At 38.6% G+C, this 110,305-nt stretch overlaps 3 long non-coding RNA genes across 3 annotated transcripts; 2 read left to right on the plus strand and 1 right to left on the minus strand.

The window, feature by feature from the left end:
- Window positions 1-3,474: 3,474 nt before the first annotated feature.
- On the plus strand, window positions 3,475-80,301 carry LOC139998816 (uncharacterized). Its single transcript, XR_011803790.1, has 4 exons — window positions 3,475-3,576; window positions 9,716-9,814; window positions 33,380-33,486; window positions 80,044-80,301. It is a non-coding gene; the product is annotated as an uncharacterized lncRNA (long non-coding RNA).
- On the minus strand, window positions 58,410-98,596 carry LOC119718637 (uncharacterized). Its single transcript, XR_005269772.2, has 4 exons — window positions 98,166-98,596; window positions 76,058-76,140; window positions 67,832-69,475; window positions 58,410-58,548 (listed from the first exon to the last, which is right to left on the minus strand). It is a non-coding gene; the product is annotated as an uncharacterized lncRNA (long non-coding RNA).
- On the plus strand, window positions 80,356-83,736 carry LOC139998815 (uncharacterized). The gene is made up of 2 exons (XR_011803789.1): window positions 80,356-80,914; window positions 81,571-83,736. It is a non-coding gene; the product is annotated as an uncharacterized lncRNA (long non-coding RNA).
- Window positions 98,597-110,305: the final 11,709 nt, after the last annotated feature.

A 110,305-nucleotide genomic window follows, 5' to 3' on the forward strand; every position in this document is an offset into this window, starting at 1 on the left:
ACACTCAATCAGTGTTTTGATTTCAAATATCAACTGCATTTTCTTGTCCAAAACACACTAACTTTCATCTAGAAGAAAAAAAATTACCTGCATACTTGTAACCTGTCTATAAATAACGTCCATATCTTTTGGACAAGACTTTTCCCTCTGGTCTGTGGGATGTTTTTGCTTGGAAGAACAGGCAATAGAAATTCTTAATGTCCCTTTCTTTCTCCTAAGCAGGTAGCAGTCTCAATCTTGTTCTCTAAAACATTGATAAAAGCCTCCTGCCTTACAGACTGCAGTAGGTCTGAAGTGCTCACTCTCCTAGAATGTTAGTGGACATCTGTAATTTAATTCACAAGAGGTTACACTGTTCTTTCCTACTGATTGGTGGCAATGATTTAAACATGTTCTTCTGACTGTCTGGCATAGATCTTGTTGGGTTTTGGCTCTGTTCGCCATTCTTACTACCCATGTTCTATTAATTTGAAAGATTTGAGAATAAGAAAACTTCAAAAGATATATTAGCTTCTCAGTGCCATTTGGGTATCAAATTAAAAGACTTGAACTTTACTTTCTCTGTGCAACACTTTTCTACATTATAGGAAATAATAGCTTTTTCTTATCCTATCAGATACTGCAGAGATTCTGTTGTGAAGCTTGAAGATTGTGTAGCAGTGAGGGCTAGCTATAAATTTCAAATGAAGAAATAATGGGAACCGAGTATGATTACCTTTAATCTTCTCTTGGTTTCATTTCTCAACCTTAGCAATTGTTAACACTAGACAGAGTAATTTCAAAATTCTGCATGTTATTAAAGACCACAAATTAGTCATGTTACGAAGTAAGAATTATTTAATGCATATTGAATCAAGTGCTAGGAATATCAGAACTGTATTTCAGTAAACAAATTGAATCTGTTTAACAACTCTGTTCAAACTTTCTATTAAAAATTAATAGAAGAGAAAAAAATCCACTGCTTAAACTATCGGTATGTAGTTTCAGCATTTAGATAGCTACTTAATATAAACAACACCAATCCCATATAATAGCCATATGAAGGATGGATAGGCTAAAGAAAGGATGTTTTATTTGCTCTAATTTATGATAGTGAAAAGTGCCTCTACCTTTTAAGAAATTCAGATTGGGGTTAATATTACTTACAGTGCCTTATTAAGAAGCTTAATGGCAATTCAAAGTGAGAAGCTATTCAGACTCAATGGTAGTTAAGTACTTTCTTCTAGGTCAGACTTTTAATTGGCTCTATGGTAGAAAAAATAATAATGTAGGGGTATAAAAGTAAAGAGAAAATTTCAGTGCATTGATAGAGTGACCAGACAGAGCAATATCTTAAATTTGAAAAGAAAAAAAAAATATGGTTTGCACTGGAGGTTCTAAGAGATGGTGAAGAGTCTGTAGGGAAACAAGTGTCTCAATTATATACAAGCCATCTAAATAAAGGGAATGCTCAAAGTTAGTATGCAACAAGAGCTATTTGTTCTTGATGATCTTCTGGAATTTCAGACATGCAATTACTGCACCATTTAAAGCATAGGAGGCTTATTCAAAGTATGCATTTAGTTTGTCTCCCTTAAAAATTGTTAATGTGTACAGTGCTAAGCCTTTCCTCTGTGAGATCCTGCCACACATCGAAGTTGCTGAACATGGCTGCCTGGAGCCACAAAGCAGGCAACAGCCTTTAGCAACAGATTGCTGGAGGTGCAGCAAGGGACCACACTACAGCCACCTGCTTTGGTTATGCCATTTAACTGCTGCTACAGCACAACGAAAGCTCAGGCTGGGTGAGTGGTGAGAGCTAATTCCGGGAAAGGCAGAAGGGTTGGCATCTCACAGTGTCACAGAATCATCTACGTTGGAAGAGACCTCCAAGATCACCAAGTCCAACCTCTGACCTAACACTAACCAGTCCTCCACTAAACCATATCCCTAAGCTCTACATCTAAACATCTTTTAAAGACCTCCAGGGATGGTGACCCCACCACTTCCCTGGGCAGCCTGTTCCAATACCTAACAACCCTTTCAGTAAAGAAGTTCTTCCTAATATCATACCTAACCCCCAAGGGTGCAACTTTAGCCCATTCCCCCTCGTCCTGTCACCAGGCACATGGGAGAATAGACCAACCCCCACCTCGCTACAGCCTCCTTTAATGAACCTATAGAGAGCAATAAGGTCACCCCTGAGCCTTCTTTTCTCCAGGCTGAACAAACCCAGCTCCTTCAGCCGCTCCTCGTAGGACTTGTTCTCCAGACCCCTCACCACCTCCTCCTTGCAGCTGCAGCAGTCACCATCTCCCCTGCAGAACAGTAAGTCTTATACCCCACAGCTTTGTTTCCCACTGTATTTCTATACCAGTGTCCTGGTTTCAGTTAGAATTAATTTTCTTCCTAGTAGCTGGTGGAATGCTGTGTTTTGGCTTAGGATGAGAAGAGTGCTGATAACACCCCGATGTTTTAATTGTTGCAGAGCAGTGCTTATACCAAGCCAAGGACATCTCAGCCTTTTGCTCTGTCCTGCCAACGGGCAGGCTGGGGGTGCAGTAAGAGCTGGGGGGACAGACCCAGGACAGGTGACCCAAACTAGCCAAAGGGGTATTCCATACCATCTGACGTCATGCTAAACAATATATAGGGGTGGCTAGCCGGGGGGAGGGGGCCGGACTGCTCGGGGTTAGGCTGGGCATCGGTCAGCGAGTGGTGAGCAAATGCATTGTGCATCACTTGTTTGTACATATTATTATTACTTTCCTATTATCACCATTGTATTATTATTATTATTGTTGTTATTATTATTTTTGTTATTATTATTTTCCTGTCTTATTAAACTGTCTTTATCTCAACTCACGGGCTTCACTTTCCATTTCTCTCCCCCGTCCCAGAGAGGGAGGGGGGAGGGTGAGCGAACGGCTGCGTGGTGTTTAGCTGCCGGCCGGGTTAAACCACGACAACCAGCTCCACCGTTTCCCTGTACCTCCTCACTGCATGTATCTCCTGCTTCCCTTACACTCATTTCCATGCTTATTGGCCCCCCACTAAAATCAGTCATCTCAGGTGAACAGCAAAAAAATAAAATAAAAAAATAAAATAAAATAAAATAAATTAAAAAAGGCAAACACTTCTCTGTGTGGCTGACAAATTAGATCAGTGAAGATTCCAAAAAAAACAACAGAGCCAATGCAAGGGAGACACTGCTGTGAGCAGGAATATGTGAAGGCAGAGTCAGAGAAAGGGAAAAGAAACAGGTCTATACCTTTTAGGTACAGCAAGTTATTATTCTTCCTCAGCTGTGCTATGGAACTGTACCCCAGGCCACTATGAAAAGTCAAAATTGTCCTTTCCTCATCTATTGTAATGGGTTAACTGAAACCAGGACAATAACCATTAGCATCAGCAGTTCACAAACACAGAAAGAAAGCAAATTAGTTAGGATATTAATATTTTTTTTCCATAGTTCCTCTTCTTTTTCTAATTTCAGAATTGAGAGAAATGTTTTCATACATCCTAACTGGATTCAGAACAGTAGCTGAAAGGAGAGGAGTTTCCTCCTGAGAGAGATCTTCTTACTGTGCATTCCAGGTGCCTGTTCATTTCTCTTTTGATCATGTGAATGTTTTACTTCAACTTTCATAAAAAAAACATTTGCCTTAGATAATATAAAGAAGCCTTCGAGTATTATGAAAACACATTCCAGCACTACAGAGCGCTGTGAATGGTCACATTTACAAGGTCAAGCATTCTTGCCAAAAGACCAAAGAGAGATATATTATTTAAACAGAGAAACAAAGGGTGAAAGGGCTCAGCCCGTTGAAAAAGCTATTGTCTCTCTTTCAAGGGACTGTGGAGTTTAGTTTATGAAACAGAAATCAGATCAAACTGAGATTGAGCCAAATGGCTTTGCCACCTGACAAGGTTAGGCGATCTGTCTGACCTTGTTAGGAACCCAGAGTGAGTGGTAAATAATGCCCACTTGCCACTTGCTCCTAAACAGGTTTTTAAACAATAGTGAAAACCTAACATGTCAATTATGAGGCTTACACTGCTAGAACTAATGGGAGGATAATATTACTGACCTGCTATGTTTATTCTGTCATTATGCCATGAACTGCACGGCAGAGGGCCCTGTAGTACAACTGCAGGTAAAGAATATTATTTTATAAAGCTCCGTTCATTTTATGATGCTAGCTGAGATAGTTGTTTTAAGCAATTAGAGGCTTGCTTGTAACTGTCCATATGCATTTTTTTCTATCACGTCTGAAACACCAACCATTAGAAAAATGATGAGCAAATGCAGTTTTCTTATATCAGAATTCATTACTCAGTTGGACAAATAACATCTTCTAGCTGAGGTAATTCAAGCTAGGTGCGGCTTCTCGATAATTCATGTAATATTTTATACCCATGCAGCATATTTAGTGTGTTACAAAATGAGAATAGTGATATTAGAATAGTTCAGTTTGAAGTGACCTACAAAGATTATTGGGTTCAACTGCCTCATCATTTGAGGACTAACCAAAAGTTAAAGTGTGTTATATTGTAATATTGAATATAAAGAGATTTTTGTATGGAAAGGTTCAGAATTAATTAAAGATAAAGTGAATCATTAATCTTTGGGTAGAGGGAAAACAGAAAGAAGTTTTTAATTGTGTTAATAAACAGGTAAGATATAAATTACATAAAATTTTAGTAAAATTTCTTATTTTGTTGTATTACAATTAATGGTCCTGATCAATATTGAGGTCCCACTTTAGATGGCAGTCAGCATGTTGAATTTACAGCCTAATTAAACAATGTAGAAGAAGAGGAGAAATAGGCAAGCAAATACGTTCTGCAAGATCGCATAGTATTTCAGTAAAAAGTGGTGAGAAACTTGATCCTGTTTCTAAATGCAAAGATGCAGGCAAAAGCCTGGCTTGCCTCCTTGGAGCTAAGGTGGATGGAGTTCTAAAAATATGTAGTATTGTTATTGGGAATTGTGAGATTATGGTTATTTACTAGCTTTGAATTGGAAGTAGCTTCTTGTATGCTGTTCTCTTCACTACTGGATAACGGACCATTTGTTCAGAGCTTTTAGAATGCTGGTTGCTGAAGAAAAGTCTCCAAGTAATGAACTGAGGAATTTTGACTGATAAGGATGGAAGAACACTGAAAGGTTGGGACAGAGTTCACTTAATGGATGGAAGACTTTTCATTGACTCTAATAAACAGTAGATCAGGTCTGTGAGGCATCAAAATTTGTCCCTTCGGTAGAGTGGATGCATATCTAAATTAATGTGCATCTGTATTCCAATATACTTTACATTATGCAAATATGAATAGCACGATGTTTAAATTGGCAGATGGAAATAAATAGATTCTAGGCTATTATTTTTTAAACCTTTGCTCACAACACTGCAGCTTAGCTGCTTTTAGACAGAACTACAGCTGCAGATAGGCCAGAAGAATTCAGCAATCAGTCAACATAAAAACAGTGATTTCCAAAACATTGCTGTAGATGCCCATTTTACTAATTTTCTTCCCTTATATCCTGTTAGAAAGAGCAGCAGTAGCCTCAAATTAGATTCTGCTTCCCATCTCCAGAGAAAGTGGGACTGGTAAAAACATTATGGCCATTCCTTCCTGTTTTTGAAAAGATAAAATTATTATTGATTTGTGGAGAACTAATTCACAGAAACATCCTTTTGCTTGCCTAGAGCCCTTGCTATTCCCTTTCTTTCCAAGGTTCGATACTGGGTATGGGAAGCTGGTAGGTTGAGTCATCCACCTCATACTGGCATAGGAACACATTGGGCAGTATTCCTCTGTGCTTTATCAATATGTCAACTCTTCTAAAATTCAGTCCTTGCTGTTTAAGCTTACTACCTTTATTATCAATTCCTAAATGTGATTTTTTAGATGTGGACACTCTTCATATGTCATCAGTATTAGCTCAAAGTTCATCACAGCCAAAAGAATGTTTTTCATTCTACTAAATGGACCTTGGATTAGTCTCCTCAAAAACTGATACTCCCAGATAATTTCATATAGATAGAAAATGTTGCTGACATCAGTGTTATCTCTGTTATTTCTGAAAGCGTTCCTGAAAGTGATTTTCCACTAAGAAATGCTTTGAAGATGCTACACTACTGGTATCACCTGAAGTTTGTAGTCACTCTGGAAAAGATACCTAGTTTTTTAATGCAGAAATAGCTTTTTAAAAATGTCAGTAATTGCCAAAGACATGGATAACATCTGAGATATCACTGTCATCAGTTATTCTGAGCAAGAGTTATTTAGTTCATAGCATACTGAGAACAAGCTACCAGCTCAGGAAAGAACAATGTTAAAGATCTCCTTTCCCTTCTGATCACCTATACTACAGTTGTCTACAGATGGTGAACACTGGTAAATTGTGTGCAGAGTGCAATAACTTTAGTTTAGCCTCTTCTGGAAGGTAGTATGTGAACAAGAAATGAAACAGTTAATAATTGTGCACTGAATTGAAAACAAAAAAAAAATCTTACCCATCAGGGAAGAGCCTCACGATCCTTTATATTTCAAAGACACAATGATAAATCTCACTTGTTAAGGATTACATGTAAGTAATGGAAACCAGGGACAGTAGGTCAGGGAATTAACAATAAATAAATAAATAAAAATAAATTACAGTTTTACAAGTCATTAAACAAAATTCTAGTTATGTTTTATGTACTCTTGAATAAAGAGCTCATTGTTATTCCTTAAAGTGCCATCACTAACTGATAAACCATGTTAGAAGAGCATAGATTTATTATTGTTCCCATACAACTAAAAGGTTAATACCCTTCTGACTGCAAAAGAATATACTTTCAGCTAATGGGAGCATTTAACATTTAACAGAGCTGTGACAAAATGTCCTTGATATTTATTAATAGACCAGTGCCATTTTCTAGGGCCAACTCCTAAAATCTTCAGAAACTGAATTGGGATTTAAAGCTTTATTTAAAGTTTATCTTGAATATTCTACTTGTAAATGTTATTACATTAAAAGATCAAAGAGAAAGTATGAGCTCACATTGTTTCAAAATATCTTATAATAGAATTATAAACAACAGGTCAAGTTGAAAAACTCAGTCTGTTCCAACCTTTTTTTTTTTTGCTACTTTTCAAACATTTTATACTAAGATATGGTATGTGAGATGTGGTAATGATGCAACTATACTGTTACTCTTTAGCGAATCACTGAGTGTCTGCTTTTTTAATTTACTGTGATTCAATGACATTCTAATAATAATAAAAAAAAAAAGCTGGTTTCAAAAATTTCACCTGTTTCTCCATTACTCTCAGTTAAATCCAACCTTTTCATTGTGTACTACTGATACAGTTATAATACTGTGATCATAGTGAATGGACTATTGGAATTGAGCTTTATCATTAGTGAGATATAAAAATTCCTGCGTTAGCAGTAAAGAGTACATGAAAACATTAATGACTTAACTCCTTTATATGAATCTACTGGGTGACAACTCTGAGATACCAGATTTTTTCAAGACTCTCTGCTTTTCTTAATTTCATAGCAGTAAGTGTACCTCATGTGGTACTGAAATCCTCAGCCTAAAATTATTCATCCTTAGATATGAATTCAGTTATTAGAAGTGATTGGTATCACCTCTGTTTTACTGTTTTGGCCAGTCAGCATTGTCCACTGGTACATAGCAGCCTGTGAGTTACATCAAGTCATCTCTCAAAAATTCTCTTTTTTCCTCATTTCAAATAGTTGATGAGCTTCCTACAGAGGTGATGGATATAAGTATAAAATGAGTTCATGTGCAGAACACAGGAAATACAATTCTAAAGTGAAATGCTTCAACATCAACAATTCCCAAATCAATATTTATTCTCTTTATTTCTTTCTTACAGAAATTAGTTTAGGTATAGCAAGTATTTTCAGTTAGTAGGCCATGCATTGATGGACTGCAGTAAATGTCAAAGAGGAGAGATTTTCTTCCTAAAGGAAAAAAATGAGAAGAAATATGAACATTCTTTCTGTAGAAGAAAGAAAGGGAAGAAGTTTTGTCTACAAGGAATCTTACTGTCCTTCAAGTTAAAAGAAAGCAAAAGTACATTACTTGAGCCCTTTCTAAGGCAGCGTTCTTTAGAGACTTAGAAGATGAAAGCAGGATCTCTTTGAACATGAAAACTTTCAAGTTAAACATGATTGCTTGGTATTTAGTAAAAGAATTAAATGAGCTCTCACTATTATGTTCCTCATACCTTTTCATTTGTAGCACTGGCAATATTCCCAAATATAGCCAGAAAAAGTACTACGTGTGTTCAAAGAAACTGCTTTCTGCTTTGTACATTTGTATCTAAATTAAATTGCCTGATCCATTAACATATTGGGAAGAAAGAAAGAAAGAAAGAAAGAAAGAAAGAAAGAAAGAAAGAAAGAAAGAAAGAAAGAAAGAAAGAAAGAAAGAAAGAAAGAAAGAAAGAAAGAAAGAAAGAAAGAAAGAAAGAAAGAAAGAAAGAAAGAAAGAAAGAAAAGAAGGAAGGAAGGAAGGAAGGAAGGAAGGAAGGAAGGAAGGAAGGAAGGAAGGAAGGAAGGAAGGAAGGAAGGAAGGAAGGAAGGAAGGAAGGAAGGAAAGAGAAAAAGAAAGAAAGAAAGAAAGAAAGAAAGAAAGAAAGAAAGAAAGAAAGAAAGAAAGAAAGAAAGAAAGAAAGAAAGAAAGAAAGAAAGAAAGAAAGAAAGAAAGAAAGAAAGAAAGAAAGAAAGAAAGAAAGAAAGAAAGAAAGAAAGAAAGAAAGAAAGAAAGAAAGAAAGAAAGAAAGAAAGAAAGAAAGAAAACATAATTTTAAGTAAATTGCAAATATTACTTCAACAGGCACAGGATTAAATAAGTGTGTTCTATACAATTGATATGGTTTTCTGTTGAAAATCCTGGTGATTTCCCTTAGTAGCAACCACAACTTTTTCTGAAGCTATATCTATAGAAAGGCCATTCTGTTTAAACTATTCCCTGTGGACCATCCATACTCTCTCTTCTTCACCTAGCCCCAGCAAGTGTCTTGAATCTTGAACTCAACCACTGTAGAAGTTTCAGACAGTTATTGCATAACTAATGTGCTTAATCCATAGAGGGAAGAAAAACTGTCAAAACTAAGATAGTATGATAAACTAAAACCATCACTTGGGACAGAGTGAAAAGTAAATTAGTGAATTCAGAAAGCCATTTTGTTCATGACTAGCCACCATGACAATGACAATAATCTGCCATTTACTCAGCCCTCTGTCCAAGCCTGGTATATATGGAAGGACACATCCATCAAAAAATGAGCATGTTTAATTAATTCATGCTGTGTTTTGCTCCTTACTCAATGTAATATTTTAATATTGTGTTGCAACATAGTCAAATCCACCCATATAATAATTAGTGAATAATTTTTTTTTCCACAGTGGCATCCATGAAAAGTCAATGGGCCTCAATGTACAATAAAACCAGAGACATAAAAGGGTGTACAAAATTCCCAGAAAGGGGACTGATACTGAATATGTTGATGTTATTGGCAAAACTACCTTGATTTAAAGTAAAATAATATTTTATTCTAATGGAGAAAACCTATAAGCCTATTCCTAGCATCAATGCACATGACCCCAAACATAATACAAAGATTACTGAAATTTGCTTTTTTATTTTCTAGATGGGAAATATGTTTCACAAGTAGTGAAATAATTCCACCTCTGTTTATTTTTCTGCAGGAATGAAACCATGGATGTATAGAGCTACAAGTATAAGGCAGCAAAAAATGCTTTCATTAGGCGACATGAGAAGACTCGATCTGTCTAGTGTTGACACAGGTAGACGTTCCATTATATTATGTATACCTTTTAGCTGCTGTAACAGCAGTTTATCAGCTTTATCACAAGTGATAGCTAATCAGTGTTTTCACTCCTATGCTAATCACCGGAATGAGACATAGGAAAAGTGAGAATCAGGAGTGCACAAAGGGTCCTCGGCCGACCTTTTGACTGAATTTTTACTGTTGAGCTTACAAATCCTCTCTAAATTTAGACAATTTTATGAAATGATATTAAGGTAGAATTTTTAGAAGTAAATTGATGGCTCCTTTGAAGCTGATACCTCCTGCAAAAACATAACATAGGAAACTTTAAGAAATGCTAACTGTAAGAATAGTTTAGAACTCATTTTGATACTGTTCAGATATTTCAAAATAATTGGACTTAGTGCAAATGATTCTGAAATTATTGACTAATATTGACATCCTGCATAGCCTTTGCAACAGTAATTCTGTAGGTATTTTACATACAGCTCAATATATAATTCAGTGGAAAATATCTACCTATACAAGTTTAAATCCAATTTTTTTTTTCTCTATTTTTTCTTTGACAGTGTGTCTTTTTATAATCATTCTCTTGGTTACAAATCATTTGTCTGTTATAAGTACAAATATTTGCAAAGAGTCATTCATTGTCCTACAGGTGAAATTCACTTGAGGCATGGGTAAAAGTACAAAAGGGTTAAATCTCCCCTGTGCTTAGAGCAACGTTGTCACTCAAACAATATATGAAAAAGTTGTTCATGCAGTCTGAATGTTGCTGGGAACTTTGTTGACTTTCTGTTAGTCTGATCTTCTGAAATAGCTTCTATACAATTGTTCTCCAGAGAACCTGGGGAAGGAAAGAACTCAATCCAGATAGAATCCCTTAGTTCTTGTTAAGTCCATGATTTTTTCTCACTGTCCATTGTTCCATGTTCAAAAAAACCCAAAGAGTGTTAACAATGTACTGGATTAAACTTCAGAGCAAATGTCTGCTACAGTATGTCTCAGTGGTTCAGAGTCACTTTTATTGACCTCTCACCAATTGTTTCTTTTCTTTCTTCACCTTTAAGTGAATTAATATTCATTCTAACAGAAAAGCTGATAAGTGATATTAAAAGTGAATACAGGAACATTCTATAACTGCCACAATAATTGCTGTAACTATGGCTCTGATGGAAATCATTGAAACTAATTTCTCTGGTGACTTAGCATGTAAATAGAGATTGGATGTTCAGAGGTAACATATATATATATTGGCTATTCCATCTGCACGTGCCTAAACTGTTTACAGACAAAGCAAAGTATCATTCTGAGAGTTGAAATGTCTTGTCCAAGACCAGAAGTGTCCAGAAGAATATTGTCAGTGCCAATTTAACTCACCTACCTATCTTATTGAACTTTAACTTTCTTAGCACAAAAAACAGTGAATATCTTTTCAGTTTCTTCTATGAGCTTTCCACATGTTACTCTTTTGTGAAAGATTTGTTGATGAAGCTCTGTAACCAATATTGACTTGTCACAGTTTGCAGCCTAGCATGTAAACTACGTCGCAGGTTTTCAAAATAAGGCTTCTCACAAGACATTTTTCATTTATATTCTGCTACAAAGAACACCTAATTATAAAACTTTTTTAAAGTACCCTATCTCAAACTTCATTATATATGGAACACTGCCTACCTACAACTTTAGCATTTTTTTAAAGCGAATAACCTATTCTTTTGAAATATTTACAAACCACTTATCTCATATTTAATTTTAATTAGACTGAATCTGTGAAAATAACTCATGTTTCTTGTAATTAAATTATGTAGAACAACAACAGTGACAAAATGTCAGATCTTGTATAAGTATGGTAATGTCTTCACAGTTAAAGATAACATTGCAAATTGCTGTAGTTGCTTACAGATTTAGGATGTTTTCAGAATAGCTTAACTTTGTCTGAAATTTTCTTCCATAGGCTTGCTGGGATTTTTGTGGTTGTTTTTAAGTGAAGTGGAGAGAAGACAGGTGATGTTCAGATCTTTCGAAGTACTCACATTACTCTTGTTCCTTCTGAGTCACATAGATATTCCCTGTGGCTGTTCTGCTTAGTTTTTCTGTATAGGATTGTTACCTGACAAAGAACTGCATGCAATCTTCACACCTGAATCCAAAAAAAAAAAGGAGCAGTTTAATTCCTGGTCGTGATTCACCAGAAATGTTGAGAATGGTGGAAATTTATTAATTGATGAAGTACAGATGATGGTGGCTTTATGAAAATCTTACATTGTTATAAGAGGGACCACAGAATTGAGACATATATGTGTGTATGCAGAAAAAGTACAAAAGGGTCTTGCTCTCCTTTTCTAGCACACATGCATGCATCTGATTTCAGGCCTGGTCAGACCTAGTAGCAGTTATTAAACACTTCCCATTTACCTATCTGATTTTATCATTTTGGAAGGATGATAAAACAGGTGTTGGTTAAAAGAAAATACGTTTTTCTCATCAGGAGTACTTTTGTGTGCTAAACAGTTCCATCTCTGTTACAAATGTTTCCCTATTCAATTCAGTATTGCTTCCTCCCTGCATGGAGAGAGTTAAATCAAAGCAGACTGTAAAGGGGTTGTTAAAGGACCAAACAGGAAATGTAAAACAATGACACAGGTAAGAATGACTTCAGATAAATGTCTTCAAAGTAGTTAAGATAATAATGGCTGGGTCATCACTTGGAGAAAATCTAATGAGCTGGCTCCATCCAGGCCGAATAGGTACTCTTCCCAAGGCTAAGTGGAGGATCAAAGAAGCGTGAAACCTCAAAGAACTAGAAAAGAGTGTGAGCTTTGGGTGAGCCAAGAGAGGTTTCCCAGAATGTGTCAATTACAGAGCTGACAGGCAGGGAAGACTCACAGAAAGAATGTGCTGCAAGCAACGGAAGCTGTTCCTCCTGAGAGAAAAACTAATCTGGATTTATATTAATTATAGACTGCAGAAGTTTATCCAGGGAACATGCTTATAATGAAAAATTATTATTATTATTATTTTTTTTTAATTGTTTAACACCTGGGCCTTCAAACTTTGTTTCTTTGAATTAGTGAACAAATAATATTTTTTCTTGTAAATAAGTGTTGTTTGGGTCTTTCTAATTAGCCACTGTACCAGTCACCAGAAGCAAAGCTCCTTCAGTAACTAAACCCCAGTTGAACATATTGAAGTAATCCTAATGGATATTCAGGAACTGTTATAAGTAAGCACTGACACCAGTGTAAGGACATACCCTTGACAAGGGAAAACATTCAATAACAATGATGCTTTCTAACAGTAATGGACTAATGTGCTAAATGTGCTATAAATTTCTAAGCAGGTCTCCTATGAATGACAAACAGCTCTACAGCAAGGGCTGGTGATAGCCCAATACTGATGTATGTGTATGTATTGTTAGGAACACTCAATTTGTTCAAGACATTTAACATTTTTCATGGGGATTTTATTTTATATTCATTACATTGAATGTGAGATTCAATTATTTTGACCACATTATTTTAAAGTACCTAAGACACAGGTGAAGATAAAAGATTTTTGTGAGCTTCACCCTAAGCATAAGCTGATGGCCACTGAAAGATGTGAATATAGCAAGGATACTGGTGTTCAGTGGACCATTTCAGCAAAGCATAGTTAACTTAATTTCACAAACACCTTCAACTAGAAAGAGAAAAATGGTGTAATTTCAAGATAAATAAATTTATTTGGACAATTGTTTTTTGTTTCTTTGTTTTACATGAAGAAGAACTGGGGCACTTTGAAGATCTTTTTGTGATAAATATCCTTCACATTTTTCTACAATCATACTTTACAGGGGATCAACAAAGTTATTTCCAGTTCAGCACCAAAAGTGTATTCTAAAATAGGATCTTATGGTGCTGAAGTGAAATAGTGCCATGATAATGACAGATTAAATAGCAGCTGTTCTCATGTTTACTTTTTGAGAATCCAGTACAGTCCATTGATACAAACTAGCACTTGGACAGAGACTTGCCAACATGATGTGATTCAAGTAAAAAAAATGACCCTTGAGGGACATCAAACTAGAGAAGTAGTTTTTAGACCTGTATACTATTGCCTGTATACTTTTAGATTTGCTCATAAGTAACCTATTTAGAGAATCCCCAGTATGACTATTGTGATTATATAGCCAATCTGGGTTCAGATAAAACAAACATCAGTGATTTTGTTACTACTGCATGATTTTTTAAGTTGTAGTCAAACCTACTGAATTCTGCCATGATAGAAGCACCTCTTTTCCTGGATGCAAGACTTTCCTGCCATAGAACAGTCTCTCTCACTGGAAGTTTTTCATGCATCTCTGACTAAAAGAGTCTTTTTTCTAAGTGGATTCTTCTCTCTCGTGGAATTTTTTATCATTGTTATTGTAAGCTTCCATAGAGATAACATTTTTAATTGCCTATTCTATTTTAGCTCCATAGCCTGTTCCTCAATTCTATCACAAAATAATCTGCAATCACCAGGGTATAAGAATCTGATTAGAAAACTTGGTGCACTGTCTTTTTAGAAAGTATCTTTGTGTTTTTCATAGCAGAGGAAAATGAGCTATCTAGTGAAGTTATAATACACACAACTAATTCAAAATTTCAATGACTACTCACTTATTCAAATGCTTATCCCTAGAGAGAGGAATTGAACAAACTACCTACAATAGGTAGTCTTATGATAATGTCCTCACATTTCTGCAAGGCCTTTCTTGCCAAGACATTTTAGAAGTGGATGCAACCCAAGGGTTATAGAAATAAAAATTATAACCCTGATTTCAGTGGGACTAGCAACACCAAAGGGCAGGGAGAAACAATGTTTTTTTTTTTTTTTTTTTTTTTTTTTTTTTCTGAAACAGCACTGTGAGTTAGACAGAGAAGGCAAAGAAATTGGATGAAGCAGTAAGGTTTCCACATCTTCCTTAACAAAATGTTATGTGTATATATATATATATATAAGTATATATATATATATTTTATTTTTTCTGTAAATGATAAGGGTTTTGTTCCACGCCTCATCCAGGAGACTTCATATTGCTGCACAGTACCCATAATGACTTGCAGACCTTGCAAGGACGGTACATGTCTGCCTCCCTATTGTTCTTGGCAATGGTCTCATGAGGATGTGCTTGCAGGGAAACCATGAAATTCAGGAGGAAGGCAACAAAGACTTGTGTGGTAGACTTCAAGAGACTGTGTGAGGAAGACATGTCTCACTGTCTCATTTGGGAAGGAAGGTTCTGATGTTTCTAGGGTGTGTAGGTGACTCTGGTGTTCACGTGTATTTTGTATTTTACAAGGAAATGAGGAATGTTCAGAAAATCCAGACCATCTAACTGATGGAGAAATAAGGTATGGCTCTATCACTGGTTGCTGCAAGGTAATTCCCCAGTACACTCTTAGCCTAATATAATATAGCAGATCTACTGAGATGTGCGACAGGGTGATGGTGAGAATGCAGTACAACTGGGACAAAACTGTGTATAAAAACCTCTCATCCTCAATGTTTAAATGTGTCAGGTGACAAACAAGTTAGATCAAAATATATATTCTGCAGAGAAGTATCATTTCCCTATCACTCACTTCTCCTAGGAGAAGCAGTTACAGACTTTATAGTCTTACCTTCTTGTTTGTTAGAACAATATTTTAAATGTTTCTCTTTGAATCCCACCTTTCCTTCCACAGTTCCACTTGTTTCTTCCCATATTCCCTGGCAGTGATAATATTGAAGAGAGAAGCCTGAAGACTATCAAACAGGACTTTAGGGGACTGGGACAGTTACTGAATAGAGTGGGAGTATGGGTGGTGTTTTCATCCATCCCTATGTTGGCAGGGAGGGGTACAGAGAGGACACAGAAAGCCCACCTGAAAAACACATGGCTCAGAGGCTGGTGCCAACACAGAAATTTTGTTTTTTTTTGAACCATGGGGTGCTTTACTTGACACCCGGCCTGATGGCTGCAGACGGGTTCTACCTATCTCTAAGGGGAAAATGGATCCTAGCCCAGGAGCTGGCAGAGCTCATTGAGAGGGCTTTAAACTAGGTAAGAAGGGGGACAGGGCTGAAATAAGGCTTGTTGGAGGTATGCCAGGGGGAACAATGGCAAGGCTGGGAGAGAAGGCAATGGCCCAACTGAGGTGCATCTAAACTAATGCACGCAGCATGGGTAACAAACAGGAGGAGCTGGAAGCCATCGCGCGGCAGGCAGGCTACGACATGGTTGCCATCACGGAAATGTGGTGGGACCACTGTCATGACTGGAGTTCTGCAATGTCTAGCTATATGCTCTTCAGAAGGGACGGGCAGCACGGAAGGGGTGGTGGTGTGGCTCTCTATATCAGGGAGAGTTTTAATGTTGCAGAACTTGAGGCTGGGAATCATAAGGTTGAGTCCCTATGGGTTAGGATCAGCGGGAAGGCCAACAAGGCAAGCATCCTGGTGAGGGTCTGTTATAGACCACTGAACCAGGATGAGGAGTTCTACAGGCAGATGGCAGAAGTTGCAAAATTGTCAGTGCTTGTTCTTTGTGGGGGACTTCAACTTCCCAGATATATCCTGGAAGCACAACACAGCCCAGAGAAAGCAGTCTAGGAGGTTTCTGGAGAGCGTAGAAGGTAGCTACCTGACACAGCTGGTTAGTGAGCCTACCGGGGAGGTGCCCCGCTAGACGTGTTCACAGAGTACTGGTGGGAGATGTGGTGGTCGGGAGCTGTCTTGGGCAGAGTGACCACAAAATTGTGGAATTTTCCATTCTTGGCGAGGTCAGGAAGGGGATCAGTAAAACTGCAGTCTTGGTCTTCCGTAGGGCTGACTTTGAGCTGTTCGGGACACTGGTTGGCAGAATCCCTTGGGAGGCGGTTCTGAAGGGCAGAGGAGTCCAGGAAGGCTGGGCACTCTTCAAGAAAGAAATCTTAATGGCTCAGAAGCGGTCTGTCCCCACGTGCCCAAAGACGAGCTGGCATGGAAGAAGATTGGCCTGGCTGAACAGAGAACTGTGGCTTGATCTTAGGAGAAAACAGAGGGTTTATAATCTTTGGAAAAGAGGGCGGGCCACTCAGGAGGACTATAAGGATGTTGCAAGGCTATGGAGGGACAAAATCAGAAAGGCTGAAGCTCACCTGGAGGTCAAACTGGCTACTGCCACTAACGGTAACAAAAAAAATGTTTTTATGAATAAGTCAACACAAGAAGGAGGACTAAGGAGAATCTCCATCATTTACTGGATGCGGGGGGAAACTTAGTTACAAGAGATGAGGAAAAGGCAGAGGTGTTTAATGCCTTCTTTGCCTCAGTCTTTATTGGCAAGAACAGATGTTCTCTGGATACCCAGCACCCTGAGCTGGTGGAAGGGGATGGGGAGCAGAATGTGGCCCTCATAATCCACCAGGAAATGGTTGGTGACCTGCTACAGCACTTGAATGTACGCAAATCCATAGGGACAGATGGGATCCACCCAAAGGTACTGAGAGAACGGCAGAGGAGCTGGCCAAGCTGCTTTCCATCATTTATCGGCAGTCCTGGCTATCAGGGATGGTCCCAGTTGACTGGCAGTTAGCAAACGTGACGCCTATCTACAAGAAGGGCCAGAGGTTAAACCCAGGGAACTATAGGCCTGTTAGTTTGACCTTAGTGCCAGGGAAGCTCATGGAGCAGATTGCCTTGAGTGTAGTCACGTGTCACTTACAGGGCAACCAGGTGATCAGGCCCAGTCAGCATGGGTTTATGAAAGGCAGGTCCTGCTTGACGAACCTGATCTCCTTCTATGACAAAGTGACGTACTTGGTGGATGAGGGAAAGGCTGTGGATGTGGTGTACCTTGACTTCAGCAAGGCTTTTGACACCGTCTCCCACAGCATTCTCCTCAAGAAACTGGCTGCTCTTGGCTTGGACAGGTGTACGCATTGTTGGGTTAAAAACAGGCTGGATAGCCAAGCCCAAAGAGTTGTGGTGAATGGAGTCAAATCCTGTTGGAGGCTAGTCACTAGTGGCGTTCCCCAGGGCTCGATACTGGGGCCAGTCCTCTTTAACATCTTTATCGATGATCTGGATGAGGGCATTGAGTGCACCCTCAGTAAGTTTGCAGATGACATCAAGCTAGGTGCGTGTGTCGATCTACTTGAGGGTAGGAAGGCTATGCAGGAGGATCTGGAAAGGCTGCACCGATGGGCTGAGGCCAGCTGTATGGAGTTCAACAAGGCCAAGTGCCGGGTCCTGCACCTGGGGCGCAACAACCCCAAGCAGAGCTACAGGTTGGGAGCTGAGTGGTTGGAAAGCTGCCTGGCAGGTAAGGACCTGGGAATATTGCTTGACAGTTGGCTGAATATGAGCCAGCAGTGTGCTCAGGTGGCCAAGAAGGCCAACAGCATCCTGGCCTGTATAAGAAGCAGTGTGGCCAGCAGGGCTAGGGAAGTGATTGTCCCCCTGTACTCGGCTCTGGTGAGGCCGCACCTCGAGTACTGTGTTCAGTTTTGGGCCTCTCACTACAAGAAGGACATGGAGGTGCTTGAGAGAGTCTAGAGAAGGGCAACAAAGCTGATGAGGGGTCTGGAGAACAAGTCCTACGAGGAGCGGCTGAAGGAGCTGGGATTGTTCAGCCTGGAGAAAAGAAGGCTCAGGGGTGACCTTATCGCTCTCTACAGGTACATTAAAGGAGGCTGTAGCGAGGTGGGGGTTGGTCTGTTCTCCCATGTGCCTGGTGACAGGACGAGAGGGAATGGGCTAAGGTTGCACCCTTGGGGGTTAGGTTTGATAGTAGGAAGAACTTCTTTACCGAAAGGGTTGTTAGGCATTGGAATGGGCTGCCCAGGCAAGTGGTGGGGTCACCATCCCTGGAGGTCTTTAAAAGATGTTTAGCTTAGTGATATGGTTTAGTGGAGGACTGGTTAGTGTTAGGTCAGAGGTTGGACTTGGTGATCTTGGAGGTCTCTTCCAACATAGATGATTCTGTGATTCTGTGATCATTGCCTTAGATTGTGAACTCCTATGCCAATCTCTGAGATAAGATGAAATAAAAGGCTTATAATTCTATACATTAATCACATCTTATAATGTCTTAGGAAGATTTAATTGTAGTAGAATTACCACTGACTTAGTTTAAAAAAAAAATGAAAAGAAAAGAAAAAAAATGGAAAAAAAACACTACCAACAGCAAACAACAACAACAACAACAACAAACAATCTATTGCAATATTGTACTTCCTAAAAAGTATTAAAAAGCTGGCCACTGCACGGTTTTAACTGCTGGCACAATAGACTTCGTCACTACATGTATAAGCTTTTCACTGAGTGAGTCATTGACTGAATAATAACTTGTTTAATAATCTTTTGTCAACTGTAATATCTCATCTAGATGGTTATCATAATAAAGACAGCAATTGTTTTTTCAAAGTAGCCATTAGAGAATTCTGTAACTAACTGCTACCATTCTAATTAGAGCATTCAATATTAATTTCAGGAATAGCATTCCCTAAGAGTTCAGTCACAGGGGACACTCACTTAGAAAGAAGTAAAGTTGTTTGTATTTATAAAGGCTGGTCCTCATTACATGGGATACTACACACACTTAATAAAGCAGAGTGCTATAGCAAATAGAGACAAATAAAGTACTGAACTCACTTTTCATTGGTCTGCCTGGGAACTGAAGAATGATTTCCTTTGCCTTGTCTAATATCCAGTTTAAAATCTGTTGCATTTCAGATGTGCATCCTTTGAGGAAAATAATTCTTTATATTCTGAGAGTGCTATGACTGCAGGTATACCTCTGGGAAAAATCCAGGCATGAGAGCAGGTGACAGGCAACTTTTCCAGATGTACTTGGCATAGGCAGATCAAAACCTGCTTAACATATGAAGACTGATTTGCACAGGCAGTTTCCCGATTTTGCTCATACAGCCCAAGTTCCAGTGCAGGCAAAAAGATTTAATCTGCCTCCTTTTAAAGACAAAGGAAACTCTAAATTCATTCTATATGGACAACTGTGAGATCACAGGGAAAGAAACAAATGGCATCACTCATTCATTGTGAAGGGTTAGGACAGAATAGCTGAAATAACAGGATATGACTGTTGCATATTGTGGTAATTTCTGTATGTTAACTTCTGTAATCTGCTACATATACCATAATAATAAAATCACAGAGAGACACCAGATGGTGCTATTGTAAATGGTCTTGCTACTTTTGATGACCTGCTGATATGGCTGTTTGCTTTTGGAGACATGCTTATGGTCAGCTGTGATGCATTCATTTTTGGAAGCTGAATATATACACAGGAAGTTCCGCACTAACATGTGAAAGAACTTCTTTACGGTGAGGGTGACAGAGCATTGGAACAGGCTGCCTAGGGAGGTTGTGGAGTCTCCTTCTCTGGAGATATTCAAGGCCTGTCTGGACGCCTACCTGGGCAGCCTGCTCTGAGGAACATGCTTTGGCAGGGGGGTTGGACCCGATGATCTTTCGAGGTTCCTTCCAACCCCTACAGTTCTGTGATTCTGTGATTCTGTGAATATATGCTCAACAAAAGTCTGCTTTGTGCTAATCAGCAATGGAAGTGTTCTTAAGTGGAGAAATGGCCTATGAGTCCAAATGAAATTCCTGACTTCCAATGAATTTAAAGGAAGCTGAGATCCATGTTTGTATCTGAAGCTTACTGAAAGATACCTTTCTGCTCAGTCAGAAATATACCACCTGGTACAGTAAGATTCAGGAATGTATAGCATGTCCAGAAACAGAAGTGAGTTCTAAAGATGGCAAAACTGGTTGCTATCTAGCAGCTAAACAAGCAGTCTGAATGCTTTCAGTGTATAAGGACTGAGAAGAAATTGTAAAAGCCATAATTTTAAAGCAAACATGCAAAGCTGTTGAGCAAGTTGTGACTACACTTAAGATCCAGTCTGCTTCTGTTACACTGCAAATCACTGGAATGCAGTAAATACTATCCACTGAGAAATAAATGACTTTATTTCAGCAAGTGTACAGAGTAAATACATAGTGATCCTTTTTGGAGCACTGGCAAATTGTGCTTTCTCATACATGAAGTTGTTCATATTACCACTCATGGTATACCATATTTAAAACTGCCTTATTATTTTTGATAGCTTTAAATTTTCTTTTGAAAAGCAGAAGACGTGCACGAGTACTACATTACCTTCTCTTCATGTGCCGTGTGAATATGCTGTCAGGTCCCATTGGCTGAGTATGAATCCCTCTCTTTATGTGTGAAATTTAACATTTCAATCAGAGGGTCTTATTTTGTTGTCAAATTCCTGTCTAAGGTTCTCACAGTATTTTCTGCTTATGACATGGTGTTTATTCTTCCAGTTTTCAGTGGATCCACTGAAACCATTTAAGATTTCTTGCTTATCCTCCCATACCCCAGCAACCAACTGCAATTCTAGTACATTCAGGGAGATAATTTATCAGTCGAAGGGGACACTGATAAAAGTACCACAGTGTACCTCACTAAGAACTATTATCTTCTAATAGGGGAGCCATTCCAGCTTTTATTTAATCTTCTTCCTTTTCTAGCAATGGAAATATGCTCTCTCTCTGTGATTTTTTAAATCACAAAATGAGCAACAGGTCAAAAAAAAAAAACAAACTAAAATTTCAGAAATACTGAAAAACAACACAATCATAGTGTTATGTAACTTTGTTCCACTGTCTGATTTTACAGGATTGCAGAAAGTAGGAAATATAGTTGAAGATGATTCATCACATATCTGAAACAGATGTTCCTCAATTTGAAATATATCATCTCAGCCAGGCAAATAGAACTATGGTAGATGTCAGATGCAGTTACATTTGCCTGACAGATATGCCACACTTTGGAATAACATTACGGCTAATGAAAGCCTACTGTTGATGTGTAGTTCTTTGTTTTGTTGATGTCGAGCAGTCTGGTCTGCTCGGTGCATCCATTAGCAATAAAGCTTTGTGTGTGTGTGGTATTGCTAAATTGAATTATAATGCAAAACACAGACTGTATCCTCACTTCATTTTTCAAGCATTGCCTGTGCAGTCTCAAAATCAACAGTTAATAAGGAAAGTTACTCTTCTCTGTAGAGCCAAACCACCTGATTTATTTCCCTTTACGAGAGCAACTTCCTGTGATTGACCTTTGAACACAGTTGAAGTTACATCCCCACACAACAGCACAGTCTTTGTGTGTGGCTACACTGCTGTCTGAAGGCTGGTGCCAATACTAATTGCTCTAAGACCGGCAGCCGCTATTATCTCTCGGAGCTGTAAAGATTTCTTGCTTAGGTTATGGAATGATAAAATGCCAATCTCTTTGTGCTCCTTTACAAAATGCTAGTGTACTTTTGCATATTTCCTCTGTGGGATTTGATTTCTACTGTATAATAAAAAGACTTTATCATTAAGTTAAAGTACCTGTCATTAAGTTAAAGTACCTATTTCCATAACAAGTAGTGGAGTAGATGTAAAAGACCAGATGCTGGACAGCTAAGTCCAGTAAGATTCACCCAGACATGTATTCAAAATAGGACAGTCTAAACACAAAAATAAAGATTTATAATGGAAAAGGCTTAATAGAGGTTTTATGAGGATAAAAGACAGGGAGAGCACAGGAGATACTCTACATACCATCAAAGGAGTTAATATTTTTCCAGCCTTGCCTGATCAGCATAGTTTGATAAACACCTTTTTTCCTGTGGGCTGGAAATTCTCAGGCTGACTTGCATGAAGGCACTGTAAGTAAACGTAGTTCTCATCATTGACCACGAGGTACAGATTAAAATTATAGCTCAGAGTCATTGCACAGTAAGTTCTGTAGTAGTGTACAAAGCTAAGGTTAGAGAAATGGAAAAAAAAAAAGGGGGGGGGGAGGGAGGAGCTTTTAAAATGATTATTTACCTTGCAAGCACTACTAAAGAGTTAGTGTTTGTTGTTGATTTTGTTTGTTTGCTTGCTTTTGTAGTGGTTCTCTACAGGAATACTTGCAAGTCTTTCTGGGAGATGGTTTTAAAGAATTTCTATTAATTGCAGCAGGAGGTAAAAGGATAGGAATGTGATTAAAACTAAAAAGAAGCATTCTATTCCAGTTTGCAGAATTTATGTAGTTAAACTTTAAATGCTGAACATTGTCATATCAGTCACTCACCATTGAAGAAAAATCATATTCATACTGGCTAACAAAATTGACTTTTACTGTGGATGAGTAGATATAAAGAATATAAAGGTGACTGACAGCCAGAGAAAATTATGAGGACACGTACATTGTCAAACGGCTTTCTTTAGCAACAGATAACTGTACTGAGAGTAGCCTGAAGGCATGGGTTGGCTTGTTTTGATTTGGCATAGCAATTTGCTATCTATTTTACATAGGGCTCTAATCACTTGTAACTGCAAATAGACTGATTTGCTAAACATACTGATGGCAGCAGCCAAAGTGAATGTTGAGGGACTGTCAGTTTCAAAGTCAGCTTCTGGAAGTAAGGAAGTTGCCACTTCTAAGTGCATAAGTTGCACCTTCTCTCCCGTGTGCGCACATACATGTGCCTTCCAGCTAGCATAATGAATGAATTAAAGAAGAACAGAGAAACTTGAATAGCATTGTATTCCTCATGGGAGGACCTGCATGTTCAACTCTTCATAATGTCTGAAATGAAAATGACTCGATGTTCCTGCAAACTTTAAAGTCTCATGAAACACTATAAATGGGGTTAAAATGAGTCTGAGAAGAAAAAAAATAAAAAAAAAAAAATTTTTTTTGTTTTTCTAACCATAGAGGAACTTCAGGACATTGAGGAATAAAATTTGAAAATAGCTGTTTGACAGTTTAACATAAAAAATTACAGTGATGAAAGCACAATATGGGGATAATTATCTGTTCAAATAAATCTGCTTGATGCTAATGAGCATTTGAACAATACATTAAGCAGCCATTTTTATTTTTATTTTTATTTTTATTTTTATTTTTATTTTTATTTATTTTTATTTTTATTTTTATTTTTATTTTTATTTTTATTTTTATTTTTATTTTTATTTTTATTTTTATTTTTATTTTTATTTTTATTTTATTTATTTATTTATTTTTTTATGTGCAATTTTCTTTGGTAAGCAGAAATGACACATCCAAAATTTCCATTATTTCCTCTCTATATCATCCCATCTTCTACAGAGATCCTTTTTCCAAGAAGGTGGAAAAATCATCTCCAGCATAGAGGACAGAGCTTATTGCTACATAACAACTTGACACAGGACAGATGCTGAAGCTAAAACTCAGTTCAGAAAAGATCCAGTGATTCACACTAGTGTTGCAGTTTGCAGATGTGGTAGTGGAAGAGAGACTGCAGAGCTCTTCTGTGGAGGTTTTATCTTCTTGATTGAATCACAGAATTTCTAGGTTGGAAGAGACCTCAAGATCATCAAGTCCAACCTCTGACCTAACACTAACAGTCCCCACTAAACCATATCCCTAAGCTCTACATCTAAACGTCTTTTGAAGACTTCCAGGGATGGTGACTCCACCACTTCCCTGGGCAGCCTGTTCCAGTATCTAACAACCCTTTCAGTAAAGAAGTTCTTCCTAAGATCCAACCTAAAACTCCCCTGGCGCAACTTTAGCCCATTCCCCTTCGTCCTGTCACCAGGCACGTGGGAGAATAGACCAACCCCCACCTCACTACAGCCTCCTTTAAGGTATCTGTAGAGAGCGATAAGGTCACCCCTGAGCCTCCTTTTCTCCAGGCTGAACAAATCCAGCTCCTTCAGCCGCTCCTCGTAGGACTTGTTCTCCAGGCCCCTCACCAGCTTCGTCGCCCTTCTCTGGACCCGCTCAAGCACCTCGATGTCCTTCTTGTAGCGAGGGGCCCAAAACTGAACACAGTACTCGAGGTGCGGCCTCACCAGAGCCGAGTACAGGGGAAGAAGCAGTCCTGTATGACCGTGTAGTAATTTAACTAACTAGCAGGAATCACACAATCGATAGATATCTGCCTTTTCCTTCATCCAGTCCTGCTCCTCTCTATTTTTTACTGGGTTGCCCTCTTACATGTGGTCAGTGAATCCTTTCTCAGAAAACGTCCACAACCAGAGAAGTAAAAGCTGGATTTGTACTCAACTACAGAAGTATTTACCAGTACAACCACTGGCTGTCACACTACTGCCACAAAACATGATGGTGAGAGATGAGAAAATGATTTTTCATAGAAAGTATATTTTTCATAGAAGTGTATTAGTATCTGTTTTTAAAATACAGCAACTAACAATACCCAGAATTTGTGGGATGTCATCAGACTTAACTGGTGTTCAGCTACATATTGTAAATATTAAGTTGTTTCATTCAGTCTGGCCACCTGAGAAATTACATAATCTAAAGGGTTAATATTAAACAGCTATTTCAAAAGGTTTTTGAAACGCTCAGTTTCATAAATTATGATATTAGCCTTTGCTTGCTCTACAGATACCTTAAAGGAGGCTGTAGCGAGGTGGGGGTTGGTCTGTTCTCCCACGTGCCTGGTGACAGGACGAGGGGGAATGGGCTAAAGTTGCGCCAGGGGAGTTTTAGGTTGGATCTTAGGAAGAACTTCTTTACTGAAAGGGTTGTTAGATACTGGAACAGGCTGCCCAGGGAAGTGGTGGAGTCACCATCCCTGGAAGTCTTCAAAAGACGTTTAGATGTAGAGCTTAGGGATATGGTTTAGTGGGGACTGTTAGCGTTAGGTCAGAGGTTGGACTCGATGATCTTGAGGTCTCTTCCAACCTAGAAATTCTGTGATTCTGTGATTCTGTGATCTGTCCAGGTTGCATTCTGCATGGATTATAATTCTGCCATACACCTGGCTCCCAGTACTGCTCATCAGCTAGGAACTGCACTGCACAAATGTCATTCTGCAGCTTCTGGGCCAGAGCTGACACTCCTATCTGCACCTCTTGAGCATCAAAGGGATGATTTTCTACCATAGTCTCATCTGAATTCACTTAGAAGATGTCACTTACTATTCATGGAAGTACTTAATTGTGTAGGCCCCCAAAAGAGTGCTTTTTAAAAAGGCTCCATGCTCTAAATACATGAATGCTAAAATGTGTATCCAAAATGCATTTATACTGGCAGTAGTCCAAATATTCATTCAAATAAAACATCACTGTTTATTTACTACAGGCAAATAAGCAGAAGTGGACAGAATATATTTCTGGAAATATTTTTTTGACTTAAGTAAATTGTGTTTATCAATGACTAAAATTACCCCACAACTTGAAAAACACATCAGAAAATTAATTAACATTTAGAATGATACATGGAGGCAATCTCCTCAAAGAAATTCTTGATCATGTTAGGGCATCTTAGAACAAAAAAATAAGAAGGAAACGTGTGAAGGATGATGAAATACTGGGGAACAGTGTATGTTCAACATAAAGTATTCAACATATTGCTCAAGACCAGTAGGACTGGTAGAAGACGGTCCCTCAAATATTTTAATATGCCTAGATATGTATTAAGACTGGGATTTTTTTTAAAGAAAAGCCTCTTTTCCCAAGAAGAATATGTATGTTAGTGATTCAAGTAAGTAAGAAGCATATATGAACTGAAGAAGTAAGAAGCATATACAATCATAAGTATGCCTTCTAATGACTTCAATCAATCCTCGTAGTTGCCCATCAGAGAGGCAATATGATATATTCTGAATATTCTACTGATGGAAAGACTATGGAACAAATAAATGAAATGAGCTACATTTCATATATTATGCAAGAAAGTCCCTCTCATCAAAGAACTTCTTCCATAGTTTGCTCTACAGTGTCTTCTACTCCAGTAAATAGTCAAAATGAAATACTTATGTGACTCAAAGATTTTATTTTTTTTTTAAATCCATGCATGATGAAGAATTAAAAATAAGCAGACAATAAAAAATAAGGGAAAATCCAACTTAATCTAACCTCTTCACCTTTCAGATATCATCAAAAACATTAGTTTCTAGTTGATTAGGTCAGATTTCCTCTGCTAATGCTGGGCAGCGATCAGGGGTTCCAAAATCAGACATCTTCAAGAAATATGGTTTCACTTAGAACTGTACAAACTTCTTTTTACCCATTCCAACCACAAATTGAAAATCTTTAATAATGTCTTGAGCTATCCACTCACAGATTTGGACACTACAGATCATTAGTCATTCAGTAAATCTTGGTCTTTGTGAAGGTTGCCTGAATGTTTGGTTCACTTGCAGGAAGTCACAATTGCATTAGGCATGGACCAAATTCTGCCATAGGATGCCCTGACCTCAAAAGAAAGTTGCAGCAGTGGGGAAAGTGACCACTTGTGAACCCAAAGCCAGCTTTAGCTTTCTGGGCTGATATACAATTTTTTTTTTCCTTTCATCTACAGAAGATGAACAACCTTATTTTTGTAATGAAAAATAAAAAAATAATAGTCCATGATGAATTTTCATTGACCTCCATTCTATCTACTGGTGGAACTCCCCTGATGTCAGGGGAGCCATTATTTTAATTACTCTACCTATTGATTAGAATCAATTTAGAGCATTATTTGGAACAAGAAATAAGCAGAACAAACTTATGGTAAGATGCTACCATTCCTACTTGCCAGCTGTGTCACCAGACAATAGCATAACTGCATGTGGGAATCAACCTCTTAAAGGAATTTATAACCCTTCTGCTCTTGAAAGGAACACAAAAGCCTTGGCATGATTTTGTCACTTGCATATAAAAATAGAGACTGAGTGAACAGCCTGCTCCACATCCAATAACCACTTTCCATTTTGATGCTTCAATACCTTTCCAATAACACCATCCCCATTACAACTCTTAATTCATTAAAATCCATGCCTCATTACTTTGTTCTCCAACATGTCAGTAGCTATTTTTATGATTCTTAACTTCCTATCATCTCTTACAGTCCTAAAAGATTAAATATGAGATGCTCATGGTTTTTACTTTCCTTTCCACATCTAGTGCTCATGGAAATGTTATTAATTGTACTCATGCTGGACTGATGTTTTTGTAATTGATTTTTCCATTCTTTTGAAACCACATATAGTGAATTAAATCATTTTCTGGAAGTTCTCATCATCAAAAGTCTCAGGTGACCAGAAAGAAGGAGCGTTGACTAATTAATAGTCTACCACCTCCTAATTCAATACTAAGTACTGCAGATTATTTATACCCAGAGCAACATTTAACGTTAGAAACAAGCTGGGGAAGAAGCACATTTATTACCACATCACTGTGACTTACATATGAAAAGGGCTTTTCCAATATAGGTTCAATAACTCAATTTTTGAAAGTTGCTTTACAACAAAATCAATTCTTTTCACATCCAGAAGAAAACCCTTGCCTTACAAATGATCAGCTACTAACAGCATATGTAAAGACACTGCAGAAAAACTTGTACCCTTCTTTGGAAGAAGCCAGTCTCTGTACAATTTTACAGGTAATCAGGGGATACTGTATTGTAATGCATATCATGAGCTAATCCCTATCAGTAGTGAGGATGCAATGCTGTAAATTAGAACTAGTAAGACACAACTATGAATTCAGCCATCTCCATGTAAACAAACATGTGCAGTCCAGTCCTAAGTACTGTATCTTTAGTATTCATGGCAATTTATTAGGGAGTTTGGATATTACAGGAATTCTTGCTATGCTTTCTAGCATATCTCTATACAACTGGCTCTATGAATCACATGTTACGGCTCCTCTGTCTTAGAATGCTTGGTTAAAATTTCTGTTGTGTCTGAAGAGAACAACAAACAAACAAGAAACACTTCAGACACAGATTTCACAGAATCACAGAATCACAGAATTTCTAGGTTGGAAGAGACCTCAAGATCATCGAGTCCAACCTCTGACCTAACACTAACAGTCCCCACTAAACCATATCCCTAAGCTCTACATCTAAACGTCTTTTAAAGACTTCCAGGGATGGTGACTCCACCACTTCCCTGGGCAGCCTGTTCCAGTACCTAACAACCCTTTCAGTAAAGAAGTTCTTCCTAAGATCCAACCTAAAACTCCCCTGGCGCAACTTTAGCCCATTCCCCCTTGTCCTGTCACCAGGCACGTGGGAGGACAGACCAACCCCCACCTCACTACAGCCTCCTTTAAGGTATCTGTAAAGAGCAATAAGGTCACCCCTGAGCCTCCTCTTCTCCAGGCTGAACAAATCCAGCTCCTTCAGCCGCTCCTCGTAAGACTTGTTCTCCAGGCCCCTCACCAGCTTCGTCGCCCTTCTCTGGACCCGCTCAAGCACCTCGATGTCCTTCTTGTAGCGAGGGGCCCAAAACTGAACACAGTACTCGAGGTGCGGCCTCACCAGAGCCGAGTACAGGGGGACGATCACCTCCCTGGCCCTGCTGGTCACACTGGTTCTTATGCAAGCCAGGATGCTGTTGGCCTTCTTGGCCACCTGAGCACACTGCTGGCTCATATTCAGCCGACTATCAACCATCACTCCCAGGTCCTTCTCTGCCTGGCAGCTCTCCAACCACTCATCTTCCAACCTGTAGCTCTGCTTGGGGTTATTGCGCCCCAGGTGCAGGACCCGGCATTTGGTCTTGTTGAATTCCATGCAGTTGACCTCAGCCCATCGGTGCAGCCTATCCAGATCCTCCTGCAGAGCTTTCCTACCTTCAAGCAGATCGACACACACACCTAGCTTGGTGTCATCTGCAAACTTACTGACGGTGTACTCAATGCCTTCATCCAGATCATCGATGAAGATATTAAAGAGGACCGGCCCCAGTATCGAGCCCTGGGGAATGCCACTAGTGACCGGCCTCCAACTGGACTTGATTCCATTTACCATGGCTCTTTGGGCCCGGCTATCCAGCCAGTTTCTAACCCAACGAAACATGTGCCAGTCCAAGCCAAGAGCAGCCAGTTTCTTGAGGAGCATGCTGTGGGAGACGGTGTCAAAAGCCTTGCTGAAGTCAAGGTACACCACATCCACAGCCTTTCCCTCATCCACCTTTCCCTCATCCATCAAGTACGTCACTTTGTCATAGAAGGAGATCAGGTTCGTCAAGCAGGACCTGCCTTTCATAAACCCATGCTGACTGGGCCTGATCGCCTGCTTGCCCTGCAAGTGCTACGTGATGACTCTCAAGAGGATCTGCTCCATGAGCTTCCCTGGTACTGAGGTCAAACTGACAGGCCTGTAGTTTCCCGGGTCTGCCCTCCGGCCCTTCTTGTAGATGGGCATCACTTTTGCTAGCCGCCAGTCAACTGGGAGCATCCCCAATAGCCAGGACTGCTGATAAATGATGGATAGGGGCTTGGCCAGCTCCTCTGCCAGTTCTCTCAGTACCCTTGGGTGGATCCCATCCGGCCCCATCGACTTGTGCACATCCAAGTGCCGTAGCAGGTCACCAACCAGTTCTTCGTGGATAGTGAGGGCCACATCCTGCTCCCCATCCCCTTCCACCAGCTCAGGGTACTGGGTATCCAGAGAACAACCGGTATTACCGCTAAAGACTGAGGCGAAGAAGGCATTAAGCACCTCCACCTTTTCCTCATCTCTTGTAACTAAGTTTCCCCCCGCATCCAGTAAAGGATGGAGATTCTCCTTATGACACTATTGTCTGTACCTTGCTTCCCTCAGTTACCTCTTTTCTCATTTCTGTGTTTCTATAGGCAAAGTCATGTCTTCTCATCTCTTCAGCCAGCTGAGAAGTGATGCTAGGTTCTGTACAGTAAAAAGGTAACGTGTGCCTCCTTGTGTCCATACCTAACCACCAAAAGTCTGCCAGTAGTGCAACCAACTCAGAGATGTGTAACAAAATGATGAGGGCTTGGGTTTAGTCACTCAAGTCTCACTGGACTGGGGTGATGTACCTTGCCTAATTTCTGTCCTATCAGTTTCAAATAAAGGTAGTAGCATTCATGTCTGTCTACACAGATGCACAGAGATTTTTTTTTCCACTCCATTTTGAAAGTTATCATGAGACATAAACATGTATTCCTTGCAGAGGGGTGAATTTTACTGTGTATAGCTTGGGGTTTTATTAGCTACTGCAGAAAGATTATCTTAAGAAGCTTAAAAGAAACATATCCAGCTTCATCTAATTCCCAAAGAGAGAAAGCTAAAAGGTCTTACGGCTCAGCAGATGATTCTTCTTCCTCTTTCTGGTTAGGCTACCATAGTCTAATGTGTTTAGAATTGATATAGATTTTTAAGACTGGATATAGATTCTTATAAGAAGGTCAGAAGATTTAATTAAATTCTTGACATCTACTTGGTCATAAGGAAATATTTATTGAAAAAGAGAGATGAAAGATTTTAAACTGAACTCTGAGTTAATTTCAAAATGCATTTTTTTCCTTAAGTGAGAAACAATTTTTTGTTTTTGCTTGTTTCACACTTACATTCAAGAAAACTGGCTTTTATGGACAGTCATACATTGAAATGCTGTAATGATTTTTAGTCACACAGAAACCTCACTTGCTATAACAAATAATGAGCACATATAATGGAAAAACACTCTAAAGTCATTTCTTTAAAAAGCCAGCAGAAGCTTAATAACACCTTAAAATCAGTTAAGGTAAGTTTTTCAGATCTCAAAGTGCATGCTGTAAACATTTTCTCTCCATATTTTGCCCTGGAGATCTAACATCCTATTATTAAACATACTGAGGTATGCTTGTTAAATAGGCCTAAAAATAGCCTTATAGTAGGCTATTGCACTGGCACTTCTAGGTTTAAAAAGTATTTACTCTTTCTATCAATTGCTACTTCATATTTATCCAGTTTAAATGACAACATCACTTTATCTTACCCGGCTTTATGCCAAAGAAATTTTATTTTGACCGATTTAGGGAGTTCTTTTCTCCGTTGTAACAACATGGAAAATATTAAAGTTGTACTGTAAAAAGAACAATGCATTTGTTGATCAGCTTTTCCTACTTTGTCAGCAAAAGAATCATCAAAAGAACCGAGACCAACTTTTTATTAGAAAGCTAGACGTAAGTCGAATCACAGTCAGTGTTCTTTATTGTCTTTTCATACAGGGGAGAAAAAAAAAAAAAAAAAAAAGTTTCAGATCTGTAAAGGTAAGAAATGTTGGACCCTTATATCCTGGATCTGTATATTACTGTTATTCAAAACATGACGGTGTTTCCTGTGATAGACATTGCTTTTTTCAGTATTCTTGTTGCTACCAGGTTGTACAGAGTAAAGATAGCTTCACTCTTCTTTCACAAGGGCTGTTTTGGTGGTGTCCAGCTCATTGCAAAGCATCTGCCCTAAAGTCAGACCCTTTGAACCCCTAGTGCTAATGCATGTGTTAAAAGCAGTACGGTTTAGATGAGCACTGCAGGTAGAGGCCATGGAGAAGACATGAAGAAAACAGGACAAGTGATTTTCCTGAGGGTGATAAGTGACATTGAATTCTTTACTGGTGTCCATGAAATTCATGGAAATCTACTTGAAAAAGAGGGGAAAATCATACTCCAACATGTTTTTTTGTTTTTTTTTTTTGTTTTTTTTTTTTCCCAAGAAATGAAGCATTATAATCACAAATCATGCTACCATCAAAGGCTGGGAAAAAAATCTTATAAGTATTTACTCTGAAATGTTGACAGATAAATATAATGATAAAGGCCTAGATGAAGAGCATCACAGCCTTCCTCATCCTATTGCTGATATGTGGGAGTTTGGAGTAGTTTATTTTTTGGTAGCCTATATTCCACTTTTCATCTAATGACTGGAAAGAAGAACCTTTTTTTTATTAATGCCTTTGTCAAGCTGTCAGTGGATCTAACACCAGCTGCTAATAGAAATAGTTCTTAGGTGCAGGGGTGAAGTTATTTTTCACATCTAGGGTTGTACATCCACACTTAATTCCCCTTCTCCTAACCCCAGAAGCTCTAATCCTCAATTTTGATCAGATGGCTCTTGAGAAGTTGTCAGTACTTCTATCAGTCAGAGGAGGTTGAAGAGGATACATGAGGGATAGAGAAGTATTTGCGATACTGTGTGTCAAAGTCTTACTCTAGGGCCTGTATTGAGTGAACAAGGTTACTTCTTTTTTTTCTTTATTTATTTTTTAATATTCTTCCCTGCAGGGAGCTTTACTCCCTAGTCTGAGAATGGGTGAGAAAATTTAAAGCTCCTGGCTTCTAATCTCTGGGCTGACACAAGTTTGCAATGTAACCTCAGATAGATTATTTAAACACTCAGCATCAAATTCACCACTACGTATGCTCTCTCCAACCTCAGTGTCATTATAATGAGAACATAACATGTTCTCAATTCCCTAACATGTAATCCCAAGATAAGTGTTTGTCTTCCTCATAAATATTTTGCAAGGAAAGATCATTTTTCCAGTTTTGCTAGAAGTCTATGTTTCAAAATACTACCAGTGGCCAAGTATTAGGGACGACATCCATCCTAAGGATTCAGACCCCAGTACTTCTTGTATGATTATGGATGGAAATAAAGACATAACTATAGACTTATAGGGAAAGAGATTCCCTATATAAAGTATTCCCTACATGGAAAGAAGAAGGCCTGATGCCTTGAAAAAGGCATTCTGTTTTTCCTTTGATTTCTTGTTCTCATAGGTTTCTTCTTTTACAGGCATTAGATGTCTTCTTGAATCTCTCATTCTCCTGGACAAGGGCAGTGGTGACAGATCTCATCTGGGGCAGAGAGAGGATGAGTAACGGAGAGACAATTCTCATCTGGTAAGTAATATGTCTGCTTTCTTTTTTTCTTTGTTTTTTAGTAACTGATTCTAAAGGTGAATGATCTGCCCCTATGTTTCAGAGAGACACTTTACATCACCTGTTACAAGTCCTTTTGCTCTATCAGAATGTCACAGCTCAACAGCCCCATGGCATAATACAGATGATATTTTTGACACTTGCTGTCCCCAGTCATTATCTTATCTTTTTCTAGTTCATTGATAAAAAGTTTAGCAATGGCACTTCTTCCCTCTGAACATCTTAAAAAAAATAACAATAAGGAATCTCTGTTCCTTTTTGCAACACTTTTGATTGTAGCTTACTTCCAAATTACTAGTTTCTTTATGGTATCTAATATTTTGATATGCTCTCTTATACTTTAAATCTTACCCTGGTATGAATGGGAACACTGCTCATGACAGTGGTACTTGGATTTCTTTGGGAACATTTGTGTTGCAGCTGTAATGGCCTGTGTCATTTGCAGATGACACCAATGACTTGGTGTCATTTGCAGATGACACCAAGCTATGCGCATGTGTCAATCTGCTCAAGGGTAGGAAGGCTCTGCAGGAGGATCTGGATAGGCTGCACCGATGGGCTGAGGTCAACTGCATAAAGTTCAACAAGGCCAAGTGCCGGGTCCTGCACCTGGGGCGCAATAACCCTAAGCAGAGCTACAGGTTGGAAGATGAGTGGTTGGAGAGCTGCCAGGCAGAGAAGGACCTGGGAGTGATGGTGGACAGCCGGCTGAATACAAGCCAGCAGTGTGCTCAGGTGGCCAAGAAAGCCAACGGCATCCTGGCTTGTATCAGAACCAGTGTGACCAGCAGGGCCAGGGAGGTGATCGTCCCCCTGTACTCGGCTCTGGTGAGGCCGCACCTCGAGTACTGTGTTCAGTTTTGGGCCCCTCGCTACAAGAAGGACATCGAGGTGCTTGAGCGGGTCCAGAGAAGGGCGACGAAGCTGGTGAGGGGCCTGGAGAACAAGTCCTACGAGGAGTGGCTGAAGGAGCTGGGCTTGTTCAGCCTGGAGAAGAGGAGGTTCAGGGGCGACCTTATTGCTCTTTACAGATACCTTAAAGGAGGCTGTAGTGAGGTGGGGGTTGGTCTGTCCTCCCACGTGCCTGGTGACAGGACAAGGGGGAATGGGCTAAAGTTGCGCCAGGGGAGTTTTAGGTTGGATCTTAGGAAGAACTTCTTTACCGAAAGGGTTGTTAGATACTGGAACAGGCTGCCCAGGGAAATGGTGGAGTCACCATCCCTGGAAGTCTTTAAAAGACGTTTAGATGTAGAGCTTAGGGATATGGTTTAGTGGGGACTGTTAGTGTTAGGTCAGAGGTTGGACTCGATGATCTTGAGGTCTCTTCCAACCTAGAAATTCTGTGATTCTGTGTCCATTCCATTCTCCCATTTGTTCTAGCTAACAATTATTTAGTGTGCTAGGCTGCTTTGGAGCACAACAAACTTATCTGAGAGACCATGTGGCTGGAGTGTTGCCGACGGAAGGAAGACACAGACGCTCAATATGAGTGAACAGTGAACTTCAACTTTAATGGATAGCTCAGTCGTCTTTTATCTAGTTTGAACATAATCAACTCATACATATTGCAGAAACTAAGCTCAGGATTGGTTAACACTTCCCAGGCTTTTCAGTATGGTCCTCCTTCTTTTGGTACCTGTCCGGCCTTAGGGACTTTCCCGATCGCCCAAGGGCATCGTGTCCTTGAGCCTGATTGGCTCTCAGCCAGCTGCATATGTGCCCAGGCTCATGTGAGTTGAGTACGGTGCTTCACTAGCCCATTGTCTCCCAACTGCTCAACATCCACATGTCCTGCCTCACTTAACCATTCCTCCACACTGGAGGGGAGATCATACCTGATAACCATCTTCATTAGTGCAAATTGCTCAACAGTGATGAGAACTTGACATCCTTTTTCTCTATTTGTGATGACTAATGAAACCAGGAAAAAAAAAAAATCCGCCAAACTGTGCATCCTTTCTCCAAAAAGGATCTCATTTAGTGTATGTAGAAGCTTTTCAAAGGAAAAGGATGAGCTTGTATAGACGAGCAGCAAATTCTTAATTACTCCAGGAATATTGAACAGTAGGTTAGTCATAGCAAGAAAAAGTAAAGATACCAGAAAGATTGTTCCATCCTATGCTCTGTATATGAGTTGCTTGCACTAACACAAGCGTAAGTGACTAAAGACCAAAACAATAGCTGGCTACCCATTCAAAAATTAGGATAGAACTATCATATTGTGTTGCAGCTAGAATCTGTCAATAATTTCAGGATATAATTTTTCAGTGTAATGTGCATGTTTGATCTGATTGATGTGGTTGTGAGTTCATAATGAGTTTGTGGAATTGCCTTAGCTAGAAGATTCACCAAGTCAAATAATTTTCATTTTGAAATTTTTTGATACTAAATAGATTTTTATATTCCCCTTCCATTTTTAAAAAACCTTTTCTTTTTCTTTTTTTTTTTTTTTTCCTTCCAGGCAATTAAAAACAAATAAACAAACAAAACACAATTCTCAAATACTATTTTACATAACAATAGTATAATATAGTATGTCTAGCAGAAAGCTGCCTATTGAGATACTTTTAGTCTACATGGATAAGATAAAAGGTAAAATGGGGACACTGAAAGGAAGATGTGATTTATGGACAACAGGGAAGGAATGACAGGAAATGGCAAGGAGCAAACAAAAACTCATTTAATTGAGTCACATAACAAATTATATATAGTGCTAAAACGCATTGTAGAGGAAAAGGTGCAGCTCTTTATTTCCCCTCTCTGTCCCTTGTGCAGAAACATATGGCTGGGAATGGTACTTCTTGCTCCTTAGAACAGGTCTAAAAATGTGGAAAGATCATAAGAAAATATGTGGAAAAGAAAGCAGAAAATGTTTTCCTTTTAAAGATGTTGAGATGTTGCACAGCTGAGGACTAAACCCATGAGTTTCTCTGGTGTTGTTTTACCATAGGAACAAGGTGAAAAATCCATGCTTACCTTGCTATACCTGCTCAGTTTTAAAAGTTTTTTAGACCTACTTGTTAACAATTTGGAAGGTGCCTCTACTCTAGTAATGAATTCAACCCAAGTTGAAGGCAAGCAAGTTGCTTCAATCAGGACAAAAATTGAATGAAGTGATCATCTAGGACATGCAATTCCCTGTGAGGAATTGTCTGTCATCATAATCAACAAATGGCAAAAATATCTCTTTGCTGTTTATTTGCTGTTTGTTGCTGTTGTTAAAGACTGTAAAAGAATTCACCTTTGAAATATGAAAGCAGACCTGAGGATCCCATAACTTTTTTCAGCTAAGTGAGTATTCACTACATGTCCTTAATACTAGTTTCATGATAACTTCCATTTTAGATGTGGATTAGAGGGAAGGGGTTGTATAGGGGTTTTAACCCATTCATTACCTCTAGCCAATGCAGTCTGGTAATATGTCTGTACAGCCACCTTCCACCTCAAATAAAATCAGATCTATGTCTCCCAGTGTCCTTTGCAGTGCAGAATTTGCTGAGACAAGGACTATAAGTTATTTACTCAAGCTTCCATAGCTAGAAACACATCCTGAGGTTCTGGCTACATGGTGTGCTGAGGATACTCAATTCTCCTTGTAGAGCCTGTGCAATGCACTGCACTTTTGAAAGCTGGCAGAGCCTTGAGCAGTATTGGGGTGTCCTGTACATGCCAGCCACAGGGAAAGAGAGACTTTTTCTGTCCTTTACTGAAAGAAGAGGTTATTGCAACTCAGGGGCATTTAAATGGACAGGTAAGAGAGCAAAGGGAGAGTGTATATTGAAATATTTTATTTCTTCAGATATCTGAAAAAAAAAAATAAATAAAAGAGATGATTGAATCAACTAAGTTTAGCAAAGTGGCATACTGCTCCTGCTATAGCCAAGGTTGCAATTTGAATGCTTACACTGTTAGATCAGCAGAAGAATAATTACCTCTAGATATTGTACATCTCTTGGTATGCCAAGCAGGAAACAGAATCCTCAGAGCATTTATCCCCGAGGGAAGAGATGAATAAAAAACAACTGCAGTTGGCTTACCTTCCTTTTGCATTTTATTTTCTGACTCTTTGCTGCACCAGCAAGTGTCACTATGGTCTTTGCTATATAGCAGCAGAGATGAGAATGTGAGTTTTGGAGCATTAAAGGGGAAAAAGAAAAAATAACTAATCATGATTATGAATGTTGCTTTGCTACACCTCTACTCTACCTGGAGTCAGTAACCCTGACTTACAAAATCCCTGTGTTTTCAATGGCAAGATGACCTGAAATAATTTGTTAAATCACCCTGGAGACATTTTAACGGTAGAATCATGTGACAAGACCTAATTGTGTTTATTTTTGTTGTAGTTGTTCTCATTAATATGATTGCTGCTTGTAATAATCATGGATTACATTTCAAGAATGTCTTTGTGAAACCAAATTTTTGAATTCAACTTGTCAGATTTTCATATTTGGGATTAGAAGTAGTATATTGCTAGTTCTTTAGTTAAGAATTAAAAAATGAAATATTGATTAATTTAGAAAAATGAGTGAAATGAAATCTGTGACTATGATTTCCTCTTTCCTCTGTTCTTTCAATGTTGTTGAATATTTTGGCACCCTTTTCAATATAGTTGATGTTAGATGGGCAAGTGTGAAATTGGAAATACATGTACATTGGGGAAATGGAAGAACATCAACATTTCTGTTACTGAAACAAAACTAAATTATTATGACAAATATTATCTTGTATATGGAAAGGAAGCAAGGTTGTGTTTTCTTCTCCAAGTGCCTAGCCACAATTCCACATTCCATAAAAAGGAAATTTAGCAGCCTGTCCATGACATTGAAATGTTAAGCTCTGAAACTAATTTTATTTTCAGGAGACATACAGCTCATTAAAAATATTAAAATGCATTTCTTCCTTACCTACCTGAAAATTTATTTTTAATCTTGTGCAGATAGCTGTTCCAGGTCATCACAAAAACCTAGAAATTACACCTAAAATGCCTAGTAACTCCTGTATACTCATGATTGATGTTTTAGCTGAAATTCTTAGCTTGCTGAAGCAAAGGTTTTTCACCAAGCAGGGATTCTGCACTTTATTTCTTTGTCATGTGCCCTGTACCTTTTTCTATACCTTGTCAAGTGTTCTAGGAAGTGTGGGAGAGTGGGAACAAAAGAAGGGAGGATGTCAGCCTAGGTAACACAGTATGCAGTGGCTTTGTAAGAGGAATGAATAGCTCAGAGTAATCAGACACTCCTCAGCGAAGATTTGGATGTAGGAAGCATTAAACTGAACTCCCTCCCACATGCAAAATTTCCATTTGTCAGAGAGTCTGACCTGCACATGAGGTTCGACTTTCAGACAGTAAGCAGTTCAGATAAATGGAAAGACATAAATATATACATTCTTACTTCTTTTAATTTATTCTTTCTTGCTGTAGCCATGAACAGATGCAATCCTTCCTTCACTAAGTAGACAACAGATTAACACTGACCACAAGAAGAATGACTAACTTCAGGGAGGAGAATTAGAATTGTTTGACCTATTGTAGTCTCTTTTCATCAGCTATATAGAAAAGAACATCATATCTCAAAGTTCTTATTCCCTCAGGTTTCTTTCACTTTGATAACATTTCTGCATGGGTACAATAAAGGTCTCTTTTTTGGTTAGCTCCTTTTTCTCCCTTTATTTCTACTTGTCATTCTTGACTTGAGATCAAGATCAGGACAACTAATTAAAATCTCACTGAATCCTAGAGAAGGCAATATTTTTGTCTTAGCCACAAAGTTTCTCATTTCCACTGTATTTCCTGAAGTGTCTCAGAAAATATCTGATCTGATACTATAGGTTGAAAAGTAACTAGTAAAGCTAGTTAGGTAGTTTTGGAGAAACATCTACAGTCATCCTCTATATTTCCATTTTTTTCACTACTACACTAAACTTAAAACTTTTGCTAAGCCATTCCACTGGTATTTCTCCTGCCAACAAAATAGCAAAAGGTAAACACTGGCATTAACTTCTTCTGGATAAAAATGTTTGGTTGTGGTTCAGATTTGGATATTTAAGCAATACATATAGTCCATAAATGGACTACTGTAATGTTACTAGTAATGCTTGTAACGTGCTACTAGTAATTTACTTGCTACTAGTTATGCTACTAGTAATTTACTTGATTTAAAACAGTTCCCTCCTAAAGATAGGAATATATAGTACTGTCAGCTGAATCTGAATAAAGGAAAGGAAATTTCCTATACCTTTTCAGAGAAGTTTCTACAGATTTTGTAGATATAAGGAAACATTCAAATAAGACATATGAAATGTTTTTCACATGGTAGAGGACTTGAATTCAAATAAAATTTTCTTTCCACCCTCTTTTAAAAGCTTCCCTTCTAATAGAATGGGTTGTTGCTGTAAACAGGTGTACATTTATAACAAGCAGAAAGAAGCATGAATTCATTGACATTATGGTCAGTATGTGGAGGTCATTTACTTTGGAGGTCATCAAATTCTGGCTATTAGTCCTATTAGGGAAAAGCCTTGGTAAAATTAAGTGTTATCACAGAATATCTAAAATTGATTCCTTATTTTAGTCTCCTGCCTCCTGACACAAGTAGACATTTGCTCAGTGTCCCCCACAACTTTACATGCTTTAATACTATTTGTGCTCCTGCTTTGAAAGAGAGGACATAAAATGATTAGGATCTGCCTAACCCCTGAAACTGTAGGGATTTTGACTTCAGTTCTCTTAGAGCAATTCTAAATTGATATGAGCTGTCTGAGACACCTGAACTTTTGAATTAGAATAACTAAATGTGTTTAAAACCTCAGCTCAGGCTACACAGACACTTTTCCCTCAGAAACATGACACAACATCAGTACTTCTGGGTATAGTGTACCTTGGATCACACAGCTTATATGATTACTTATACGGTCCCAATATGGCTTATTTTTCTGCATTAGAAGCTTATTGTCCATGGTGAGTTGCAAGTCAAAGGAGTGTCACAGCATTTATTTTTTTTTACCATCATATTTTCCTAATGCATTGTATGTGACCTTTAAAAAGCTGCAGAAAATAAAGCAGTTTTTCAACTACTTTGTGCTCATTGTACAAGCTGGGTAACAGTTTTATGACTTACCTTTCCTCTCTGAGGACCCAGGGCTCTGTGGCAGCTGTAATGGGTTGACAGAACTTATTTCCCGCCATGCAACGTTCCCATTGTAAAGTCTTAAAGTCTTATGACAAAGAGAGAGAAGAAAAATTATCTTTCTCTTAATAACTGAGATTGGCTCCAAAAATCTGGTCAGCTGGCAAAGACAAACTTGAATATGCTGTCGGCCAGATATGCCCAGCTGTATGCATACCACCTGCTGATCCATGTGCTGTGTGGGCAGGCTGCCACTTACATTGCTGACAGTGTGTTGAGATGCATAACAGGATATAACAGTCAGTCATAAAGTTAAGAAGTTTCTCTGTTTCCTCTAATCACAGACCTTTCTTTACTGATTGACTCTTGTTTTGTTTGAGGTCCTTTCTTCTTTTCACAACCATCACTTTACAGCTCTGAGTACCAGCTTTTTTTGGGACTAATTGGAAGTCTTTAGATGTTTCAGAACATACCTGAATAGTTTCATAAAATCTTGCTTCACACATTTGGAGGAGGGGAACAGTTCTGACACATCTGTCTTGCACATATTCATCATAACCTAACATACAAAAAGCACTGGCAGTCAAAAAAGTAAGAAAACATTAATCAAAACTTTCAAAAATGTTTGTCACTGCCCTTGACTCACATAGTGATTGATGTTCTCTTACCCCCGTATCTCCTAATCACATGGTGACTTATGAGCAGAGTTATACTTATGAAATTTCCTGGCTATTGTCAGCTTGTCATGACCTGACATTTTAAATTTTGTTTCTTTATAATTACAAGTGAGGTCTTAACCTTCTTTGGGTATGGCAGTATTCCATGAGGGGCACATTACAGAAACATCTAGAATAAATCAATTTGATAGAGTTTTGGAGCAAATGAAATTACTCTTGAGATACTCTAACTGTATTAACAACTATTCTGCTTGTAGAAGAACCTTTAAAATAAAGAGCAAATGCTATGTCTTACTAAGGCTAACTTTGGGAGGTGGTTCTGTTGGCTGTATATATGCATATAGCTGTACAGTTTGCTAGTAAAGCATAGGTCTAATCTATCAAGTTGTCAAGACTGGATATATTGATGCAAATGGAGAAGAAATACACTAACATACCATTGTTTCTAAAGGCCAGTCAAGAAATGATTCAACAATTGCCATTGAATGGCAATTTATAGAAATTCTGTGAAAGAAGGCTAAACTTCACCCTTCTGAATTCCCCCCCTGATTTCATAGGCTCACGTATTGGAGCTACTTTGTGATGCACAAGCCATACCCCCAAATCCCTTGCCTCAGAGATGAGTATCTACTTTAAGAATAAGTTCTTACTCCAGTTCTCAAAGGCTCGAATTACTCGGGAAACATGGTAATATATTAGTTTAGATGGGTCCACTGAGATAGGTAAAAGAATTAAGACTTTTCAGATGACTTTTGAGGGTACCTCTAAATGTTATCTGTGTTATGTAAGCAAACTCTGTGGACCTACAACCTTGTATCCAAGCAATGATATATCAAAAACCTACATAGGATAGTTATGTGGATTAAAATAAGTGAGTTTTTTTCTTTTCTTCTCTCATTTATTCAGATAATCTAATAGCAATACAAGTATGAATGAATTTATTTCAGGATTAATTCAATTAATAGCCAGCTTAAGCTAAACCAAGGTAAATTCCCCTTACACTGAAATAGGAGAGTATAAAGCAGGTTTGTCCTGGCTTAGCTAATTCATTCCTAAATATACTGAAGCAATGTAATGTAACCAGCACCAAAGATACATGAAACCATATTGGAGGTCTGCATTTTCTTTCACAAGTGCAATAAAAACTGTCCACCATTGTTCCTACCAAATATCTAGAAGTCATCTGAGTGCAAAATAATTGCTAGCTTGAAAACTTTCAGTGAGCAAATGCTGCTCAATAGACAGAACATATGACAACTAGCCAAATCTTGTAGGGGCTTGGAGTGCTTAAGTCCTTATTACTGGTAAAACTGTGGTGATAAAGAAACATTGTTATAAAACTAAAGAACTATTCTTAAGAAATACAAGTATTATACCATGTTCTCCAGAGTAGCAAATGGAGTTTCATAGCTGGATCCTTTTTTATTTACAAGTTGAAACTTCATGAAGTGCTTTAATCATTTTTTATATATAAAGCAATATTATGCCATTTGGTTCTTAGGAATCTCTGCAATAAACATACTAGCAGCTCATTAAGTATCACTAAACACTTCTGTATTAGATAAGAGTTATTTCATATTTTGAATAGCTAAATGGGCACAGCATGCCTAAGTGACTTGTATAAGATAATACATCATGTCAACAACTTCCGTGGCAAGCAAGCAGAATAGCAAGTCTTCTCTTTGCAAAACAGAGGATACTAATAGACTTTCATAACAGGAACACATTCTTTTTTCTAACCTCACGTCCAAATAGAGTAAATCTACTGTTTAACTTTGTTGGCTCCTTTTGACTAATGCTTAGAGGACCACATGTATGTCACATACAGAATATTTCTGGAAGATGAAATCCCTACCAAGGTAACAAGTGCCAAATAAGATATATTAGTCAATTAAAAAAAAAAAAAAAAAAAAAAAAAAAAGATTAGAAAGCAGGTCCTTTTAATGTGATTTACAGTAGGCCGAAGTTAAAAAACAGCAAATGAAAGGAAAGAAAATTACACCATGAGCAGTAAAGACCACTGTTTTTATGGTATATATTGGAAAATGAAGGACAAGCAATGAGTAGGTATTGGCCATGGCCTGTTAACATTGTTTCCCAGGGGAAATAGTCCAGTGTTTGAAAGTGTAAACACCAATGAAGGAAGGAAACATTTATTGTGGTCAAAGGCTCAAATTCAGAGACAATTTTCTGATTGTTTTTCTCTGCTTTCCACTGCTCCATGTGAGTCAAAAGGACTTTCTGTGGTGTAAGCTATTGTTTGGCATGTATGAGAATGCAGGGATTAAGGAAAGGAAGCATGGTCAATTAATAACAATTCTTGACAGGACAAATTAATGAGGCCTAACATATGACTATTATTTAGAAGTTGCTGCTTATAAAAGGAAGCTAAACTTGATATAGTTTTGTTGCTTGCTGGAGCACAAGACCACTGGGAAAACCTAAATTCTGTTCTCATCTGTGCTGATTGGTAACAGTGATGTCATTGTACCTCAGATTTCCCACCTGAGGAATGAGACATGCTAGTAATTTCCTCTGTAAATTAAGTAAATTAAAAAAATGTTATGTAGTGGGTAGGTATCATTAAAGAAGGGAAACACGATTATTTTCAGGAACTATAATAAACCCAAACACAAAATGTTACTGTTGACAAAGGAGATTTCTACTGCTGTGAAATACAATCTACTTGCACAATGTCTTAAAAGCAGGAAGTCTCCCAGAGGTAATGCTGATAAAGCATGTGCATAAATAGCATGTTAGTTTAGCTTCTAGTCTGTGGCAGGTTCTTAGACCCTTCATAGATTCACAATCAAAGCAAAAGAATTAAGGATGCTGGTTTGAAAAAGTTTATCTGAAATATGTTCTCTGGTTATGTCTGGGAGCTGGAGAGGAGTGGGAGGAAAAGAGGGTGTCAACATTGTCCCATTTAAACAACCCACTTTGTACTCCCAGAAAGGCAAGTGGCTTGCATTTTGAATTAGTTCCGTGCTACTAGAATAAGAAGATAGCATGGTTTGCTGCAACTGAAGGCAGCACAAAATAAGCAATCTATATATTGAGCTGTTTTTCTTGTTTACATGCTGTGTCATTTTACAAGGTAGCAAAATACTGTTACAGCTACAGCTTTGTAATTAAGTGATTATTTTACACACATCTGCATTACAGCATCTGTATTACATTACATGACTGATAGGCTGATGGCTTGAATTTATATTGAAATATTTTAGTGCCAGATTGGTGTTAGTATATTAGGAATTTGGTGATAAAAATTGTTCTAATGTGTTTCTGTTAAAATCTACTAAACCTAATCAGTTTCATCCCAATAAGAGCTCTCCCCTGGCACAGTAACATTAAATAATAATGATGATAATAATAATTAAAATAATAATTAATAATAATAGAAAAATACATTTGCCATGGAAGAAAAACATATGGGTAATGAACAATCTTTAATCTGTGATCTGATGTTTTCTGTTCTGCTTCCTTAACTGAATTTCACCCTGCTCTTCCTGAGCCAGTAGGACAAAGAAGGAACATGGAATGGTTGCCTCAGCTGCTGAGCAGAGAGGATGCTCTAGAGCTAAGATGTGCTAAAATAAAATCAAACATTTATAGGATGGCAGATTGCTGGCTCCTCTGATCCAGCAAGAATTGCTGGCATGAGATGGAGGAGGTACTGCAACTTGAGTGCCGTAAAGCAAGACCTGGAGAAGAAGGTGACAATGGCAAAAGGTAGTTTTTTAGAAGCTTGTACTAATAGCTTGTGTGTAGAGCTTGATCATTTACAGCCATCAAGAGAAATTTGAGACAGCAGTTGAGCCTGTCAGAGATCCAGTCTTTCTTTGTAGGATGAAGTAATAGAGGAAGAAGAGGAAGAAGAAAACAGAGGGTAAAGGAAGCTGGAGATAACGTTTGGAATGGGGAAGATGAGATTATCAGTGGCCAACACTGCAATTCTATCTTGGTACCTCAGTTGACCTAGTGCCTGGTTCTGCATGACTGTGGACCATCCCTGGGAGATACTGAATGTTGTTAGATATCACCTGAGGTGTTAAAGTCTGTCCCAGAAAGCTGTTTGCTCTATTCCCAGGACAGGGTCTTTAGACTCTAAAGTATTAAAAACTGTCTCTTAGCCTCAATAACATCTTTATGCAATATCAATTATTAATAATAAATAAATTCCCTTAGCATTCCTATAAAGAAAAGAAGCTCTTTGGAAGTTTTAAGCATTTTTTGAGCAACCTCCTGTTTCTCCAGAAAAGATCTTGTACACGCATCACAGTATTTGACTTATTTAAGTCTGTGAATCTTTGACATTTTTACTGCTAAAATACAGAAATATAAATTATGATAAAAAAAAAAAAAAAAATTAATCCCTTTCCTTAAATGTCACTACCTTCCATAGCATATGTCTGTTTGCCAAGGGACTGAATGCTGTTCTTGGTAGCATTAGAGATGTTTTTCAAATACTAGTTTGAACTGGCTGTATCAGTTGGTGTGCCTCTTCTTTCAACGTAAAGGAAATTTCAATTTCTATGCATAAGATAAGAGGGCATTATAACAATCCATTAACCATTCACAGCTTATTTGCCTTTTCATAGGAACTTAAAGCTGTCATCACAGTTTAAATTGGATGATATAAGGTGTAGGCTTTTTTTTTTTTTCCTTTCATTTTTTTTTTCCTTTACTTTTATAATATGAAAGACAATTCCCAGAATAACAGGGAAGTTGCTGCATAGAGTCAGGGAGAGTGGGGCAAGAGATGATTTTTCAAAAGTCTCTTCATTTACCTCTGATTAATGTCACCAAAATGAAACTTAAACCTTCATCTCCCCTGTATTAGATTTATGTCTTTACTTGAGGTTTTAGTCATGCTGGTGTAATGATTGTGTTTGTTTCAACTAGAAATTTCATCCTGGATTTGAGAAAGTTAAAATTGCAGCAGTCATATGAAAGATGAAGATTTAGTGAAATCTCTGTGGTACAAATAATTCTGTCTTGATCTCATAACAGTATTACAGGATGTTATTTGGTACATGGAATTTTTTGACTCTGTGAATATGAAGTTATCCATTCTGAAAATGCATTAATGGATCTTATCTCACGAATTTCAAAGCCATACCTCCTCTGTGACTGCTAGTAGTGAACTGTGCAGACTACATTGGAATGTAAGAAGAGACTGGACTGGAAGAAACACAGAGCTGGCAATTTGTCTTCTCATCATCACCAAGAGGAGCAAGGTCAAGGAATTTAACTCATTAACTTGAACAGAATGTATCAGAAGTATGTAGAAGACAGTTTATTGAAGTAGAAGAGGTTGTAACCATTGGGATATTATTGTTCTGAAACTAAATGATGAATCTAGAAGTCTGGGAAGCAAACTGAGTTTCATATCTAAATTGTTTTTAGACCAAAGGTGTCTTGGGAAAACAATGTTGAGAAGTGGAATAATGTGCCTCCCAGAAAGTTCAATTAAAGTCATAACATTTAGCAGCATGAACTACTTCAAAATTCACGTTACACCAATTTACAAAGTTTTGTCTCCCAATGCAGTGGGAAAACAATATGCAAAATATTTTATGACTGTGAAGGAAGCTTGAGATGATGTCAAAATAAAATGTAAATGGAGTGAAAAAGATTGTTGCCAGAGCTGGTCACAAATCTCAGAAGAGTAAGAAGAACTGAGTACCAAAGTACTATTTAATTTCAGTGAAGTATTTGCTTCAATTTGCTTCAACCTTTCTTGATGATTTTGTAGTGCCATAAGCATTTCCTGATCCCAAAGGAGTGGACGGTTAGTTTTGTGGCTGCATCTGCTAACCCAAATTGAGCTGTGAATTTGATACTTAGTTCTTGTTCAAATTAGGTTTTGTTGCTTTGAGAAGTCATGCAGAATTACCATGTAATTCACAGAATTACGTATACTAATATCTGGTTATGTAGAGTCATAAGAGATTATGAAATGATGACTCTGTACAGTTAGGTATGACAGAGTCTTTTCCAGAATAACTTCTTCCCCAATGCACATTTTTTTTTTCAGTCTTAGTGTTTTTGGATTTACCTAAATAAGGATACTAAACTGGTCAGGAAGTCAGCAGGAAGAGTTCACTGTTTATCTGCTGCTCAGGAGGACCTTTTGGAAAACTCAAAAGAGCCACAGACAAGGGTTCAGCAGTGAAGAAAGTGAGCCTATATATTTCTAATTCTTTTGACTGCCCAGGGTGCAAAGTCTCTATGAATGTGACTTAGTAATTCTGAAGAAAAGGCCCGGCAAAGTGTAGAAGTTTGGGGTGCACTGGGGAAGTTTGAGACATTGCAGAGCAGATGGAGTATGAAATAAAAGAAGTGATGTGGTGTGATTTTGCTATTGATGGAGTAAAGAATGGTAAATCCCATACACTGCACAAAGCATAAACTGTAAAACTTGCTGTCTCAAACAGCTAGTAGATGTGAAAGTTACACCTGGATTTTCTTAAGAACTCCTGCCTTGGTTTCAACATAGAGTTAATGTTGCAGGAAGCACGGCCGAAAGCACGACAGACACACAGTAGGGTCAGATCATGCTCCATTTTATTGCCCGAATAGCCTAACTTTTATAGAGAACTTAACAGGGGTGGACAGTGTTTCACACAAGATTATTGGTCAAAAGCACTCAGACAAACAACTGCAAGAAAACAACCCCACCTGCAAGAAAACAACCCCCTTGTGATTAGCAGTCACATAGACCTTGTCCTTGAAGCCAGCTACTGGTAACAATATTTTTCTGAATCCCTCAATTGGGCGATGTGGGAACACTGTCATGGGAACTTCTCATAGTTGCCCTGGTAGCTTGGTTTGCTCAGCTACAGCAAGCCATGGGATTTTTGCTGTTTCAAGAAATCCCTCAACAATTCCCCCTTCTTCTTTTGAGCAAACCAAGCCCGACACAGCAGTTTTACAAGTGACTCTTTAGCTATACTTACAACACACAACGATGATTACCATCACCATAACCCAAATCCTTAATCCCCTTGTGACTAAACCCAGCAACCATCTACACCTTGTTTCAAACAAGTCAGTGAACCATTGATTGAAAGGATTGATACCATACTGAATCTTTCTCATATGCTCTTTCAGGAAAGTAATGGATTTGTGAATTGACTCATTATGATCAGAAAGGTTTAAACAGTACATTCCCTTAAAGTCCTCACACCCATTCCTTTGAGCCAAAAGCAAGATGTCAATAGCAGCTTGATCCTGTAAAAGCAGATGTCGCAGACTATTTTGATCTGGTAACATCTCCTCAAGTATCTCTGTCATGGCATAGGCTTGCCTCTCGGCCCAGCATTCCAATTTTTCTAAGTTGTTACATGTGGCCGCAGATGCCACTCCAGGCACTGAAATTGCTAATGCCGCTCTAGCTGCAACCCCACACAATTCAACATTATCATTGCAATCCGATGCAAGCAATGCCCATTTATGTCTGGTGATCTCACGCAACTGTAACAAGCTAGGAGCAAATACAATGAGTTTATCTAAGTAACATGGACATCTGATAGCATTTGCAGGGATACCTTGCCAGGCCCCATCCCCACAAATCAGAAGCACATCAGGAGGTAAGGCCAAAGCTGCACAATTGTTCCAAACACTGTAGTTGTTACCCCTTGTCTCCATGCTACAAACCCCTAAACCCTGCTTAGCAGCATCATTGTAATCACAGGTGTTATTTGTGTTTTTGTACCGGTATGGCCCTTTCCCAGTTCCTGTAGCAGGATTCATCTGATAGCCACGGCTACGTTCACATTTGTAGCCACCCTTCAGGTTGATACAGATTTGACTACAGATACCAGGGTTTTGACATTCATCAATTCCACAGTTTCTCTTTTCTACAAAGTCAAACCCAGCTGGACAGTCACATTCATATATGTTGCATTCCTTCAGGGGCTCATCACCCCAGTCCTTGCAGTCTCTCTGCTGGTTACACACTTTATTGGTATCTATGCATTCTCCACTTCTGCACTTGAATTTGCCAGGTCCTGAGCACTGAATAACATCGTTACAGTTTGCTTCATCAGTGCCATCCAGACAGTCTCTCACACCACTGCACTGCCTTCTTCCGTGGACACAGTTCCCATCTTCACATCTGAACTGGTCTGGCCTGCAGGTCTGAGAAGGGCAGTTAATTTCATCACTTCCATCCTTGCAATCAGGATCTCTGTTACAGTCTTTTTCACCATCACATTTCCAGGACACCAGGATACACTGGGTTGACTGAGGACCACAGCTGATTTCATTTACCTGGCATGTTCTCATATAACACAGATCAGCAATCTCATCAGACCCATTTTCGCAGTCCGGATCCCCATCACACTGCCATCTGTTTGGCACACACTGACCACTGTTACACACAAAGTCAGATTCAGCACACGTCTTCTTCACACAAGCACTCTCATCACTGCCGTCTGAGCAGTCTTCACATTTTGCTCTAGCACTGTCGGCAGCAGTGCACAGGCAGGTGAGGGCGAGCAGCAGGCAGAATGCCCCACAGCGCGGCAGTGCCTGCCGCCGCCCTGCACCTATGTCACTTATACTACTCCTATTACCCGTGCTAGTAGTGTCAGTGGCATCCTCCTGGTACCGTTTCTGTCTTTGCCGCCCCTTACTCTCCCCCTTTTCTTTTTGCCACTGACCATTCACCACAAATGGATAAGACACATGATTACTAGTTAGGAAAGAGAGTGTAACGTCTGCTATATGGCTGCAGGCAGTGCCAGCTGCAATCCTAGAAGCTGTTTGTGAACGAGCCTGCCGGTGGTCATTTGGCAGTGTAATCTGCGTCTCTGCACTCCTGCCCTGCAATAGAGCTAAATCGTCATTAATAGTCCGTAGACTGAGGCAACCCCACGGAATGTTATCCAGAAACATAGTTATAACACCGATCTGGGGACGAATAGTCTTTTTTGCATTGCAAGATAAACCTCTTATAAAAAAAATGCCAAAGAGAAGCAGCACAGCCGCCGCTGCCTCCATGGTTACGTCAGACAGGCTGCAGGGTCCTGATGTCCGCCCCTCTGCTCTGTGCCGACTCGCCACACGGTGAGGGTCGGCTGCCGTTGTCCGCTGATGCCTCTGGTCTCCCATAGCAGCTCGATCTCGGATGTCCCGCATCACACCGTGATCACGTCAATTTCCCGCGGCCCTCCGCAATTCCACGTCTCGCCGCAACTCTTTTTCCCGCGGCCCTCCGCAATTCCACGTCCCGCCGCAACTCTTTTTCCCGCGGCCCTCCGCAATTCCACGTCCCGCCGCAACTCTTTTTCCCGCGGCCCTCCGCAATTCCACGTCCCGCCGCAACTCTTTTTCCCGCGGCCCTCCGCAATTCCACGTCCCGCCGCAAAACCCCGTTTCCCACCGTTTTCCGCGTCTCTCAGCGGGAGTACCGCGTCTCACCGTGAGGCCTGTGTACCGTGTTTCCGGGCCGGTGTCCGGTCTGCTCAAGCGCCGGTCGGATGGGCGCTCCGAAGTCCCGACGGCGCTCCGATGTCCCGCGCCGCTCCGATGTCTCAGTCTCGGCGCTGTGACCCCGGCGCTGGTCCCCGGCGGCACTGGTCCCGGCGCCGCGCCGATGTCCCGGCGCCGCTGGTCCCGACGCCGCTGGTCTCCTGGTCTACCTGCGTTCGGAGCTGCCGGCGCCGCTGGTGTCCCGCTGCGCTGCGATGTTTGCCCCGGCGCCGCTGCGATGTCCGTGCTCGGCTGCGATGTCTGCTCCGGTGCTGCGATGTCCTGCTCCTGTGCGATGTCTGTTCAGGTCCTGTTCAGGTCTCCCGCTGCGATGTCGTGTTCAGGCCCTGTTCAGGTCTCAGCCTGTTCGGGCGCCATATGTTGCAGGAAGCACGGCCGAAAGCACGACAGACACACAGTAGGGTCAGATCATGCTCCATTTTATTGCCCGAATAGCCTAACTTTTATAGAGAACTTAACAGGGGTGGACAGTGTTTCACACAAGATTATTGGTCAAAAGCACTCAGACAAACAACTGCAAGAAAACAACCCCACCTGCAAGAAAACAACCCCCTTGTGATTAGCAGTCACATAGACCTTGTCCTTGAAGCCAGCTACTGGTAACAATATTTTTCTGAATCCCTCAATTGGGCGATGTGGGAACACTGTCATGGGAACTTCTCATAGTTGCCCTGGTAGCTTGGTTTGCTCAGCTACAGCAAGCCATGGGATTTTTGCTGTTTCAAGAAATCCCTCAACAAGTTAATCATTTTCATCTATTTCAGGAAGCAAATGAACACAAAAGTATATTTGGACAATTAAAGAATGGTAAAATGATGGGACTATTAGGACAATTTGAAGTTCAATCTGATTCTTCTCAAAAATGCTGTGAAGATTGTAGACTAGATCTTCATCTGCTTGAAAATGAATAAAAAAGGTTATGTAAAATGATATCAACAAGGTTTCTAACTTGCCTTTCATTGCTTATCTGACCTAGAGCCATAAAGTGATTGAATAAACACATACAACAAAGTATAATACTTGCAAGTAACTCTCAGGAGATCCACATTGGTAATTTTGGTGATATATTGAGTGCCTTTCTAAGAAAACCCAGTAACCATCCTCACCTCCAGCTTTGATTTACTCCTTACATCTTCAGATAGAAGAAAGTGCGATACAGCAAACATTTATATACTGCTAGCATTTACCATCAGAAATGATAAAAAGGGGATTGAAAAATATTATGGTATCCTATTGAAACTGCTGTCCATGTTTGGCCTGATGAGAAATTGGAAAGGAACTCCATTTGACAAAAGGAGGAATTAAATTCCCTTGGAATATCACTACCGGAGGGTGTCCTTTCTAAGTATCTCCATCCATTTTGTTCTGTGCTGCATTAGGTCCTACATTCCTGCTCTGTGTCACCCCAATCTATTAGTTATTATTGGCTTTTGCACTCTAAGAATTATTCTTTACAAGATCTTATATTTTAAATAGGCTGCTTCGGTCAGTCTTCTTACAGCTAAGTCTTGCATAAAGCTTGTAGATACCATTGCAATCAGTATAACATCAGGTTGTTTACACATGAAAATACAGAAGGATCCTAGAAAGTATGAAAATGCAACTGGTATGTGATGTAGCTCTGGCTGAATTTAGCAGAAATATAAATGATATGTTGATGTACATATGAAAGAGAGAACTAGAAGGAAACAGAGCTCCATAGCAGAAATTGGTCTTTAGCTGACCTGTGTAATGCTATGAGAAATCTAGCCTTGCAGCCAAATTGGATACAATTCAAAGAGAGTTTAAATGAGCCAGCTCTCTGTTGGTACTGGCTGAGAAAACTGTTGAAGTATTACCTGCATCGACAGTATAGCAAGAACAACAAAAATAAATAAATAAGTCAACAATACATTGCAATTGGAAGCTGTGATAGCCTTAGCGGTGCATGACAAAGTTGTCTTATGGCAGAAGCAAAACAAAAACAAAAACAAACAAACAAAAACAAACAGAACAACAACAACAAACATAGAAAACCTGATAAAAAGTGTTATCCTAGAATGAACTTCCAATATAAAGGAAGATTCTTTTGAGTATGCCTAAGAATGTTTATCTTTGGGAATTGAAGAGATCAATATTGTTCCTTTGAAAACCTTTTTATTGCATGAGAAAAAATAAATTCATTTGCAGAAAAACCATGTATATATAGCTTTGTATTCACCATGGCTGTAGTTGAAGGTAGTTTGAAACCTCCAGCTGGATTACAGATTCTGGAATAGCAAAAAAAATTATAAGTGAAATTACTGAGCTAGAGGTACACAACTAGAACAACTGTGAAATTTTCTGAGTTGTAGACAGTGTAGGCTGTAAATGGTAGGCCTTACTGTATGTTTTCTCTTGATTTTCAGAGTTGCTTGTCATCCCCAAGATATTTGTACTGAAAGAGAAAAGTGTTCTAAACTGCATTTTAAGGACATTATACAAATTAAATAATGTTAACTGACACGTCTGAGGATTATCCTTGTTTTCAAATTCCCTTTGAAAAAATCTGCATGTAAAGTGCTAAGTAATATGAATCACATTAACTAAACTGTAGGGCATTATGATATATTTAATATTTGGAATGATATTCAATAGGAAAATACATAACATGCTTAAGATATATACTTTCAGGTTCTATTTGTATAAAAAATTTGGGGTACATTGTATTTTTATTTCTGATTGATTTCAGATGTATGATATTGATACACTTAGAAAGGAATTAAAACTTTCAGGCAAGGGCAACAGACCTTTGAGTATTCATCCTATAAATTCATGAATTAAGATGACAAGAGATTAAGTAGGTTATCCAGATTGGGTTTGTAATACAAAGCCATTTCATTAATATAAAAGCTTCTTTCAACCCTAAAATGATTTACTAACATTTTTGCAAAGCAAGCTGTTGATTCTTTCTCAGTTGGTCTGTTTTAGCAATGCCATCACATGTTGTAAAAGGCTGGGTAAAAGGCAGGTCAGTTAAATGTAGAATGTCTTACAAGTAAGTGCATTAAAAACATAACTCAGCGTTACCTGCAAAACTGGAACTTTTTGTGGCTCTTTCCCCCTCCACTGACCTCTTCTGTGCAGTATAGACACTTCAGAGCATCCCAGTGAAATGAAGTTCATATCTGGCTGGAAACAAGACATGCAAGCTTCATTTGAATTTCTACTGGTGGCAATGTAAGGACATACACCACTGGGTGGTTATTTTCCAGATTCCAGAGAAGTGACATGCACATGAACCCTCCAGCAGGGCAGATATCGCAGGCAGAAATCATAACTCCTATACATTTGCATTTGCTAATATAATTCCCACTTACAGAGCAGAGTATGTGCTTTAAAAGAGGCTATATATCACAGTGATGTTGTGATAAGAATGAGAGTGAGTTTTGTTAATTTCCCATTGTGTAGCTTTAAAGTTTTTGTCTCATGTGCCTTGTATTCTACAGGTTTAGGGACAGCAATATTGCATTATGTATGACCACATGCCCACAAAGTAAATTTGCAATTCAAGCACCTGAGCCTATTTTTCAAAGCAGCTGGAAACAGGGATAAGCAGTTCTCACCTGATGACCTCAGTCTTAAAGTAAGGTTGTTTTGTCATACCTAAATAATCCTTTCCACCTCCCACTGATGTCCTGAAAATGATGAAACCTCCAAGCTCCATGAGTGGCTCTCTTCCATTCTTTTTTTTGTAGCAGCCTATCTGACTATGCTGGAGTGTTCTGCATTTCAAACTGCTCCAGAGGTGAAAGCATTCTAACCTGATTTTTATAAAAGTCTTTAGAAAATTGGTATTTGGTGTTACTATAGTACATAGCAACTACAGTAAATTCTGACAAACACTTAGCAGGGATTAAACATAACTACTTGAAATCAGTTTTCATTGCCACCTGTTCTCTGAATAAGAGGAACTGAGATGACTGAGGTGGATATTACAATATGTATAATTCTGCTTCTTGCTTGGAACTCTACATGATTTGTTGGGTATATAGTAGATTGGATCCCAACATTAATAAAATATGGAATCTAAGTGCAAGAATTTGTTCACTGCAAGAGCTATTTGAACATGTCTGGTAATTAGTCACCCTTTTCTTCAGTGGAAAAGATTCAACTTAATTTGCTATTGATAGATTGCTGCCAGGAATGCCAGATCAATAATGTAAAGCATTATGGGATCATAACAAAAGGCACAAAGCTTAATAAAGGCAAGGTTCATAGTGTGTTTTGTTATAATCCTCCTCTGTGGATTTGGTCTTCTGAGATGTGACATCCTGTTTGTACACAACCAAAAGCAGAATAGCCTGTGTTGACTGACAGTATAGATGGTTACTTCTTCAGATTGCTCAGCTAGAGAGAAAAGAATTGATCTAGATCACCCAGAAACAACCTCAAGTTTCCTGTGCAGCTCAGTTAATATACAAAACTATAGTTCTAAATTCTGTGTTCTGCTATACAAAACAAGATTTTAAACTGGGCATGAAGATGATGTTATCATTTTCATTATGCCTTTCTAGTATGATATAGTATCCAGACAAACTGGAAGATGGAATCATCCTGCCCCTAAGAGTGCAATGGAGTTTTATGTTGCTAGACTTCAACTGAGGGTTGCCAAAATCAATCTAATTTAACTGAGAGATCTGTGTCTAACATGCACTATAATGCTGAAAGCAATAATGTCTGAAGTCCAATATATAATATAAAGCACATTAGTTTTGTGTATAAACCAAGTATTTAATGTATGAAATATCAAAATCAACTGGAGTTTGTAATAAATAAATAAGTTCATCCGTTGAGCTATTTGCACTCTGTTTCTACCCAGGTTTTCTTTCAGGTAGGATGTTCCTAATTATTGCTTTTTTACTACAAGACAGACCAGGAAACAGAGATACTCTGATAACACTGCTGTCAGTAGCCATCTCGGCCATCTGAAATATTGGCTTGAGCTCACTTTGGATTTATTTATTTAGAGGAGAGAAGGAAAAAAATAGAGCTAATACCATCATAGAATGAGTGTTTCAGCCACCTATCTATATACCTCCCAGGATAATTCAGAGACCTTTTTGTTTTGTAATTTTTATTTCTGTTTCTGCCCTTTCCCTGTGGTAGTTACTCCTGTTCATCTCTTGGCTGATCCCCAGTATTATCCTTTCCACCCAATGGATAAGAATAAAACTTGTAGAAGACAGAAGGCTCATTGGATCAGGTTTTCCTTGTTTTTAATGATTATTTATAGCACTTTAATTTCTGTAATTGTTGGTCTCTTATAACCCAAATTTCAAGTTTATAAAAAAGCATGGTTGTTAGGAGTATAGTGATTCTGAAATCCAAATAACAGGAAAAAAAAAAAATCCAGTTTTCCTAGCAAGCACACTTGAAAATCAAAACAAACAAACAAACAAAAAAGTATTTGATAAGCTGTTTTCAGCCACCTGCCAATTTAAAAAACAAAAACAAACAAACAAAAAAACAAACAGCATTTCTGTCTTTCTGTTTTACATGTTATTACACTGAAATACAATTACCATTACCATTGAGGCATGCAGAGTTCCCAAGAGAGACCAAATTCCTATTGTTCCAAGAAGACAACCAGCTCCTTAACAGGGAGCTATAACCTTATTTTTAGGCTTGGCTCTGCAGCAGCTTTCCTAAATGACTGCAGGCAATTTATCTGATTCTCTAAGACTAAACTGCCTATCAGGAAAATAGGAATTACATTTCTGCTCTTCAGCAGTTCTTGGAAAAAACAAACAAACAAACAAACAAAAAAACTGATAGAATATCTCTAATAATATCTGAGATTTGGTCAAAATTTGAGATATGATCTTTTCTGGCTTTGCATCAGTGGATTTAAGTCTATTTGGTGAGTCATTTTAAAGCTCACTTTCTGAACCAGATGTCAGTACACTAAGTGCAGTAATGTAGCTCTGAATGGCACTGACCAGACTCACCTGGACTTTCGACTCCACACTCTCTTTGTGTGACCCAGGAGCTCCATTTAGCTTGGGTCTGAGCCTTCTGTTTTTGTGTAAGCTATGCTGTAAATGTGCCTGCCTCTAGGTCTGCGTCTGCATTTGTTTCCTAGGGGGTCCTTGGGCCTGTATTGTAGTTCTGTCTCCAGTCTCATCTCTAGCTTAATCTTCTACTGCTTTGAGATGGGTACTCCAGATTTGCTTCATCATCTTGTTTTGTATGAAACTGTTGAGAAATCAAGTTATCAGCTCCTGGCTCTGTGAACTGTGCTTATGGGACTGTGCTCTGGCTGGTGAGGAATTGCTTGTGTTGTAATTTCTCATGGCTACTGGTGTGCTCACCTTCTTGGAAGAGTCCTCCTCTTGCTGCTCCCTGATGCCAGGTTGTCTGATGCATATACACATATACAAATATATACATGTATGTATATAGATATATACACATATCTAGTGTAACTACTAAATGAACCATCTCTTATCAGATGTAATCAAATCAAGGGTGTTATTCTAGATCTGTATGATGAGCCAAACTTTTTATCCTAGAATGCCTGTCAACGTAAAGTAGTGAAGTGGCCAGTAGTGACTTCAGAGAATGATGTCAGGTATGCCGTCATCTTGGAATCTACTATACTGGGAGGGAGGGGGATGACAAAACCATTGTCTAATGTGACAGTGAGTGTTAAAGCAGCGTAGAGTGATGTACATGCATGTGATGTATGTGCATAACTCCATTAGAGCTAATGGGTACAGCCTACTAGAAAAGAAGAGGCTATTTCTGTAAGTGTTGTAGACTAATAAAAATGACATTTCAATTTGGATAGCCAACCTTCAATTTAGGCAGTAAGTGCTTCAGATGAATTTTTGACAGTTCCAGTGCCATAATTAACTTCAGGCTCAAATGGATTAGTTTATGCTATTTCCATAGTTCATTCCCATGATTTAAGACCTCCCTTCTGTTCTATGACTTCGGGGGAACATATTTACTTGCATTTAGAAGTGTTTTTTTTTTTGTTTGTTTGTTTGTTTGTTTGTTTGTTTTTTTTTAATAATTTTATTGGTGTACTGTATTAAAAGAATGCCTGTATTAATTTAAAGCCTTGAGTCCCATAACTTATACTGAATTTCTTTACTTTTTTAACCAAATATTTTAATCATGATTGACACATTAGGCCTTTTGCCCCCTGGCAGAACAAACTGGAATAAGTTCATGCAAATTGCCAACATTGTGCATAATCAATAGAATTGCTGGCCAAATGCAATGGCAGCTGAAAGCCATGTGAAGTAACTGAGAGCTCTAAGGGCTGCAAGAAGACCCAAATTATTTGATGGCAGTAATGTTACACAGCTGTTACCAAGGGCAAGAACTGCTTTGATAAACTTGACTTTCAGATGCCAAAATTAGAGCTAGCAATTTCAGCCAAACCAAGCTGGAAGCCAAAGATAGCTGGGCACTGTCCCAAACTTACAATAGATCCTGAAGTCGGATGTTCTTCTACATTGTCATATTACATCCCGAAGAAACTTGAGATCATGTTAGTCATTGGAACACAAACCTGCCACACCAATATCCAGCAGTATACTTCCCACATTTCTCCATCTGGCTTAATGGGGAAGCAATTGTTAACTCATAAAATCATTGGATTTGTGAATCTTTGGGCACTGTGGTTTACTCCATGGCACATTCCAGTCTTAGGTCCACATGTATGCTTCCTGGCTGCATCCTTCCTGCAAGGCAAGATGGTCTGAATGTGAACTGAATTCTGGTTCTGGAGTTATTGGAACCTTCAGGGAGCAATGGGTGGAGTACACCATACCTTTATCTCTGCCTGTACACCTAGCTCACCTTTCAAAGGACACCAGAGCAAGGAGAAAGGTGGTGCACGTCTGGGACTCAGGGTTCTGTTATTATCCAAATGAGTAATTGGTGTAGTGCCTGAAAGCTTTATAGTGAAATATTTCTTGCTTTTTTTTCTCAATTCCTATCAATGATCTTAAATATTTTCTTTTTTTTTGGTCTTTTTTTTTTTTTTCTTCTCCCTGATGAGGTAAGATCCTTTATTTAAAAACAAAACAAAACAAAAAACACAAAGAGAATTACAGATGACCTATTTAATTCTCCTTGATGCTTCTCTGACCTTTGCTGATTTTGTTTACATAACAGACTTCTGTGAAATGCCAGTTCTTACATTTAACTCTATTTATGTTAGCCATTCAACTAATGAGAGTGCTTGGTTTGTGATTTTAATGTTGTATTGCAACTACCATTCAGACAACAAAAATATCACTTTCCAGACTGCATATGCGTTGTGGATTAAGTAATAGTTTTTTTGTGGTGCATTTTGTGGACTTGATTACTTTAGCATTCATGGCAGTAATTTTTAATCATTTTGATTATGAACGCTCATGAATCTGTTTCACAATGTCAGTAAATCAAATCAGGGTAACAATTCTCAGCTTCTAAATGTGACCCCTTCTGTAAGAGAGAGCAGTTTATGGAACATCAGCTCTGTCTTTCATTTACACCTCAGCAGTTTAGACAGCCATTGGGCTAACAGAGGGTCATCTTAGGAGAGTACTTCCTGAGATCTTTGCTCTCTTTGTCCAGCTGAAAATCTGTCCCTGATTCACTCATTGCCTGCCCATGCTGAACAGTGGTATGATCTCTGGATAGTTCCAATGGATATCAGTGGGATTTCTTGAGGAGTAAAGCATTATTTAACACGACTGTGGCAGAATGATCAGGCCTGTAGGAAGTTAGCATTAAAATGTACCTGTTCTGTAAAATCTTTGTGGTAAACTTCCACAGGGACACGTGCTACTGATTTTATAAAATACTGCACAAAATAGTGTTTGGGGTAAAAACCCCAAGTCTTTAGAGTTTTATAAGCTAAAATCACATGTTTAAAAATTCAGGTTGGATGCATGTAAATGTATAATTTAAAATTGCCCATTTAAACTACTTGCTGGGGTGCCTGTTCCAGTGCCAACAACCCTCTCAGTGAAGAACCTTGTCCTTGGGACTTTTAAATCCTAACTGGAAATTACTGGGGATGGTTAAAATGGGTTATATGCTAGGCTTTTAATGTCTTATAAGTTCATTCTCATGATGTGGTTGCTAGAATAGCTGTGAGAGAGGGAAGGCAGGACTGAAATGAAAAGGAAAATGTCCATGAGTTGCCTGTGTGGTGTCAGTTCCACCATTGCTGTCAGCCGATGTTCATTAATTTATTAGGGGCAAAAGTATTTCTCAGAGTGAATACAGGGCATATAATGTAATCCTTAGAAGTTTTTGTATGTCTGGATGTATTTGAACAAAGATCTCCAGTCCTATCAGATACATGGCGCTAGAGCAATGGCTGATGTAAATCAGTGAAGCTCTGGTAATTATGGACAGAATTGAATTTTTTTCTAACTTAACATCACATGAGAGAGTAACTCAAATTCAAACACTATGGATATTGTTTCTTCTTTTTAAGGAAAAATAAATCTATATATTCAGCTGTAGTTGAACATGATGGCTTGTATTATGAAGACATTTTGTCTTTTAAAATCCTATGTTAATATACATGTATATGCAGAAATCAATCAACTTAAATATGATTTACCATTGTTTATAGTACAAGTAGTTAAAGGACTGTCTGTTTTCTTCTGGTAAATAATGTAAATGACCAAAACATTAAATCTTACACTGTATCCATTAGCAAATCAAGCAGTTAACTACTAGCAGTTTAATCCTCAGAGCAGTTTAAAAGCTTTTCCATTGTTATTAACTACACGTTAGCAAATAATAACGCTTAATGGTGAAAGTAATCAATATCCCAAAATACACAAATCTGTGTAACATAAAAATGTTGACATAACTTCAAAATATCTATGAGTGATAGTTGCATTACAGAAAAAAAAGATATATAGGACCTCATTAATAAGTCTTTTGGAAGCTAAGATCTATGACATGAGGCTGGCAAGGTGGAAAGGAATAGCTAGCTGTGATCAAATGCCAGGTAACTGAAGTACTGCTGATTGAAAAGATTCCCCCAACCCTTCCTTTCTTCATGCTATGAATAAGGTGGGGAACTCAGTTAATGCTGAACAGGCCAGGATATCAGGAGTGTACATATCATCTCCTGATGAGTATTTGTTTTCAATTCAGGGTAAATTCTTTTGTGAAAGGAGATTGCTGTTCCTGATGATCTTACTTTGAAATGTTTTTCAAAGTTATTGTTCAAATATTTTGCTCATAAAAGCTATCAGCAAGGAATATTTCTGCACTTCATTCATCAATCTTAATCCCTCATTGCATAGCAGACACCTACTTCTCCCTTTCATCTACTTCCCACTCCAATACCTGGCAAGAGATAGTATTTCATACCGAAAAATATCCATGTGGAGAAATGCTCAAATGGACACCTAGATGTATGCTGTTTCTTTATTTTTTTTCCAAGATTAGGGCATGAAAATGGATGGTAAATGTTAAGCAAAGTTAAAAACAGATTTATAGAGGATTAAAAGACAGAAACGTTAAGATTAGACTGAACTCATGCTTAGAGAGATTAACAGACTTTCATTAGTCCTTTGATCTCATTTGTGTTGCTGTAAGGATCTCTAGGGTCAATGCTATGGGTGATTATCACTGCTTTAAATTATTGTTCAGATTTGCAGTAATGGATTACATGCAGAAAAATGGTCTGCTGTGGAAATTGCAAGGATACCCTGCTCATTTCAGCCTTCAATTTTAAACTGAGGAACCAAATCCGAGCAAAAGCTTTCCACTTAATTAGCCTGGAAGAGAAAGTTACTACCCTATGTGAACAGAAGTAATTGTTTTTGCTAGCTTACACAGTGGGTGAAAGCTATGATTCTATATCTGCTTTTGTTGCATGTAAACAGATGATCCAGGATTTATGATGAAAACGTAATATTTTTTGGATGAACCTGACCAGTGAGGTTGGCTGGCTTTTATGACCATTGCCTTGGTGAATTTCACCTGAGAGATGGCAGTATTTGAACATGCTTCCCACAGGACATAAGCTGACAGTGAGTGATATCCCGACCTGCTGGGAATTGACAAAATGTTACTAAATTAAGTCATTTACAATAGCTTTTCATCTGGCCCAGATTTAGCCACTGATAACTGCAAAGATACTTCATGATTTACAGAAGTGACTTCTAGGCAAATGGGACAACTGATTACAGGAAATTAACTATTTTGTCTTTCTGTCATTTTGCTGTTTACTTCTCCTTTCATTCTTTATAAACATATTTTGCCAATTTTTTCCTCTTTTTTTTTTTTTTTTTCCAGGCAAATGCCTATGTCTGATCCATGCTGTAAAGTGTATATGCAATATGTGGTACAAATTATCCAGTCTTTTCCTCCTTTTTCGACAATAGCTCAGATAACCATGTGATATCTAGCCATTAAGGAGGCTTTTATTTAATGATATGCTGTTCATATTTTGAAGCTGTGAAACCACAAATTTGAATCCCTGGCAGGATCAACTTGCCCTTCATCTTTCAGAAGTAGAGAAATTGAATTCCATGTCGTTTAGTCTGCAATTTGTTTGGATGAGACCTCATTATACTAAGGTCCTGCTGGTTTTATATAGATATTAGATTCATAACCTCCACCTCAAGGCTGTGGATGTGGTCTACCTTGACTTCAGCAAGGCTTTTGACACCGTCTCCCACAGCATTCTCCTCAAGAAACTGGCTGCTCTTGGCTTGGACTGGCGCACGCTTCGTTGGGTTAGAAACTGGCTGGATAGCCGGGCCCAAAGAGTTGTGGTGAATGGAGCCAAGTCCAGTTGGAGGCCGGTCACTAGTGGCGTCCCCCAGGGCTCGGTGCTGGGGCCGGTCCTCTTTAACATCTTCATCAATGATCTGGATGATGGCATTGAGTGCACCCTCAGTAAGTTTGCAGATGTCACCAAGCTAGGTGCGTGTGTCGATCTGCTCGAGGGTAGGAAGGCTCTGCAGGAGGATCTGGATAGGCTGCACCGATGGGCTGAGGTCAACTGTATGAAGTTCAACAAGGCCAAGTGCCGGGTCCTGCACCTGGGGCGCAATAACCCCAAGCAGAGCTACAGGCTGGGAGAGGAATGGTTGGAGAGCTGCCAGGCAGAGAAGGACCTGGGAGTGATGGTGGACAGTCGGCTGAATATGAGCCAGCAGTGTGCTCAGGTGGCCAAGAAGGCCAACGGCATCCTGGCTTGTATCAGAAACACTGTGACCAGCAGGGCTAGGGAGGTGATCGTCCCCCTGTACTCGGCTCTGGTGAGGCCGCACCTCGAGTACTGTGTTCAGTTTTGGGCCCCTCGCTACAAGAAGGACATCGAGGTGCTTGAGCGGGTCCAAAGAAGGGCGACGAAGCTGGTGAGGGGCCTGGAGAGCAAGTCCTATGAGGAGCGGCTGAAGGAGCTGGGCTTGTTCAGCCTAGAGAAGAGGAGGCTTAGGGGTGACCTTATTGCTCTGTATAAGTACATTAAAGGAGGCTGTAGAGAGGTGGGGGTTGGCCTGTTCTCCCACATGCCTGGTGACAGGACGAGGGGGAATGGGCTAAAGTTATGCCAGGGGAGTTTTAGGTTAGATGTTAGGAAGAATTTCTTTACTGAAAGGGTTGTGAGGCACTGGAACGGGCTGCCCAGGGAGGTGGTGGAGTCACCATCCCTGGAAGTCTTCAAAAGACGTTTAGATGTAGAGCTTAGGGATATGGTTTAGTGGGGACTGTTAGTGTTAGGTCAGAGGTTGGACTCGATGATCTTGAGGTCTCTTCCAACCTAGAAATTCTGTGATTCTGTGATTCTGTTTTGTAAATATATTTTTTAAAAGAACCAGCTGCATTGTCTTCTCTAATGGTTTCTGTTGCTCACAGAAGTTGGTCTCTTTTCCTTTGCTTTTAGCAACATTTGTCGAGAAAATACTTCATTCTGCCACCCATTGTTGCCATGATTTGTGATGGAACATTAAGGGAAGAAAAGAAATCACTAAGAAATAAGTGCTTCAGCTGTGTTTCCTTCTGATAATTAACCCACATTGCAGTGGTAGTGCAGGTGATGATTTCTGGTTATGTTTTTTCCTTGGGTTTTCAGAAAGGGTTTTTGTCCAGTGTTAGCTAAATGACAGGTGACTACTTTGCATTCAAGTCCAACTCTGAACAGTCTCATTCCCAAATTTAGAAAATCTAACTGAAACTCTATTTAAAGAAACAATGTAGGAGAGTGGGAACAGGTAAGGTGACACTAAACGTGAATTTAGAGTGGATACTTTATCTATTTGTAGATAGTTATGCCACTAGAAACTGAAGGAATAATGTATATTATAGCAAGAAATATAGGTTTCTGAATATTATATGTTAGACTTGAAGGTTCAAATTGGGAGGCTAACTCAAAAAATCTTACCCCTCTTTTGTCCCAAGAACCGTATTTCGTTGAAAATATGGGTAGTACTTTACTAAAGGGGTAAAGAATGAAGGATTAACTTTTTCTTTCATGCCTTTACTAAAATATTACCTTAAACTGCTTTTGCCAGATGATTAGAGACATCCAAAGTGTGAAGGCATTATTGGATTCATGCTCAGTGGTGTCCCTCTGACTATTAATGAGCTGTCTTTACTGGATGCACTTGCTTTTGCAGATTCTTCACTTAAAAATACATAGGAATGTCTGTACTTTTCCTGTTTGCTTTTCACAGAAGGGGCCCATTCCTCCTCCAAAAATGCATGAATTATCTCAGGAAAATCAGTAATGCAGCCATTCATCCTTTACAAATGCAGTGTATGACTTGTTTGTCAACAGATCCACAAGGATGCTGAATGGATTTTGAGTTTTCAGACTACAGTAATTGTTTGCTTTCTTTTATCATTTCTTCTCTTCATGGTAGCTCTTACCCACTGTATTCCTAAGACATAAATAATTCAGTTGCTTTGATATGATTTAGTGTGATTTTTTTCAGACTCACTGAATTGTGAAACTAAGAAATGGTTAATCCAACAACAGTGTTTACTTTATAAAAATGAAAGTGGTGTTATGGATGGCAGCTCTAGAATTCTTCAGATATTTCAAAAATTTTTCTGTTCTAATCTACAGAAATCAGCTTGTGGATGCAAGGGATAACTCTGTGAAAATCCAAGATATGCTGGTGATGTATTAGCACATAGATATGCACACAGTGCATGCAGGTTTGTAACTATTTAGCACAGAGAAAGAGGAACAGCTAGGTCACAGTTGTATTGTTTATAGGCCTAGTCTTTAGATAGCAACAGGTACATCCTGATTTATGTCTCTGAAGGACTAGGTCCAGTACGGATGAGGAGATCTCCCATTACTGGGGCTCTGCCTTGTTGCATTTCAAGGCAAATTCAGTTTTCAAAATGTAGTCTGAAAGCTGCAGGGATACAATAGTAAAAATCGGTGGGGGGATAAAAAGGGTCAAAAATGTATTTGGGCTTCACTGCAATCAGTAGGAGCTGGAACAAAATAAGGCACTTAGGGGAAAACATAGGCCTGTATATTGAAAGAAGTAATGAGAAAAAGAGTAGCCAGTGCTGGCTGGCACTGGGAAGCATACTTTTGTAATAAATGACTAAGTTAAAACTTTTAACTTATCACTGTCTCCAATACCATTCATGTTTATAGTTACTGTAAATTGTCATCTTCTCTGGTGGTCAGCTGGAAATAACCAACTCACATCAAAGTGGTCAGATATCAAAACAATGCTGGTCTTATCACTGTTAAAAGTACCTAGGAAAGGGCAAGGAAGTTATGCTTTTCTGCCTACCAACTCACGTCCAAGTGGTCAGATATCAAAACAATGCCGGTCTTATCACTGTTAAAAGTACCTAGTAAAGGGCAAGGAAGTTATGCTTTTCTGCCTACCTAAGGATCTTGAGGGTAGGTAAGTGCTGATGAACAGTGTGGGAATACTGCTGTAATCCATTCCAGGCTGCTGTTAGCACACTTCCTGTCAGTATGGGATGAAGAAAGACAAGAGCAGCAACTGGGAAATCTCTTGAGGAATATGCTCTTATATGTTTCATCCTGACATTATCTTCCTTTTTTTTTTTTTTTTTTTTTTTTTTTTTAAGCAGCAGAACATCTAGGATGGCAGGATTTTGGTACATTTTGTAGGGATGCTCTGTGATGGGAATGGATGCTGGTGCAAGTAATGAAATGGGGTGCTATTTAGTAGACTATTACTTTGGTCCCTCTGTCCTATCCTGATTTGTACCAACCGTAGGCTCAACAACTACATCACCAAATGAGATTTAGTTACTTATAACTTGCTGAACAGTGCTGAAATTTCTAAAAGAAATATTCTCTTTACTGATAAATACCCATATCAAGGTTGACTGAAAGCAAAGGTTAATCTTTTTCTTCAAACTGAAATATTATAAACATTTATACTCCCCCCCTTTCAAGAGGAGGTGAAGAAGTCTCTCTAATACCTTTCTATTTTATTTCTATTTTATTTCTTTTTTCTTTTTTCTATTTTAGTGTTCTTAGATGCTTTGAAGTAAATCAAGCTGTATATGAACAGAATCAGACAATGGTCTGTCTAATCCATTATCCAAAAAGATGCTTGTAAATGTAAGGAATGTTCCAGCTATTCATGTCCACCCATATTCATAGAGGGCTTGAAGGGTAAACCCTGTCTCTGATATCTGGGGATAAGAGAACAAAGGGGTTTCAGACTAACTGCTAACTATTGTAACTATTACATTATGCAAGTCTCTGATATCTGTCCAAGAGATTAAGGAGAAGGGGAAAGCTGAAGGACAACTAAAAGACAAAGCTTGGGGACACTGAGCTAGTCTCTGATGTCCGGCCAAGATGGACAAAGGAGAAGGAAAAAGACAAAGCCTGGGAGGAAGACTATGACTCTTCAGCATGAGAGACCTCCAGAGGGACCACTGGAGACTGGTACTCATGTGCCAGTGGGAGGGTTCAGATTCTGGGAACTAATTATAATAACCCTGCCTTTTCTAGAAGTACTAATGAATATGTATTAGCCTAGGAACATAAAAACCAGACACCTGATGTAACGTGTGTGTGTGTGTTGGAGGAGCCCATACTCCCCACACACCCAGCGCTGTTTACTTGCCTTTTATAGACCCCATAAATAAATATTATAAAGCTAAATTGAGTCAGAATTTATAACATAAAGAAGACACAAAGTGCTTCCTGTGGAATCAGTTGTCTGCAGTGGCCATGTGTGTTCTTATACTCTCCCTTCATTGATGTGCCTAAATGTGTATACGCTTTTTCTTACTACTGTCTTCTATAAAAATAAAAAATAGGTTATCATAAAAGAACCGTCTCACTAACGAGACCTATAAGTTCCAGTCACAATTCAAACTATCTCTTCTAGGGAAGCAGACATACTTTTCTTCTTCATAAAATTTTACACTTTTTTTCCTTTTTGTCAGGTGTTTCCTTTGTCATAAAATATTTATAATTGCATTTTACTCTTATTGTTGGGTTTCTTTTATTCCTTTCTGATAGTAACAGTGGAAAATTTAATTGGTTTCACCTTGCAGAGGCAGTGGCAGATCTCACTCTCCTTTAAGGGATGTATTTGTCAATTAAATAACTTTGAATATTTATTTGGGAAGCAACTCCCAGATACTGTTCATTGTGCAAATGCAGCGTGTTATCTTAGGCATTGTAGTGACAATATATTACCTTTTTTATTTTTTTTATTTTGTTTTCAAAGAAAATCAGCTCTGTGTTGCAGCACCAGCAGGCTGTTCTAATCTCTTTAACATTGTCGTGGCTTTACCCGGCTGGCAGCTAAACACCACGCAGCCGTTTGCTCACCCTCCCCCCTCCCTCTCTGGGACGGGGGAGAGAAATGGAAAGTGAAGCCCGTGAGTTGAGATAAAGACAGTTTAATAAGACAGGAAAATAATAATAACAAAATAATAATAACAATAATAATAATAATAATACAATGGTGATAATAGGAAAGTAATAATAGTATGTACAAACAAGTGATGCACAATGCAATTGCTCACCACTCGCTGACCGATGCCCAGCCTAACTCCGAGCAGTCCGGCCCCCTCCCCCCGGCTAGCCACCCCTATATATTGTTTAGCATGACGTCAGATGGTATGGAATACCCCTTTGGCTAGTTTGGGTCACCTGTCCTGGGTCTGTCCCCTCCCAGCTCTTACTGCACCCCCAGCCTGCCCGTTGGCAGGACAGAGCAAAAGGCTGAGACGTCCTTGGCTTGGTATAAGCACTGCTCTGCAACAATTAAAACATCGGGGTGTTATCAGCACTCTTCTCATCCTAAGCCAAAACACAGCATTCCACCAGCTACTAGGAAGAAAATTAAATTCTGTTCTAACTGAAACCAGGACAAACATCCTCTGTGAAAATAGGCTGAGTATTCCCTGGGAGGATTTTTGGAGGGCTAGATCATCCTATTTCCATGTATGTTTGCATAAAGTAATAGAGAGGTGTAAGAAACCTTGTCTCTGTTTTCTGCAGAGGTCAAAGAATTCAGCTCTCCCTGCTTAAAGACAATTTGCCTGTAGACTAAGTGTAATTATTATTATTTTTTTTTTTCTGGTTCTTTAAGTGTTCTGTTCTTGCTAGGAAAACAAAACAAAACAAACAAACAAACAAAAAACTTTTTCCATTTAACTTTCTGACTTCTGGTCTTAAAACTTTCTGGTCAATCAAAACTCTAAAATTTGGACCAGAAACTTCAAAATACTTCAGAGGCTATCTCAGATGACAGATATGAAAATCAGAATAAGACTTAGTGGGCTGGAATAGTAAATTAAATCAGAATGCATCCAATTCATAATCAAAACAAAGATGTCCTTGTGATTTACCTGAAGTTTATTATCAGGAAAGTTTTCTGTTCAGCAAAGCATGTATCTACATTAATAACATTTTCTGTTTTAAATTAACACTTTTTTGGTTCCAGAGTATTCATCTTTAAGTTTTTGATCAACTGTAAAGCACAGAATATTGGATCCTGTTATATTCACCTACTCCATTTCTCATGTTCATTGTTTCCTTCTCCTCCCACTAGTAGTGCACATCCATCTAAAAATGGAATTGTTTTTATACTAAAAATAAAATTAAAAAGCTCCAAGGGCTTCAGCTTCTGTTGCATTCACAATTGCTCACCCATTCCAGTTTGCGAGCAATCATCATTTAACACAAAAGTGAAGTCAAATTTCCTGAAAAGAAAAAAAAAAATTAAAAAATGCTTGATGACAGAATGTGTTTTCCTGTAAATCACTCAGATGGAGCAAGACACAGTGATTGTAATGCAGGGCTGACATTCTTTTACACTGTACAGTCATCTAATTTTGGTTGCCATAAACACTATAAATCAGTGCACAGTATAACTGTGCAAGGCAGTTTAATACACCAGACTCTGAGCCTGATGCAAGAGGCCAGCAATAAAACATGTAGCTCTACCTCAGTCACTTGTTTACAGCTTGTTTGTTGGCTTTCTAAACTTTCTCATGGTTCACACTTGACATCAATAGGCATGGCAAAGGCAGAATAAATGAGCAGTGAAAGAGACTTCCTAGTAGTTGAACCTGGTCAAATAGCTTCTGGCAGGCCATGACTGATGCAGGGTTTCACTTCTTCAAACAATTTCAATATGGCTTTTCTTTTTTTTTCTTTGCATCCTAGAAATAATTTCAAGACAGTTAGTGTTTTGATGACTGACATTAGAAATTCATATGGCTTAAAGCTGAAGTCATTGACTACTCATGACTGACTCTTAATGTTCTTGTGACATTGTTCTTAGGAGTTAAATGTGTCTCTGCAATTCCTAGGAGTAAGTGGATGACTCTTTAAGCCTTTGATGTTTTTACTGCTTTAGATTAACATTGAGGAGTTCAGACATTCATATAAAAATATCTTACCAGGGCCTCTAATTTCCTAACAGTGTTGTTTGGCTTGTGAGAACTGTCTGTGTATGGTTTCTCTATCTTTATTCTTGTTTGGCTGGGTTTGACTCTGTTCCATTCCTGATCTGTATGTATTGTGTAGGGAAGTGAACATCAACAAACTCTACCATGGAGAATGGAAATCTTGATTACCATTTGTTACTGTTTGATTGTTACCCATAAATCTCAGTTCGTTTCTTTAGAGAAGGCATGAATAAAAGTACTTTTATCCAATCTTGTTGCTCCAGATCACCTCACTAGGTCTCTATTTAGGGTGCTCTTATTCAAGGTTCTTGCACATCACTAAGACAAATGAGAAATTCTCCAAAGACTTTCTATGTCTGAAAGTAGAAGTCCAGGTTAAAATTAGTCTTTTATCAAAAATGCAAGTCAACACTGAGTACTTCTATCACATACCAATCTGAATATGCTTTGATTAGCCACATCTTTGATCCCTATAATGCACAAAGTTTATAGATGTACATATTTTAGGATTCCTGCTGGATTATCAAAACAAAATCTGTACCTGGCAATAGAAAGACATTGTTATTGTTGACCTGCTCTGCAGGTATATTTATATATATTTACAGTTATATATATATATGTCTGCATATATATATGTGTTTGTATCCACACACACACGTACACAGACCTTATTGCTTTCGTTCAATTTTAAGGACTTTGAATGACTAGAAAATGTGAATCAGCTTGTAAGCTCCTCATAGATCAGCTGGATAGTTACAGCTTTGTGTATTTAGGTTTTGAATACAGAAAGATGGTAAAAGGTTTTTCATTTTACATTACAGTTCAAACAGTACCCTGGTGGAAATGAAAAGAAAAGATACATTAAAAATAAAATAATTCCTGCTTTTGTCGGTTTAAGTCAAAACCTGGGAATATTTAAAGACAGACCCCTACTAGTTTTTCAGCTCATTGTGAGTGTTCATTTCAAAATACATTACAGTACATAGGATTGTGCTCTGCTCTAAGATGTTTTTCAATAGTTTAATATAATAGAACGCGTTAATAAAGATGGAGTGACAATTTAAATACAGAAGTTCATTTTTACTCATGATTTACAACTGTCACTGATTGTAAAGTTGGATATGTAAGAGTAGGTTAACTCTTTCATGTTCGTTATGGTCCACAGATACCAAAGATCTCTAGAAATAAGTGAAATTGGGTTACGCTTTCCTGTTGTGTTGAGATGAATCAGGAGCCCTGGTAGTACTGACTTTTAGTAAGATGTGGATTTCCAGATTTCCAAAGTCACTGAATGCTTTTGAAAGATAGAGCCTCTTTTTTTTTTTTTTTTTTTTTTTTTTTTTTTTTTTTTTTTAACATAGAAAATGAAGACCCAGTGAAGTGGCTTGCAGAAGGTTATACAAGAGAAATAGAACCAAATCCCTGTTGTCTTAACTCTGAACCCAGGATTCCAGCAAGATGCTAACAGTGTCTCTGTGCTGATAAATTAAATCGTATCATCTGTGCCAGTAACATAGTTTGTTTTAGGCAACCAGGCTCTCTATTTGTAGAACAGTCATGGAAAAGAAAATCAAATTTCTTATGTTAGAGCCTAGTTCTTTTAGATTCTGAGCACTTTATCTATTCTCTGAAGTCAATGATAATTCTCTCTTCTCTCCCTTTTCTTAAAACTGAAGTTTTGGTATTACTTAAAGAGAGAGGCCTGTTGCTGATGTTAAAGAAACAAGGACTGTTAGAGAAAGTAAATGTTTCTCAAGGTAACTATGACAGCTACGGAAATTTTCCCCAGCATACACATATTATTGACTACGTATGACAGAAGATACAGTGGAAAGAACTAAGATTAATCAGATTCTACTGAGCCAAATGGCATTTGACACACATTATACAATATCTGCATATGTTATTAAAACTACGAACAAGTAAATGTCATTTCACATTCCCATTTGGAGCATGGTCCATTTTAAAGAACAATAATTATGTAGATATTACATCTGTGTGTTTTTTCAAGATGTCAAGGGATGCAGATTTTTATTTACTTGTGCTTTTAATCACTTGTCCACCCTGTTGGTTACTTGTGATTGAAGGAACAGTGTTAAGTGGGGCCTATATGCAAAGTCTGTATTGCACAAAATTATCATTTTTTTTCCATTATCTTTACCTTTGTCTGACACATCTGTCAGTTCACAACAGATCATGAATGGTCACCAGCCACCTTCTCCCTTCCTGCAGCCTACTCTCTCCCTCTTCTTATTTGTTGGTATAAGCCTCAAAAAGTAATCTCAGTTTATCTTTCCAGTCCAATCCAATGCTATTTAAATTTGCTAAATAGCCATGTACTTGGAAAAATATCCAAAAGAGCATTCTATATGATAAAATTTTTATCTTCTTGAGAATGTGTTAACATCTGTAAATTTAGGATTTAGTCTTTCCCTGCTTGAGTGGAAGGCATTGTTAAGGTTAACATAATATCACCCATTTGATGAAACTGTCCGGCCTGAGAGAGAAACTACCTAGATGATTATAGATAGATTACATTTATAATGCGCTAACAGAAGGAAGCCCAAATATGTCATAAGTATATAGCAGTGCTTTTAAAAGACCTAATTTCATAAAGCTAAAAATAATTGAGTCACATTGATTTAGAGAAAGAATTAAGACAGAAAATTTTGAATATTTCAAGACCGTAAGAATATTTTTTTCTAGGTGCTATGCAGAAATATTTTGACAGATGAGAAAATCTCATATAGTGATAAAATATTTTCCTATAATGGTGATAATTATGGTAGACGTTAAAGAGCAGACACTAAAGTGTCATATTTAAGTTGGCAAATCAGATTAGGCTGTATCCTGGACTTCTAAAATGTTGGCCAAAAAACTCTCTGCACCATTATTATTGATTATAAGTAAATCTTAGAATACCAGGAAAGGAAAGAAACAAAGGTATTTCAGTGACAGTATTTAAAGAGTTTAGGGGGACAGCAGGAGGAGGAATGTATATCTTTCTGATGCTGAGGGAAAAATAATAGAAAACATACATAAAGAATGTGGCAAGTCTATTGAAATAATGTCATTTCATTCCAGGAGAATATTCTCATTTTTGAAAGTACAATAGTCTAATTCCTTTCTGTGTGGATAATTTTAAAATATTTAACTGTATTGAGGCACTCAGAAATTTCACTGCACTCACTCTGAAGCAGAAATTTTCATTTCTACTGGTTGCATGAGTACCCAATGTGCAGGTGCCCAGGCTGTCTTGTTTTAGAGGTGGGAGATTCAGCTACCCATCACTTACAAATCCAGGGACTCCAGCCCAAGAGGAAGGCAGAAGACCGACTTGACTGTCTGTTCACATGGTCTCCACTCTGAGCTTCAAATGAACTGGCACATTATCAGAGCAGTCTCACAACTTCTGACCAGCCACTTTTTCTTAGGTATAGAATCACAGAATGGCTTGGGTTGGAAGGGACCTTAAAGATCACGTAGTTCCAACCCCCTGCCATGGGCAGGAATGCTACCCAACTAGATCAGGTTGGCCCCATCTAACCTGACCTTGAACACATCCAGGGATGGGCCATCCACAACTTTTCTGGGCAGATAGGCATCATCCATTTTTATTTTAGTAGAAGGCTCATTTCAGTCTCTTCTTCTTTTGTTGGAAATAGATGAATTTGAGCCCAGGACAAAACATTTGTAAGATATCCTAGTCTTCATTCAATGAGAAATATCAAGCCCTGCTGAGGATACAAAATACCAGGTTCCAAATAATAAGTTTAATTTTGAGTGTTCAGTGGGCAGAGTTCATGGCAGAGTTAGGCATTTGAATGCAGGGCAGAATTACAATATAAATTAAATCTGTCCCACTTAAATATTTTTGTCTGAATTACATGTATATTTAATATATAGCTGGACCATCAGTTCTATTTTAGGACTGGCTGTAGAAATCTTACATTGATTTAATTTGTAACATCTGGAAAAAGATCATGACAAATGTCATGACTCCAGTTTTATAGCTCAGATATGAAACAACTTGTTCAACACTGTTCTTCTCACTCCTCTACCAGCCTTTCCTGAAAACCACAGAGAGCGTGCAAACTCGGATACAGTAAATGTTTTTTACAAGTTTTGTTTTCTTTTGTTTTGTTTTTAACAATCATTTACAAATGATTGTTACTAGCAATATACACAGTGTTAGAAATGGATGAATGTTTGTTTTTAATGGCGCTTACATCACATGTTAAATTATTCTGATATTGCCATAGAATAAGTTTGTAGTCTGAGAGATGTGTTGTTTTGCAAATCATTGTATTACTGTGTTTGTGGGAACTTGATTCTTCAGCTTCAAAATAATTGCAAAAATTACTGCATTGTTTTTTTATCTGGGAAAAAATAAAACAAAACAAACAAACAAAAAAAAAACCACTGTTAACTATTGGGAAAAACATCTGGGCAAATTTTGTGCCTTGGATAAGTTCTGATATAACCACATTGACATCATTACCTAAATGTCAGCTACAATGCAGCATTTGTTGAGGAATATACTATTTCAGCACATGGTATAGGGAGATGTATAAGTATATATAGACCCTGCCAACTTCTTGCCTCATTCCATCTCAAACCTGACTCATATTACTATTTTTTTATAGAGTGCTCTGTGCTCTATTTCTCCAGCTAATTTCATGTGGCTAACTGAAAATCACATAGTTAATACAAATATATAACCACAGATCATTGTTGTCTGCAGCTCTTGGGGTACACTGATTAGTGATTAAGCAGCAACAGCATTGATAACACTTTCTAGATATTGCTGACATGTTAAATTTCCTCACAGAAAGATGTTTCAGATGAGGGAATTAGTAGCAATAGTGGGAGAAAGTGTTGCATGGTAATTGATGTAAATAGTGTGGTTAATGGCTTTGCTAAACCAAAGTGGCATGTGATTGTAATGGAAATGCTACACTGGTTGGAAAACAAGATATTAATTTAGAACATAAGGACAAGAAGAAATAATGTTTGGGGACTGAGTAAAGGGCATTCGGCTTCTCAAGGCTCATTTCCTTTTTCTGTAGTACTCCATTAACCACAAGATGCTATCATGATTTTTAATGACCCCGATGTTTTTGCCTCAACAACTGTGTCTGGTAGACAAATCCAGATACCTGTGATGGTTCACATAATTGATAGCATAGTTTCTTCGTGCCTGCTTTGACTTCATTCTTTAATTTCACATAAGAATCTCATTGGGAATCATCAGCACACAGGAAAACTGAATTCTTTTCTGTTGTTCTCATCATAGTATCAAGTGCCTGGAACCAAGACACGTTTACACCAATGTTTTACATTTAATGGTTTTGTGCATTTTTTTATTTTTATTGAGTAATATTCTAAATCAATTTTCAAAGAGTATATCCATATCTTTTAAGGAACTTGATAGTTCTGGAGTTCCTATTTTTTTCTTTTTAATGGGATGAGATGTTTTAATCTGAGGTAATCAAATCTCCCGTGACAATTTAAATCATTTTAGGAATGCAGTTTTCCCAAGAGATGCCAACAGGACTAAGGTATGAGTAGTAATGTTCTAGTAAAGATACTTTTCATCTTGCTATTGCATATTGCATACTTCTCTGTTTTCTAAACTGTAACACATGGTATTTTTGTATGCTGGAAAACCACTGCCTTATTTAATGCAGATATTAAAAAAGACATACCTAGAAGTCCTTGTTTTGCACCATTATGATCGAAAAATAAATATAAATATAAATATTTACATATTTATGTTGCAGCATTGTCCAGAAGTGCCCATCAGGTGTCATAAAAATCCTGTCAAGGAAAAAATCTCTGTGCCCTTGCAGAAGACTGCTGCTGCTGTTAATGAGTTGTCTGGAAAAAATCAACCAACTGGGCATAATGACTGAAATATGTCAGCTTCTAAACATTTAGTGATAGCTAGTTACCATAAATTTGAAACCTGACCTTAATACATGCATATGATACTTCATACATCAGCTGCTACAAGCAAGTTTTAGGCTTTCCTTTACAGAAATAGGGCTTTAATTGACAATCCCTCATACAAACCTTGTGCACATCCTTGTTTTATTTAGATTTATGATAATTTAAAAGTGTACTTTCATGTACTCATAGACAAGGAAGATTGTAGAAATTAATTACATTTTGTCAGGAAACACAGAAACTTTCATGCTTTAGTGGATGATTCTGATCATATTTATAAATGTAGTGACCTTTACTAAACATCCACCAATGAAAGTTTATCCAATCCTCAAGAGAATGAGGGAGAAAGAGAAAAGTGTGGAAGGAAAACTCAACTTTGTATACCTGAAAATACACAGCATAAGGTGATTCTGGCTCCTCCAAATGTCTGCATGCTATTTTGTTATTAGTGTGGGATGGAACCATACCTGGAAACAGCAAGAAGTGGCTGAGAAATTGAATTATTCTTTGGACATAGTTATAGAAAACAAAGAATGAATACATTTTGAAACTTATACAATAAATTTATAGAGATGCTTTGTTTCTACTGTGTTTTGACATGTATATAACAGAGTCTTAAGGATGAAAATCAAGCACATGCACAACTTCAGTGTTAATACTTTCTTATTATGGCGACACTTGTGGTTTTCAGGCACATACAAACCCTACCATGACCTGAAAAGGACATTATAATTGCAGGATGCATACATGAAGAAGGGACATAGCTAAAAAAATAAAACAAAACAGAACTACATCAAGAAAATTTAAAAAAACAAAAATCCTGAACAAACAAAATTTTGTAAAATAAACTGAAGCTGTACTACCAACAAGCATGGAACAGATTTGTGTAACAGATTGCTTCAGGACTAAATGACGATCAGAAAATGGACCCAATTTATTATCCTCTGTACACATTATGCAAACCATTTGGGTATTGACCTAAGGGGTAAAGGTGGTTATGCCTCATTAAAAAAAAAAAAAAAAAAAAAAAAAAGGAAAGAAAAGAAAAGGATTATCAAACATACTGAAAAACACTGATAGTGGAAATTGTTTTTTTATTAATCCATGCCTAAATTCCCTGTCTGTAATTCTTGTGACCTAAATAATTGTTCTATGGGAAACCTTAATGCTCTATAAATTTTATGCATGCAATTGTTATTTACTTTCTTCTGTTGGAAAGACTGCACCACCTACTACTTAGACACCATTAAAAATGCGTATCAAACGTACAATAAATTGTCTGCAGTTATGCTGCTGGGTTTTTCTTGAACTGCTGTCATCAACAGACTTTGCATTCAATGATTCTATCTGTGTGGTTCTGGTCTGCTGTTGGCACTGAATAATAAGTCCTTTGGGGCAAAAGGAGAAACGGCTGGCCAAAAAAGTAGATTCAAGTACTACGTGATAAAATGGAAAAAGTAAAATTAAAAAGAAGTGTCCTGTTTCCAGTAGATTTGAAAGAGCAAAACAATACATAGCCCGAAGCCAGTGAAGTCAGTGGAAGCCTTTTGGTTGACTGCAATTAATTTTGTATAAGGTTGACTCTGTGAACAGGTGAATGTTATTATGCCTGGCTGTTATTTAGGACCCTGTTTTATTAGCAAGAGAATTACTGAACAAATGCTGGTCACCTGATACTTCAGCAATGATTTGCTGTTTAATATTTTTATTGGTTGGGGGTTTGGTTGATTATATTTCAGTGTTTTTTTGTTTTGTTTTGTTTGTTTGTTTTTTTGTGGGGGGGAGGGAGTGCAGGGCATGGCATATGAGATGTTTTAGAAATTATTGTAGAAGAAAAGTATGGTGAGGGTTAACTGCCTGGAAAATTCAGGTGCTCCTTTGTTTGTTTGTTTGTTTGTTGTTTTTCTCCTCCTTCCTCTCTTCCCCCTCAATGTTCTGGCTATATGAAGCTGGAGATTCACAATGGTTAAGTGACTCTGAAATATGTACAAGTGGGTTCCTCTGCATGGATCAAATGGTAGGGTGTGTTTTATTGCTAGCAAATATCAACTCTGAACATTATTTTTCCTTATAACATTTAAAAATGGAACTTGAGTGTCCTGCAGAATTGGGATCTTCTGTAAATTATGCAGCAGAAGTAGTAGCAGTAGAAGTACATTGTGGGACTTAAAAGCCATGCAGTTGTTCTTGATAAAGTACATTGTGATATCTTGCAAAAGTTTTGATGTACTTACTAGGAGTATATTCCAATCCCACCTGTGGTTTCTACTGGCTCTGGTATTCTTCACTGCCTGCTTTAAACTGTTATGGAGTGTTTCTGTGCATGCTCCTAAACAGGTGCCATCTATCACTTCAGGGGCAAGTGACATTCCTGTGTAGAGATGTATCTTGTAAAGCACATTAGGATCCTTTGGGATGAAAGGTGCTATTTAAATCTGGGACTTTATTATTTTCTGTCCACCTCTACAAATAAATCATCTCACAAAATGACTGTGGAAGAAATTACTCTTGCATAAATGAATTCATCCTGATCTCCCACAGAGTGATGAGAGAAACTTTATAATAACTATGAAATTGTTTTACAACCAAAATATTGCAATGGTTGAGTAGTTACCTACTTGTGACTTTGATAATGAGTTTTTGAAAAGTAACAGAAAATGTTTCTAGAAATTGGAAAATAAGATTAGCATATCTGTTATGTAGGATTCTTTGTTAAGTCAAGCTATTTCTCCTTTGGGTGATAATCGCTGTGCCATTGTTTATTATTATTTCATATTGTCATTATTTGGCTATTAATAATTTATAGTAAAAGCTAATTCTTTTTGCTATGTAAATGCTTTCATTCTTATTCATCTGTTCATTATTCCACTATTAATGTGATTCATAAATACATTACATTTAGATCCTCTTATAGGAGAAGAGATTTGCTACTATACATGTATTTTCCCTTTTGTTTGGATGTGAGGTAAAAAAAATAAAAGGGTGAAGGCAAGGGAGGATGTCCATGTTTTTTAGGGGATGTAACCACACTTCTGACAAAAAGCAGAGGTACAGTAATAGCAAATGACTCCTATGTTCTCTTTAGTAAACTGCTAGTCATGTTTTATGAGATATCAGTCTGTTGTGTTTGCCATGTAAGTATAATGGTTCACACATTTCCAGATGCATGATATAGGTAGCAAGACTGCAATTTGGCTTTGCCATTTTCAGAGGAGCTTGCTGAAAAGCTTTCTCCAGCTTTTCCAATTTTTCAGTATTGTTTTTTTGTTGTTTTATTTATTTATTTTTTTCCTGAGTTACCATAACCTATATTCTCGATAACAGCACTTTAGGAGCTTACAAGTTTACAAACTGTTTGAATATCATTTCATTACATAAGTTGAAGGAGAATAAAACTATTCTAAGACTTCGGGGGTTACACAGTTAAAATGCAGTGAGCTTCTAGGAGAACAGGCTTTTGTCTGTAGGCTATTTCTTCATGTTTACCCCAGGTTGCTAATGACTAAAATTCTGTTGCTATCTGGCTTTCCAGTTATGTAAGTGAGATGAAAAATGGAGATTCATACCATTCTTCTGGTTAGTTGCTGAGTTGTACTGTTACTTGTGCCTATGCTACCTGAGTCTCAGCTTCCCCGTGTCAATGCCTGCCTTAGTTAAAAGGAACTAGTGATCTGGCCAGTGCCTAATATGCACATTTGTATTCTGTCCTATTAGATTCATAGCATTATTCCAATCCTAAAATTTACCACGTGGTCATTCAAGGCTTTGATTCTACTTCATACAAGTAATTTCTTTGTGTTTTGTGGCAGCAGCAGATTGTATTAGCCCTTTGCTAGGTTTTGTGTTAGCAATTAGGAGCAGTGTGAAGGTCACTTCTTGTATCATGGTGAATGTTAGTGTTCAGGAATTGCTCATAATAATAATTCCATTGGCCCTTATTTAAAAAAAAAAAAAAAAGAAAGAATATCCAGCAGAATGCTGATTAGATTAACATAAATTAGACCTTACATAAGGGAAACGTATCCAGGAGCTTCATAAAACAAACACAACCCTGTAATACACAATAAATGTTTGTTCATTGTCTTTTGTATTATAAAAACAAGGAGTTCCGTTTGAGGAGCGGGAGTTGCGAAGGCTCCCTGCTGAAGTAAGGAGCTGTATAATACTTGGCTAGAAACTATGAAAATTCTTTTGCTTAATGTAACAAAAAAGAGAACCCCCTCCCCTTCTCTCCTTCTGCATCTCAGTTGCCTCTTTTGTTCAAAGACACTGTTGCAAAGCTCATGTAACCATCTCCTGATAAGTTGCTAAACTAATGTATCAACATCTTGCCTTCCTGTCTCACGTTGGGCCAACATGATCAAATAAAGAAAGTCGAACCACAACGCCGAGGAAGACTACAGCCTTCATCTTCACAACCACCAGAGGGACAGAGACGACCCCCTAGCAACAGTGCACGCAGTCACAGAATATACCAGGATGTGCTGCGTAATCCCGGAATTACCAAGATATAAAAAGGGACCCTGGTGGGGGTGAGGTGCGCACCGTTGGCGGAGCCAAGACTCCCCGGCCGCCCAGCACTGTTTTGCTTGCTGTTGCTTACTCAATAAATTCCTTTCTATTATTAATGCAATGCTCTCTGAAAATTAATTAAGGGGGCAATTTATAACAAACCCCTTTTCTCTATCAAATACTGTTCTTTACTACAGGTTATGGAGAAGCAAACATTGTTTTCAAGTTGTGCTCTTGATGCTTTAAGTGTTCGTAAGTGATTAATGTTAACTTTTAGAGCAAACAAATTAATTTTTAGTTATTAATTTATCTCTGCCATGATACACTGGAAACTGTCCCTTTGTACTGGGTCTGGCTGGAATGTTAACTTTCCCTGCAGCAGCCCACACAGTGCCGTACTCTGTACTTGTAGCTGGAACAGCAGTGTTATCACACCAGTGTTGTGTCTACTGCTGAACAGCAGTGGCACAGCATCGGGCCTTTCTCTAACCCTCCTAGGGGATGGGCAAAAAGTGAGGAGAGAAACATCACCAGGGCAGCTGACCTAAACCAATCAAAGGGATATTCCATACCATGTGATGTCACACTCAGCAATAAAAGGTGGAAACAGGAAGAAGAGGGGAGGGGTGGGCTCTCGTTGGGAAAACAACGGTCCTCCTCTCAAACACCGGCTGTGTGCATTGAGGCCTTGCTTCAAGGATGTGGTCAATCATCGCTCATTTGTGGGAAGTAGTAATTTCTTTCCTCTGCACTTCCATATAGCCTTCATTTATGTTACTTGTTTGTTTTCCTCCCTTCTTTTTATTTTTTTTTTTTCCCTTTTCCCCTCCCTTTTGCCCTTTCCCTTTTTATTTCCCCTTAGTTAAATTGTTTAGTTCATAATAATCTTTATTTAATTATTATTATTTCTCTTTAATTAAATTATCCTTATCTCAACCCGTGAGTTGTTCTTTGCTTTACTTCTCCCCCTCCTCATCTAAAGGAGGGGGGGTGAGAGAGCGGTTGTGGGGTTTAGCTGCCCGGCACGGTAAAACCACCACACCTTTACTCTTCACTGAGCATTTAAAACTGCTTCTCAAAAGATGTGTTTTGCTCAAAGCATGAAATAATCAAGAATAGTCAGATTTACTATGGTTTTGTTGCAGGCATCACCACTTCCAGCCCTGAACATCTCAATCAACAACAAATCATATATATGGCTTAGTAATTACACTTTAGGGAATTATGTTTTGATGTGTATTTTTATTATCAATTTCTATTTGTATTTGGAAGCAGTGAGCTTCCTGTTTTCAGAGTGGTTTGTGTGTGTGTGGTTTTTAATTATTCCACATTCCCTTTTCTAAAGAAATTCTCTTCTCCTTTCCTCTTTTCTCTCACTTTTCCAGATCTTCATGCGATCATTTTCGGTCACCCAGTGAATGGCTAAGCTGGCCTGGAGAAAGTCAAGACAATATAGCACTTGAGAGACAATTCAACAACCTTCCTAAGATTTCCGTTCTCTCACAAACACCTGAACACAAAGCCGCCCTACCACCTCCTTCACTTCTATACTGCTCTTTTTACTTTTCAGTGATTTCTGCTGAAGTGATGCAAAGACAAATTTGGAGTCACCTTGGGGGAGCAGGAGAGAGGGGAAGTAATGAGGTCTATAGTCCAATGTTATCTCTCTCCTGTGAAAATACCCTTAAGAGGAAACATTTAGAGGGAAGGGGGGGAAAAAGAGTTCATTGCTCCCCTCAGAGGTTTGGTTTCTTTGCCTTCAGTGCTCCAAAAGAAAAGAAGGGACATCATGGGGAGCAGTGAATGAAACACTGTCACAGGCCAGGGTGTAGGTCTCGCTGTGTTGGGTTAAAGATCTGAGGGCAGTGGTTGTTCAGTTTCATTATTTATTTATTTTTGGTGTGACTCTAAAACACACAGTGAAAGGAAGGAAACCCATCTATCAGCCTGGACTGAAGCACTCAATTTCAAGATCCTTGGGATTTTGGAAATGCTCTGAAACTTGGTTGTCAGCAATATGGCTTTGACCTGCGTTGTTTTCCATTGCTGGGACTTGAATTTACCTGTTATGAGGTGTACAGTAACAGTACTCAAAAATGCTAATATGTGAGGGGGGGAAAAGCAACTGGAATATTATTGCATTCTGGTTTATTACTGATTGTCCTTTCTATATGTAAACAGCATGACACACTACTTTATTAGTCTTTGTTCACGAAATCCAGTCATGAGTACTGTGAAGAAAATGCAAAGTCAATAGGCCTTCCTTTATAATACTGTAACTACTAGATTTTAATGCTTTAATTCTTATTGGTAAAAGCTGTGCAGATGTAATTGTTCCTTTTCACATCCATTCCTGTAGCACAACTAACTAATGCCATCCGGTGGTAATGGTACAGCATAAATTGAATGTGGCGTAGTCTTGCTTACCTGGGCCTGAGCAGTGTTGTTCATTGTTGTAGCTACTGCAAAACTTATTTAACATGAAAAATACACTAATGAGTAGTAAATTGCTCCTTCTAGCAGATAGGAAAAGTAAGGATTATATATGATGACAAGCAAGAGACTCTAAGACCTCTCCCATAGTTACATAAAACCAGCTAGTCAAGGTGGGCACAACTACCTATTTTTTGGGGGAGGATTTTAATTTTGAAACAAAATTGTCACCCACTTTACCCACAGAAGGGTTTACACTTCACTATACAGAACTTGTATTTTATTTAAACTTTGACATGTTTCACTCCAGATGAAAGCTGATGGTGTGGGATTTTTTTTTTTCTCTGCATGACAGAATATTAATATCCTAATATCAAATAGTTGAGTCAGATTTGGGTATTTTTGCTTAAAATGTGCTTGTATATGCAACAAAACGTTTGCTTTCTATTAAAATCTTAAGTGTCTTTAAAAGTTTCATTGTCTATAGAAATAACTGAATTATTTTGTTTTCCATATTGGAAAAAAGGTCCCACTCTACATTCTTAATGTAGTACATGGAATTTTGAGCAATTTTGTGTTTTTCTGCAGGTTTTTCAGCCATCTCTAGCAGGTACTAGTTGCTGCAGCTTTTCTATTCATTTCAATTTCCACAAACCTTGTATGTGCTGAAAGTTATCCATTGCTCACACTAGTGGTACAACTGAACCACTGGTGGACATGTTTTAACTGCAAAAGCAGCAGCACAAAAATAGTTGTGATGCTTGGGTTTCTGAACTGAAGGTGATTGTGGCTCATTCTTGACTATACAATATTTTGAAAAAACAATATTTCTTAACAGCTCTGTTCAATTCTTGTTAACATATAATGTTAGAAAAAAAAAAAAATACCTGTAAGTATTATCTTTGTTTACTTGGACAAATCAGGGACCCATGCCAAAATCAATTTCAGTGGTGAGTGTCAATAATGTAAGCGTATGTAACCCCCAAATTGTATATACGATAAAATTCTACCCTTATTTTCAACATGGTGGGTAACTATTTGCATGGTCTAATACTGAAATTCTGTTTTTCTTGGTCTATAGTCCTAAAAACAAACAAATAAAAAACTGAATTTTTCTACATGAAAACAACCACTTAGCACCAAATGTTAAAACAGTATTATTCCCATTCTGTTTTGCTGCTTATTTTGGAAAATGCTGCATGCAGACTTCTGAAAAACCCTGATCTATTTCTCTAAGTTAAGAGGTCACAAGTGATTTTGCTTTTTTCCCTGCCAACTAATATGTATTGAAAAAAAAAAAATCATCTATTCAGACTGAAGTATATTAAAAAATTTTGACAGCACAGAAAACCTTTATCTGGGAGAGAAAAGTGTTAATTATGCCACATTGATTTAATCTCACAGAGACCTGGTGCATAATTTAAAATTCATACTATTATTAATTTGCCAGGTATGTTTTACAGCTATCACACTTAAGGAAATGCAAATACTGCCATTGCCAATGAATTTCCTTCCTTAAACATTTTGCAGGGTGTGATTTATTTATTTATTTATTTATTTTTACTTTTTTTTTTTTTTAATCTTTTCCAAGTAAAATTGAAGAGATCTTTGGCATAATAGTGAGCTGGGGATTGCTGCTAGCTGGCTGGAGCACAGTGCAGGGCTCATTGCTGCATGTATTCCCTTAGTCCCTCCACTAGGTTACTGGAGCACTGCATGGGAGCAGTAGTTTTAGTACTCTGCAATAGCATGTGGGTAACTTTTAAATGGTGAAACTTTATTGTTCTAGAGAAGCCAGTCACAGTGTGATACTAAAGGCTGATTATTTTTTTTTAAATGTAAAGCAGAGGTGTAATCATTTTATTAAAAAAATATATATGAAATTATGACATTTGCTTCTGAAGTGTATGATTTCTTTCTGAGAATTGATGAGCAAATGTCATAATTGCTTTATGAAGTAAAGTACTGTCTTAATATGAGAAACAGAAATGTGTTCTGGTTTTAAGAGTTCAGTCACTACTCTGGAAATGTTTGCATGTCTGTTATGTGAACTCTGTTCTCTCTGCTAATTCTAGAACTTGGCACTATCAGGAGAGATCGTAGAGTCATAGAATATCCTGAGTTGGAAGGGACCCATAAGGATCATCAAGTCCAACTCCTGGCACCACAAATGTCTACACAAAAGTTTAGACCATGTGACTAAGTGAACAGTCCAATTGCTTTTTAAATTCAGACAGGCTTGCTGCAGTGACTACTTCACCGGGGAGCCCGTTCCACTGTGCAGCAACCCTCTCGGTGAAGAACCTCTTCCTGATGTCAAGCCTAGACTTCCCCTGTCTCAGCTTAACACCATTCCCACAGGCCCTATCACTGGCGTTTACACAGAATGGGTCACCTGCCTCTCCACTCCCCCTCGTGAGGAAGTTGTAGACTGCGATGAGGTCCCCCCTCAGCCTCCTCTTCTCCAGGCTGAATGAGCCCAGTGACCTCAGCTGCTCCTCATGTTCCCTTCTAGGCCATTCACCATCTTTGTCACCTTCCTCTGGACACTCTCCAATTAATTAATTATTATAAATTAATAATTAATGTTCTTCTTGTACTGTGGTGCCCAGAACTGCACACAGTGTTTGAGGTGAGGCCGCACCAGCGCAAAGTATAGCAGGACAATCACCCCCTCCAAGTTTGGTGTCGTCAGCAAATTTGCTCAGAACACCTTCTAGTCCTACATCCAAATCATTTATAAAACATTGAAGAGGACTGGCTCTAAAATGGAGCCTTGAGGGACCCCACTAGTGTCCATCCACCAACCAGCTGTGGCCCCATTTACCACAACCCTTTGGGCCCTGCTTGTCAGCCAATTGCTCACCCGTCAGATGATGTTTATGTTAAGTTGTATGATGGACATTTTGTCCAGTAGGATCCTATGGGAAACCGTGTCAAAAGCTTTGCTGAAGTCCAAAAAGATCACATCAGCTGGTTTCCCTTGATTGACTAGATGGGTGATCTTGTCATAAAAGGAAATCAAATTTGTTAGGCAGGACCTACCCTTCATGAACCCATGTTGGTTTGGGCTGGGGGGACAATGACCACATTGTCCCCTAGGTACGCTTCAATAACTTCAAGAATCAACTTCTCCATAATTTTACCAGGCACTGACGTGAGACTGACAGGCCTGTAATTGCTAGGGTCTTCTTACCCTTCTTGAAAATTGGCACAACATTTGCCAGCTTCCAGCCTACTGGGACCTCTCCAGATTCCCAAGGTCATCGAAAAATAATTGAGAGAGGTCCCGTGATGACATCAGCCAGCTCTTTAAGCACTCTGGGATGAATCCCATCTGGACCGATGGACTTGTACGGATCCAGGCGGAGCAGCAAATCCCGCACGTGTTCAGGGTCAGTTGGGAGTTTGTCATTCCCATCATCATGGTCCTCCAGCTCAGAGTACCCTGGGTCCTGAAGCCCATCATCAGTGCTGAAGACAAAGGCGAAGAAGGCATTAAATGTCTCTGCCTTGCCTATGTCATTGCCTGTGAGGAGACCTTCCCCATCAAGTTGCAGACCTATGTTTTTTTTGGTCTACCTTTTTCTGTTCACATATCTAAAAAAACCTTTTTTATTGTCTCTCACAGACATGGCCAACTTCAACTCTAGTTGGGCTTTGGCCACACAAATTTTCTCCCTAGAAACATGAACAGCATCCCTATATTTCTTCCTCTTCACCTAACCTGTCTTCCAACAGCCATACACTTTCTTTTTTCGCCTAAGCTCCAGTAGAAGAACCCTGGTCAGCCAGGCCGGCCTCCTGCCCCGCTTGCCTGACTTCTGATATTTTGGAATTACCTGATCTTGTGCTTTTAGGAGGCAGAGCTTAAAGATTGTCCAGCACTGATGGATGCCAATGCCTTCAAAAGCAGTTTTCCAGGGGAGCTTGCTGACTAGTTTCCTGAGCAGTCTGAAGTCTGCTTTTCCCATATTCAGGGTTGAAATTTTGGTGGCAGTTTTCCTTCTGTCACCATGAATTCTAAACTCAACCACTTCGTGGTCACTATGACCGAGACAGCTGCCAATTGCCACGTCTCCTACAAGACCCTCTCTATTCTCCAGCAACAGATCTAGGAGGGCACCTTTCCTAGTTGGCTCCCTTAGCACCTGCACCAAGTTATCTAGGTGCTTTACAAAACTCCTGGACTTGCTCATGTCAGTCATGTGGTGATCCCAGTTGACGTCTGGCAAGTTGAAATCCCCCATAAGGACAAGGGGAGTTGATCTCGAGGCATCTCATAGTTCTGTAAAGAGTAATTCATTGGCATTGTTGTCCTGACCTGGTGGACTGTAATAGACTCCCACTACAACATCCTTTATCTGTTCGTCCCTTAATCATTACCCAGAGGCTCTCAACTTTGCCATCGCCAACTTGAAGTTCCACACAGTCCAGCCCATGCTTCACATACATCGCCACCCTGCTACCTTGCCTACCCTGCCTATCCCTCCTGAAGAGCCTGTAACCATCTATTGCAGCACACCAGCCACAGGTTTCACTTATGCTGGTGATGTCATAGCTGTGGGACTGGACCAAGACTTCTAGCGCATCCATTTTATTCCTCATACTGTGTGCGTTTGCGTAGAAGCACTTCAAATGCACCCCCTACAAGCAGCACCTTGTAGAGCCAACCGAAGGACCTCTGTGGCACACAGTCCCTCTGATTCTAGTACACCACCCCTTAGCTCATCACTGGCATGCCTGGTTTTATGCCCTTCCCCCTTTGACTCTAGTTTAAAGCCCTATCTATCAGCCCTGACAACTCCTGAGCAAAAATCCTTACCCCTCGCTGTGCATCCCATCTGGTGCCAGCAGGCCTGGTGTCACATAGACCTTCCCATGATCAACAAACTCAAAGTTCTGCCAGTTTCACCAGTCCCGAAGCCATGTATTAATGTGATGAGCCCACTCGTTAGCATCAATCCCCCCTATTGGAAGGACAAAGGCAAACACAACCTGTACCCCGATCCTTTAAGTAATCGCCCCAAAGCCCTAATGTCCCTTTTGATCGCTCTCAGACTTCTCATTGCTACCTTGTCATTACCAGCCTGAAAGACCTGTAGTGGGCAGTAGTCGGTGGGCTGTACCAGGCGCTTGACTTTCTTAGCTAAGTCTCTCACCTGAGCCCCGGGGAGGCAACAGACTTCCCTGTGGGTTGGGTCTGGTCAGCATATTGGGCCCTCTGTCCCTTTCAAAAGGGAGTCCCCCATAAGAATAACCCTTCTTTCTTTTTTGACAGATGATGTAGTAATGCTGGGGGTAGGTTGCCTTGCCATAGTCACCCTCCCCAGCTGGGACGGGCTTTCGTCTACTTCATTGTTCTGACTGTTGTGTTCTAGAACCTCATACATGTTATAAAAGGGTAGATGGAAAGGTGAGGTGGGCAGGGGCAGGGCTCACCTACCACCCCGAACAGGAACCTGCCTTCATTCTCCCCGCTTGGCCTAGGTCTCCTCCTACTGCCCGGCGGGATGAGAGAACTTTTGTCTTCTGTGTAGTAGGAGACACTTGTGTTGTGGCAGGCTTCTGAGTCTGTCTCAGAGAGGGTAGAGTACAGCTCCACCAGTCAATTTCCCTCTCTGACTCCCTGGTGCTCCTGAGCCTGCTCACCTACCCCCAAAACTCTGCAACCTGGCTGAGCAGCTCTTCAACTTGGGCACACCTCCCACAGGCATACCCCTTGCTGCTGCTGTTGGATACTGACAGGTGACTCAGGCACACTCTGCAGCCCAAGACCTGGACAGTGGTGTGTTTCCTCGAGCCCTCTTTCTGAGTAGTCAGGTTGGTGACTGTGGCTGTAAAAGCTGCAAGAGATGTGGAGGCCATGGATTTCTGCCTGGTTGATACCATGGCCAGGTTCCTTGCAAGCAGCTTACAAGTACTGATGGGAAAGACCGCTGCAAAAGAGTGGTGAGGGCAACCCATGAGGGCAACCTGCCTGCTCACCCCACCTGCTTGCCCTGCCCGTGTGAACTGCTGTGCAAACTGCCGTGCCACGCCCTTCCGCCACGCCACATCCTGTTCGCTGGGCTCCTAGTCACTCCCGCTCCCTAGGAGCAGCTTTTGAACGGCTGGGGAGGGGGCGCTGCTGGCTCTGCCTATGCCTCATCAACCTCCCTCACAAGGGCTGCCAGGCCCTGGTGGCTCCCTTGGCTTCTTCGAGTGGCCTCAATGCCGAAAAAAAGCCCTGCCTGTCTCAATCCCCCGCTCCGCTGCAGAATGCATCTGCCCCGGAGCCAATCGTCTTGGCAAGATCATAGAACCTGGCTAGTGAAGCTGCTGGGATCTCAATGTATGTTGTAAAAGCAGAAGATAAATTCTGTCCTTCAGTGTAGATGGTCTAAGTAATAGTCTGGACCATGGTTTTGTGACTGCAAAGGGGGCAGAGGACTGCTGTTAAGGAGTACACAAAGCCCAGTGTTTTGCCATCCATTGTCTGCAAAAGGAAGCATCATGCAGTTTGGTTGGAATGGCTGAGAACTGCACCAAAAGACGGGAGCTTTCAGCTAGTGCAGAGCTGGTGGCTCATGGACTTGGTTTCCAAACTGGCCCTGCCACCAGAGCATGTGATGAGGAAAATCCTTTGGGCTAGTTGCCTTCTTCTTAAGAAGCCCCTAGGGTTTATTGACTTCCCATGGAGCTAGCATAGGTTCATCACAACAATAAAGAGATATAACGAACTTATCATCCTTAATCATGTACCAAGACATTAGTACAGATGGGAATTTTAGCTTTTCACATGCAAAACACTGACAAGCAACTTAGTGTGAACAGCTTATCCAGTTATATTCAGGGCCTGAGCCAATGACAGCCCATGAAATGATCAAACTGCTAAAACAATGAGAGTTTTGAAGAAGCAATGTTTAAAGTCAGTTTTGGGATAATTCTTACTTCCTAGATTCATCCTAAAAATAGGACAGCACTGTTTGTTGGGATCCCCACTCCATCAACTCCACTAAGGTTTTGTGAGCATGTAAGGAAGCTGCCCTTCTCAGCAGGGGAAAGTGTAGTGCATAGAGTACGGGTGCTTACTCATGGCAACAAAGGACTCGAATTCATTATGTGAGACTCAAAAATAACCATGGTCTTTATCATTTACTGCCCTACTTATTCATTAGGATGTACATCCACAAAGTTCTATACTTTGTAAAATAGTAATGAATTAATTGCAGTTATCAGGTGTTTTTTTTTTTTAGTGATACAAATATTCCTTGTGCCTGAAATATGTCTCAAGCCAAGTCACATTAATGCCCCTATTGTACAGCTGTTAAATAAGCAGCCCAACACCCTACATTTAGTTGATTTACATATATAAAATTTCAAAACTGCACAAAGGTATGCTTCAACCTTTTGTCATATCAGTTCCATTATATACTGGCTTCTGAATATAAAGATTTAGGTGTCACTTTTTTCTTCTTCTATCTTAAGCCAGCTTTTTTTTTTACAGTTGATTTGACATATAAAAGCAATTTTATCTTTTCTGTTTCCTCCTCACATATTCTCTGCTGAATTGGTAAACATCTATAATTTCTGACAAGGTCACTTAATTATCAGCACTGCTGGCTGAGAAAGAGCTGCCTTATCACTGTAGCTTCTGCTTCTTTTGTGCAGCTGAGTGTTACTGAAAAGCCTCATGCGTGTTCTTTAATTACTATTCAAAAAACAGACTTTGTGCATGCAAGCATTTTGCCTTCCTTAGGATTTGCTTGTCATTATGAGTGGATTATCTATATATTAAACATCTACCTCTCTAGTGTGCTGGTTTCCCAAAAAGATACCAAGTTTGAAAAAGGATGATAAACAATTAAAATAATAATAACAACAACAAAATAAGAGTAGATGAACATAGGAGGATGAAACAAAATACAGGAATACTAAGGGAGGTTGATTTCATTTAGCTTGTTGTTGTGTTTTTGTTGTTGTTGTTGTTGTTGTTGTTGTTGTTGTTTCTCTCTCTAAGGAATAGGGAAGAGCAGTGGTTTTGTTTGAAGTTCCAGACTGTGTCTTGGGAACTTTAGATTCAATTTCCACCTTCATAATGAATGTCTTACGAGACTTTGGGCAAAACATTAATTCTCTCTGTCTTATTGCCTCATCTGTACAGCTGGTATAATAATCTTCCTTTTATCCACACTACTTGAGTAACCAGCTTTATGTAGCTGAGACATCTGTGTTAAGTGCACCTTATGCAAGCTAAGATAGGGGCTCTGGATGTCATCAAAATAAAATATAACTTTATCTATTATTAAGATTCAACTGCTAGTATAAAGTGCTATAGAATGGGAGTATTACAGCCATTTACATGTCTTAAAATAAATATCCATGGATGGTCCCTCACTCCTCCCCATCTGTCGTGGTTTAACCCGGCTGGCAGCTAAACACCACGCAGCCGTTCGCTCACCCTCCCCCCTCCCTCTCTGGGACGGGGGAGAGAAATGGAAAGTGAAGCCCGTGAGTTGAGATAAAGACAGTTTAATAAGACAGGAAAATAATAATAACAAAAATAATAATAACAATAATAATAATAATACAATGGTGATAATAGGAAAGTAATAATAATATGTACAAACAAGTGATGCACAATGCATTTGCTCACCACCCGCTGACCGATGCCCAGCCTAACCCTGAGCAGTCCGGCCCCCTCCCCCCAGCTAGCCACCCCTATATATTGTTAGCATGATGTCAGATGGTATGGAATACCCCTTTGGCTAGTTTGGGTCACCTGTCCTGGGTCTGTCCCCTCCCAGCTCTTACTGCACCCCCAGCCTGCCCGTTGGCAGGACAGAGCAAAAGGCTGAGATGTCCTTGGCTTAGTATAAGCACTGCTCTGCAACAATTAAAACATCGGGGTGTTATCAGCACTCTTCTCATCCTAAGCCAAAACACAGCATTCCACCAGCTACTAGGAAGAAAATTAATTCTGTTCTAACTGAAACCAGGACACCATCCCTCTTCAATTACTTACCAAGTACATTTCAAGTAGAGAAATCAACGTGCAGATTGTCTCTCCTAGAGGTTTGTTTATGCATGGTGTTGGAATTCAAATGACTTGGAACAAAAAGATTTGGGAATTGTTTTGGATAGTTGCAGTAAACTGCCTGCTCAGTGTATAGAAGAGGTTTTGAAAAGGACAACAAAATTAACTAGTATGTAGAAGAGGTCAGAAAATGACATATTGCCATTATAGACACAGGTGGAGTGGAGAAACAAGCCTTAAAAATTTGGAGAAGGTGATTTCAATAGAATTCTACTTCTGTAAAATTAAAGCTCTAGTGAATCAAATGATGTATTTCAGATCTCGTAGTTTTATTTCCTACCTCTAAATGGAAAAAAGGTCCTATTTAAACAAACAGCTTCCCTGTGAAATGAGGTTGAAAAGGATTAAGAATGTTATCCTGGTGGAGAACCTCATCAAATGAGAATGTGTAAGAGGTATGCAAAATAACACAGTATACAGAAGGAAACTTCTATTTACCCTTTCTCATAATACAAGGACAAGGGAGATAGATCACTTACAGATACTAAAAAGGCTAAAAGAAATCAGATTTTTTTTACACAAAGAAAATTTACCCTGTGGGACAGATAAGGACTTAGTAGGATTCGAAAGGGATTATACATTTCTATGGATAATAAGAACATCCACAGCTATGTTAGATAAGATTAGAGGAGGGGAAAAAGATAAAAGGACTCCTGCTTCAGGGCATCAACCAATTACTGATAGAGACAGAAATCTTCTAGTAGAATATTCTTCTGGAAAATGCTTTTTGTAAAGTGCAAGTATTGTGCAGTGATAGATTCATTCCAGTAAATCTTCTAATAGATTCTGCTTCAGATCTTGTTTATCTGGCAACTAACCATGAACTGGGAATCTGGAAAATGGAATAATGGGTTGCAGAATAGGCTATTGTCTAATTTGTCTGAGACAGTAAACCTCATTTATATTGCTACATGCAATGACTAAGAAAACTATTTGTACATTTTGAGATGTTAAAAATGTCTCCTTTTCTTTCCAACATGGAATTGCCTAATTTTTGCATTTTTTAGTTCTTGTGTGAAACATAAACTTCCTCAGGCTGTTGTTCCATAGTTTGCTGTTACATTTTATTGAACTTATTGACATAAGTATCTGGTAGCAAGTAATGAATCTGGAGACATATTAGTTTAATGAGATGGTTCTTTCATTAAGAGTTTTTTTGTTTGAAGATTGTTTGGCTAGGCTGTGGATTTTTGTTATAGATAAGTAATTGTTATGGTGGTGATTTTGGCCAAATCCCTGTGCTTTGTGTTCCTTATGTTCATTTGCTGCTCATTTTCTGTCTTCTTGCTCATTTTAATCTGATCTTATAACTTTCCATATGATGCTCAGTTGATTCAGCCCAGTCAAATTCAGGTTTTCAGTTCTTTGAAATACTCAGCAACAATAATTGGATGACATTGTAATCTCCTGGATTAAATGGTAAGAGAGATGGCTGCAGGGACATGTCTTAATTTTTAGTATATAGTCTTTTGTAGATTACAAAATTATTCACTGTAAATAATTCATGTCTGGCCAACATCTGCTCAAGTCTGCCCATCCTCCTCTCTTCCTCTCCCTGTCCCCCCCCCCCTTTTTTTTTTTTAAATATCAGAACATCAGGTAGGGAAATGGAGGAAGATACTTACTTAAGATAATTGCTTTAACTGCTTTTAGATCTAAACTGCTAAAAGGCTAACTGTGTGACAAGAAAGTAACCATGATAAATATTGGAAGGAAACAATAGAGAACTCAGGTGGAAAATGAATCTGGTACATTTGCACTAGACATTTTTGGCAACAACTCCATGTAAATCTTTCAAATGAGTACAGGTACTTAATAGGCAATTAAAAAGACAGCCAATGTAAATGAATTAATAGCTGACTCTTAAAATGCATTAGCTGCTCTGTAATTAATAGAAAATTATAAAGGAAATGAATGCTTGCTTACAGCCTTATTAAGATCTGAATATTATATCTGAGTCTGAATTGATTGGGATGTTAAAAGTTTCAGGAGGAAAAAATGGAAAGCATAGTTAAATACTCTCCAAATTTCGGCCAAATTTCAATAATGTGTAGCCATGCTTATGTATTTCAGAATACTTACACAAAATGACATTCAGAATGTTTGAATTTAAGTACCAGGAGAGGACAATTGCAGTCCTATGGGAACTGGACAGCAATCGTAAATGAAGCTCACTAGTCAAAGATGGAAGGTCTCATGCATTATTCAATGAGCCCAGTAATAAATTAACTGCTGTTTAAGCTCAGGATTAGTCTTTGGTGGCCTAATACTGCATAGATCATCGAGTCCAACCTCTGACCTAACACTAATCAGTCCTCCACTAAACCATATCACTAAGTTCAACATCTAAACGTCTTTTAAAGAACTCCATGGATGGTGACTCAACCACTTGCCTGGGCAGCCCATTCCAATGCCTAACAACCCTTTCGGTAAAGAAGTTCTTCCTAATATCTAACCTAAAACTCCCCTGGTGCAACTTTAGCCCATTCCCCCTCGTCCTGTCACCAGGTACGTGGGAGAATAGACCAACCCCCACCTCGCTACAGCCTCCTTTGAGGTACCTGTAGAGAGCGATAAGGTCACCCCTGAGCTTCCTCTTCTCCAGGCTGAATAAACCCAGCTCCCTTAGCTCCTCCTGATAAGACTTGTTCTCCAGACCCCTCACCAGCTTCGTCGCCCTTCTCTGGATTCTCTCGAGCACCTCGATGTCCTTCTTGTAGCGAGGGGCCCAAAACTGAACACAGTACTCGAGGTGCGGCCTCACCAGAGCCGAGTACATGGGGACAATCACTTCCCTAGCCCTGCTGGTCACACTGCTTCTTATACAAGCCAGGATGCTGTTGGCCTTCTTGGCCACCTGAGCACACTGCTGGCTCATATTCAGCTGGCTATCAACCATCACTCCTAGGTCCTTCTCCACCAGGCAGCTCTCCAACCACTCAGCTCCCAGCCTGTAGCTCTGCCTGGGGTTGTTGCAGCCCAGGTGTAGGACCCGGCACTTGGCCTAGTTGAACTCCATACAGTTGACATCAGCCCATTGGTCCAGCCTTTCCAGATCCTCCTGCAGAGCTTTCCTACCCTCCAGCAGATCAACACACACACCTAACTTGGTGTCATCTGCAAACTTACTGAAGGTGCACTCAATGCCCTCCTCCAGATCATCGATAAAGATATTAAAGAGGACCGGCCCCAGTACCGAGCCCTTGGGGACTCCACTAGTGACTGGCCTCCAGCTGGATTTGACTCTGTTCACCACAACTTTTTGGGCCCAGCTATCCAGCCAGTTTCTAACCCAACGAAGTGTGCGCCAGTCCAAGCCACGAGCAGCCAATTTCTTGAGGAGAATGTTGTGGGAAATGGTGTCAAAAGCCTTACTGAAGTCAAGGTACACCACATCCACAGCCTTTCCCTCATCCACCTTTCCCTCATCCACCAAGTACGTCACTTTGTCATAGAAGGAGATCAGGTTCGTCAAGCAGGACCTGCCTTTTATAAACCCATGCTGACTGGGCCTGATCGCCTGGTTGCCCTGTAAGTGCCGCATGATGATACACATGATAATCGGCTTCATGAGTTTCCCTGGCACTGAGGTCAAACTGACAGGCCTATAGTTCCCCGGGTCTGCCCGCCAGCCCTTCTTGTAGATAGGCGTCATGTTTGCTAACTGCCAGTCAACTGGGACCATCCCTGATAGCCAGGACTGCCGATAAATGATGGAAAGCAGCTTAGCCAGCTCCTCTGCCAGTTCTCTCAGTAAAAGAAGATCGAGAGTCTCATTTATCTTGGTGTCCCGGTTTCAGTTAGGACAGAGTCAATTTTCTTCCTAGTAGCTGGTAGAATGCTACGTTTTCGCTTAGGATGAGGAGTGCTGATAACAAACTGATGTTTTAATTGTTGCAGAGCAGTGCTTACACCAAGCCAAGGGTGTCTCAGCTTCTCACTCTTTCCTGCCAACAGGCACGCTGGGGGTGCAGTAAGAGCTGGGAGGGGACAGACCTAGGACGGCTGACCCAGACTAGCCAAAGGGATATTCCATACCATCTGATGTCATGCTAAACAATATATAGGGGTGGCTAGCCGGGGGGAGGGGGCCGGACTGCTCAGGGTTAGGTTGGGCATCAGTCAGTCGGTGGTGAGCAATTGCATTGTGCATCACTTGTTTCATACACATTATTAGTAGTAGTACTATTATCATTATCATCATTATTTTTATTATTATTATTATTTTCCTGTCTTAATAAACTTTCTTTATCTCAACTCACAGGCTTCACTTTCCCATTTCTCTCCCCCATCCCAGAGAGGGAGGGGGGAGGGTGAGCGAACGGCTGTGTGGTGTTTAGCTGCCAGCCGGGTTAAACCACCACACTTGGGTCTTGTTCTCTTGCCTTTAGCTACATGTCTAAAATTGCACTAATCCTATGGCCAGTATGATTTCTGTGCCCCACTGCAGCCTTTCATTTTCATATTCTTTCCTTTGTGGATGTATATGCAGCTTTAAATCAGCAAGAGCTTTAATCTAATAATCTATCTTCTCAATAGATTGAGTAGAATATTGAATACCAGACTCTCTCTGCTGATTTCTGCTGAACTACTTATGTTTCAAGTTGTTCAAATCAGTCAAAACTCTACAGGCAGCAGAAGTTTATTGGTGCGGGATTTGACTTGTAATGTGTACTTATAGCAGTAACTAAAAAGAAAAATTAATCTCAAATTGAGGCGCTGACATGAAAATTTTCAGACACCAGTGAACTTTTTTTATTAGGTAGGCTTCCCTTACCATCTGAAAGTGTGGCTGAATGTAAGCTGTGTTTAGTTTTGTTTCCTATAATTTTTTGGAAATTCATATCTGCAATTTACATAGCCTCCGTCTAACCTGGAGAAGCTGTAATTTAATAATAATAACAATAGTATAAGATAGGTGGTAGGGTGCACATGGCCTTTTACATTGGTAAACACTTTAGGAGCATTGCAAGCAGCATATAGCTCTTTAAAAGTTACTGGTAGTCTCATATTATTTTATTTTTAATAAACATAGTCCCAGATGCTTGTACAAATCTTTGGTGCATAGCTCTGGAACAAATTTCACAGTAATTAGAAACCTGCCTTTAAAAAATATCAATCTTGGATGATGGACATTAATCTAAACAGCTCTAGGGACTCCATTTTAAGGCTTGCTAGTTATTTACATTGTTAACCCTTACCTCAACTTCAAAAACTTCAAACAAATCTGCATAGCCAAATAATTAAAGGTTGTGTTACAAAGTGTTTACTGATAACTCTGTGGGAAATTTGCAATTTAACCCAAAATAAAATCACACTCTCTTGGCTTTTGAAATTTGTTACCAACATGAATGAATGACATTTCATAAAAGAATCTTACTGTATTTATGCCCAAGCACTTCAAATGATTAGCTGCACTTTATAGAAGGTATTAATTCATGCATAATCTTCCATTAAAATTCTGATAAAATAATCAGGATTTGATCCAATAAAAATACAATTCTGCCAACAAAACTTTTGAGCATGTGAAAATAATGGGAATGGTCATAATAATAATAAAAACTTTTGGATTTTTTTCCTTGTCAATCAACTAAGTATTTTTGCCTTTTTAACAAAACAAAAAGTTATCTGAAAAAAAAATTAGTGAGTAGTTAAATAACTACAGCTATGTCATGTAGTCCAGTCAGTCAAAGTCCAAAGTTACATAAAACACTAAAGAAAAAACTGCTCTTAGATTTTTCAAAAGCAAAATATAGTTAATAAAGATTGTGTGTCAAGACTACTTTCTTTGTCAAGAAAAGAGTTTATCAGACTTCCTAAATTAAATAAACACTTCATGAGACTTAGTGATAATCTTATAACCATATATTTGAAGGCAGGACACTGAGTGAACTTTTTAAAAGTCATTTGGCAGAATTGTTTTCATGCAAAGAAAAACACGTATTTAAAACAAGAAATACTTAGCCTTCACACTGCTTGGAAACATGTGTTCTTACTTGCACCCTATGGTTTAAATACTTGAAGCTATATGAGTTCATAGATAAGCTGAAGAGAGCAAGCCATCAGTGGAGAGAAAAAGTATTTTGTATTTTAGAATTAGAAGATTAAATGAGGTATATCTGTATCTCTCCTTAACCACCGGCACCGAGTCATTTCAAAGTAACAGAACAACCACAGTACAGTTTTGTAGTCTGGACTGCTGATTAAAAGGAGCTCTGAGCCCTCACAATAAATAGAGCGTGCAGAGAAAGAAACTGTTTCTGATTAGCAGAAAAACAAGTTAATTTTTATATTTTCTTTTTATCAAACACTATAAAGATTATCCAGTGATAACTGTTTATATTGTAGGAATGAAGAAGTAATCTATTTGAAGAAATGGTCAAATATTTGTCAAAGCTTCTTAGATTGTCATCAGTGCAGCAGCAAAAAATTAGTGTTTTTGCTAGAAAGTCAAAGTACAGTACTCACCTACAGAATATATTTACCCTGAACTTTGTACTGGTGAACAAACCCCGACCTTTGACTTGTTTTTTTCTTAATTCTAATATCCTCCCACAGACACTCTTGTCTTTTCTTTTCGTTCTCCTTGCCAGTCTGCTTCAGTTCCTCCCAAGCACTCTCAGAAGTGGTGAGCATCCACATTTAAAAGAGCGGACACAATTTCAAAGCAAGCATTGTTAAGAATCTTTGAAAGCAGCAGAAAGAAAACAGCCACAAGGTTCCCAGCTCCTACAAGGCAATAACATTGAGTAATGAAATATTCCAAGCCAATTTTTGTGGTGAAGTACATGTTTCTCAGTCTACAGTCTCAGATTAGATTATATGTAGCTGAAAAATGGGCCCAGTTCTGCCAGTGTCAGTGCAGCTATGCTGATTTACAATAACTACTTTCATAAAGTATGAATGTGGAAAAGTAAGTTTATCAACTCGTAATTTAAGCAAGTGGATTTCTACCACCTTTCACTGTCCATCTGCATTTGAACCAGGACACCCCTGACCCCAGCTGAAAGACCACTGGTCAGTTGGTCTCTGCTGGGAAACATGTTTATTCTTGGTTACTTTACATTTCTGTTGTAACTTGATATCAGCTCATTTTCCAAGGACTTTGACAGTTGGGGTTTTGTTGGTTGGTTTTGTTTATTATTATTATTATTTTTCTCATAGACCTGATTTCTAGCTGAAGTTAATATTTGTTCAGCATGCTGCTCTGCTGTTCTCTACTCATACACTCTACTCGGGTGTTGGGATGTGTATGGCAGCTAATTTAGTCTTAAATTCTGTACTGATGTGTTTACAGATTATATGTATATTCCCTACAGAAGCGTTTTTAATTGTTACAAGAGAGGCATCATAATCTCTAAAATTAGGTGTCAGTGTGATAGTGTCTAAATACATGCTCTAGAGACAGACCGAGTTCAGGTCATATAGAAGGGTGGGTGTGGGCTGAGGAATGTGTGTCCTGTATCAGACTCGCTGGATACATGGAGAAGGGCTCTCTCTGTCTACACCTGCACATAAACTATGCAAGCTAAACAAAGCACAAATTTTATATTTCTATAGATTTTAACCCTCCCCTTTGAAGCTCTATTATGCAGTCATCCTACTGCAGCACTGTCCCAGCTAGAATTCTGTCAATGGCAGTGCACTTGTTCACTTGTACAAACAAGACAATGTTTTTCCTTTGTTGCTTAAAGGTGTTAATAAATGTGTGGATTTGAATTAAAAGGTGATAATGGAAACGGAAACCCCAATGTGTCAGTCCTTCTGATGCCTATAAAACAATATCTGATATATCTAACTTCTTAAAACAGCCATACATGATCTGACCAAAAACTCATTTATAAGAACAGATTTGTGAAAAGCTAACTGGGGAGGAGGAGTCTATGGCAAATGGATAGGGATAAAATAAAATAAGTAATTTTAAAAAGTATGAAATATATGTGGGAAATGATTTTTAAAGTTTACACTAAATGGTTGTAAGAAAAGACTAAACTTGGACTATAAAGGAAGCCTCATTACTAGTGAGAAAATAAATCTCAAAGGTTTGTTCTTCAATGTTTGTTTACATTTGATCACAGAACAATGCGGGGGGAAGTTTCTCGTTCCTCTCAGAATGATTCTACCAGTAGTTTCCTCAGTGCAAAAAACTTTTCAGTGGTTCTTAATTCAGATTTTACAGTGGTGGAAAAGACAGAATATTGCAAATGTTCTGAAAGTCCTTGCATTTAAAAATTGTTGCTCATGAATCTTTGTTTGCTGACACTAGTAGAAGCCTGTTAATATAAGGGAAGTACCTTTTGTTTGGCAGTGGTGATTGGAAAATCCACCCGAAGTGCATCTATTGATTGAGTAACTATGAATAGCTATGAGCTACTCATAGTAGCTATAAGTAGCTATATTAGCTAGAAGTAGCTATACTGAGTAGCTATGTCATTAATTAAACCAGGCATTCTGGCTTCATGAAGATATATACTTTATATACTGTATATACTGATATATACTGTAGTCCCTAACACATCCTGTGGCTGGTGTGGTGACTACCACCTCACCTCCTCATATCTAGAGCTCAGGGACAGGGAGGCTCCCTAATGCAACATGTGGGACAGTCCCAGGCTGCTGCTGCAGCCCTCTTTCCTTCTCACTGTGCACAGCATTCCCTCTCCTATTTTTCCCATCTCATGCTGGGGTGAAAATAATTCACACAGGTGAGATGACAGAATTTGTTGCAAGCTTATACCTTATTTTTCTTTTGGCAACAAGAGTCTTGGTGCTGAAAAACCTTGCAGAGCAAGGTGAGTTTTTAAGCCACAATGATTCCAGGCAAGATGTTAATTCTTCCATTAAATTCTGGCCAGCTTTCTTTTAATTAACTGAAGAAAGGCTGAAGAGTTGGGGGATGAAAAGATCTATTAATCCTAAAAATCCTATGAAAAACTTAAATTGTAACCTTTAGACATTATCTTTACTTTTATACATTGAGAAATTGAATCATGAGCATAGTCAGCTGTAATTACCAGCACCCTGAAATGTGTGAGTTGCCACTTAAGGAGATTGCTGCAGTGTTGCAGTGGGTTAGTGAAGACACTTGTTTTAGCTGTTGCCGTAGCTCTTTTCAAAGCTCATCACTCAGTAGGTCATACATAGCAGAACTTTCTTGAGCTGCGGTCTTGAAAAAAACATGTGTAAGCAAAAGATGAGCGAATGTCACTACTATGAATTGAAGGATTCTTCTTATCCTCAAGACTAGATCTCCAGTGGCTATCAGTAGGGTTCCTGCTGTCTCCTGCCAGGTTTACATCTTTTTCTGTCTCACTGATTTCCCTCTGTTTACAAATTTCTGATAGCAAATTCTAAGTCATTTTGATTTTTGATGGCATTTGTTTCCTTTTTCCTGTGCCCAGGTTATCACTGGGCTGTGCTGCTCATCCCTAGAGCTAGAATAGTTGGAGGTGGTTTTACTTTTTCCTTTGATTGTTTCCTTGTGGTTTAGCTGTTTCTGAAAATTCATCCTTTCTATTGTGCTCAAGCTAACCATATGTATCACACTCTTACACCCAGAAGTGCGATGGGATGAAGTCTTTGTCCTCCATCTCTGCACAAGCAGGATTCTGTCTCTGAACTTCTCTTTCAAGCTTCCTCTGTACCTTCAAAGATTTCATTATGCTGTGGTGTAGCATATATTGAGTAGGATTAATAATCCAAGCAGGTTAGAAAGTATATGATGGAGCATATTTTTTCCCATCAGAAATCTTAAATTTAGGGGAAAGAAGGTTGTAGCCTCGGACTGTCTACATCCATGTCAGATACTTCATTTTGTTTTACAGTGAAGCTATTTTATTCTATTTTAACCTTTTTCTGAATTAAGTATTTTAATATTTTATGTAATTATGCTTTTTATTTTGAAATTATTTTAATTAAACTTCAGTGTTGCAAATAACAATAGAAATATCATGTGCCTGAGGTTAATTTTTTTTTTTTTTCATTTGCTTTTCCAAGGAATATAAAGAAATGCTATTCTATCAGGTTGAAATTGGAAAATAACATTATTGGTGTTTCCTTAGTGTTGTTTTCTACCAGAATTTTGGTTGTTATCCAAATTCTGTGACACTACTCTTTATCTCCCATATTTTGTATCCTTCTTGTTCATTCACATAGTAAGGTCATCAAGGCAAAGATGATATGGACAGTAATTGTGATAGTCTAATAGTATTTGGGAACTGTAGATATTATCACAAATGTAATGATTTAAATGTCTCCACCAAAATAATTAGAATGTTAACATGAGCAAGAGGCTATACATTTAGTCAGTGCCACTGCTAACTTTAAGTTTGTAGCATTTAAGCATTTATTTGCTTTGTTTCAGTATTTTCTAGGTCAGAAATTTTAATCTGAATTGGTTTCATGTAATGACAAATCACCAGTGTCACAGCTGACTTCCATGAGATGTGTTTCAAGATTAAGATGTGTCTGCATGCCAAAATAGTACACCACGTACCTGAGTGAATAATAGAATATATTTCATATATTGGTATGTTTATGATTCTGCATCACATTGTTAGCCCTACTGATCCCTACACTTGTATACAGGTTTGTATACAATTTTACCTTCAAAATTTGTTCTTTCAGATTTTTATCTGGGAAAACTTGTCTGTGGCAAAAAATAGAACAGGTAGGGATAACAACAGCCACTGTTATACAGTTTTCAAAGAGCTTCCAATTGTGACATTTAATTTAATTTTTTTTTTTACATTTCTTTTTAACTTTTAAGTGAATTTCAACCAATTGAACAGGAAGTTTATGAGGTTGTTTTCTGTCTGGGGAGGTTTTCTACATGAAGTTGCTACAACAACATTGAGGCTTTCCCAAGCTTTATAGTGTTGGCAGAGCTTTGGAAGGCAGCAGAATGTTAGGTGATTTCTTGTTTCTATTTTGTATAATATTTTTATAGAGAGTGTATCGGCTATATTGCACTTGTTTGAAGTGGCATTGCATATGTGGTCAAAATTTCTGTTCATTGTAATAAGCCATTATAGACTAGTTATAGTCTTCATTCATCCTATCAATGAGAAGATGCAAAATGGTTAATTTTTATTCTTAGTACAAAATGATAGTGCTTGGTTCTAGTCTTTTGTATGTAGCTGCTTATCAGAAGTCACACCCATATCATAAAGTCAAGAAAATCAAGTAGCATAAATACAGTGTGGCCAACACCATACTTACTTGAAACCCTAAAGTTAGAATGGTTTAAGCTCCATAGCTTCCACTTGTTCATGTTCAACAGTAAGGAGATAATTCTGCAATAAAAGCACCTCATCCCGCAAGGTGGGGAAATACTTTCCAGAAAGGATTCTCATAAATGCATTTATCATCTTGCTTATTTAATAACCTGAATTTCTGTTTCTAAGACAGAGTTCCTTTGAAGAAAGGTGTGCCTGTAAAAAGCAAGACAGTTCCTAAAAATATCATGGCTGCCTTTATTTCAAGACAGAACTTTCAGGTCCTGAACATTGTCTTTTTTGTGAATGTGATTATGCTAGCTATTTTCTCAAAAATAAAGTATTTTAAAATTAAAACTACTGGCAGAAGGTTGAGTTACAGATCTGGTAATTGAAAGACCTCAGCCACTGTAACTGCTCCCCTGTACTCAGAGATAGCAAAGAATAGAAAGGGTGAATATAAGATTGAACTGACTGACCCCAGCCTTCTAACCTAAGGGTCTGATACTGCCCTGAGGAAAGGCAGTCCCTTCTCCTGACTTCACCAACCACCTCATTAAGAAGGAGAGACCAAATTTTATACAGACTGTCTGTATTTAACGCTTGTACTTTTCATTTTCAGAAGCAACCTGGAGTATTTAAGGTTCAGTATTCCAAGGACTTATCCCAAAAACTCCTAAGGCACTCTCAGAACCATTCCTTGCTGTCCATGCCACCTACATGTTGCTTCTGGCTGCAGTCCAAAAATCCTCTTAGCAGAGAAGCTTGGGTAGAGGTAGAGAACTAGTTCACACTTCAGTCTGTACCTCCAGACTGTACAGTTTCACCTAGTTGGAGTTACTTTATATAAGATGCAAGGACAGCGATGCAGATTAACATGTAAGAAAATACAGAACCTTCACATTAGGATCAACCAGCCTGAGCACTCCTTTAGCATTGAAAATGGGCCTCTCTTAATACCCATGTGTGGGAGGGACTGGGAAGTTCCCAGTAAGCCTACTGCTGCTGAACAGAGTCTGAATAATAAAGCACCCGAAGTTTGACCAGTGAAAGAAACAAATTAAGGTAGCCATCACAACTGCAGGCATCTGTCTGTAATTTCTTGTCTGCATCATTGCTTCAAGCTCTGGAAAGTACCCTGGCAACCACCTGTTGTAGCATGAAACCTGTAATTACTTCATGTACTACACAGAAGAAAAGACAGGCCACTACAAGGTTAACAAATCAAGCTCTGCTAAACAAATAGGAACGGTGAGTTGTAAGCCCTTAGGCCTTGTGACAAACATGCCACTACAGAGTGCTCTCATTTATTACCCAGGGAGTTCCAGCACCTGTTAGCACACAGATACCTTTGTGCTGTTGCCAATTCCATGCCTTGCCTTTAAATCAGCTGTGCTTAACATTCAGATCCAGGGTGAAAGGGCCTGTTAGATACATTTGGTGTATTTCATAGGTCTTCTGAGTACTTGCAGGCCTACTGTCTAAAATATCATGCAGTTTGACACAGTATAACAGTAAAACTCTATCTCCTTTTTCCTAACCATACCTGCTAGATAATTTTCAAATCGTGTCATTTATATATGCTTATATATAAAATTACAAGATACAGTCTGTTTCTCTTCTTGCTTATGTGAGCATTGCAGCGGTAAAAGTTACAGCGTTCATTTAAATTGTTTCTGATCTATATCAATACATTTGAGGAGCAAATCGGAACCTCCATGAAGTAAAAAATCCCAGGGTAAGAGGATTCTATCACCGTTCTTGCTGTTAATATATTTTATGTTATCCAAGTACAAAATGATAACTTTTCATTTAAAACCACAGGTCCTGACAGAAACTTGTATCACATGCTTTAAGGTGTTTTAAAACTTGTACTTGCAAAAGTATTATCTGTATTTTTTATCACCATAAACTTCTAGTTCCCTTACAAAACCAATGCTTCCTTATCACATGGAGTTTTGTACTTGGCTCTCAGAATTTTATTTTTTTTTACTCACTGTAGCTCCACTTCTCATACAGCAGCTTCATCAGCCTCTCTCTTATATTCAGTTCAAGTATCTAGTGACTGAATAATCAGTACTACTTCTTGCTGTTTTCAAGGGTCACAACAGAACTAGTGTTTCCCTCATCATTTAAAAACATATATTCGTTTTTTTTTTTTTAGTGAAAAGAATCTGAGAAATAGTATGTTTAAGTTCTGAGAATTTGTGAAGTGAGTGTTTAATAGAGGGAAAATGGGCCTGGACTTTGTTTTCCAACCTTGAAAAATCTCTGCAGCTGTAGGAGCAAGCCCATGTCAGGTACCTGTCCATGGCTGAAGTTTAGTTATAGCTTGGAGCTCAAAACCCCTGGAGATCTGTGTGTCTTCACAACAGCCTGATGCCTGGCAAACAGCATGTATTCCCATAGGCATTTGTCAGTGTGAGTTTAGACATCCACATTTTTGTTTATATCACTAACCTGTTTTGAATCATCTTAAGGTTGTGGCAATATTAATATTCTATAACAAGGAGCTCTACTGATTATTATCCATTGAACAATGGTAAGCTCTTAGTCCTAAAAGCTGTGTGATAGTGAATTGCATAGGCTATGAACAGACATTTTAACTGTGTTCACTTAATTTCACCATTGGCTTTTTTTTTTTTTTAAAAAAAGCTGGTATTTATAAGTGATTGTTATCAGCTATTTTACAGCTACATGCTTAGAATAATTTATCTGAAACTAAGAAAAATTAATACTGGAAAGAGCAACAAGAAATATGTCATTGTGTCCCCTGGGCTGTAAAAAGGGTTAATGTTCTGAAGAAAAAACTACTATAACAGTAGAAAAGCTTCTTTTTTCATTTAATAATTAACTTCCAGTCACATGCCAACTGCTTGTCTTGTTTTCGTACTGGTGAAAAGGAGATGTGACATCTTAGAAGTTTTCCCAAATATTTGAAAACCTACATCTTCGTGATCATCAAGAATTGCTTGAGAAACTGTCAACGCTAGGCAGACATGAAAAGAAAGAAATTACAAAGAAGCTTGCAAAAAAAAAAAAAAAAAGGAGCTATGAACAGTTAGATCTCTGCTAGAGAGATCTCTCTGCTATAGAGATCTAACTGCCCAATTTTCCAGTGAATTATGCTCACTTCTAATCGTTCTAATAATACAAAAAGTAAGATCCTGATGTATCTGTAGGCTCTTCCTACTGTGGACAACTGGGCAATTAATCAGGTGATTTCTTTTCCGGGTCTTCTGCTGATATGCTGCATCATCTGAGGCAGCTCATTTAGTTATTTCTGTGTCTCAGTTCCCTATATGCAAATTGGCATAGTAATACCTTAATCTCTCAAGCCCTTTTAGTCATTAAATGACAAATGTATGATATAGACTGATATTTAAGAAAATGGACAAAAAACAACAATAACAAAACCTTCATTCATCAGGATTTGTAAAACATGGAATAAAACCTGCAAAAATGCAGGAGGTATTTTTTTTTTCCTTTGGAATTTAATAGGACAGCCAACGTTATCACTGTAGTGTTTAATGTGGACTTGGATTAGTAGACAGTGATTGCAAACTCCAAAGTGATTTCATCTATTCATTTTAAAAGCTTAACCTACCTTTCATCTTGTTTTGATGACACACAGAAATAACTAAATGGAAAAAAAAAAAAAAAAAGTCAATCTTTGGAGCTAGTTTGATAGTGTAAGGGATCGCCTTTTTTGTTGTTGTTCTTGTTGACTAGTACCTGTGCTCTAAGACAGCTAAATTTCATTTAATTTTCTTGATATTTAAATTGGAAGACATGAAAAACTGTCTAAGAGATTACAAAATGGATGAGGCTATGAAATACTTTGCATTTCTGGCTGTGCCATGGACCTCTTTCAATGCGGGGGAAGTTGCTTTGGTCTTCAAGCTACTACTGTCTGTGCACTAGTGTACCAGTCACATTAGGAGCCATAAAAGATGTGTATTAGATGTTCATTATATGTGTACATAGGCTTAGCTTGTTGCAAACATAAAATAAAACGTGATAGTCCTCATCATGTACTTTGAGATATGTTAGCACATTAGCCCTCTGAGATCTGCTGCTGTTGGGGCTGGCAACCTTACGGGCCTCCCGCCACAGGGAGGCAACGTTTCTGGTCTAGCACCATGCCTTAATCTGGAAGAATGCAATTTTCAGCTCAAATAGAGGCTGGTAATCACAGATTTATATTCAGATGGAGAAGTGTAACTTGAGGTTTCAATTCCTATAAAATCTTCAGTACTTTAGAGCATGTTCAGGTAGTCTTGGTACAGAATCACAGAATCACACAGAATCTCTAGGTTGGAAGAGACCTCAAGATCATCGAGTCCAACCTCTGACCTAACACTAACAGTCCCCACTAAACCATATCCCTAAGTTCTACATCTAAACGTCTTTTGAAGACTTCCAGGGATGGTGACTCAACCACCTCCCTGGGCAGCCTGTTCCAATGTCTAACAACCCTTTCAGTAAAGAAATTCTTCCTAACATCTAACCTAAAACTCCCCTGGCGCAACTTTAGCCCATTCCCCCTCGTCCTGTCACCAGGCACATGGGAGAACAGGCCAACCCCCATCTCGCTAGAGCCTCCTTTAATATACTTATACAGAGTGATAAGGTCACCCCTGAGCCTCCTTTTCTCTAGGCTGAACAAGCCCAGCTCCTTCAGCCGCTCCTCATAGGACTTGCTCTCCAGGCCCCTCACCAGCTTCGTCGCCCTTCTCTGGACCCGCTCAAGCACCTCGATGTCCTTCTTGTAGCGAGGGGCCCAGAACTGAACACAGTACTCGAGGTGCGGCCTCACCAGAGCCGAGTACAGGGGGACGATCACCTCCCTAGCCCTGCTGGTCACATGGCCACACATAATGTAGCAATGAAAATCTGTATTTTTAAAAGCTATACTTTCAAGGTTCATTTCAAACCTATAGCAAAGTATGTTAAAATGTAGCTGGATGAACATCTGAACTGAAAAATGAAAATGAATGTATATATTTTTTATGTGGGGACAAGAATTCAAAGAGGTGCTGCCATTGAAAATGTCTCTTCCTCATTAAAAAACTTTCAGTTAATCTTCTGCAAGAAAAATACAACTGCAAAGTATTAAAAATCATTCCTGTGTCAATCATCATATTGTGCAGGACCTAAAAGACAGTGATATTCACTTGTATGTGTGGACTAACAGAAAATATCAGACAAGTTATTTAATAAGAAACCCATGAGAAGTCATAAAGTTTGGCTCTTTTTGACTTCTTCTGAGGATAATAAACTATTATACTAGAGCACCTTACTCAGCAGACCATTTTACACTTATTTCTGCAGCTGTTTGCTTTTATTTTTTTGTGTAATGCACCTTTAAACTGCAGGGATGCATGGGTGTTCAGTTCAGCATAGACTGAGACAGAGACACCTACCTGCAGGAAATGCTTTCAGGAAAATTTCATTTTTGTCGTCTTTTTCTCCTCTTGTTGTTCACATCAAAGTCATTCAAACTGAAAATAGCTGTTCATCATTGGTTGTAGAAGAACCTAGCACAGAGAAATCAGCAGAGACTTTTTCACATTACTGAATTGTTTCCTTCCAACATAACAATATTAAGGAGTAGCATTCAGTATATAATAAATTTGATGGCATTAGCTAAATTTATCCCACCATAATGAAATTCATTATTAAGCTATTGTGTTTTCTTTATGATAGTTAGTGGTGATTAGTGCCTGGATTTTCTTCTGCATTCTACCTAAGAATCAATTGTGACATTAGTTTAATGGATTAGCATGTATTTATCAGACACATGCCAATAAAGCAATCGGTATGCTACCAAGTACCATCAATCTCTGCTGTAATTGCCAAACCCAGTAAGTAGCTGCAGTGGTGATAACAGCATTGTGAGCTAATTCCTTTTCATGTCACAATGCATTTAGCAGAAACTGCCTCTTTATTATTCCTTCTCCAGGTGTAGAGCCCGTTAATCTAGATTAACAATGCTGTGAATGATGGCAGTAAATGCTGATAGTTTTGCTTTTCAGCACTCCATTAGATGATGTAGGCCATTGTCTGAGTACCTTCCCCCTTCACAACGCAATGTTGAAGTTACTATTGTTCTGGTTCTTTTAGAAATGACATTCTCTACAAAAGCATTTTTTCGCCTATGCAGGTAGCTTGTGGTACTAGACATTTAAGGAATGATAAAATCATAGAAGAGAGCAATTTTTTTTTTTTTCTAAAGAGAAAAAATGCACTGCTGTTTTGTTTGTTTGGTTGGTTGGTTGGTTTTGTTTTCTAATTACACTTCCATATATAAGGATCTCTTCTAAGAAACTGGAAGGATAAGAAGAGGAATGGGAATGCCATACAAAACCCAAGTATATACAAGTCCAAATGCACATATTCAGAATACCAAAACAGTACAAAGGGAAGTAGAGGGTAATTTAAAGTCATTTAGAGGAGGAATTTTCAATTTTTTGATCCCAGACCTGGAGAACAAAATAAAGAACAAGAAGAAGGAAAACCAACCTTCTGAACATATACACAGGTACAAATTTAGAAGCGATGAATCTTCTTCATATGTACCAGTAAACAAAGACAATATGTTTTGATTATGTTCACTTAGCAAGACTAGACGAAATGTTCAAGTGCTGGCTAAGGATAGAGTATAAAAATGTATTTTTACAAATCAGAAATGCAGAAAGCTTATTATAATTCATAACTTCATGCTGGTTTTATTGTTTTCAAATCACACACTAGTGCTTGTGCAACAGAATTCTCAGTTTAATATGTAATGAGTATGCCATTGAGTAGCATATTTTATTGGGCATTAGAAAGACTTATGAAGCCATCCATATGATATGCATTACAGAATATGTGTCAAGAAATCTAGGATGATTTATGTTTCTCTACAAAAAATGTATTCTAAATAAAGTAATTACTATTAACAATACATACTAGGAGGTCTATTTTTCTAAAACAGAAAATATGGGAAAAAAAAAAAAGTAAACTTCATAGACAAAGGATTATTCCTGTATCCTTTGGCTAACATAGTCTTAAATTTGCTCCTTGGCAGAGAAATAAAAAGGTGGTGCTTTAATGTTAGTTAATAGTTAGCTTTCACAAGAGAAAACTTAACGTCCTTTAAATATTTTTGGATTATTTCTATGGTTCTAAGAACTTTTGTAATTTAGAGTAATAAATTTGGACAGAACAACGACAACAAACAAGTAGTAATAGATTGGTAAAACTTTGTTTATGTTTTGAGAAGAGAGGTTGTTTAAGGATTGAGATAATAGGAATACAGAGCTCTGAATGTAAATGCTTGATCCTGTTGAAGACTTTCTGAATGTCCTCGGATCAATAAGCTAATAAATCTAAAAAGTTTTTTTTTTT

The sequence above is a fragment of the Anas platyrhynchos genome, chromosome 16, assembly GCF_047663525.1.
Source record: "Anas platyrhynchos isolate ZD024472 breed Pekin duck chromosome 16, IASCAAS_PekinDuck_T2T, whole genome shotgun sequence".
Taxonomy (NCBI): Eukaryota; Metazoa; Chordata; class Aves; order Anseriformes; family Anatidae; genus Anas; species Anas platyrhynchos.